This window comes from Liolophura sinensis, chromosome 8 (assembly GCF_032854445.1).
Source record: "Liolophura sinensis isolate JHLJ2023 chromosome 8, CUHK_Ljap_v2, whole genome shotgun sequence".
NCBI lineage: Eukaryota > Metazoa > Mollusca > Polyplacophora > Chitonida > Chitonidae > Liolophura > Liolophura sinensis.
The window spans coordinates 13,651,466-13,783,587 of record NC_088302.1 but is presented as its reverse complement, the minus strand read 5'-3'; the positions used below and the strand labels follow the sequence as shown (position 1 = coordinate 13,783,587).

The following is a 132,122-nucleotide window of genomic DNA, read 5'->3' as shown; positions in this document are numbered from 1 at the left end:
TTCGTTTGCCACCAATTTACAACTCACCCCTACATTACCCACGTGGCCTGGGTTACAGGATACATTGTAGATAAACTTATTATGTGTGTATATGTATGCAGAAGTTACGTCCCTTTGGCCAGAGGTTAGCCGTGCTATCGCCCTTACTCTGGAAATAAGTTACAGTTACCGTCTGAGGTTGAGTGAGTGAGTGAGTGAGTGCTTGGGGTTCAGCGTCGTACTTAGCAATTTTTTGACAATGAAGCATGTAATGAGCCTCCTTGAAGCAGGACAGATTTTTTTCGCTCTTTTATCTAGTGCTGCTGCACTGAGACGCCTTACCGATGGCAAGTAAGGAGCACCCACTGAGCCATTATACCGATACGGGCCAATCAGTCGTTCCACTATCCCCTTCATGCAGAACATCAAGCGAGGAAGTTACAACTTCCTCCTTTAAGGTCTTAGGTGTGACTCGACCCAGGATTGACCCTGGATCTACCGTTCCCGAGTCTGAGGTTGAGGTGATCAAGCTAGGAGATCACCCAGTCGAGGCCGCCAAAGGCGGGAACTGATTTACACATTGGTTTAATTTTTGGTAAGAGTCATTCGCTGCATGAAACCGCCATTTTAGTGACTAAAGTTGGACGAAGTTTTCTAAATATTAAAATTCACCTTAATTAATACGTATGTGACGCACATGTATAGGCTTGTAAAAAAAACTGTGTATTTCACTAATATATTAGCGATATTGATGTGGTCTTATATGAAGCTTTTAAGATGTTATTCATTACACATAGTGCCGTGACAAACTACATAGGTTTACCACATACGTTTACTTCGTATTATCGATTATGTTCGCCTTACCAATTTAGTAAGTTTCTCGAACAGAGCTTAAAGGTACCCATTAAGTTAACTTACGTTAACCTGAAAGAATGCTGCAAATTTCTATGTTCATACAAGCTTCAAACACTTTTTAACACTCAAGGAAACTTATGTTTCTCAACACGACAATTTATCTCAACAAATACCACAGGCCAAACGTAAATCCCCAGCAATGTATTTTGTGGCGCTTTAAATAAATGAATTAAATTAAATTAATTGTTGTGCAGATATACGAAACAACTCATTTAGAAGCTTTAATAGATGTTTACTGATAATTGCAGATAAAAAATTTGCTCGAAAAAATAGATCCAGTATCTCGAAAAATTTAATCCTCTATATTGAAAATGGAAACACGTTTATCTTTAGTCCTTTTAAATAGTTGGGGGAAAGGGTATTTTGTTCGAGGCGGTATTGTTGTTGTTGTTGAAAAGTGTCAGGACCGAGAAAAGATAGTACTATGGTATGATGATGGCCTTAACAGGCCCCTACAGAAGGGTGTAATAGGACCATTTTGTAGTGCTTGTATTAGCACTGGCAAACGAGGAATACCCAATAGCTCAGATGAGAGCTGGACAAATGTACAGAGGTCCGATTTCAAATCCCAATGAGTGAAGTACCCAATGCAATAGTCAGTATAACTGACAACAGGCCACCTATTGTTGTGCCATCCCCGTAATGCTGTAATGTAGAGCACTATGCAAGGGTGTTGCAAGGTTCATTTTTAATTTTATCTAGCATGAAGATAACAGTAATTATACTTAGACACGTCCCCCAGTTTATCAATATTATGGCTTCTTAAACTTTGGAATTAGTGACCTTGCGACTTCATGAATCGTGTAAACATGTAGGCCTAGGTAGACATTATGTCTGGTACCAATTCTACACAGTGTATTTAAAATGCTGCCTCGCAGGAACGCCATGTCGAAGACACCATATTTGACAGGCCAAGTCGATCAATACATATGTACTTGATCTATTCACCCCTGTTAAGCCAACATTCCATATCAGGTGGTGCCACGATTCGGCTTGAAGGAACTGGGAATTGAACCCGGGTCTTACCAGACGAACAATCAGTTTATCCTCTTGACCGGACAATAGAATCGCTTGTTGTTTGTTTGTTCTTTGAAAACGTCTTATTATTCTTATTGTTACATCAGCTGGCATTTATAATTATCCACCGCATTTCCAGGAGTGTCGGAAGCTGGCAGCCATTCCGGTTGTCTGTTTCGGATGATCCGAGTAAGCAGCACAATTCCCGGAGGAAATGACTTTAATGCTGAACACAAGAATTCTGCTGCAATGCTGTCGACAGAATTCCTCCACAAGTACGTGCAGTAGTAGTCGTAACGCATTCATGTATACACATGTACCAACCATATAATTCAGCGGGTCAATAACCATTAGTCAAATTTCCAAAACAACTTTCAACACTTATAAATTGTTCTTTATTGGTTTGTGCTAAACGCTTTTCAGTTATACATTTTCGTAGTTCGTTTGGTTGCTTGAATAAATTAGAACGGAGTTATGTAAATAGAAGCAGTCCACAATGCTCCGTGAGTGTAAATTTATATCGTGAACCGTGTATATTATATAATCTATCTTTAATAAAAATATTTTAAAAAAATTTTTAAAAAATTTAAAATATCATGTATCTCAATTGAGCTTTGATTGCAACTGTTAACTCAAGGGGAGATTTTACTCAAACCATGTCCTTGTATATATAGCCCCTATACAGGCCCAGTTAAGTGGAGTAACACATAATTATGATGAAGAACGCAGAGACGCTGCATGTGTACGGGATAACACATTTTTACTTGCTACAAAGAAAGTTTCGGGGAAGAAATATGAAGTATAAACTTCCTTAACCACAAAACGCTGTGTCAAATGACATATAATGGCGTCGTAACCAAGACGCTGTCTAGCTGTCTTACAACTGTCTAGCGTGGGAAAGTCTTCCTGCAACCCGTTTCCCCCGGGTTCTGCCCGGTTTCTTCACACCATAATGCTGGCCGCCGTTGTATAAGTGAAATATTCTTGAGTACGGTGTAAAAAAAAAAGGAATTAAATAAACTAGAACTGCAAATCAGTTTCGTCGTTTGTTGTTGTGGTTATTCTACGCCTTCAGATAGAAAACAGCACAGATGTATGTCATCGTACAACATCGATTTTCGAGAAATCATGGACAGTGGAGCAGAAAGCATTAAAAAAATACCATAAACCTAGTCCAGTTTCCATCTAACTCAATGTTAAAGCAATAGGATTAACATCTATTTCTAAAAGATAAAACGGTGTGGTCATTTAAACTCTTCTAGCGAGAAAACTATTGGCTGCAGCTCAAATCCGTTGCAAATTACAGAAAGAGCATGTCTTGAGCTACAATTTAGGGCAAGTTTCACATTTCTAGCTGCGATAGCTCTCGAGTTACAGATCATTGGAATTACGAAACTTAGTTTTTTGACTATATCTCAAAAAGTTACAAAGATATGCAAAAAAAAAACAGATTCGGAATCCGCGCCTCGAAATAGACCAAAGAAGGTGAAAAAGATGAAATTTCAAAACTAGTTATGACTTTAACTATTGGAGAACTTCCACAGTTGTTACTGGAAGTCAACGATTTCAACAAACTTAATGTAACTACCAACGGTCTACTTGCATATCAAATTTCAGAATAATCGGTGCAGCGGTTCTTCAGAAAAAGATGTTTGAACGATTTCATACAAAATGCAATATGGCCGCCAGACCACCTGACATACAAAACGGTCAGGCTCCGTGGTGCACAACTTCAAGCATCAGGGAATAATACTGCAATATTATACTGCAAACGGTCTAGGCTGAAGGTGGCACGCAAAATCGAATAAATAATGATGATAATCGGAACGATTTCAATACGTGTCCCGCAGCACTACTTGCGTGAACCAATACATCAAATACTGCTGTTTAAGCTAGTCTAAAAGTCTGACTAGCACAGTCATAGTCGCTCAGTATAGAGTGCATGCTTTCTGTTAGGATCCGCCAAGCTGTATCATCCCATCTGCAGCACACCGGAATTCCCTTTATTCAACCCAGGTGAGCCCTTTGATCCAATCAAGCTGATGCTCAGATGTCAAGCAGGCGAAAATTACTGCTCGGAAGTCTGAGATCTGGTGTTTAATGTTAAAACAACAGTATCATTACGTGTATTTGTTTGTCAATGTGTTTGGCACGCCAGGAATGCTATGGGTGTGTTGATCCGCTACATATCCAATCCCTGCTCCATCTGTTAATTTACTTACTCCTTGTAGTGAAATTAACCTCTGTTACCACTTTCTTTTGTTAGAAATATTGCCCTTTTAAAGTGAGAATAACAGTACAAAAGGAACAATTTCACTAGAGCCGTCATCATTGGTTAATGTAATAAAACGTTCTTGTTTTGTTTTTTTTGGCATGGTTTATATTAAACATTATCGTCTGTTTGCTTCTGTGATTAAAACAACTTTAATGTTGTCATGAGTCAATTTAGCATCATGCATGACTCCTCCTGCATGGCCTCTATGATTGGTTAGAGTTCAGCAACCAATGGAAACAAAGTTGTTGTAGTATAATACCTTACGATCACACATTTTGATCCACAGTTCACCATTAACAGAGACAAAAGGTCGAAGGATGCATATACATACAGACAATTCCTATACTTAATAACCTTACCCAGGCATCAGATTAATTGATAGCAGCCTAATGGCTTGACACAGCTGCCACGTGACCACAAACTAACCAATTGGAGAGAAATGTTCTAAATCAGGCCAAAAACGTAGGCGTATCACGGCGACAGGACTGCCCTGTCGGACAACGTTTGTCTGACGCACGGTCTGTTCCGCATATATCGCGTGACAATCAATCATCTGACTGTTTGGCGTGGTTTTGGCAAATTACTTAACCATTCTGACGGCAGGCTGCGCATTAATTTTATAAGAGGATAGACTGAATGTTATTCTTAGATATTTAATCACGACATTTTTACGGCGACAAATCAACTGACGATAAACAGCATTGTCATACAGTGACTAAGCTACATCCCAGTCTGTATAGGCCTACACATTGTTAATAAAATAAATCTGCTACATCCATTTGTTCTATATGCCATTAATAATGAACTGCGTGGTCATTCAGCTTGTCATAAAGGTTAAATGTCAAATTTTTCGAATCACCAAAAACTGATGAGTATGAATCTCTACCGAGTCTCAGACAGTTAGGTCAAGAGTTTGAATATTGTTGCGTGGGAAGGCTTCGGGCTTATGCCAGAAGGCTGTTATGAGATACGATGGCTTCCGAATACGTTAAGTTACATACTATCAAAAATCGGATACCTTCTTAAAGTCTCCTTCACCCCATCATCTTATTAAGTCAAGACGTTTTAGGACAGTTTTCATTTACACGTAAGCTTTCACCCGTAAATCTAACATTATAAATTTGTCATGAGGTGTGATGCTTATCCTATATCATTTACCAGGTTTCCTCCACCCATCAAGGTTGTCAGGAGGTTTTGTGATTTCTCTGTAAACTTTATGAGGTTTTGTGGTTTCCCTATACACTTTACCAGGTTTCCTCCACTCTTATAACGTCAGCACATTGTCAGTAGGCTTTGTGGTTTCCCTATACACTTTACCAGGTTTCTTCCACTCTTATAACGTCAGCAGATTGTCAGTAGGCTTTGTGGTTTCCCTATACACTTTACCAGGTTTCTTTCACTCTTATAACGTCAGCACATTGTCAGTAGGCTTTGTGGTTTCCCTATACACTTTACCAGGTTTCTTTCACTCTTATAACGTCAGCACATTGTCAGTAGGCTTTGTGGTTTCCCTATACACTTTACCAGGTTTCTTTCACTCTTATAACGTCAGCACATTGTCAGTAGGTTTTGTGGTTTCCCTATACACTTTACCAGGTTTCCTCCACTCACCAACCTGGCGTCATGTGGTTTTCAAGAGGTTTTGTGGTTTCCCTATAAACATTAGTAGGTTTTTTCCACCCGTATAACGTCAGGAGATTGTCAGGAAGCTTTGTGGTTTCCTTATACACTTTACCAGTTTTCCTTAACCCTTATATCGTCATCAGATTGTAAGGATTTTTCGTGGCTTCCCTGTACACTTTAGCAGGTTTACCCCACTCATTAATCTGACGTCATAATGTCGTCAGGAGGTTTTGTGGTTTCCCTATAAAATTTGCTAGGGTTTTTTCACCCTTATAAGGTCAAGAGGTTGTCAGAAGGCTTCCCCTAAACACTTTACCGGGTTTCGTCTACCTTAATGAGGTCAGCGGTTTGTCAGCAGATATGTTGGATTCCCAATAGATTTAATTATATATTATCTAAAATCTTATATTATTCCTAGGTTCCTCTACCCATCAACCTAATGTCATGAGAGTGTCAAGGCGCGTGATGGTTTCCCTACATTCTTTACCAGGTTTTTTCCAATATCTTTAAGTTGTCAGGAAGTTTAGGTTTCCCGGTATACTATAACAGGTTTTTCCAACACACCAATCTAACGCAAGAAGGCTTTCAGGAAATGTAATGGTTTGCTTACAGATTTTACCAGGTTTCTATTCTTTAACCTAACGTCATCAATTATCTGATGGTTTCACTGCACATTACAGCAGGCCGTTTCCTCCACCCATAAACAACCCCAAGAAGTTGTCAAGAGTTTGAGGGTTTCACTATAGTCTATAGCAGGTTTCTTCAACCATCAACATCATGGGACCGGAAAATGGAGGAAAATGTGATGGTTTCCCGACAGACTTCATCAGGTTTCCTCTCCCATAAAAATGACGGCCGTAACATTAATGAAGTATTCATTTGTATGGCGTAAAATGCCAATTAAATACCTAACTATTGAGATAATATATATGTACTTATTATTCGTGTAAATTAGTAAGTCTGGATTTTTTTTTTGCATAAATCATAAGCGCTGTTATTCAGCTGGGAATTAGAAAAAATTAGGCCAACCGTCCGTGAAGGCAACCCATCTGACACTTCAGCACCTTTCAAATGGCACACCTAAAGTTCTACTATGTAAAGTTTTGTGTATTTGCGCAGCATATCTTTCCGACAGTATTATGACTTGTTTCTTATAAACCTCTCGTGTGTTTCTTATGAACCAGCTTCCATGTGAACGTGTTTTTCCTCTGGACCAGTTCTATGTCAACCCCTCGTGTGTTTCCGCTTGTCAAGTTTCCTGTGAACCTGTCGTGTGCTAAAAGAAGCCTTCGCGGAAGAATTTTTATTGGTTGAAGTCGGGGTGTGAAGTAAGATGTCGACCGGATAACACGAATGCGAGGAAATTAGCAGTGAAGTCGAGGCTCTTGTTTGTCTGAAATTCGGGATAAAGGAGCTGCACACATATCAGAGACAGTATCTGCAAGAAATTACACAGGGAAAAGATGTTTTTGTGTGCCGGGAGACTGGAGCAGGGAAATCATTGTGCTTCTAGGCGCTGACAATGGTAACCTTACGCCAACACCAACAACGTCAACAAAACTATTGTTATCGTTGTGTCTTTCTGGTGAGCCTTATGAAGTCTCTTATGAAAGCCCTAATCAAGAGAGGCATACCAGCAGCGTATATTGGCGAGGACTACGATTTTGAGGATATTGCAGAAGGCAAATTCCATTATGAGAGATGTTGACGATTCAGATACTTTGCAGCGAAAAGTATCAATTTCTCAGAGAAAACATCTCAACATTCGATTACATGCATTGCAAGCAGAGTATGAGGGACTTGAGGAAGCTGATATAGATAATCTCATGTGCCATTCTTCGTTAATTTTCGTGGATGGGGACATGGTTGAGTTATCAAACGTCTGTTCTCATCACTCATCAAAAAGATTTTGAAAGTGTTTCGAGAAATGTTTGATGATATTTGTTCGTCAGATTCTGGATCATCAGACCAAGAGGTCATTCTCATGATGTTGATGAACTAAGAGACTAGATGTTGTTTCGTATGCCCAAATGGCTAATATGTGGTTAATGAAAGTATTATACATGTACATCAATGCTCTAAATTGTTCTCTGCAGCAGAATATTTGTCTCAAAAACAAATGAAATGAGTCCTAAATATTGACACATCTACAAATATATTATCATGATAATATGATTGCATGGCCACAGTGGGATAGCTAATTATGTATTCTCAGGGGGCCTCCGTGGCTCAGTCGGTTACAGCGCTAGCGCAGCGTAATGATCCAGGAGTCTCTCACCAATGCGGTCGCTGTGAGTTCAAGTCCAGCTCATGCTGGCGGCCGTACGTGAGAAGGTCTGCCAGTAACCTGCGGATGGTCGTGGGTTTCCCCCGGGCTCTGCCCGGTTTCCACCCACCATAATGCTGGCCGCCGTCGTATAAGTGAAATATTCTTGAGTACGGCGTAAAACACCAATCAAAAAAAAAAAAAAAAAAAAATTATGTATTCTGGTTTATACATGTGTGCTAAATGACCATAAATTTTGTCTATGACTTACTTGCGCATATTTCCTGATTCTGAGAGTTCCATTGATTTTAGAAAGGTGTTGGGTTTGCTTGGTACATGGGATGATGTCCCCCGTCTCTTAACTTTTCTTGTTTAGAGTCTAAATGTGATATGTTAAACCTAAAATATATATATATTGTTTTGCTACTTTTCATTTTTATTTATAGTTATTTTATTAATTTTCAAATTTTTACTTAGGTGTATTATTATAGAAAACCTTTTCTTAAGAATAGGTCCCTGTAACACTCTTGCACACATGTGCATTGTTCAGTCCAAATGGGATGGGAAAAGGGCCATCTTCCACTGACATGGTTCCTTCTCTATTACTGTGTGTAGGGGGTTTCAGCCAGCAGGGGGTGTGTGAAGGGGTCGGTAATGGCCCGTCTCCCACTACCCTACTTCTCCTGCTGGTTGGGAAAGTTGTGCGGACAGCATTATTGGTTATGTTGTTGCTTTTTTTTTCGATAAATAAAGATATTATTATTATTATTATATATCACATTCTACTGGGAAATAAAAAGTTTCAGCACCAAAAGTAACATTTTTTGAAATAGTTAATATTCTTGTAATAAAACTCAAGCTATGGCATTTTGGTATACATGTTGATCTCTTACATGTACACTAGAAGAAAATTATTCATTAATCAGGCTAAGGCTTCGTACAATAAACATCAACCTTTTAATGTATTAAGACTATGCATGCATAGAAACACCATTGCGATGGTGGTAAGGCCTTTTTCCAGATTGAGTAACTTTTAAGCTTCACTAAATTGTCTAGACCATCTAATATTCTGCAGATACTGTATGCCCATTTACATGTATGTGGTTTACTTAATTTCGAAGTAGAACCAGTATTTATGGTAGTTTAAATTAAATCATAAGCTATACAAATATTTTGTGACCCTGTGAACTGATCAGTGGGTATCAGGTTTATATTTTTCATTGATTTTTGAACACCATACTCAAAAGTTTTCACTTGTACAGTGGCCAGTTGTCAGTTTTAGTGTTGGAAAAAACCTGAAATTAACCACTCTACTTAACTACTCTCAGGCTTGTATTCCAAATAGTTAGAAGACAGGTGGTCTTCAGTGAACCCTTGAAGCATCACTTATTGTCACAATGAAAGCAAGAAAATTCTCAACAGCCTGAACTGATCCTCCACATCATGTGCTAGGAATTGGAAGTTCATCACTCACAGAGCGATGACCTGTACCCTGCTGTCAAAAATAACTTTGATACATGTAGAAGCTGTTGGTGATGGGGTGGAGTAAAGGTGGAATTAACCCGCTGTAGAGAGGGTTTCATTTAGCCATAATTTATTTCTACATGTATGTATAATTGTTCTGGTCAGTGCTTTGCCAGAACCAAGTGTCGAAAATAATGAGCTACTGCATGAAAACATGAAAGAGAAACAGCGTGACCAAGCGGTATTAAACACCTGTGTACTAGATTTTACCAGGTTTATGTATTTGACCGCCCTCGAACGACACACTGAAGAATGTTTTAACAGTGGAGGAAACCAAAGTGCCTGATGTAAATCACCAACATTTGGCAAGTTGCTGGCAAACCTTCCCACATTTGATGCACTGAAATGCACACCATGAAATGTGCAAGACAAATTGGTCTTAGACTGCTTTAACAGGATGGGTAGGTTCCCTCAGGGCTCTGCAAGGTTTCCCAGGGTTCATACAGGTTTATGAAAACGAAATTCAAGGGGTTTTCAAGAAGTTTTCCGGGAGTTTTTGGTCATTTTCAAGGCTAGTTCAAGCATACCATGGTGCAAATTATATCCTTCTGTAATTCGTTTTTATCTGCCTTGGTGTAGCTGCTAGAATCAGTTTGGTCTCTTCCAGCTATATCTGGAGCCTATCAAACGTTACATGTAGAACAATTGCCCTCAATATAATGGACAAATGCTTGGCGGCGTGTATGTGTTTTTTTTTTTTTAAAAATCAATCCTTTTTTCAACCTATCTGTAGGATCCTAGTAAAATGTAACTGCCTCTATCAGAAGAATTTGTTACGAATTTAATTTGTAAATTCAGTTTATTTAAATGCAACACTATGATCAGTACATAGGAGTAACACAGTCTGACAGGAGAAAACCAGACGGCGTACACATTTATGTAACGGCACATCTGAAACATTTAATTTACTTCGGATCCCCAAGAAATAGTTTATTAAGTGGAAAAGTTTAAATTTTTAATTGGAGGTAACTTCATTTACAGGTGTAACTCTGCCTTGATTTTTTTCCCTTGATAATTTTTTTTTACAATTGGCGATGAAAGGCATCCCCCAAAATTCTCATTCGTTATTTAACAAAAATGATTTCAAGCGTTATTTAATGTAAGTCAACTTGCAACAATGCTGAACCCCCTGTGTAGATTTATGTCGTCATACAACTGTGTTGTTGTTGTTGTTTCGCCGTGATGAGGTCGTTCGAAATTAAAGTAAGTGGATTAATTTCATAAGAAAACTTGCAAAAATCTGACAAAAAAAAAACAGAAAAAGCTCATGATAGATTTTGTTTAACGTTTGTATCTTTTCTTAAGTAAATAAATTTCTCGCCAAAAACATTTGTATTTTTTCAAATTTTATCGCCATTTCTAAAAATTGTTCTAAATTTGAGACAATGGCTAGTGCGAGCGGAAGCCCAGATTATGGGAGAATTATCAGCGAGTTCCCGATATACAGACTCGGCGGTCAGCAGACAATATTTATGTTCGGGACAAACTAGTATTTTCAAAGACTTTCCAGGAGTATTTGTCTTTTTTAAGGACTTTCAAAACGAACTTGTATTTTTCAAGGACTGTGGGCACCCTGTTTCCTCCCACCATAACGCTGGCCGCCGTCGTATAGGTGAAATATTCTTGAGTGCGGCATAAAACACCAATCCAATAAATAAATAAAGTAACAGGATGGGAATGTTAGATAAACAGAAGACACTGACACAACGGAAAACACGAAACAGCGAATATGAAATCGGTTTACTTTGGTAACATTTGGATTTCCACATATGAAAAAAAACCTAGCTCACCTGTACACATTATCAGTGCAATACTTTCACATTACAGATGCATTCTCACTCTGATGTCTTTTGTTCTAAACCAATGCATATATGTATATGTTTAACCTAGGACTATCATAGTCCCAGGTTAAACACACCATATTACAGGACTCTCCACATGTAAAAGGAAAGATCATCTGCATACAAGGCATAATAAGCTTTTCCTATGTCATTGTCATCTATTGTGTGTAGCATATCTTTAGAAAACTTACGGAATGCATCTACCTCAGTATGTCTAAGGGGTCATCATATTTTTCTTGTAAGAAAAAAAGATTTAAAAATACTTTTGAGCTGACGGTATTTTATTGCCCACTGCACTTAATGGATACTTTCAAACGTCCACTTTTTAATCTGTTCATCGTCTCGCCAAATTATTAAGCATTGCGAGAATATTTTTCTTCGTGGTCTAAAAAACTCTTTCTGTTCAGGGGTTGACGTCGATACAATTTTATGAGGGTGTTTTTTTTTCAAGCCAGAGGCCACCTAGGTAGGCTTGTAGTCTCTCTACACCAGACCGTCCTAACCTATAGGTTCTCTTTCCGAATGGCCGTTTTCAATTCATTTAATCTCACGGAATATGGCATGCAGACATAGCCCTCTCCTTTTACCACAACAGCGTCTGGGAAGACGAAGTGGTGAGCGTCCAGGAGCTCCTTAGAAGTCTTGCTTTCCGTCTTCAAATCACGCGTTTGGACTGTCACATCACGATTATTCACTTTGGATACTAGTTGTGCTAAACAAATTCTACAGTAAACTTTGAAATCCACACAATCTTTCCATTTCTTTGGCGTGGCCATCGAATCGCATTATTGTCGTATATAGATCTATTGGTGTCTGCGCATGTCAGTTGTCATTTACCGTATACGACTTCCCGCCAGGAGATAGTAGAGTCGTTTCCAATGGTCGGGCAGGATTATGTTAAATAGCTATGTTTACGTCAACGTATGCGAGATGTGCGGGCTTTTCATCAGAGGTCGAGAAGACTTACTGCTACGGTCCTCTACATAAGGAGAGTAGTATTTTCTTGAACGGGTCCTGGTTTCAGTGGTATTTGAGCCATACACAGTTATAATAATTGTACTTTTTTATGGCTCCTTGCTTTTTAGATTACACTGTTCGGGTTACGTTGACCCACATTTACATTCTTCTGTATTCAATACAGCTATATCATAACAATAAATTTTCCCACAAAAACTGAATACAGTAATCATTCTCACTCACATTTTTTCTGTGCAAGCAAATGAAGATTGAGTATGCGTGCTTGAGGTCATGACCAGTTCAAGTCCACAGGGTGTAAAACAACTCTGTAAACCCCTACAAAGTGTCAGATTCGAGTAGAGGAAACCCTTAGTTCAAAAAACGTTCGCTGTTGTTCAGCGTGATATAATGACATCCAAGCCTATAAAGTATGTGACACGACACGATACTCTTGAGAATGACTTCTACCGTATCTTTTTATGGTTGTAGCATGGCGGCTTATACCAGATTGTGCGGCGATGTAAAGCCGCCTTACATCATCACATGGCCATGTTGCCTCAGTTCTACCGCCACAAACTCTGAACTTACACCACAGTGTTCTAATCAGATTAGCCCTTATACTAAAGTGGTAAAAGAATGCTAAATATTGAAAGAATTCTAAGCATACGTTTTTGCAATGTCAGCGTGCTTGCTAACGAAGAGTTGATGTCTATAAAGATGTATTTTCTGTCAGCAACTTCAATACGAGTTAACATGATATCGTGCTTCAACTGTTAATTAAATTATTCATTGATTGATTGATTCTAATGAACTACAGCTTTTCTGCACATTTGTCAGTCAATGTTTACATCAGTCATGTTATTTAAACAATGCACATGAGTGTTTAAAGCAAATTCATTAACAGTCAAACATGTATTGTGTATATAGGTCTTTCACTCATCCTGAAATGGTGTCTAATGTGATATTGTCGCCAGATTTTAAATTTCTTTGAAACCAGCTTACTAATTCTACACGTTGTAACGATCTACAACACTGTTGTACGATTGCTTTTTGGTTAACGATACATGTGTGCCGTATAGTTCATATTCAGCGACATGCCATTGCAGGTTCACTGCATGCGTGCATGGGTGTATACAATGCATGTGTGGCCACTGCTTTTATAGGCCAGATAATTGTTTTGAGAAACGCCAGTTTTGATCTGTTTGATGTGTTTAAGAGTTTTTCCTTTTCATTCAAGAGAGATGTTTTTGTTGGAGCTTTTGAAGAAAAGACATGACTCGATATCAGTTGCATTTTATTTTTTTGTCAAAAATGTCAGTTAAAAGCAGCCCTTTTGATTTATTATGGGTTTTTAGTTGAGTTCAAGTAGACGATCGGTTTGAATGAGTTACTGCCACCCAGACACTGGCAAAGGGTTCAAGTGTTGGCGACATTCGTGAGTCACGTACTACAAGTTGTAAAAACGGTTTGACCTAAATCTGAGTACATACTGAGTGAAATGTCAAATTACCACCTTGTCTGAAACTATCCACCATGCAATCGAGTTATAAGTTATTTTCCGAAACGTTTAAAACTGTCTTACGGAGATATAAACATATGAGATAGTCCAAATAACGACAAAGACTATGCGCATAATATTAAGTGTCCAAGCCATCGAACCTTTTTATTACAGTTTTCAAGGCAAATGACATGGAAAGTAACCTAATTATATGTACTGCTGAAAGGGCGTAAACTTACACTTCAGGTGTACAGATTCTTTCTTTTCCTGGGTCTTCTTGGCCGTAGCAATAATTTAAAATTCTACATCAATATGCACTTTTATGTACAGAGGCACACACTCATTCAGTGCATGCATGCCCAGATCTTTTCCCTTCCTGATAGGTGGGCAGAGTGAATCTCACAAATGTCAAGTCTTTAAATATTCTTGGGTATAAATACTTCAAAGGTTGAAAAGGGTATATACTCTTAGATCAGATATATGTAGACCTGGTAAAAGAAAAGCTTCTGTCTGTGAAACAGGTAAAGGCTCGAATCCAGGAGTTCAACCAGTTGGTGGGCATTTCGTCAAATGCAAAAAGAAGCCAAACAATAAAGTTTACAACAGCATTTTGTAATATGTTCAACTCACAGCGTGACTCGTGCGAAAGCACGTTCCGCCACGTTGATATCGCTAAATGAAACAAGGTTTTCCTCTTGCCATTGCTTGAATCAGTCTAGACCACCGTCTCGTGAATGAAAGAAAAATACATAAAAGGAAGGCTTTTAGGCTCCGATTTGTTTTTTTAAGAATTGAATGACTGATACATGTATATCAATATATAAAGAAGAAACATGTGTCTATATAGAAGATATAAGTCTATAAAGGGTACGTATGCCTATGTAGAAGGGTAATTAACAAGTTGTTGGTGCAGGAAATCAGCAGCAAATAGTAATACATAACAATGATATCATTAAAAATATATGAGAGAGGTGTATCTCAGTGAGTAAGCTTCGCAGCTCCAAACCATACCACTCCAAACTTAAACACCTATTATAGCGAAATCCACTTGCCTTCCACCAATATTGTGTGACACGTGAGAATTCGTGAGTTGCCAAAGGTCGGTGGTTTATCCCTAGCCCAAAAAATAGTTATAGAGTTCTGGCGGAAAACTGACGACGACCAGCATTATGGTGGGAGGAAATCGGGCACAGTTCAAGGAAAACCCACGACACTCCGCAGGTTGGTTACAGACCTTATTTCGCATGAATAGAGAGGAAGCCGGCATGAGTTGAACTTGAACTCACAGCGATTTGTGAGAGCCCCCTCGGCAATTGTGCTACGCTAGCAGGCCAACCCAGCGGCCACCGAGGGCGTTGATTAAGTCTAGATTTTGTATTGAGTTTGTAATATTTAGTGGTGAATTTACCATCAAAACGTTTCACGTGGAATAGATATTTACATGTACAAAACCGGTTACATTCTGCAGCCTGTGGTTCTACAGAATCTTCTGTTTTAGATATTGTAACACAATTTTTGTATCTTTATCCCCCATCTCAGACCAGAAATCCGCTTGTCCCCGGGCTGTTTAAAGCCAAACAGCAACGTCGTGAAAGTTCTCTTTTACCACATAGTTAAGGGTTCTTTAGTTTGAAGCATCTTTTCAGCTTTATTGCATCTCGATCGGACGACATCCGAGCTTCATAAAGGAAGCTTTCATTCATTCGTGAGATAACGTTGTCCCTCTTCCCCACATCTCAATTCCTCTCACCCTCGAGATGTAGCTTTATTGCAGCTCTCCTTCAGAACGCGTGGAATTTGTATGATGATCATATTTATCGCTGCAGGCACACATTTCCTCTTAGCTTCCCTCTTAACCGCTCCGCCCCTCTTAGCGTTGCCTCGGACATTCCAATATGAAATTCCTTCACCGGATTCCTCAAAACTATATCGCGACCGGAAAACATATACCCTTTACATTCACATTCCAAACTTCATGCACAATTTGCTGTAAAATTCACCCTGAATTAGTGGTTTGGGCGACCCATAGCTAATTCATTAGGCTAGAATGTTAATAAAATTAAGAAACAAGAAATTGTGTTAACTGACTGTTACATATAACCTGTTTCAAAAGATGCTTTGCATTTGTTCGAAAACACTAAAACTGATCAGAGAAATTCTGTCTTGTTTCACTGATGGTAGATTAATGATACATAATTAACAATTATACAAAATGTTAACGAAAATATTTTACCTTGAAATTTTATTTGTGGATAACGACTGGGGTCACAGATGCAAATGTTGTTGCCGCTGGTTGGGATGGGGCTTGAAGTTTGAAGATTTATTTTCAAAAGACACAGAAATGGCCCAGGAGCATCCACTCAATCATGCAGTATCTAAATCGTGCACATTGCTAGTTTTAAAGTTGCTTCTCGATATTCAGAAATATGCATATCCGTTGTGCTTTGATTGATGATCATATATCCCACATGGGATTATACTTTATCAACACGATACTTATTTGGCTCTTACCCATGGGTTAAGCGGAATTATGGATACTCCTTCCATTTTTACGCACACGAAAATTATTTTCATTGGAAGCTTGGGGTTAAGGCGTTTATGTGGTAATAACGTGTGATGCCTATTGCTTTATTTATTTATTTGTTTATTTATTTATTTGATTGTTGCTTTATGCCGTACTCAAGGATATTTCATATATACGACGGCGAGCCGCATTATGGTGGGAGGAGCCTGGGGGCACCTACTACCATCCACAGGTTGATGGCAGACCTTCTTATAGAAGACCTTCTTATCGAAGACAACTCACAACACCAATGGTTTAACTGGGTCTTTGACGGAGGCCACGATGCCTATTGAAATCGTCACACCTATATGTTCAATAAATGAATCTTTCAGATTAATGTACATTAATTATCTTCTAGGCCTAGTCGATTCTTATTCTTATTCTATTATTAGTCTGCTGAGATTCAATATGACATCCTTCTGTGACACAAAATATCAGTGTATATAAGACAGATAGGTTCGGTATGGATTCGTCCATATCTGTTAATAATTTTTACACTAATTTAAATCCGTGGCATGGAAGTGAGTTACAAAGAATTGAAACGTAAACTCGTTGTGAAGGTTCTGTCATAACAGTTAAGGGTATATCAGATGTGGTTTAGCCAAGTGGTATTTTATCAATAAATCAATCAAAGAAGGAAAAACGCGAAAATTTATTGCACAATTAGTATGTGTTTATTTCCCATAGTTGGGATTCCACACCGCTCATCCCGATGCCACAGATTAGCTCGCAAAATGGTGTTTATTCGGACACAAGTCCCGAATCTTTTGCGCATTTCACTTGACACTTCTTATTAAGGTTTGGAATCTGTTTCTGAGGAGCCAGCAATCGTTAGTTGAGTTAAGTGCTTTGGATCCATTTACGCCAGTTCTCGTTAGTCCATGAACTCGGCTATACATAGTAGCGAGCATACCACGCGTCATAAACCCTTACTTTCAACTCACGGCAAAGACCCAGTTAAACCATTGGTGTTGTGAGTTGTCTTCGATAAGAAGAAACATATTTGTACAATTTGATCTCCGTCCGCTGTTGATACTTATGTATATTAGAAGATCTATCTAAAAGTTTTCTTTGGATATCTTGAAGAGGCGTACGTGAATTTTAACACTGTAATAATTTGGGTTCTGTTTTCATTTCTACATTTCAAGTTTCTACCCCAAGTATAAACCATCGGTCTTGACAAGCTTTCCCCTCAGAAGAAGAATATTTGCATAATTTCACATCCGTCCAACAATGATACTTAGATGTAGTAAAATCTATTTCAAACGTTTCTCTGGTGCAGAACATTGACCCAACAATCTTTTACCAATACGGTCGCTGACCGCTCAAATCCAGCTTATGCAGGCTTCCTCACCGGCGGTACGTTGGATGGTCTCTGGTTTTCCCCTGGTCCTGACCGGTTTCCTCCCACAATAATGGTAGTATAAATGAAACATTCTTTAAAAAACGTTTCTTCCAAAAGATGCTTTACCTTGAAAAATAGACATGGTCAAATTCGAATTTTACCGGTGCTGATGTGGACTTATGCCAGAATAAAGCTGTTCTGTGTCACATATTGGCACATTTCTTACAAGCCTTTATCCTTGTGTTCAATTTCAAAGACAGAGAGAACAACAAAATACAAATGCTTTCTGGCTGAAGATGTTAGAGAAATACCATTAACGATGGCAGTTAATGCCGCACGAGAGGCCTTTCGTTTTCAATCCCTAAAACAGGTCCTGATAGTTATTTAACCACTCGTAGTAAACTTTCAGATAGTCAGTCTTATAATTCTAGTTCAGTATGGTATATAGCACACAAAAATTGCGTAATGATATATTTGCATCCTGGAAATGCCTTGGGGTATCGAGTTGTACTTTGAGAGGATTTGACTTACCAAGCATCATGGTTAACTCGTGGTATATGACATGTCGATGGTTAGGGATATTAACACGTGATATTTAAATAAATTCACACATATTTTATCTCATTGTTCTGGTGAAGAATCCATTGCCGTTATCCGATAAAGTAAACGTGTGGGTATGTCTATGTACTAGACATGTAATATCTTCATGCAGTTATAACTGAGTATATAGCTGAGTCGGATACAGTGACGCATGCGCATATTATGTTTATTTTTTACGTGTTACTTATCAGCGTTTCATCGCATGGCCTTTATGGAAGAGTCACTGCCTTCTCTCTGGAGCAATGGAAATGGTGTCGAATCTGCTTGCTGGTAGAGACATGGTAAGGAGTGAGTATGTAAGTACCCGAGGACAAAAGAATGTTGGAAAAGGGCAAACCACTTTCAACACGAAGTACATGTACATGCATGCAATGCTTTAGTTAACGCATTACGCAATGGCATTTTCACGTAACGTATAGAAGCGGAAATATCTAACATTCTATATAGCTGATAACAGTGATAGAGCTATTAATCCCTAACACATCGCCCAGGGGATGTCGAGAGGCGGTATATGCCTCAGTACGAATATTTTGCTCCCTGCCATTCTCTGCAGATTCTAGTCGCCCCATCAAACATTTCAGTTTCGTCCGCCGATACATTGGTATCGAGTCGCTCTCCAAGGTAGCGATTTGTGGCGAAATCATGCATAGTTTGCATTCAGCTCTCATTCCAGGAATTCTAAGGAAAACCTCCCGCTTCTTGTTGATGCCAGGTCGTCGAACCATCGGAGGAAAACATTCCAGGACCGTTATAGCCCAGTTTGTCCTGAATTGTTAGAAACTAGAAATGCCAAAACCGTTAACCAAGCTGGCCATGTGATGCTCACAATGTTCAGCATGCCAATCGCTGGTAGTGTAGTAATACATAGAGATAGAGAGAGGTTTGACGACAAAGGAAAAGAAAAGCGAAAGTGTCAATGAATCTTATCATAAAACTGATATACATGTATAAATATATACTCTTCCTAATGGCTTAGGTTAATGATTTTATCGTTTTTGTCAGTGTTTACAGGTGACCTGTTTTTCCAACGACCTAAGCCAGGTGATGGCCGCGACTTCAAAATCAAATTGCATTTTTCTATCATAAAAGACATTATATCGTCGTTTCCTTTTTTCCCCTACGTGGCTGGCGAATGTCTCTAAATTGTTTTTTATAAATCCAGCTTGAGAATATCATGCTCATTAAAATATCATATAATTATACAAACTTGTAACTTGTAGCTTTCACAACAATTAGTTTATCGATTCTGGTTTGAAGTTATGAGTTACAAGTTGAACTTGTAACGTCTATCTGTACGCTGTAAATGTAATGAGATTTGTCGCTGTAAGTTAACACAAGCAAAGAAGACTGATGCGCATTCTAAAGCAGTGACGCGCATTTAAACACCATCCACAACAAAACAACAACACAACGTCGCAGCTAAAAACAATCGAATGACGTATTTGTTACTTCTCTGCACTGAAACACACATATAAACATTCTTCATAGTATCTGAAACACAATTTGTATATATGCGCTTCAACAGGTGACATCTTAGCCAAGACACAACAAATATTGCGACCTCCCAAGAAGCTAGTTGCTGCTGAATAAAGCATGTAGCTGTGCACTCGAAAATTGGTAAACACTTGGATGAGCCTTCATTTTATGTTTGGAACCTTACATTAAACCTCTTAACTAAACGGGTAAGTTTTAACCACAAGGCATGAAATTTTTTCCACCCTCGACGGTTATGACCGATTTTATAAATATATATGAGAGTACAAAGAACTTTGTTTTCTCCCAGTTTACTGTACATTGGGGTATCCTAGTAACTTATAGGTGATTCAAACTTCGGGTCAAGATTTACGTTGGAACTGATTTATTTTATTTATTTATTTGATTGATGTTTTACGCCGTACTCAAGAAAATTTCACTTAGATGACGGCGGCCAGCATTATGGTGGGAGGAATCCGGGCAGAGCCCGGGGGAAACCCACGACTATCCGCAGGTTGCTGGCAGACCTTCCCACAGAGGAAGCCAGCATGAGCTGATCTTGAACTCACAGCGACCGCATTAGTGAGAGACTTCTGGGTCATTACGCTGCTGCGTTGGAACTGAGGAGAGCTGGGGAGTGATCCGATAGTAATACTCTACAGACATTACAAATTGGTGATACACTATCAATTTCTGTAGGCTTAGAATTACATTGTATTTGCAATAACATTGTACTTGTATAGGCCTAGTATTACATTGTTCTTATAGATTAACGCGTCTGTATAACAGAATAATAGCTTTGTCATAGCTTTGAGACGGAGATGTGGCCTGTATTTTATTTGGTGTTGCAAAAACAAGATCGTCTAGCCTTATCCAATGATCAAGATGAGATTTAATTTCAGATACTACCGTTTGACCGTTTGTTGGCCGTTTCATTATTCAGTAGATATAAGATAGTTATTCATCTGATTGACTTCCTGTGCATCCCAATTGCATGTTCAGCACAGAAGAGGAGCATACATGAAATACTTGTGGGCAAGTTTTCCAAGATGATGTTGAGTGATCCAACGAAATTCTTGCCCTAAGTAGCTGCTAGACGTCCCGGCATATTTTCTGTTATAGGAAGTATTTTGTGGATACACAAAGTAATAGACTACTTAGACAGGTGTTCCGGTCAGGTGTTCCTATAAGAAGTAATCTGTTCGTGATGAAGCATCTCAGACAAGCCGCCGATGAAAAGTACGGGTCTCGTATGTAGCACCCGGGCAATAGTTATCCGACATCTTGATGCAGATGGTCTTGGGTTACAAAGAGTCTACTCCCAAGGAATATTCTTCTCTGGTGGTCGCCTATGCCAAGGAAACAAACAAAGATCTGCCCCCGGGGCGGGTGGGGGGTTATAAACGTAACGCCATCAGACAATGATTCGGTAACTCAATATACACAGGGGTTTCGCCCAAACAGTCGGTAAGTGGTAGACCAAAGTTAAAAACAATACCTTCTCAGATTCTGTGCAGAGATGTTACGGATAGAGCTATCTATTATACCTATCTGTGTCAGTCGGACAAAAATGCTAACAAACCGGAAATAGAATCCGTATTTAGCACAAGTTGACATTAGCTTGAAGGTGTCAGCATTCCTGACTTTGATGTTTCTGAAGCTGACTTTCCCTTGCAGCCATGTCGGATCTCTAACAAAAGAATTTCATGGTTTAATAACCATGGTGAAAGGCATTCTATGGACACTTAAATTCTTTTATAAGAGATCCAAATTAGCTGTGATGCAAGTCATCTATATCTGACATATGTATAATCATCTTTACAGCCGGTATCAGATCAAATGTTTGCGTAGAAGGCAAAAACTAGGAATAGGTCTTGTGTCAGTTTGAAAAACCAGTTTTGCATCCAGCTTGGAAATAATGCTTGCCTTGACAAGATGATAGGAGACGGGGAAAAGTGTCTGCTTTAATTAAATGTGAGGATCACGTCCATCAAAAGATCACACATAGCCCAACTGACACATACGGCACTAGCTGAAGAATTATCTGCTCGGATTGTCTTCCATTGTCTTTTAAGTAAAGCAGATAACAACTTTCTACATGAGATAACCGGGGCATATAATTTAAACCTAAATTTTGTAATGGTGCAATTCGCTGGCATGAATCAAATGTCATGGACCTATCAATAGATGACACGACAGTGTAATCCTACAAACCAGCATCATTTAATGCAGCATTCAAAAGTTCTTGGAAGCAGAAATGATTATTTTGAACTTTTTTTTCATTTTAATTATTTCTTGATTTGTAGTACTCTTTGATTAATGATTTAAAACTCCTCATGTTAAGGCACTTTCAACCGCTCCAAATCATCCATTATGATTATGAGACAATATTGTTAACAGAAAAGAGAAATATTTGATGCAAGGATTTCCTATCGTCAGTCCAAGTACATCACAGTACTGTATGTCGATAGGTATTCTCTCACTTTCTCAAGTGAAAAATATTTGACGTATGGTGTTAAAATTAGCAAATATTTGTAACACTCCCAGTGTTATTCTTAACGACTAAATCTCACTTCCAAAGGCACTATTAACGACTCATTATCTACTCCACTTCACTTCCAAGGCTACTCTTATCGACTCATTCTCTACTCGGAATCACATCCTTGGCTCCTCTTAACGATTAATCTACCTGACATCATATCCAAAATTACTCTTAACGACTTATTCTCTACTCTGTTTCGCACCAAAAGCTCTCTTAATGACTACTCCTCGTCACACACCCCCAATTCTGACTTTCTGCACAGAATTCAACCCTACACACCAAGTTCTCGCGACCAGTTTACTTCTCCTGACTACTTTTATATCCCTTTTATATCCCTCACAATTAATTCCATCCTCCCGTCTACGCAGTACCTTGCTACTTCTTTTTCGCGAATGCTAAATTTGTTCTTCCTAACGCTCATACATACACATCCCACTGCACCATTTTCTTGTGCCCAGTTATTATCCCCGGGTATAATCCACTACACACATTTTTGAGAATGAATTATTGCGTCATTGTTGACAGTCAATGTGCCATTCTTTAGAATCATTGTGTCATTCTTCAAAATCATTGTGTCATTCTTCAGAATCATTGTGTCTTTCTTAAGAACCATTGTGTCTTTCTTGAGATTCACTCTGTCTTAAGAATCGTTTGTTTGATTTTTGAGAATCATTGTGTCGTTCTTGAAAGTTATTGTGTCATTCTTGAGAATCATTGTGTCACACGTGAGAGACATTGTCTCATTCTTGATTATTTTTGTGTCTTTCGAAAGAATAATTGTTTCTATCTTAAGAATTATTGTTTCACTTTGAGAATCATTGTACCATTCTTGAGAATCATTGTGTCAACCGTGAGAGAAATTGTGTCTTTCGTGAGTATCTTTGTGTCTTTCTGTGAGTCTGTCTTTCATTGTGTCTATGTTAAGAACCGTTGTGTTATTTTTATGACTGCAGTATAAGTTATATCGTCGCCATGTAAATCAACAAACCATATAGAAGCAGCCATGCATGCGTCAGTTCATAAACCCGTCACGTGGTGTATGGGCACCGTACAAAGGCTCAGGGCCACGTTTGCCGGGACAAGTAAACAAACATGCTATCAAACGAGCTCTAGGGTTACACCTCTATTTACTTCTCCAACCGCAGCCAAACAGATAGGTTAATTATGCTGATTGACACCAGCCATACTGACTGCGTAAAGGCTGCCATTTCTAGAGCATAGCGAAGACAATTTGGAAGTACTTCACGTCTAAGTTGGACTTCAAAGCACATATTAGCGGATGCCATATCAAAGCTGAAATGCCAAGACATGCTAATCTTGAAATCAGTGAGCTCTGTGAAGTCTGTGAAGGTGGAATTTGAACGAACAGAATGTATTATTCACCTGTTATTCAAGGTGACAAAAAATAGCGGATTATATTCTAGGCAAGATAGCGAACTCCAGGAGTGAGTTAAATCAAAAGCAGCCAAGACGTGGGCAGTATTTTGGTCACATACTACAGAGGTCAAGAGCAATAATTTCTTCCACTTTCACTCTTGTTATGACTTTTATCATTGGTTTTTCAAATTGTGAAAATTATGGCTTACATTTATATAAGCCAGCTGATATACAAGTTTCTATATAAATATTTGACCTGACACCAATGCTCTAAGATCAGACATTGATAACGTATATTAATAAGATCAGCCGTTTAACATTCCTTGAAGACCATGTGCTTGTTAAGACAAAGAAAGGAAGGTAAAGTTTGTGAGTAACTTGCTAAAGGTCGGCGGTTTACGCCGAACGCTTCAATTTCCTCCATCCATTAACAATATCGTTAAAATACGCGAAAACATCTTGGTATGCAGTTAAACAACTATCAAATGAGTAAATAAACTTCAGCAAAGCTGTTTCATTGAAACAAATTTTAAACGAAGCGAGTTCGAAGTTCAACCGACAAAACTAAAACTACATATCTGGTGTGTATGTAATCCTATAAACTTCCCGTGGAAAATTTCAGGACACCAATATTAGGCCCCTACTTGACCTTTTCCAATCCACCCGTACAAAATGGTTACCCCGATCGTACAAATATAACATTTCCTAACACATCTATAATACTAACATGGGAATGTTGTTAGCACCACACCCATGGCTACCAGTCAGTATACACACGGCACCCCAAAACCCTCACGCACACCCCCATTCCGTGATCGCGTGTCAATTGTCAGAGAATGACAACTTTTTGTAAACAGCCCACCGGCAGTTATTTTTCATTCAGAAAATAGTTTGAGTTCCCCGGCTGTATACACAGACTTCCCGACCTTTGACTCGAGTTGTGCTTTTTGGTCGATCCCTAGCTGATCTCTTATATGGCACAAACATATCGTACCCGAGCTCGTTTCGCCGTTTGTTATACTCCAACTGTAGGCAGCGGTATAGATTCGTGGGACGCCACAGTGCGTCCGGCTATCTCTCCGGGAATAAACAAGCTAAAGGCGATCCCTGAAAATTGTATCCTAGTGTCGAAATGAGTTTCTTCTGGCTGCTGTAAATACCGTGTGATCTTGTCGCTGTTGTTTGTTCAATTTCCCCAAAACACCAAAGGGTGGATCTGTCAACTCGCTACGTCACGTCAACATCCGGGCAATTTTATCCAACCATCAACGATAACAACACTGTGTTTATCCAGCGGTAAACGCAAGGTACAAGGTAACTCCCGGCTTATTCAGTCCACGCGTTGATCAGTGGTGGTACACAAACACTATTCTACGTCTAGACATTGCGTTTCATTAGATACTTTTTATCTATTCCTGTCTCCCATCTTACGCTCAAACAAGTTTTTGTTTGCGTCTTATTTATTTTGAAGATACTTTAACACTCACGAAGTGAGTTAATGGTGACACAAGCCAAATCCCGCTATGGTTTATAAATATTGTATAACCAACCTGTCAACCAAATGATCAACCAGCCACTTTTCCAATCCGTCAACCAGACATAAAGGCAATTCATCACAAAACAGTGACATCAAGTCATCAATATGGAAGCCCGATGAGAACATCTCGCCCCGCGACCCGCAGGTCACAGGCCACGTCACGACGCAAACCGCGCGCGAATGGTACAGTTATGGTGCCGCGGCCCTCGACACGGGTGAGGGGATGAAGGGAGGAGGACGGTATCATTCGCGTGCGATAAAAACAATAAAAAAACAATAAAAAACAGCCGACGTTCATGCAAAAACCCGAATGTATCGATGACAAATTCACATTAACATACACGTGTAAAATTACGCCTATACACAAAAAGCACTTGTTTTCTTGTGTCATTTGAACAATTCTATCTTGTGTAGAATTAACACGAGCTCTTGCTTGTGTTTTATTACTTTGCAACACAAACATGTGTACTTTGTTTAACACATGTTTCTATTCGGGTTACACATTTGTGTGTTGAAATATTCTTGAGTAAGGCGTAAAACACCAATCAAATAAATCAAAAAAATCATCCACCCCTAAGACTGGCCTCCATCGTATAAGCGGAATGTTCTTTACTGGAAGGCGTTAAATTCCAAACAAAAGAAATCAAATGTTATTTCTATACAGAATAAACGCAAACTGTTACAAATAAGAATCCGGGTCACAAGATTGTTCTAGAAAGATTTTTTTATTATAAACCTTAACTTAATAGCTGAAGTATCGAACCAAACACAAGAAAATACAAGGATTTTAAGAAAAAGAATGTTCTGGAATAAAACTGATGAATTCCATGGAGACACCTGCTTAACGAAGACAGAAGAAAGATGTTCTCTTGCTGTTTTACAATTGCAAATAAAGGCCAATCATTCATTGGTAGCCATTTCTACCGTCTAGACATGAAGGTATGCACCAAGAACTTGGCATCATAAGTCTTTCATTCTCTACACTGCTACAGAAATGTTTCATTGCATATCTCTAGATGTAGGCGTATAAAGTTTAATTGTCAAACTCTGCTATGGACTTGCGCAGGCGACTTCCCCAAGTCCTCTTCCGGTCGAGAGTGATGAGTATCGTAAACAATCTAGGGTCAGACCCGTCAGTAGATAAGAGAGTTTATTAGGGGAGTCCTGCATCTGGAATATCAAAGGAATGAGATTGGGGGCGGCACAGGGTAGGCAATCCAATGGCATGTATTTTATACCAGTGTCCCTAACCAGTACCACGTGCTGTCTAACTAACAAGGAAATAATTTCACGCAATGGGAGCAGATACGCCCATAAACATAAAAACCCAGTTCCCTTTGAAGGTTGAATTGGGGACGTAAATAGACAAAATAGTGGGCGGAATGCCTCGACTCCCACAAACTATCAATTTCAGAATATTTACGTACTTTTCTATAAGGAATTTCATCTGGTGTATAACCAGCCAGAACGGTTCCAGTATCCAGAACGGTGCCACCAGCCAGAACGGTTCTAGTAGATACTACTTCACTAGAATACCGAACAGGACACTCAAGTTCAAACGCCCCCAAAGATTCTACTCAAACCTAAACTATGGTACATGCGTTCAGTGAAACATGGTTTTTTAGCTGAAAACAGATAACTATCTATTTATTTCAGAATCTCTTGTCTTATATAGAGAAAGGAGAGGTCATTCGATGATGACAACAAAGTAATTAAGACTTTATGGAAATACTATATATCTGAGTGAATAAAGTCCACCATCCTGTGATGGCAAAGGCAATCTGTGAGTCACGAGCCGGTAATCAAGCCGGTAATTAACTCATATAGTTAAGAGTTAGTATAACTAACTCAACCTAGCTAAGAAAGTCTCAAGAGATGGTATGAATATAACCAGTTCCAGTTCCAGACTGGCCAGGAAAGGGCATCTCACATCCTCTAGAGAAAGGGTGATAAGGTCACACCAGGAAATATGGGTAGGGTATATGACTAATGGTTACCCAGTTCAGACACATAAATTCAGGTCCTACACATCTACAAACACGTTTTACACTTTCCAAGATTAGCTAAAAATAAAGACTATATTAGGGACAGAGATCAAAACGAACAATCTGGGTATCACGTTTAATCCTCAGTTTTACGAAATAGTGTGATCGTGCCTTTCTGCCGGGCTGTACCCGGTTCCTCTCACCGTAATGCTGGCCGCCATCGTATCAGTGAAGTATTCATGAGTACGGCGTAAAACGCCAATCAATCAATCAATCAATGAAATCAATGAAATCAATCAATCAATCAAATCATCAATCAATCAATCAAATAAATAAATAAATAAATAAATAAAATAAATAAATAAATAAAGACGAGACTAATGGGGATAGCCCAGCCCCCAAACTATTCTGGTCCAAGCTATGCAAAAATATTCATTCTCCGTTGTTACGCTGTAATGCTTGTGAACAACATCTTCCTTTACGAGTACAACTGTACAGAACTTATGACGTATTACACACAAATAAATATTACATCGCTTGAACGGACATGTTGGGTTGGTCATGATCCTCATTGCTAAGGTCCTGTGCAAGTATAGTCTGATTACAGGTGGGGCGAAATGTCTGATGTCTTCGGCACAGTGTTTCCGTGAGGCAGCATTATATATATGTGGACACCCAGACATCAATTTAACGCACTCATTGCAAGTACCCTCTGGTTGTATAGATGGGGCGTGATGTATGGTGTCACCGGCGCAGCGTTAAAATGAGACAGCATTAGAAATATGTCAGCATCTGGCTTGCTACAAGTGATCATAGAAATAGTTCTGTTTGGATAATATAATATAAATGAATAAAGGTGTTCACAACACCTAAGAAACAAACAACCGGTGAATAATATAAACAGACCAGATGGTTCACATTAGCAATTTTTATACACTGCAATGTTTTTCCCTGTGTGTCATGTGCTTCATTTCTGGAGAGAGAACTGACTTATTACGTAAACGTGTCATCGAGGGACCTCATTAGTCATTAGCAAAGCCCATTGGCATTATAGAGTCGACACCAGGGTTCATCTAGATCCCTACTTTCTGATTGATGAAACTTAACCTCCTAAACTGTTCTCATCGGCTATCGCTATACCAGACGAGGTCACGCGTGATTTACGACTCTGACAAACATTCACCTGTACACAAGATAAATTAACGCTAGTAATTAATCAAATAATGCATTTAAAACATAAACAGCCGTCTATAACATCCGTGCACTTGTCAGACGATACTATGTACAGTTTATATCACAGCCTACAATGCCATCAGTTTATGTCATTACCTTGTACTTATATGTACGTACCTCTTTGACGCTTGTGCAAAATATGTATATAAATTTGTGATTGTGGTTGGAGGGTACCGACTTCAAATTGTAGGGTAGCAACTTCAAACCGTTCAAAAACTGATTTATTTCCAAGATTATTTTTAAGATTATGGTCTTAGTCTAACCAAACCCTGACTGATATACGGCGTAATTTCTAACCCTCTGAGCTTACGTGTAGATCCATTGTAGGCAGCGGTTTTTGAAGTCGCCTGGAGCACAAACTCTTCTCACCTGTGCAAATGAAAACTAAAACAGCATAATAGTTGTAAAGGTAGTCCAACATTATATGCGAAATAGTATCAAAGCAGAAACAAATTTGTCTGAAATTTAATGCCCCAGACGATTTATATCAAACAGATTGAATAACTGACGCATTCAACAGGGTTATCGTTATTTCCTGCTCACTCGATGTAAATACAACGCCATTTGTAGCTGCTAACCGTTACTCTTGCGGTCATCTCTTATACCCCTAGATGGAAGATATGTATGGGGTTTCTACTCTGAGTTCTTATACCTCGAACATCACCACATCGGCGCTTAGAGTTCGAGAAAAACAAAATTTAGATGATATTTCTAATTTGTTTAGGTTATCTAAGTTTAAGAAAACTTTCAGCTAGTCATCATTGAATGAACTGTCTAAATTAAACTTGTTCCAGCCTTTTGGCGTGACATAATGAGACAGCGAGTTCGAATCCAGCTCTCGCTGGTTAACTGACATTTTTGTCAGGTATTTGGGGGTTTTCTTCACCCATAAAATTTAACTTTCATCCTGTCGAATAAATAGTCTTCAAAAGAATAAGAGGCTAGTACTCAGAATCGCTGTGAATGTGCTCTGCACACGCTTACCTATGCACACTGGTGCTTCCCAAAGACCAGATGCCGTTACGTCGCTGTTTGGGTCACGTGACCAACAGAGGGTCGTCTGCGCGCTTACAAAGTGAACAGTTAACACGCACGTTCTCTCTCACACACACGCATATATAAGCGAAAGTGAAGCCGGCGTTTTTCTGTTTGCCTCTCCAACCGACAGCGTCTACAAGCCGACCTCTGGCCCCTTTCATGCGATTCGACAGCCTCTCAGACAGTTTAGGGGCACAGAATGAGACCATAGGTCGAGCAGTTGGTCAGATATTTTCGTCTAATGTTTGTTAAAGTGCCAGAATGTCGTCGATGTCGGTATGAGAGCAGGCGTCGTCATAACGGTGGGGGATGAAGACCCGTCCATCGGTGAAATCCCACCTCAAGAACACTCTCTTACTAGGAACAAAGGATATTTCTTCAAACTAATTCCAAGTGTCAGTTATTTCTGTGGTTGAGGTGTAGGACGGGTGGAGTGGCGCTGGTAGCACAAAGGACCTCTCTACCTACTGACTTCACCTTGTCTACAATACCTGCAGATAAGTATTCAGGGAAACGATTGTGAATGAAGTTCTCTTAAGGACCGCAAAGGACCACTAATCGCAGAAAGAATGCAACCAAGAAGTCTGGACTTGGCTTTCTTAATTGCCTGGGTAAGTTAACAGCTTTTTAGTAATCTCCTTTAGATAGCTAATGAATGGCTTTTTTTTATTTTAGCCTTATACCGCTTTCATCTCATGAATGAACCGCACCACGGATGGTTCTCTACTCGGAAAGCGTTCCGTTATACGGATGGTTACTCGCACGTGCTACCATAACGACCAGATGCAGCTGTCCCGACACGATATACCAAGCGGGAACTCATTCACGAGGTTTTTCGTGAGGGTAGGCTTCGCTTCTGTCATCGCTATCTCAGCAATCTATCATTCACGGAACTCAAAAATCGAACACGATCGGACTAATCCCCCCCCCCCCCAAAAAAAAAAACGTACTACCAGCAAAGATGTACGTATTAACTGAAACTACGATCACGAAACACAAATACAGTATGAAAGCTTTTGAAGAGTGACTGCACAGAGTGATTCTGAGTAGGCCCACCATAGTCCATGTCAATTATAGTTTAGTCTACTTCCATTATAACTGTTGATATCATCAGCACTTCGTGTTCTGATCAATACTGTATGTATGTACAGGCATATTACTGAGCTAGTGGGAGAATTGAAGAAACAGTTGTTCGTTATATATTGCCTGGAGGAATGTTGCTTCACACAAAGAAAGATTGCTATTGTTGGGAATCTGGGTCCAATTTTTCGAAAGTGTATTAGCTAATATTGGTATTAAGTCATATTTAATATTTAAGATTTTAGCCAAGTTCAGCAGCCAATGCAGTTTGCCCAAATCAAAGTATAAGAGTAAAAAATAGCAGATTTAGTTCATATGTAATATACTGATACGCAGTTTATTTTTGGGCTACAAAAACTGAAGACTTAGCTTAAAGTTAAATCTGCTATTAGGTCTTTAAACAGTTTTGAACAAGTGGCTCCAGATGTTTTTACAGACGCAACAATGTCCTTCATCAGTAGTGAAACCAACATTGCATAAGCTATTTGTACTGCTACATGCGTATACTGTTGACATCGCGTACTGATAACCTGACTAATTTACGTCATTGGCTTTCGCTTCTATAACGAGGTGTAAGCTATCTTCAGGAAAGAGTCCCGATGAAGCAGTAATGAGCTATTGGCTATTAAGAAATGATATAGCTTAATACCAATTTGTTACAGAAGAATTGTTGCTTGACGATTTATTAGAAAATAGTTTGAATAGTTGTTATATAGCTGATAAGCAATTTGAATTGTTTTAGAACGTAAGCATGTGAATCATGCATTGACATAGGAAAGATGCTACTTGGAATCAATTTGTAACAACCAGATTAGGACCAGGTTTGTATAGGAAGGACGCAGCTTGGCATTGGGCTGTAGTAACTGGAATACAGCTCGGGACCCATTGATATTGAACGTATGCAGTGTTGGGTCAGTCTTTTGTCATACAGCTAGGTTCCAATGAGTTTGGGGCCGTGAGTTTTTATCAGATGGCAATGTTCTCTATCCAGACCATGTACCGGTGTTCCGGAATTCATTCCTTTCTAGCCACTGTTGCAGGTCTTGAAATAAACACTGACCTCTAAGATGTCGCACGTCATAGCGATGTCAAATGAGTATTGATGGCTTATTGGTTATTCATTTCTCACGTCTCCGAGTACGGCGCAAAACTCCAGTCAGATAAATAAGTAAATAAATTTAAAGTCTCAAAATATTGTTTAGACCTATATATATAACTTGTTAGCATATGCATATTTAATACTGACGTCAAACGGAAACTTACAGTCTAGTTTTGTTCCTTGTACTGTATCTGCTTGGTGCTCTGTATATACAATAACAGGCAGAAATATTGTCAACTTTTAACCGCTAACTTACACGATATGCATATGTTACTGTCAAAACTCTCATTATAAGTATTTAATGGCATACCATTCAAAGGTCAAAGTAACCATTTATCAAGGTACTTATGGCAGCTGTTAACTTCACGTCCGTATGGTAAAGGGTAAAAAATTGCCGATTATTAGTCAGTTAGGTTAGTATTCTGATTCTATGAAAGTCCACACGTTTATTTTGGTCATGTAAATGGTGAAACAAACGTGCAGAAATGTGGTGGTTAGTCAGTTTATACCTTGGTCCGGCGTTTCAAATACAAGCGCAAAAGGCATTGTCCTAATATTATTGTATGCTATATATAATGACAACACAGCATTCTGAGTTACTCTAAACCATTGACGTCCAATATATTGCAATTAACACCACTACATTTTTTCCTAATTCTGTTTTTAAAACACACTGTACTAGGGGGGGTGTAATTTGCTACTATTGAAGTATTTACATGAACAGTTAGAATAAACCCTAATTGTGGTAAATTGACAAGAGTCCGTATTTTCACCGGATACTGTCGGCGCTGCTCTGACTTTACTTTTTTTGCTGTACGTCTTTAATTATGTTCTTCTTCTTGTCCAGATTTCTGTGGTAAATGATGATATTAAAAATGGGGTACCTATTCGAGCTCTCGGGTCCAAGCTGAACAGACCATTGTTCTCTTCCAATGCATACATAATCCGTTACCAGTTTGCCCACAATACGTTATTGCCAAAGCAAGATGGACAATCGTTATATACACGGCTTAGACCGGTGTTATTTTAGGCGGGTAAGGTGTCCTATTACTTTGAGTATATGTGAAGTTTGCTCATTGTTTATAGCGTACCATTGTTTATATTCTGTCTTTAAACGACTTTTATAAGCATACAGCTGATTCCTTGGTTTCTATCTAAAAGCTGTAGGAACTCGCTAATATCAACGATGCGTTAGTGTGTAAGTTACACAGGCAATTTCTGAACTCAACCTTTATCTGGACTAAAGAAGCTCTCCTAAAAATATTTTGTAGTTGATATAATCGATTGACCTGTTATAACCATTTCATATTGATGTTAAACACTTGATATCAAGCCTTTTGTCACTGTGGAAAACGTTGCTATATACATTATAGTTTTTTCACTAACCGTCACCGCAGTAGGTAGAATGTTAGTAGCTGTTGCAGTTTTGCAACATGCCTGAAGAAACACACAGGCTGTCCCACATGCCATGTATTTACGTATACTGAGATATTCACCAGCCTTAGGCGGTGTTCTAATTCCTTTACACGACAGCTATTTGGGGAATTATCCCTATACGAACCACGTTACACAGAGAGTTGTTCTCTGTGGCAGCTGTCAGCGATATTAACCTTGACAGCAATACCAAATCAGGAGCTAGTTATCAGTGACCCGACCCTCTGAGTGCAAATTTTTATCTAAGCCCAAATTTAACTTAATTCTACCGGTCTCTATGTAAAGACATTTTTTTCTTACATATTTTGTCAGGTGATGAACCCCTTTAGTGTCTACCCTAAGTGCAGAACGATAGAGATGCATTGCTATCATTTAGCAAAGCCATCCCGCTAGAAGTGGGCTTATCCGCCAGCGTTGACTAATAATTTGAATCGGATGGAGGTAAAAGATTTAATTTTTTGGGTAGTGGGTTAGTGGATCAGCAAGCAAAACAAGCAAATAGGCAAGTAAATCATAAGATGTAATATGAAAAGACAACAAATGTAGGCCTATTTCGCATATAGGCTGAAATGTAGCGGGACTGTTGTAGCATCCAAAGTCAGTTTGGTATACATTGTATCTTTCATTTCCTTATTGTGTACCGTCGCACACAAGAATTTTTCACTTATACTTATTTCTTATCTTTAAGAAATATAAATCGAATAGTAACATTAAGTGGATTTGAATAGGCAACCGGAACTTAAAATGTTACACATAGGGTATATTCCAAGCTGAAAAACTTATCTACATCACAGACATACCTGGCATAAGATTCAGTATGGTGATAATGGGATACGTTTTTCACCGCAATGGTCCAGTCAAAGCCGAAATGACTATTTGTCCCGTAAAATGTGTACTGTACGTTAAACTGCGACTTTCTGATTGGTTAATATTCATTGCACATACTGTCACTATACTTGCCATACGTCTGTGATGTTCAATGTACCTTAAAGGTATAGAGAACTGATTCTGATTGTCTGCTGTGAGAGACAGGCAAGTCCTGGCTAGGCCTAACCTAAGCTCAATTTTAGGTATGGTACATTTATTCAAAGGGTGAGCAAGGCTGTAAGACTTAACCCAGGAAATCCTATCTCCACTGTCAGCCATTCAGCGTACATTCTGTATCCCTTTTAACACTGCTTTCACGTTTCAGAAATGTTAGAAATATGTGTGGTTACAAATTATTTGGAAAAATGCTCGCAACGACCATTTTATGTGTGTTCGTGAACATATTCGTTATTAGCTGATATGTCCTTCAAGAGGGATTAAAAAGCAGGTAGAACTTCAAATCTTGATCCGCTGAATAAGCCAGTTTGACAATTGTCAGTTTGCCCATATCTTTAAGTAGACAATAGGTAGATTAAGTGTTTCATGTTTTAGATCAGACTTATACTCGTATGGATGTCTGTCCCCTGATAATTTATTTAAAACAACTTTCTATGGTCCATGGAAGGCATATATTTGAGCTTGTTATATTTCATATTTGATTATTATAAGATATCATTTGGTTTATAAATCTGGTGTTTTTGATACAACTAACGTTTGACCTAGTTGCTAGTCACTCAACTCTTTGAAGCCAGATTTGGTGACAATTTAGGGTTTCTCCTTCCGCCAAGCATTTGAACGGCCTGATTTAATCCAAATTTATCTTGCCTGTCATGTGAGCTGCACTTAATCAGCATTAACACTCCTAAAAATCTTGGAACCATTGGGTCATGTACTGTTTTATGAAGTAAAACAGTTCCCTTATCTCAGTAACACTCCCATTTCCCTGTCTTTCTGATGCAGCGCACTGTCTCCTACGGCACTATTCGGTGTTCAGTCATTTTCTTATAGGCCTACCTCTATCAGCCTAGTCCGATCTCAGTGATATTACGCCTATAGGATCTGTGTTATTATTTTGACAGTTAATACTCTTTGTCCCCTGGACGACCCCTGGATATATACTCCTTTTTTTCCCCAGTCTGATTTTCAGTGAGACTGTGGTTTGTTAAGGAAGCCGCTGAGAAGTTCTGTGATTTGAGACACTATGTGAGTTTGTAGCCCACAGCTGTCGATGGGTTCAACCGACAGCAGACTGCTGACTACCGGCACAATTAGTTATATCCATTTAGTACTTAGTTCTCTGCTGTTGGTAATGATCAAAACCTTGTAGTAAAATATTGGAGCGGGACCGTTGATGAAGGTAGTCGAATAAGCGAATAGATTTTGAGCTTTTCTTTATGACTTGCAGGCCGTGCTCTATTTTTCCGGTTTATAACACTCGGTGTTGTGTGCATGCGTCTGTCTGTCGACGGACCGGAAGCAGCACACGCTGGGCGGAGAGGGATCCCTGCGATGCTGAGATCGGTATAGTGCTATACGAGAAGACGCATGTCGCTGGATCACAGCGCTTTTATCAAATACTCATACTGCAGCTAAACCGTGAAACACTGACGCAAGAATTATACTATGTACTTTTATCATTTACAGCAAATTTGACCCCTGTGAGAAGACGCCACTAATTGATTTCCCACAGAGCACGTCTACTATATAAACCAACTTTTAGATGAGAAGATTTAGCGCCATTACATTCTGGCAGAAACACAAATACCATTGATTAGCGTGACCCAGCAAACAGTGCAAAAGAAACTCGGAGTTTTAAATGCACTTTCTTTTATTAATTTGTCATCATTACCGCAAGAATTATTGGTCCTATTTCTTGTGCCGAATTACCCATCAGCAACCTTCCGCTCTCCCGTCCCACCCAGACAATGGGTTCCAGGCGATCCAGTCATTAATCTACCTTTTTTTTACTGAGTTCTGTGCTTCATTGTGGTTGGATTCATACACAGCTGATTGATTCATTGTTGTCTTGTTTTTTGTGAGTTCCTTGGAAGCAATGAGAAAACAACCTTGAAAACAGTAATAATTTGACGACGGCCTTGTAGAAGTTTGCGAAGTGTGTAATGTCCCACAAAGACCACTTTGTTTCCAACCAGTGTGGTGGGCAAATTTGTACATCATATAATGTTCGTCAGAATAGCTTGCTGAAATCGATAGTTTACACCGAATACGGTTTCTTTCATCCCCAAAACGAATAAGTGAACAATTCTTGAGTATGGCGTTAAACAACAATCAAAAAAATTATAGACAAGCCCTGTTCTTTCGCTTAGTACTTAGCTATATTATCTTCCTTCGGAGAGAAACCATACCGCCGTCACACTTGTTGGCCACTTAACTGTGTCTCGACACTATTGTCCTCAGATCAGATCGGATTCACTTACAGTCATGTCACCTGTGTGTTTCCATTGTCACGATGACAGCCAAATTTTTAAGCTGTCCAAAGTCAGTAACTCATACCATCCAACTGACTTCCGACCAACCGCCGGCAGGCGATCGGGTGAACGAGTCACGTGACATGTTGGATGGGTTACAAATCTGCTGCTTCTTCAAAAGTAATACATTAGGCTGACCTCTGAACTTCAAGGTATATAGATGGTGTGGCTTAGTGGTTTGGTTAAATTTGGTAAAGCAAATACATTTAATGAGGCCATAGTGATTCTGTTTTCTGAACACTTGAAAAATCCACAAAGCCCAGATTGTAAATAGCCATAATTTGTGCCGGACAAGAAAATAAACATGTAGGCATATGTATGTATGCTTGGGGTTTTATGTGGTACTTAAGAATTTTTCAGTCATATGACGACTAGGAGCTATTTGCTATCTTTTTGAATGTTATAGTTTTCGTACATTTCGACTAGGCTATTAATCAACACTAAGCGCCAATGCATGGACGTGAATTTGAAGCGTTATTTAATAGCATTGTGACGGATATTAAATAAACAGGTGTGCCAGTTTTATACTTATTATGACTTTATTCTAACACGTCGATGCCATCATTAATCGTGTGCCCAGTCGCCACATATGTACTTATTCCCATAAGTATTCAGCGAAACAATGAAAATGGCAACGATTTTGCAAAATGCACTAAGCAAGGTCGACCATTAATAAGAACAGAATGTCAATCTACAGACAGACAGACAGACAGTGACTTATATACTTGCTTTTTGCACCTATTCCTATATAAGTCAGGAAGGTGTTCAACAATAATTTTTGCATTCAATTTATCCCTAGCCATGCACGAGTGGAGAGCAGCTGGTCAAACTAGACCGAAGGCAGTTGCTAGCCAATTGTGTTCGCTGAGCTCGAATGCAAACTCATTCCGTTTAAACTGTTTTATGTAATTACGTATTTTAGTCAGAACTATTTCATCATGGCGCCTTGTCTTTCCGTGACGCTCACGTACCGGCAGACATACATCTCTGTGATAATCATTGCCCTTAACTGAAAGTTTGATTTATGAGCTAGTCTGTAGGCGGCACACGTCTTGATTTGTAGATAGTGTTCATTTACAGTCTGGCGGGGAATTACAGCCACTCTACTGCGGTTCAAGAATCGTGGGCCAGACTCCAGAATTGGAGCAATAAATCGAATTGCGAGACAGCGTTAAATATCCGTGAAAACAGTTCGGAGGATACGCGTTTGTGACATTTACCACTCTATCTGTGATATAAAGTTCGGAAAGCTGCCAATAAATCCAGACCGTTTGATTCGATTAGTTTTTTTATCGGCCTGAACCTTTTCTAGACAAAACCGTGGGGGCGTTGGCGTTATGTGTCTTGGGCGGATTGTCTCCCTTGTTTGATGCCAGTCGTCCCAAGACCACCTATCTTGCAATAAAACTTGACAGGAAGCAGAACCCTAATTAATGCAACGCCCACTGGAAGGATATATTTCCGAGTAACATGATAATCAAATTTTGAGACTATTCATGTCAGGTCCGTGCCTATATAACAGAGCCATTGTTTCTACGACGGAGTTCGTATCATCTTGGATGATGACGTTAGGTCTGATGGGAGAGATTGAACCTGGCAGCCACCTGATAAAGCTGCATCACGTGGACTGAGACCTGAATCTCGCCACACATCTGCTCAACGACTAAAGAGGTGTGCAACAGAAACATACTCAGTCAGTACAGCGACCTTTCTCGTCTGCTTACACATTTTCTCGGCTAAGTGGATTATCGAAAAAAATGATGCCCAATTGTTGAACGCCCAACTTTGCTTTCCCTGTGTTTTTCTCCTCTAAAATACTTTGGATAAGGAATCTAGGCTGACCTTAACATCTTTCTTACATGTCATTGGTGTCGAGGGTTGTCGTTGAGTTAGTGGGAGCCGTTAGTTCATACTTGTGTATGAAAATTTTTTTCACTCAAACGGTATAGTGCAAAAATTTTACCATAAAAGTGCCTCTTCCATTTTTCACACACCCCTTTTCGAGATAACCGTATTTTTATACGATTTATATACTTGGTGAACACCCTATCCCACCCCACACAATTTTAGCTGTCTTGCCTGTCTTTTCCTGCTTACAAAAAGGCATAAGAAGAAGAAGAGTCGATAACTGTGTGTACCGAAAGTTCCAGCACTGAAGGTATGATGGGATTGAGTGCTGTTCTAAAACCTTAATCGTGGCTTTTTTTTTTTTTTTTTTTTTTGCTTTTTTAACATCAAACTTCTTCTGTAAACTGTATATAATCGGCATAAGAACGAGCTGTACTTACAACACGGCCCAGCTGGTGTGGAGAACTGCGCGGTGCCGGTAAGGCCCGGCCTATAACCCTAGCGGAGGGGACAGAGAAGCTGTTCTCTATCAAAAGTCGCGTTCTAGAGCCGTCACCTCCGACGACCTCAGATTCCTTTTTTACGTTGGCACGCGCGCGGAGGAATACAAAAACATGAACGACAAGGCAAGTAATTAGTGTGGGAATGCGACATGGCAGAGTGTCAAATTCTGACACACGGTGATTTCTGACCCAGAAGCTCCACTGCTAAGGGTCTGTTAACCGGGATCGGATCGCTGTTGTTGTTGATATCCGCGAGTGCCAGCTGATCACAGCTGCCAGCCGTTTGCCCACGTAACGGCCTTTGCGACGCGCGCGACAACTGCGTTCTGGTGAACACAACGGGCTTTAGAAGACATATAGGCGTATCTGGTTACAAATAATCAGATTGACAATTATAAACTGGTTTATATTAATAAACGGAACTAGGGTTTCTATATAATTCCCAATAGGTCGACCAAAGTAATCGACTTATTAGTATATGGCTGTTTTGGAAAATCACTAAACAACTGTTTGCCTATTTTTGTAGATGCCTATTACGCCCAGTGTTCCGGAGTAAGTTTAAGTATTGTCGAATAAATGGATCAATAGCATTTGGACTTGTAAATCTCCAGAAGGTGCCGTATATGATGCTGGCACTACCGTCGAGGGTGTTTCTCTCGCTGTAAGCTGCATGCCCTTCATCAGTCAGTTCACGGTTTCGCTATAAACTACATACAGTTGTTCAGTGATGTCACGGTTGCGCTGCATACACCGGTACTCCCTTCACTGGTGAGTTCAGGCGTTCACCTGATACGCCAACATGACCTTTATCGTTGAACTCCTCCGTTCGCTACAAACTGCATGCACTTGATCAAAACGGTTGTGTGTCCGCTGTAAACGACATGTCCTTCATCAGTGAGGTGACGCGATCACTATAAACGACATGTCCTTCATCATTGAGGTGACGCGATCACTGCAAAACGGCATGCCCTTAATCAGTGAGGCCACGCGTTATCATAAAACGGCATGCTTTTGATTAGTGAGGTCGTGCGTTCGTAGTAAAACGGCATGTCCTTCATCACTGAGGTTACTCGATCACCGCAAAACGGCATGCCCTTGATCAGTGAGGTGACGCGATCACTGTTAAGGTCGTGCGTTCAGAGTAAAACGGCATGTCCTTCATCACTGAAGTTACGTGATCACTGTAAACGGCGTGCCCTTCATCAGTGAAGTGACGCGATCACTGTAAAGGTCGTGCGTTCGGAGTAAAACGGCATGTCCATCATTGAGACTATGTACGTATGCGCCGCAAACGACATGCGCTTCATCGTTGAGATCACATACGTATGCACTGCAAACGGTAAGCCCTTCATCATTGAGATTACATGCATATGCACTGCAAATGGCATGCCCTTCATCATTGAGATCACATACATATGCGCTGCAAACGGCATGCCCTTTATAAATGAGATAGCATGCGTACGCACCGCGAACGTCATACCCTTCATCATTGACATAACATACGTATGGATTGCAAACGGCATGCCCTTCACAATTTAGACGACGCCATGCCCTTCATCATTGAGATTACATAAGTATGCTGCAAACGGTATGCCCTCCATCACTGAGATCACATACTTTCGCACTGCAAACGGCATACCCTTCATAATTGAGATCACATACGTATGCACTGCAAACGGCATGTCCTTCATCACTGACATAACATTAGTATGGATTGCAAACAGCATGCCCTTCACAATTCAGACCACGCACGTATGCTGCAAACGGCATATTCGTCATCCTTGAGATTACTTACGTACGCACTGCAAACGGCATGCCCTCCATCATTGAGACCACGTGCGTATGCTGCAAACGGCATGTTTGTCATCATTGAGATCACATATGTATGCACTGCAAATGCCATGCCCTTCATCAAAGAAATCGTTCGTTTGAATTCTGCTATTATTTGCAGCACCGGTGGCTTAATGTCAGGAAGTTTGACTGATATCTGCCCATAGGATAGGGTGGTTTCTCTCACCCTTTAACCTCCAACAAGTTTTATATATTCTTGAGGTCTACGAAAAAACAGACAAAAGATAAATGGAAACACCATATTTGATTTCATGAAATGGCAACTAGACAAATAGTTCACAGCTAACATTGTGGTAAAGTGCTAACGTTTGTAGAAATTCATAGAAATGACCTGGCCCTTTATTGTATTTGCTACACGGTGCAGGTTGAACTGGTGTCTGTATATATTGTAATTGGGTAGGACATCGTACCATGTGTCTTCGGCAAGTTAGGCAGCACTGTAAATGTGTCTGCGTTTGATCCGCGATTTTTCTATATTGAGACACTGTCGTGAAATATGCATGTACATGGCCCAACATATTGCTGAATAGCAACGAAAAAAACCCAATCATTCCACAAACAAACTTCACTCCGGGTTGTCACGGTTTATACAAACAGTTTAGCAAACAAACAATCTTGGCCATTTGTTTGGTATTGATTGTGTTTAAAGAGAAACTGATGCCTGTAATTCCGCCATATTCTTAAACAACCCACATGTGTAACCTGTTGACGACGTTGTGATATTGAACCTCCAATGACTTATGAGGTAACGGTATATGCTTGAAATATTTGTACAGTTATAGTTTAAATCTGGCTGGAACACGAATTGCAAACTTTACAGAGGCAAGTGACTGTAGCTTTCAGTTTTGCTTTGATTCATTAATTTATTTCATTTGTGTTTAACGTCGTACTACAGTATATTTCACACATAAGACGACGTCCAGCAGTATGACAGAAGACAAACGGTGAAGACCACGGGACCGATCATCCACAGGTTGCTGTTAGACCTCCCCACATACAACCAGTGCCAACAAGGACTGGACATGTACTCACAGTGATCGCATTGGTAAGAGGCTCCTGGGTCATTGTGCTGCATAAGCACGCTAACCACTATTTTTGCTTTGATACAGGAAGTCTGTATACAACATGAAGGCATATATAAAGATGTTGTAGTCCATTAATTGTTATAGAACAGTCCCTACTTCCCTTACAAAATTCATCAACGCCATTTCCAAATGTTATGAATAACACGTCATTTTACTAGAAGAGATATACATATGAATTTGTGACATGCCAGTCTTTTACCTATTCGATAATCTACATGTATCATGGCGAAGGTGGCAAATAAGGTCAAGGTCGGCCATTGAGCATGGTCTTGAAATGGCCTACCCAAGCTGTAATATCATCCACTAGAAGAGCGCGGACATTTCCTCCTCCGGGCAATTCGCCCTAATGTATGGCCAGAAAAATGAACACATATATTTTTGTTCTAATTTGGTATTGTTTATATCACTATATATAGATGCACCATGCATGACATTCATGACAACAATTCAGAAAAGGACAGACGAAACAACTTAATATGCGCAACATGGTGTAAATGTCATAATTGACATGCTACATTCCATGCTTGGATAATGAGGCTACCTTCTATGCTCGGATGATGAAGCAAGTCTTCGTTTTCAATACCCAATCCTCCTGTTCTTCCTGCAGTGTATGGAATTCTCTATGCCATAAACTCTTTACTGTTCAGATGCTTCGTATTTGAAATAGGGAACGTTTCCCGCGTAAAGTGTAATCCAAGTCATAGCAGTTCATTCCTACATTTACTATGACAATTTATGCGAAGGCTAATAACGTAGTGATCAGCGTAACTAATGGGGAAGTGTTACAAGGTAAAAATGCTCAGTCCAGCTTGGCACCAATGCGGCCGCGGTGAGTTCAAGTCCAGCTCTTGCTGGCTTCCTCTCCGGCCGTACGTGGAAAGGTCTGGCAGCAACCTGTGGATGGTTGTAGGTTTCTTCCGGGCTCTGCCCGGTTTCCTCCCACTATAATGCTGGCCGCCATCTTATCAGTGAAATATTCTTGAGTACGACAGTAAAACACCAATCAAATAAATAAAGAAGTTCAGTCCAGTTTGGACCCGAGCCACCATATTTTCAGTGGGAAAAGGTACTCAGTTCCTCTGCACACTTGTAAACATGGAATGTCTGTATCACTGTAGACAGGCAGTGCAAATCTTGAAAATATAAAAATCAAACCAGACCTATAAGTGACAGTTTCTCAGGAATTTAATCACTACATACATGAATCCTGTAATTCTATAAGCCCGTTCCTTCTCCCACCCAGTCGCGATGTATGAAATATGTTTAAGCATCTTTTCTCAACACTTCTCACAATACAATAAGGCGCCAGCGTACAACCGATAAGAACTTATAATATCTACATAGGTTCCGTTACCCCTCGGGAGCTGTAGTACATTTACCCTCGCTGTTGATATTTGCGCCCAACCGTTGGCTCTCTTCTGGGCAGACACTGCTCCAACAGCGTGTATATTTGCAGCTGGGTAAGCCGACACAAACCTTTCGTCACGCTCAAAACAGAAATGCTGTACAGAAGTGATGTTAGATGCCATAATTTATGCCACCTGTCCCGGTAATGTACGTTGTTAAGGCGGAATGAGGCAAATCTGGTTTGTCTTGGTCCATCGTAAAGAGTTTTATCACAACCTGTAGAAACACGGGAGATAACTTATCTGCAGACATCACAAGAGGTGCTAGGAACCTTTAAATCTGCTATGAATCAAGTTAACTCAGCTGTGGTTAATCAGCAGGGCTGGAGCCTCGACAAGAAAGAGAAGATAACACAGATAAATAGAACTCTTTTGTCCGTTTCCGCTGACACAGTTCGCTTAGTTCTTTAATCGGATGCAGATAACAGCAAGACAAGAGAAACACTTACATAACCGATCTTTGATAGGGTGACGTGATCAATTGAGAGCTGATAGATTGATCAACTGATCATTCTCATTGACGCATTATTTCATGATTAAACTCTCTGACCGTAAACAAACATTTCATTATAGCTAGTAGCAATTGTTCACAAAATGATACGGCATATAGCAATCTTGTATTCTTTCCTCTGTAACGTCACACTTGGTTGTTGTTCTTGGTGACAAGAAAAAGAGATATCACAACAGCCCCCACCACATCACGGCTCAAAACCATCAGATGTTAGCCGTTATAGCCAAGTTTGATTTCCATACTCTTACGTTTATGGAGTGCCAGAACTCTTTGATAGTTTAAGTAGAATCGGACTTTTAATCACCCATAATACGTGATATGGCCTATAGCGACTCTGTACTAGACTTCAAAAGGCTCGGACAGTTTTGATGTAATCTGCAGAACTGAAATCTCGAAATCTGGTTATGTTTGGCTCGGTCTCCCCGGAGATGTCGTTAGAGATGGAAAACATAAACTGTGGAATGGGGACATGGATAGGGTGTTAATGGTATATTTCAAGGCGGATCGGGCTATGTACACAAAATATGCATTAAATACAACTACGGGGGCGTATAGACCGAAGCCCGTTTGATAATCACATTTTCGAAATAACATAACGGATCTTTGTTGTTTTTCTTATTTTAGTCACTCATTCGCTGATGCCAGGGATATATATATATATATATATATATATATATATATATATATATATATATATATATATATATATATATATACGTTTATCGTCCCCTTTCCTTTGTCCATGGATAAAGTTTTCTTTAGCTTGTCGAACAGCCATCAGATACATAGTCTACAATCTATAATGTTGCATGCGCTTACGACGTTCACATTCCACACCCGAAGGATTGTTGTTTTTCGCGCTCATCTTGAGGTCTCGCTGGCTTTTTGGTTTCATTTAGGTCAAAGCGCTTTTTGAGTTCCTCTATACGATGACAATTACTCCACGGCCTCATCCCACTATTTTGATGTTTATTTCCACAGTCGGCCCACGTTGACGATCATTGCCAGTTCCCCTACCCCCACCCCCTTTCAGAAGTGTTAACTTCGCGCCTCTTATCAGCTCAAGGGCCTTTGGCTCGATTACGTGGATCAGGAAAGAATGAATTTAAGGCCTGAGAGGAATCCCGACAGTCCCTGGTTTATTTATAGCTAACTCAAATGATACTTCCTGTTTAGCTCTCCGCATGGCCCTGCATCCGACATCTTGTATTCAATCCTTCTGTGTTAGCACTATGAGATAATTAGACATCCTGTTATCAGGCGGGAGGTGGAGATGTTACCAGTGTTCCCTACACAACAGCTCTTCGTGCTGCTAAAGTAGATGTAGTCGACTTTCATTTCAAACGTTCATTATATTCCGGCGTCAGAAAGAAAAACAGAACAGCATATTTTCAGAACGTCGGAATGAAAACATACGGCATAATTGGTATTTTTCTATAAGGTCACAAGTGATTCCATCCATGTATATTAGAGGCATTTAGTTATAAGCCCACAAGTTACACTTCTAACTTGTAACTACAAACAAGAACACATAGGCCTAAACGCAAGTTTAACCTATAACTTCTAATTATAGGTCTGTGTTGTTAAGAAAGGCTTTTTTTGCTTTATTTTATCAAAAATAGTTTGATGGTGTCCCCTATTGCACTGGAATTTTAAACATCAGTATAAAGTTAACCCCTTTTGTACTCCATTGTGTTTGTTGTTTTATTGTCTTCCTTTTTTTTTCTTTTTGTTTTTCGTTTTCTTTCTTTCTTTCTTTTTTACGAGGGTGCACTTTTTTCAGCATGAACCCGGTGTCGTAGGTGGCAAAGGGTATCCCATGAGTTACTCAAGACGCAAAAAACAAGGTAGCTCTTCATGTAGTTCTAGAATACAAGTGGCCATCACAACTGACTATTTGCCTTATTTTTCGTTGCATTTATAGAACTTAATGAGAAGATGACTAGATAAAGCTGGGTTTTTATTTTCTTACCGATAACAACTTTTTGCTTTGTTGCAACACGATGTTCCGATATAATGATTAACATCGCGATTAAGATCCCTTTAAACGCCGTGTTGCAATAAACCAAAAGGTTCTTATCTCCGAAAAACGGTCCTGTCAAATTATCTTCGCTGCATGTATTTCGCTTTGTGCATAGAGACATTTTATATAAGCAGACTGAGTTGGCTGGTATTGATGGTCATGTTGTTGCAAGGTACCTTAGATTATGTTGAACATTGCCAGGGTATTCTATAAAGAGCACAGTTTATTGCTACATTCACGCTGTTTAGTATGTACTGAGAAATCATAAGGCGGAGTATACGTTCCAATAGTACACGTAGTGAAGTCCATTGTAACCTTGTAACTACCACAGTTGACTGTTTTCAACTCATTTCTCCGAGAGAGAGAAGTTCTCATCTTTATGTCTTGTTGACTTTTAGCGCTGACGGTTATGTCGGGAGATCAATCCCTGAGGTACTCCTAAGTGTGGAATCACGTATTTCAGCTCGGAAAAGTGACAAGGCCTTGTGACATTCTCAATCAGGCAGATGTTTTGGCGAGACTGTGTCATTGTGCCTATGAGCTAATCTTTTTTCTGGGTTATGTTATCCATCCTCCAGTCAACGACATATTCCTTACGCTCGCTTTACTTCACCGCCACCACACCACTAGATTTTACTTCTGGAGCCTGTGTGACGCACGCAGGCTTGTGTTTACTGACATTACCTCCTGTCTCATCACCGTGACGTCAGTAACCTAAGTGTTGTTCAAGATTTCCGTACAAAATTTGCTCGTGGAGTTAGTGAGTGGAAAGCATTCGCTGTAAGAAGTATGGGCTCTGTATTTGATCCACATCTTAAATTTCTAGCGGATACTCAAAAGGAAAGCAACTGTTACTAAATTTTGTAGTTTTTGCTATTAATGTTAAGATTTTCTTACACATACTATAGGGCCATGTTTGTGTGTCACATCTGAGCCCCCTACACGAATAACCAGGTGGCTATATGTGTAACAGCGTGCTTTCCTCACACACTGAATGTGGAACGTTAGCTGATGCTATAGGGCCTGTATATATGTATAAGCTTCGGGACAAATGTCACCACAGCCATATATCTATAATACAGGCAGCTGACCGATGTCAAACACGTAGAGGTCATGAAAATATTTATGATTACTTGTCATCTAATGTAAATTTCCGGTTTTCGGTGGAAAGTTTGCAGAGATGAATAAATGCAAATGTAATTGGTTCTTGAGCAAATGATATCATCTTTATGCGGCCTTGGCAGCTGTTTCTCCTTGACTACCATAAACAACGTACCCTACCTATATTTTAGTCATTTTTCTATCCTTCAGAAATAGTTATACTGTAGTATAATTACCTGTATTTCGAACGTGCCTTTAAAGGCATAATAACAGTTCAACTTTTTCACACAATTAAGATGAAGATGGGCCAAATTCTGCAATAAATGCTTTCCATTCACAACTGTTTTTTTTTCTAATATATTTTAACAATGGACTACATATAATTACAATTGTGACATGTAAAGCTAGTTTTGAATAGCCTTTTTTTATACTGGATCATGTACGTGAAGGACTGAATAAATTATTAAACTATGACACCCAGTAAGGTTGATAGAAGTTTCTCTGTCAACCTTACTAGGTGTCATAGTTTAATAATTTGCCAAATAATTTGCAAATATAGATTTCTATTTTCCATGGAAAGATGATCATTGACCATTTTGATGTTTCATTCTGACCCAATGTGTTTCTTGTGTATCACGAACGTCCCGACATTGTGATCTCATTTTCGCGCCAGAGTTCGAAATCACACGAAGATGAATAACCACCAGGTGAATTGTAGTAAATTTACCAGGTAAATGCCAGTCCATGATCACATAAGACAAACCTATGGATGATCTTTGGGTTGAACTGACAGATCTTACTGCTAAACATCAGGTATATCAAACTGAGGGGGGAAAACCAACAGTGTTCAAGCAGAGTACCGTGTAATGTGCTTCCGTGACGCATAACCACTAAATTACCGGCGTCAGACTGCCTTTGTGGATGTGACTGTACCTCCGCGAAGGGTTGCTGCTACATTACTCGAGTCAGACTTTCTTCTCTCATCGTCTCAGCAGATTGCTCCTGTACATCACTTATCCCTACTGTTTTTCTTCAACATTGTCGAAAGGCTTGTGCAGTATGCCATGTAGGACCTATTGTCGAGATATAGCCAAAGAAAATGGCACTGTATTTTACGTTACGTATTTACATGGTTGTCGATCATTGAAATGGATGGGGGGGGGGGGGGGGGGGGGCGGCGGTTCTGTTAGCGAGGGGGCAAGCACGCCAGTACGGCACAATGATCCAGGAGCCTTTCACCAATGCGGTCGCTTTGAGTTCACATCCAGCTCATGTTGGCTTCCTTTCCAGTCCTAAGCGGGAAGCTCTTTCAGCAACCTGCGGATGATCATGGGTTTCCCCCGAGCTCTGTCCGGTTTCTTCCCAAAATAATGCTGGTCGCCGTTTTATAAGTGAAATACTCTTGACTACGGCGTAAAACTACAATCAAAAAAAAAATAAATCACTGAATACATCTAAGCAGCCACTCGCCCAGGCACTCACTCAACCAGACAACCATCCATTCGTACTGACATTTATCCAAGCAGCCACTCGCCCAGACACACACCCAAACCAGACGGCCATCCATTCATACTGACATTTATCCAAGCTGCCACTCGCGCAAACACACACCCAAACCAGACGGCCATCCATTCATACTGACATTTATCCAAGCTGCCACTCCCTCAGACACACACCCAAACCAGACGGCCATCCATTCGTACTGACATTTATCCAAGCAGCCACTTGCCCAGACACACACCCAAACCAGACGGCCATCCATTCGTACTGACATTTATCCAAGCAGCCACTCGCCCAGACACACACCCAAACCAGACGGCCATCCATTCATACTGACATTTATCCAAGCAGCCACTCGCGCAAACACACACCCAAACCAGAAGGCCATCCATTCATACTGACATTTATCCAAGCTGCCACTCCCTCAGACACACACCCAAACCAGACGGCCATCCATTCATACTGACATTTATCCAAGCAGCCACTTGCCCAGACACACACCCAAACCAGACGGCCATCCATTCATACTGACATTTATCCAAGCAGCCACTCGCCCAGACACACACCCAAACCAGACGGCCATCCATTCGTACTGACATTTATCCAAGCAGCCACTTGCCCAGACACACACCCAAACCAGACGGCCATCCATTCATACTGACATTTATCCAAGCAGCCACTCGCGCAAACACACACCCAAACCATGCGGCCATTTATTCGTACTGACATTTATCCAAGCAGCCATTCACCCAGACACACACCCAAACCAGACGGCCATCCATTCATACTGACATTTATCCAAGCTGCCACTCGCGCAAACACACACCCAAACCATGCGGCCATTTATTCGTACTGACATTTATCCAAGCAGCCATTCACCCAGACACACACCCAAACCAGACGGCCATCCATTCATACTGACATTTATCCAAGCTGCCACTCCCTCAGACACACACCCAAACCAGACGGCCATCCATTCATACTGACATTTATCCAAGCAGCCACTTGCCCAGACACACACCCAAACCAGACGGCCATCCATTCATACTGACATTTATCCAAGCTGCCACTCGCCCAGACACACACCCAAACCAGACGGCCATCCATTCGTACTGACATTTATCCAAGCAGCCACTTGCCCAGACACACACCCAAACCAGACGGCCATCCATTCATACTGACATTTATCCAAGCTGCCACTCCCTCTGACACACACCCAAACCAGACGGCCATCCGTTCGTACTGACATTTATCCAAGCAGCCACTCGCCCAGACACACACCCAAACCTGACGGCTATCCATTCGTACTGACATTGATCCAAGCAGCTACTCGTCCAAACACACACCCAGACCAGGTGGCCTCCATTCGTACTGACATTTATCCAAGCAGCCACTCGCCCAGACACACACCCAAACCAGACGGCCATCCATCAGGGCTGGAATCAAAATCCAACCAGACAACCATCCATCCGGTTTGACTTATACTGAAACAACTACTCACCCACTCGGGCTGGCTTACCCAAACACCTACTCGCCCAGACATTCATCCAACCAGAAAACCATCCTCCCTGGCTTAAATACATACGAATAGCCGCTCGCCCAGACATTTACCCAAGCAAACCACCCGGGCTGACACGTCCGGACATTCACTCAACCAAAGAACCATCCACCCTGTTGACACGTCCAAACTGTGACTCGCCCAGAAATTCACCCAAACGGACAACTATCCACCCAGGCTGACATACCTGTACATTCAAACAGCCACTCGCCCAGAAACTAACTCAACCAGACAGCATTCTATATATTCATCTGACCATTCGTGCAACTAGGCATCCAAAGACACATTCGCCATCCAAACAACTGTCGTGCAAATATCCATTCAAAGAGCTCTTCGTGCAAATAGCCATCCTAACAACCATTTGTGCAAATAGCATCTAAACAAGCATTTGTACACTTGAAAAAATAATCTGTTAATTTTAACAGAAAGTCTGTTGCCTGAGTGATGCTAGAATCTATTCTGCTATTGTTACAGAGTATTCTGTTAAATATAGCAAATATATTCTGTTAATTCAACAGAAAGATTGTGTGTGTGTCTTTCTGTCCGTCCATCCGTTCGGCCGTTCGCTTTTACATACATACTTTCATTAGCTAAAATGTGAATTGAAGCTATATCAAGTCATTTCATACCATTTACCCCGTGTCCAGTAGTACTAGTATCTTTACATGTGTGACCAGATCGAGCAATGTCCTATACCGTGTGACGCATAGTCACCTATTGGATGATTGGGATCAGCGATGCCAACCACGTGCTCCGTGTCTGATGTAGATAAAGATGGATGACTCCTTGTCCCGGTTTGTCCGGTCTCATCAGCATTCAGGTCCCAGATTGTCCGGACGGGGTCAATTTGTGCGGTGTAGCCACGACAACACACTGTAACTGTTACACTTATTCTGCTACATATTACAACGACATGTCACGAATAATGGCGAGTGCCTACTAATACCACATTGAATACGCTTGGGTGTGGTACTCCGGGAGTTGTCATATCTATATTGGGACGTCTTAAGTCCTTAGTCATTAACAGACAACTGAAGATCCTGGGACTATTCGACAAAATCCGCTATGGTCTTTATCCGCACTGACCATACTGCATTCCCAGTCTGCGTTCATTGTAGGCACTGCATAATCAATGAACAACAAAGACGTGGATACCATACTAATCGCCATACCTTTTCTTTATATAGATGTAGATACAAAAGTTAAGGTGGTTTCTTTAACGGATTTAAGAGCCAAGCCCAGTAGTGTTAAGTTAATGCATGCATATATAAGAACTGTAACATTTACCAGTTACACAGAAAAGATATACAGTGCAATTATTGGTCGTTAAAGAGACTATACTGAAGACTTTTGCAAAAAAATCGATCAGCACAAATCCAATTCACTTCTTGCTATTATTTTAGAATAAAACAAATAATTATCTTTCACTGACAAAACATCAGCCTCCTCTATGTACGTGTTACTATCCAGATTCGGTAATAAAGCTCCTAAAATTCATAAAGCAGATGACATTAAAACTTTACCAAGCTTTAGAATTCTAACAGTTTTAATACTACAGACGAGAGTGTAATATTTACTAAACGGCAATAATTTGAGGTATTCTAGGTAAATACAGAAACTTTTATTTGGTCAGCATATATTGATTTCTTGCCAAATATCGTATTTGGCTGTGAAAAGGGTATTAAACGCCATTAAATAAATAAATACATGTGTTTCGTTAAATCCGGGAAAACATTGTGAATAAAGGCCGTGTTATTTCTTTGATATTAGTTTTCATGGGCGTTGCCTGGGGACTTACTATTAAACCAACCACTAAGTCAAACGGTTGTTACATCAATTATGCGCAGTCAGTAAATAAAGTAACAAATTGAGTGGATGGCCAAACACCCAGCTAATCAGCATGCCGCTTAACCTAGGCTAGCCAACCAATCAGCATCCCACTTAACCTAAACTACCCAACCAATCAGCAACCAGCCTAACCTACACTACCAAAACCAATCAACATTCTGTTTAACCTAAATGGCAACCAATCGGCGATAGGTTTGATCATTCTAAGATCAGCCCAAACCATATTCCAGCTTAACTATACCTGAGCTTAGCCTAATTAATATTCATTTCACGCTATCACATGCGCAAAGTTTATCGCTATTCGGTGTTTTGAATCAGGAGAAGAAAGCTTGAAATAATTTACCTCTGATAGACTCAAGATTAAAAAGCACGCGTGGTATAGATATAATAAAGCTGTAACCGGTTGCCATGGTGATTAATGACTTTGTCTCCGCGCGTGAGCATTTCATTCACTCTCAAGCACAAATATTTGGCAGGGTTTTGTCATCACAAACTAGCAGTATCAAATGGCTCTGGTTCTGCACGGCTGAATAAGGCGCATGTCCTGTTGGTGTCAAACTTGCTGTGAATGAGCCTAGTCTTGTCACGGATAAGAACATAAGACAGCGTGTTATAGGGTGTGACGTATATTAATCAAGGATTCATTAAAGTATAATTCAGGTGTCAAAAAATTACCATTTATATTGTTTACTTAGTTGACAACAATCGAGCGCACCATTTCAATTGACGCTTTCATGCATGATATAAATTAAATGTATTTGTGGAGTCCGTTTATGCGTTATCTGAGCTACTCAGATTTATGTTAGATTGTTTGATATATATTTATATAAAACGTAGCACAAAGGGGAGGCATATATTAAATTAACTTCCAAGTATCTGTAAACATCATGTGTCAGTCCTTTTAGCACGTGGCACTCAGTCGATGGCCAAATTACTCATTCATTCAGCCAAACGGACATTTAGTACAAGGTATGTGTTCCAGTATATTATATGGCATGTTTCAAATCGTGTGTAAGCCCAGTGAGCTGACGTGGAGAAGGCTTCTTTACATGTATAAGCTCAAGACATACATCATACATAGCACGTCCAGTTCCTCTGGCTCAGGCATGCATGAAGTGGTGAGAACGCTCCAGTACCTAAAGAGCTAGCCCTGTGAGAGAAAGTAAAGGCTGCTGACCTGTTACGCGCAGCCAGTGACTGCGGGACTGTAGGCAAAGATGTAACCACAGCGCGTCAGAACACACGGGTCCGTGGCTGCTTCTCGCTCGCGCTTTACTCCCGGAATTACGCTGTTCGTATACAGTCTGGTGGGGACGGAGGAATTATGTCACATGCAGCCCACCGGTACTACGGACCTACTTCTCCGTTCACTCATCAGTTAAATTGGCACGCGTATCGCAAGCGTGGGTGGTGGGCCGGTAGCTGCGCTTTTGGCTACAAAACATGTGATACTATAATTGATATACAACATATTTATATCGACAGCCAAGTCTGAACGCCTGAAGTCGACTGTTAAACCTGGCAAAAGTGGATTTATACTGCCTATTAACTTTTTTCTTCGCAATGAAGGGGATATACTTACTTCTGACGACTTTCTCGGTAAGTGAAACGATCTTTTTTTTGTATACCCATATTGCGTTATACCCAAACGGCATGTGTTCACAAAGGCGTATGGCTGTATACACTTTATATACACTGTATACACAACCGCGGTACTGCTGGAACGCGTGTAACTTGGTTAACTTTGCTGACCTTTATGCTGAAATTAAGAGTCACTGTGTCGCTCAGCCTATAATAGCCTACTGACTTTAATAGACGTAGGTTGGGTGAAGAATATATGATATTTTCGCATTTGTTTCCTATAAGGCTTGCCAGTATACGATGTAAACTTCCAAACGGGACAGTGAATATATATCGTTGGTACCGCAATGGGATCTAATGTGTCAATTATATTTAACGCCAGCCAATTCTATGAGAGTTTCGTTACCACGTCGTTTCCGTTTTTGAAGGGGTAATTACGATGGACATGTTTACTTGTGCCGTTATTACTAAATTTATATTTAAATGCTACTGTGGTAAATATATTCACCGAAGCTTGTTTATGACATATATATGTTCTCCATATATCACGCCATAAAGAAGACTGCCTGAAAACTGACATTAAACTGGTGTTAGCCTTCGAAGAGTTTTTTCGGTTCGCTCCTCTACTGATTTTATGGCCTGGCCAAAGCGTTCCCTGCCGTGCTCTGACATCCCAGCGGCACATACACTTATTAAGGGTCTGCGGTTTGCCGGGCTTAGGCGGTGTTAACTGGCTTGGTGTTAAACCGGCACACGTGCGTCCTAGTCCCTCGGTGGTTAGGTGACGGGACACATCTAAGCCCATGTATTTACCTGTGTTTAGGCAGGTGTATGCAGTTTAGCCGTGTGTCCCGCTTCTGTTTAGCAAAATGTATTAATATTATGGGGGGTGTAATTCTTGTTGACGTGACGCGGTCAAGGGTGGGGCGAGGAGCCGGACTGCATGTAGAGATGTGGAGAGGTGCGTCGCTTTAAAATTAAGAGGCCATCCCCAGCATTGTATATATGCACATCTACACGGGTCTGGGGTTGGGATGCTGATTTCTCCGAGACAGGAGCTGGGGCTGACAGTCGAGCTGTTTGGTATGCAGAGCTGACATACTTAACACATTCCTTTCGTACCGAGACCTCCATAAAAACCCTATTAACAAAAGAAGATCTCTTTTACTTCTATAACATAACACAGCAAAGTGTGTACGGCATACATAGGCTTTAGGATCGCGCCTAGTGCTTATTGTCAACGCTTACTTTATGTTGACGAGCGGATCATTCCTACTACAACACCCTCAGAGAAGCCAAATACACAGCAGTACTTGCTACCTACACGTGGAACAGCCTAAACGTGGGCCTCGACCATGCTTTCCGTCAGGTCCGCGCCCACGGTTTACGGTAAAGGAAACTGCCCACGTTTTCTGTCAAGTGCCTGGATATCATCATTTTTCAGGAAGACAGTTGTTCAAAATAAGTTCATTAGCCCTAATTCAGCTTGTATGTGTATTAAGCTAAAGCCTATCTTGTTATGCATACAACACGTGTCCATGAAAAATTACCACGTGTTCCAACATTGACGAACTAATTAACAGAACTGATTATCCAGAAGAACGTGACGTAAGGTTGGAACACTACATTTTGACTTTTAAAGTAGGTCTATATGACAAATGTGCCTTACCAAGTCAAATATTATGAATTGCTAAATCTGGAATTCTGTCAGTTTTAAAGTCTTCATATACTTTTGTTGAAATGTCGACAGTTTAAAGCAACAGTAAAGTACGAGATACATATCCTTGCGAGATTGATCAAGTGTCGGATAGTATCTTCTTTGATTCTTGCTTTTTTCATTTGTGAAATTATTCTGTTATCCATGTACTATATATGTTTTAATGGGAAACTCTTAAAAACACCTTAGCGCCTTTAACACAGCTGTCCAAAGATATGTTTTAATTCCTGTAGTAATGCGTCATATGTTTGCTCATGAAACATTTAGATAGCACAGAAGAACTTGTGCCTGACATCAGTAAACGATGTGATTTTACCGCGATTTAGACCACTCTATGTGTAGTCCCTCAAAGTGTGACATTCTCAATCATTCTTTTTCGGCAGATTCGATGTATCAGTGATAATAATTTTGCAGTTAGTCAACACAGAAGTCAGGCTGCCCGTCAGTAACCTTAGTCACGTAGTAGGCTAGGCAGTGGTTCTGACGTTCATCAGTTTAGGTCTATTCTACTTCTACAAGTCCGTCTGTCTGTTCACAGCTCCTCGTACGCTCGTATGGTCATCAATGAGCGTCCTCCTTCAAACATCCAGTCAGAATTCCATCAGCAAAGGACTCGAACATTTCATGTTTTATAGAGCGCCAATTTTTACAATTCATCCAAAGCTAGATTTGTGTCGGGTGGTGTAAAAAGAAATTATAAATGACCTGTCAGGTGGGGCGTTCTTAGTGTTAAAACGACCACAGTTGTGTAATGGCGCATGAAAGCGCAAACATCCGAAAAATGCCAAGCACGCCTTCTACCTTTTGAGACCACTGACAGAAGAAATAATTACCTCAATGCAACATTCTCTTTACGTCGTATGACCCATATGTTACAATGCCGGTGGACCCAATAGCGACCCTACATAATATGTTCGTGTCTTATAACTGTAGTATATGTTAATGATGATTACGTTACATTTTAGTCGGAGTTGAACATGCTGTGCTTGTTTAGACGTTTGTTAGCCGTAACGAATAATACATGTATTACCGGTATGAAGGGGTAGCTAATTACATGCCCTATAGATTGCACGAAAATGTCCTGTTACACAACCGGTTCCCACACCATAAAGTGTAAGGAACATTTTATATACAGCTGTATGATATTTACCATGCCTTACTGGTTCATTACACGGAACGATGTATCTTGGGAGTAGAGAGTGTTTTGCCTGTTTCCCTATATACATGTTTCGCGTTTACAACAAAAGATTGGTGTGAATAATTGAGGAACAATAACGGAACGCTTGACTGGAGCATCACAGTTGCCCCTTTATCGTGGTTACTGACTGTTTATAGACGTAGATAAGCATGTGTTGTGAGGGGCTGGGATTGCTCGCAGAGACCGTCTCGTCTGTTTGCCTGCTTTTCATTAGTTCGAGGAGGCTTCAATCCCGCAGTTCAGCAGAGAGGCGGAGGCCTTCTCTACGGGGCTCCGTCTTAACCTTTTTGTAATGATTTCGCGCATGGCTTGTTCATAAATGACTATAATTGGTCGAGTGTCCCTCGTACATTTATACTTATATGGTGCCTTATTTTTTCTCCAGTTTGCGCGTTGTTGTTCGAGGAACACATATCTGTACAGCCGACTTCGATATCACGTGATCTGATTAAATAGTTTTCAAATATTTTTTCTCAACATGGGTCGCGCTTAGCACCCAACCTAGAAACAATTTTTCCAGGCAGTAGTTCTGTAGGCTCGGGATTTGTATTCAGGTATATCGGGAGAAAGGTTGTTGCTGATGAAGAACTTACCCCAGTTTCTGTTGTACATGTCCTGTTGTGTACGTATGGAATATGAGTTCACCTACATAACAGTTAAACAAGAATTTCTAAGGAGTAACTGTTAAAGTTCAAGACAACTTACCATTTAACACTATCACAATGATTACCCCAAAATTACAATCATAGAACATCATTATGGTGGGTGGAAACCGGACAGTGCCATTTGCAGGTTGCTGGAAGAAAATTTCCAGTACGATCATATAGGAAGTCATCTTGTGCTTGACTTGAACTCACAGCGGTCACGTTGGTGAGAGTTTCCTGGGTATTTGTGGTATTTATTTATTTATTTATTTGATTGGAATGTTTAAGCCGTACTCAAGAATATTTCACTTATACGACGGCGGCCAGCATTGTGTGGGGGGAAACCGGGCAGTGCCCGGGGAAACCCACGACCATCCGCAGGTTGATGCCAGACCTTTCCACTTACGGCCGGAGAGGAAGCCAGCATGAGCTGGACGTGAACTCGCGCCGACCGCATTGGTGAGAGGCTCCTGGATCATTGCTAAATTATTACTGGTCAGTTCTAACCCCCTCGACCACCAACATTTATTGAAGTTAATAGTAGATTATCATGACAAAAACGTAAATTGACAGGAAGACCCCGATAGCAGATGATTGTCTCGCAACAGATTACTGGAAAATAATCATATTGTGATATAGGCCTATACAGGTCAGTAATGATAAATCCGACGGAGGAGTTCTATAGAATAGACTGTTGTGGAGAAGATTCGATAGGGATGAACTTTGACCAAACTGACCAGTCCCTCTCAGGTCGACATGTGTCCGTCTGTTTTGGCATCATTCCTTTGGGACCAGCAGACCGCGTTTGTACTGTCTTATTTCTGGAGAAAAATGTGTTCAAAATAGACAGCCAGCAGAGAGCATACTGCGTTAAGACGACCAATCCAGATGGGGATGCGAGCCCGAGAGGTTCTTGACATTTGATGGGCTCATAGATAAGATAGGAAATAATACTCGAGTATCTTTCTCTTAAACACGAGAACTAAAACAACACAGCCCTGAAGCAGCAAACAAAAAGACGTCGAGTTCAGAGTGAGTTCACGGCGGATGGACAAAGATCAGCCGGGGGAGCATCACCCAATGTATAAACCCGAGGGAGAGACTTCCCCTGACCACTCACTGCTACGCCCATCGGCAGATTTATTTGCTTTGCGCGTTGTGGAATCATAAGCTTCGTGGTCTTAAGTGACTCGTCTTCCTTTGCACCACTGTGGGCGTCTGATATGCGATCGACTAAACAATATTATACCGTCTTGGGTCGAGGGATCGTTTCTTCTTAAAAAAAACTGGCCTTCAAACAGACCTTACAAACCTTCAAACAATTTATGGCGTGGTATACTCGATGTATATTGACTAATAAATACAAATAAATTGCCAACAGAGGAACTTGGTAATATTCAGAATATAGGATGACTGTGTGTCGTTTTATATCGCTGCTTGGGTAGGCTTATTTCCATTGGTAGTAAAATCTTGTTCAAACTGTGCCCTGCAAAAAACTCCATTAGGCAGTGTTCTATCCAAAATTGCGATACATTTTCGTTGTTGTTCGTAATCAGTCATCGCATTATCGTTCCCGAGTCTTACACCGTCAACATCTGACAACCTCTTGGAATCTATATCTTACCCATGCAATTAAACATTTTTTACAACGTTGTTTTCTTGTGAACCAATTATCTGATCCAAAGTGTATTGATAGCTTTTTTAAGATCTTTTTTATTTAGCACAGCTTTAGAATTGACCTTGTATTGGTAATCATTATGGTCAATATTATGACAAGTAAATTGTAAACATTTCGATAACATCAATATGTGTTAGTTTGCTTAAGTAAGTTATCGAAGATCGCTTCATGCAAATCTTGTATTACACGTGGGGCCTCCGTGGCTCAGTTGGTTAGCGCGCTAGCGCAGTGTAATGACCCAGAAACCTCTCACCAATGCGGTCGCTGTGAGTTCCAATCAATTAATATATTTAACCTATGTTGAACTAATGCAGACAAGGCGTACAACTTGTGTGTAAAATGCATGCAGTTTTCGGATTTTAGTAGCAACATAAGCATGTTGACTTGTAAAGAGGTGGTGGAAATGTTTGATTCTGTGATAAGATTATTGTAGGCTTTTAACGAATGAAAACAAACAGATCGAATATATACTAAACAATCAGCTGCTACATCGCTTTTCCAGGGAAATGCGGTCTGCGGTGTGACATTTCCCAGGACTAGTGATAAGTACCTAGGGAGGGAGTTAAAGAGGCGCTGTTTTCACCCGCCGTTCACGTCCGGTTTTCAGTAATAACCAAGTGTTTTTGGTATAGTCAATACCCCCACGCACCAGGCCGACCCTGGCCCTAAGGTCTGTGCCCTGAGTGACCTATGACTTCAGGAATTAAACTCCTTCAGATGTCATTTTGTAAACGAGTGGTTAACGCTCTAAGTGTTAATTGTTGATGCTGCAGTCTTGAACTGGCAGTAACTGCGCGTCATTCACCATGGACATAGTCTTGTCCAGGGGCCAGATGTGCTTTTGAGTGATTACTTGTGACAGTTTGTCTTTCCGACGCAAAAAATAACCGACCTCCCAACTAGCCCCCTTGTCCATGTTAATTTTCATCTTGACTTGCTTGAAATACTGTTTGACGAAAGGCGAGGTGAACATTGTGAAATACGGTTGAGTCAATTTTCAAAGGAACCAGAGTTAACGATGTATGCCGAGCAGCCTTCCAAGTTGCTACGTTTGGACAAGATTACACAGAGTAACATACTAGTATAGCAGCTCGGCACAGCATAAATTTCACTCAACACGTTTACGCAAATTCATGTATATGTTGCTAATATATAGTCAATTTAGTATAATAATTCATGGGTTTGGGTAAAGTAGCAACAGTGTATCATTTAAATGTTCGCTAAAGTATCAACTTTACTCAGCACACGTACGCATGTGCTTGTAGCTTATATAGCAACAGGTTAGAACTCATGGTAAGTAAACAAATATAGATTTCGAAGAGGGAAGGGATTATTTAATCATGATCGACGTACTAAACCGTAGTTCAACTATTGTTATGAAACCATTGCACAGTAAACAGGCTTGCGTGAATGAATGAATGCTTAACGCTGCGGTATCGATATCATAGCTGAACGTGGGGAAACATTATTTGAAGGCAAAGAGGTTGTTCTATTTAGGAAGTTGTGATAGGAAATCTTCCCGTCTGTGTATGCGATTTCATCTAACCTTTTTCCGACTTATTAAGCCTTGCGACATATACAAGTTACAGCTTCCATGACCAAGATAGCTTGTATTGTCCTGTCATATATTATGACGTTGTTCTGTTCTGTGATGGCCAACCATCAATATTATTCAATCGCATCATAGGCCTATATGACGTAGTGATTTTACACCCAATGAGGTTCAGTGGTATTATATATCGGGGCAAGGCAATTTAGTTTGGCGACCAAAACAATTCACACCGGGATGTAGTTTTGGTCGCCGAGCGAGTTTATTTAGCTATGTTGCGATGACGTTTTTGTAGCGAAGCGATTTTGTTTCGTCTTTTGATATATGGAGATGAGTCAAAGTAATGGTGCTTAGTCCAGTGATATATCTGGATGCTGTTTTGGTAGCTGTGTGTCTGTATTACTCAGGCGTCACAGTATTGCCCCAGAAGACAGTATGATTCCAGCAGAAATCGCGATACAGATGGAAATGTCCACTGTATTGTTATTAGTTTCATGTAAGAATTTCTTATTGTACAATGTTATTACAGTATCACAGTATCACACGGTAAATCAGCCTGTTGTCTTGTTACAGATCCTGGCAGTGGTTAATGGTGACCACTGGTCAGCCTGGAGCGACTGGAGCAAGTGCTCGCGGACATGTGACGGAGGCGCGTCCTATCAGCTCCGGAAGTGCTTAAAAAGCTACATTTTCCGCACGGATTGTCATGGCGACCGGATACGCTACCAAACCTGTAACAATGACGTAAGTGTATGATCATCGGTCTCTTTATTTACACCATTCAGCTCGTTTGTAATAAAGATTATCGAACCTGCTGGGCCAGAAACGTTCCCAAACCTAAAGCACAATTCACTAACCATTCATTTTCACAGCAATGAACGAACTCGTCATTAATGATTTCAGTTAAATATAATTTGCCCTGAGAGGATTAAGGGATAGTAAACAAAACAAAAACACCATTATTTAAATGTATCACTAGCCGTTGACTTACGTCACATTCCACCTCCCACTCCCACCACACATTCCAATCGCCCACCAAAACGGTTTGTTCCCGCTGTTCTGCTTTTATGGATCGTTCATTTAGTGAGTTTGGGCCTTTGGTTATAAAATGCCGTCCTTAAATGGCTATTTCCTAACATTATATTACATGGTTGTGATTTTCAAGTCCGACGTCAAAGTTTACTTAGAGCAAATTGGTTAACGAAGTTTCTTGAAGTGAGTTCACGTGTCCTTAGACTAACGTGATGTTTTTGATGATGCGTATCATGATGGTTACAACAGCTAATTTCTCTAACTGACATGGTCGATTTCATAAAACCAGTTTTTCGGCTGAACTATTCTTACAGTCAAAATGCGAAATTTGACTTGAACGGTTATTTTTTGGGCTCCAAGAATTGATCAACCAATATGGACGTTCCAGGTCAGTTATCGCAAGGCCAATTCCCAAACGCCGTCCAATACAAACTACCAAGGAACTAAGAAAATACATGTACATAAAATAGGACGGCATCATGCAAAAAGAAGCATGATGGGCAACAGTTTTCAATGATGTTGAGCGTAATAAGTGTTACATGTTAAGATAAATATATGACAATTTGAATTTCCTGGGCCGTAAACTGCCCAAGATATGGACTTAGGCAGAAATGTATTCCGCTTTTTGGAATGGTTTCCAGCTGTCAGGAATGGTGCCATGGTATATAGGACGCTGAATCGCGCATGCGAAGTGTCTACCAAGCTCTCAGTGTAAATTATGAATCTGTGGAGGCCAACTTCTTAAGTTGAGTCGGTCACAACCTTAACTGACGCATGACATGTCACGTCAAGTGGTACACGAAAACTGCTGTTCTAAATAATGCTCGGGGGGTACTTTCTCGTCTGAGTGGGAAGTGGCAAGTGGAGCTTGGCTAATTGAAGGAATGTTCTAAGCTTGTAACCATGATTAACGGTCAACGTTTTTTTTTCTTACTAGCATGTACGTCGGTCTACGAAGTCGATCTTCATCTATTAGTATCATGAATTATGTAAACACGCCAATGAATTCAGCATCCCAACGGGCATTGTTTATCAAACAAAACTATATACTCCGCTTCACGGCATATCCTGGATGTTTTATATGAAAAGATCTGCATGGAATGTAAATATTCGTAACTGCCCCTGCCTATGCATCCACCCGCCGGCACGCGCATGTATTACGGTTACTCCCAATCCCTCAACGTACTGAGGGCCAATAGCTGCGTAATTAAGTGACACCTTACAGGTCAAATTAATGAACACACTTTTAGCCCTGAAGGGTAAAGATCTGTTACAAGATGAACTCAAGAGTGAAGGTGTGAAAGGGTGTTTTTTTTTAATTACTTGTTTTACTAAAGATAATAAGTTTAGTCATGTGACTCCAGGTCGAGTACCTAATTAATATCAGTACAGGGATATCTACCTAAGGGAATTGCCCCACCCTCCCTCCTGATACTTTGACATATTAGCCTTGAGATTTCTCATCAGGAGATGCTGATTATTTACCACCTAATCTAAACAGAGTTACATGAAGTTCTACATATACTGCCGCCTGTGGTATCAAAAAGTAGAAACGTGTTTGTCTGCAAGAAAGTCGGAAATATATGTTTGTCGGTTTTGAATGGAGCAACCAGTTTCTTTCGTCTGGAACCAGAATTTTCTGACGTTCTATGACAGTGTCCAAACTTTGTCTTCTTGTCTGAAGTTAACAATTCTAATTCGGAACCTATATAAAGCTAAAATTGTCGTCCTGAAGTGGTGGGGGAAATTTTCGAGCCCATTGTCCTTTTCTATCTTACTGCACGTTGTCTTCTGGTCGGTTCTGGCAATGCCAGAACTGTATTGTCATAAAACTGACCATTGCATGGATTACAAACATTGTACACTCGGATATATTATACTGTCGCCAGGAAGTCCAGTTATCTTCGCCTACGTTCAGGAAAAGGGATCCGAATAATGAATGACTCCCTTTGCGTGGTCTTCTCGCGTGAATCACTAGTTGTAGCGCATGGCCGGAAGCGGTTATAGAACTATTAGGGATAAATACTTCCGGTTTTGTGCGGCATGTGCGGCCTCCGCTAGCATGATTACTGAAAGGTGGAGACGTTTGTGTTTATGTCGTCTGCTCTCTAAAGACTAGCGCCATTCTCCTCGTAAGTGAATGTTCAAGAATGTTGGTGTTCTTCGTAAATAGACGTAAATATTTATGTTATCGAGAAGCTATCCCCAATCATGGCAGCTTGTTGATGACTAGCCAGCTGCCGGCATGCTTTTGTCGACTATTGATATCTAGGCAGAGAGACAATAAATACGATCTCCTTCTTAACCATCCAGAGTTGGGTGGGTGTTTGAATCGGTGGGTTAGTTGGATGAATTTTAAGTACAGCTCTACTTTTAATCCTCATCAAGTGTTCGCTTACTTCTATATTCATGGCATAGATTTCGGTTGATTCCGATGACATCACTTGAACACTCCTTTTGCGTTTTAGCTCTATGTCTCTGGGGTAGTCCTACGAGTGACGCGACATGGTGTGTCTTTTCTGAAACTACGTATGTCATGGTTTCGCAAGAATTCCAGATTAAAAGTTGTTTTACACACTTACCAGACACTTCAGAACAAAATGGTAGTGGCCCTCCAGGTCTCTTTAATTGTCTATACACTGATTCATCATGCCGTATGATAACGTTGCGTATGCCATGGCGACGTAAGAATTCCAGATTAAAGTTGATTTACAGAGTTACCAAACACGTCAGAACAACATGGCAGGGACCCTCCAGGTCTCTTTTAATTGTCGATACACTGATTCATCATGCTCTATGATAACATTGCATATGTCATGCCTTTGTAAGAATTCCAGATTAAAAGTTGATTTACAGAGTTACTAAACACGTCGATTTTAATTGTCGATACACTGGTTCATCATGCTCTATGATAACATTGCGTATGTCATGCCTTGGTAAAAATTCCAGATTAAAAGTTGATTTACAGAGTTACTAAACACGTCGATTTTAATTGTCGATACACTGATTCATCATGCTCTATGATAACATTGCGTATGTCATGCCTTTGTAAGAATTCCAGATTAAAAGGTGATTTACAGAGTTACTAAACACGTCGATTTTAATTGTCGATACACTGGTTCATCATGCTCTATGATAACATTGCGTATGTCATGCCTTGGTAAAAATTCTAGATTAAAAGTTGATTTACAGAGTTACTAAACACGTCTCTTTTAATTGTCGATACACTGATTCATCATGCTCTATGATAACATTGCGTATGTCATGCCTTGGTAAGAATTCCAGATTAAAAGTTGATTTACAGAGTTACTAAACACGTCGATTTTAATTGTCGATACACTGGTTCATCATGCTCTATGATAACATTGCGTATGTCATGCCTTGGTAAAAATTCCAGATTAAAAGTTGATTTACAGAGTTACTAAACACGTCGATTTAATTGTCGATACACTGATTCATCATGCTCTATGATAACATTGCGTATGTCATGCCTTGGTTAGAATTCCAGATTAAAAGTTGATTTACAGAGTTACTAAACACGTCGATTTTAATTGTCGATACACTGATTCATCATGCTCTATGATAACATTGCGTATGTCATGCCTTGGTAAAAATTCCAGATTAAAAGTTGATTTACAGAGTTACTAAACACGTCGATTTTAATTGTCGATACACTGGTTCATCATGCTCTATGATAACATTGCGTATGTCATGCCTTGGTAAAAATTCCAGATTAAAAGTTGATTTACAGAGTTACTAAACACGTCTCTTTTAATTGTCGATACACTGATTCATCATGCTCTATGATAACATTGCGTATGTCATGCCTTGGTAAAAATTCCAGATTAAAAGTTGATTTACAGAGTTACCAAACACGTCTCTTTTAATTGTCGATACACTGATTCATCATGCTCTATGATAACATTGCGTATGTCATGCCTTGGTAAGAATTCCAGATTAAAAGTTGATTTACAGAGTTACTAAACACGTCGATTTTAATTGTCGATACACTGATTCATCATGCTCTATGATAACATTGCGTATGGCATGGCCTCGTAACAAATCTTCGGAATAACCTTGTCCTGTGTCATTCAAATCTAGTCAGTGGATCTAACAGATTTAGTTGGGTATATGGAGTTCTACATTGAGTTTAACGCGTTTCGCCGTTCCCACACCATTCGCTTATCGAGTCGACGTATCGAATTCGACAGGTTGAACTAAAATAGGACAAGTCTTTTTCAGACATGCAAGTGTCGAATGCTATTTGTAATGTTTGTTTTATTTCCATTCTAATCGACTCATTGCGCCATGTAAAACGCAGCCGTGTTCAACTACACTTACCTGTTGTGTCCTGTCTTTGTGTAAATCAATTAACACGTCTCATAACACAAGTTTTGGAATTAATGTAAATGATCACGCTTTTCAAAAAGTACAGTCCTGTTTCTTGGAATTTAATATGAACTTTCTACTCCTTAAATTCCTCTATTTCCTTGTTGGGCATCTCAATCAGTCAATTGCATACTGTCATCCGTGTCTCCTATTTCGGATTATATATGTCTACATGATAAAATGGTTAAAAACAAGAAGATAATATGCGCCAAGTCACCTTGCGTTGATACACCATAATAACATTCTCCACTACCAGGTTTAACAGTACATTTTTTGGAAGGCTTTGTTAATAAATGTTGTATTAAAGTTCACAATACTTATATACGAGTGTATCGTGGTTCACTGTATACAAAAAGGCCGTAAAATGGGCCAGGCACCATAAGGACAAGCTTGAATGTTGTCCAGTGTATGAGGACTCAGTGCCAGCGATTCGGCACACAAGGATTTTCTGACACCTCCCAGATTCTGGCAATGACATATGGGGTGTAGGTCAGAAACTAAACCTTAGTGACAGAAAACGTTTCATTGTAGGTAACAGGCGAACAATAATGGCCATTGTGTGTGTGTGTTTTTTTCTGTTCCAGCCCTGTTCAGCGTCTATTGGGGAATTCCGTGCCCAGCAGTGCAGTGTTTATGACGAGACCCCCTTCCGGGGTGAACTCCATCGCTGGGTGCCTCACCCGGACCCCATCGACCCCTGCGCCCTCAAGTGCCAAACCAAAGACAAATCCATAACAACGACCTTCGCTCCTAAAGTTTTAGATGGGACACGCTGCACGGACCATTCTTTGAATATGTGTATCAATGGAAAATGTTGGGTAAGCTCCTTGTTACACGGTCTGTTTTACATTATAAATAACCTGTCGGTATATGATGTTATCTGTTTGTGTATAGTATGCGTCTACAGCTCACTGCTCTTTACCGCTGTGTTAGATGCCAGTCCCGTTATAACCGAACATTCAATTATAGTCCACTCAGCCTGAGTGGAGTCGGTTACGTACAGTCAAGATGCTGTGTCTACCGCTACTGGTTGGCGTAACTTCCTAAAGCACATTTATAACGTCTGCTTGAATTATCTTCTCTCTAAGATGGTGGAATGCCAATGAGTCTATCTAAGCGAGCATGGTTTGTTCTGTGCTGTGTGCGCCGAGTAACAAAGCTATTTGACCAACCACTTCTTGTCGTTCTGGACAACCTGTCGGTACCAAGGTAAAACCGACGAATTTACATTACCTCTTGTTTCTTTGTCTGCGTTATGACAAAGTCTCGATGGAAACTACCTCCTGTTGCAAGCATACAATTTCAATGAGAGACTTTTGAAGGACTACAAAGAAAGGGCCTACACAGTAAAACACATGGTTTCTGCTGTAAAGCTGCAGTGCTTGTGTACTACCTAAGTGTTTTATTAGCTCATATACACCAAAAGCTCGAACGTTCTACAGAAAAGAACAGAAGAGTACGTAGCTTTGTGATGCTTTGTTGAAAGGCGTCAATTCGTTTTCCGAGTTCCGCAATGCGTAATTTGATTCTCCTTATCGGTGACCCGCTTAAAAGTGCATGTACACTTAAAATATCAGTTTGTTAAATTTAACAGAAAGTCTGTTGTTTGAATGATTCTCAAACAATATTGTGTCATATTCAACACAATATCCTGTTTGTTTAATATAATGGTTATGTTGAATAAATTGAATACGTGTGTCATACATAACAGAAAATTCTGCTACAGTAACAGAATATATTCTAGCATTACTCAGGTAACAGACTTTCTGTTAAATTTAACAGATTCATTTTTAGTGTATCAGCGTAGTACCATGATGACATCAGTGTATAAAGTACTCCCTGCCTTAGAAGTACCGGCCTTGGACAGAGAGTTTGCAGACTCCCCAACTGTCAGTGTTTTAAGGGACATTTGTGACAAAAAACAGTCCACAGTGCTAGCCTGTGTGGTCGCTTGTACAGCATTACCTTCGCTGAGACGACATGTCCCGCCAACTACATGACTTTCAAGTCTTTGTGTCTGTGCGTCGGAAAGATCGTCAATGTATTATCAAAAGTAGGTGGTTCACTCCGGGAACTCCGGTTTCCTCCACCCATACAATTGACCGTTATCGCATAAGTGAAAGATTCTTGTGCCTGGGCTTAACCAAAAGTCAGAAAAATAAATGATCTAATATCGTAATATATTCTGCGCTGTGTATCGGAGGCCATTTCATTGGGCGTCCGTATCGTGGTGGAGTAACTGCACTAAAATAACATCACGTTATATCACGACTCCGAGAAATGTACCCCTAAAACGCAACGTCAAAGCCTACGTAATAGGCTATAATTCTACAAACGAGGCACTAGTTTCTTTGTTCTTTTATGATGACCGCGTCTATTGCATAAGCAGTGGCGGAGGCACACAGTAATATAGATACTGGTTCAGTGGTATACATGGAAAATAAAAGATTAAGTCATAGAAGCAAAAACAGAACAGCCACGACAGAGTGATCGTTGGCAAATCTTCAAACTTAGCCGGTGAAATCCGCATCTTGTGAGTGTTGTCGAAAGCAGTGTGAATAAAATTGTATTAAACAAGTACTGAATGCGGTATATTAGTAAGCCAGTGTAGTTTAATGTACTTAAAGGAGATCCCCAACAACTTTATTTTCACATTAAATGTTCCCTCGACACATATCTCTGCTATATTAGTCTATAAACTGCGTGTAAAAATAGTATCTGCATTTCCTCACATTAAAGAAGTTAGCTACTGGGCGTTTTATCGTTACACTAATACCGGAACACTGACTCCAAAGTGGACAATATGTGCCATAAACAGTTGACCCCTTTGGCATGTTGACAGGTGTTGGTGCAGATCCACGCTTTGTACGACGTACTTAACTCACAAAAAGTACATATATAGCTCCTCCAAAAGTAAACGTGAAAGAAACCACATTTGTGTCGTTATCGACTTGTCTTCACATTTCATCTCTGTTGGCAAGAATACTGTTAGCAATGGTTGTTGAAGCCAGCTTCTTCAGAAATTCAAGATTTTCTGTAACTAGTTTTAACAGGAGTCGTTTAGCCACCCGTGTAAGATTATTATCACATGTTAAAATTCCATAAATCATCTCACTCTTAGTTATGCTCCACCAGATGGAACACTATCGTACAACTGCTCATACAATGACAATCTGACTGGTCTTGATTTCGGACTGGGATATTAATTCCTACCATCGTTTCCAGATAAAGACCAGGCGCGTACATGTGTCAACAATATGAAAATTATTTAGTATGACATTAAACAACACCATGGCATAAGAACAACACGCTGGTGTTCTCTGATCACTAATTTGCGTTTAATAGCGATATCTGACATCCCTGTCAACTTGTCATATACCGGAGACATGGGATCCCGTGTGATGTACAGTCTTTTATCGCCATGTCACACAAACACAATGACGTCAGGTGCGTGGCATTTCACACTTATTATTAGTTACGCATGCGTGAGTTTTAACCAACACTTCGGCCCACGGGGGCAGAACAGTTTGTTCCGATCACGCAACCGATATACAGGGCTGATATTCTACACTGTAGCATGCGTCCATAGAATGTCAGACGGTGTTAAGTCACACGGGACATACACACTTGTCCACCCTGTCATTCATAATGGATGGATTGTTGACCTTTGGCATAGCATTGTAACTAAATGTCCAGTTGGATGATGGTTGAATAGGACAACTCTGTTGATGGCCTTTTTTCCCTAACATGTCAAGTGACAGTGTTTCGAAGGTTGACATATCTTCGAAGCTCCACCTGACAAACGTTGTTGACATAATGACGTGTTAAGAAATAATTATACCCCATCACAGCGCCGACAAAAAACACCTAAGAAAACATTCAACAACTGGTATTTAAGATGATAGGGCAACAGGAAATTGCTCCTTGAAGTCTATACCAGCTATGGTAGGTAACATAAAATCCTATTTGGCGTACTAAAGTCTTTGATGAAAGCGTATCCGGTGATCAGATTGTCTTGTCGAAGTTTATAGATTTCTATTTCAGAGCTATTTAAATCCTGCGCCTGTACACAAACACTAATCCTGTGCATTAATAACTCAGAATCTTCTTAAACATTTATTTTTGTTACCCCTATGGTTCACGGAATGTAGCTACATTCAGTCTGAGAATTTGTACAAAACCGTATTGCAATTATATAAAATCGTCCAAAAAAAGAACATGCGTCCAGTTCCGTTCACAATCTCAGATTGTATCACTCAAGCAAATCGCAAGTTGCAAACAATAATTTTAATCGAATTCAGTGATTCAAACGGAAGACAACATACTGGTACCTTATTTTAATTCGGGTACTTACTTCGATATACTTACATTGCTTTGTCAGAGAGCTAGGCTTCCTGGAACAGCGCATTCTCAATAAATAAGTAATATGTATATATAATTCACAGCAGCATGTAGAGAGTAAAATGAGGGCAGTGAGATCAGTGTGATAGTTGGCGTATGGTCACACGTAATACCGGTGAAGTCTGGACCCCTCATCTGGACTTCAGTCAGAGTTTTATTCCGACTGTTCATGTATATGCTTAAAAGTAACAACGTACACGCCCCACTAGCACCATGGCTTAAGTAGAATTAGATAAAAAAAAACGTAAGTGATCTTAATTGCAGTTTATTAGATGTCACTGGGCTAGAATTACTCAAATTGTCGATTTCTTCTCTAGGTTGTTGGATGTGACCATGTCCTGGGATCCCGGAAACGGCTGGACTCGTGTGGAGTCTGTGGGGGCGATAACTCCTGTCGTACGGTGACCGGAAACGGCCGTTTCGTATGGAAAGAAGGGGCATATTTGGGGTGTACCGCCACCTGTGGTGTAGGTAACTTGAACCACACCTCTTCTCTTTTCGAACTTGATTTTTGTTGCAGCCTTGCCTAAATCAAAATTAGCGATATGCTTTTGGTGAAGAGATTTCAATTCAGATTATGCTACCTTAATTCCTTAGGATAAAGCTTTGCAACATTTTCGCCCTTCATCTGCCAGACCTCCATCCTCCAACAGACGTTTAAAGTTGATCGATCCAAAATGGATTTTCGTATTGAGGTAACTAATTTTTAGTTTACCACTGCTTTTGCTAGCTAATAACCTTTAGTTACAGGATCTCGAATAACCAAACAGGAGTAGTCAAATATTTTAGTTTCTCTAGCTACATACTCATGGTGTCACTTGGTGTTGTATTATCTGGTCAAAAACAAATAGGACTAGCTCTCTTTTACGCTGGATGTACAGGTACCTTTTGGCTAAATCGATTGACTGCTCAGACAAATCGATTTTGTTGAAACGTTAACAAGTTTTTACCACAAATCGTACGGCATGAACGCTGCTTCACTTGTCATTTATGAACATGCCTCTTGATTTACGACGTATTGAGTGGCTTAATAAGTGATTTGTTGCATTTTTCAGGTACCACCAAGACCGTGGGAGTGTGCTGGGACCGCATCCTGAGGAAGCCCGCCAAAAGCACCAAGTTCTGTGACGAGAAATCCAGACCGCCAGCCAAGCGTCATACTTGCTTCGTTCAACCTTGTCCGGCGGAGTAGGTACTTATGGAGAACTCGACGTGTACTAGAAATTAAACCATATGAGTCATATGTTAACGGAAAACAATCCGTTTTGCAAGGAAAATGCTTGTAGCTGTATCAATTTTATACTCTCTGATAGAGCTTGGTCTCCTGTATTATTATGTAATTAAATATTGGATAGGAATTTAATTTAGATATCTCAAACTGCAGTCATACGTAAATCGTTCGAACGTAACTGTAATTTTAAACTCCAAAAGCAAACTTTAAGTCAAATTCTTCCACAAAGTGACGCTGTTGGGAGTCTTTAGTCAGCCTGTAGTGACCCTGTTGTGAGTCTGAATTGACCCTGTTGTGAGTCTGTAGTGACCCTTTGGCGAGTCTGTAGTGAGTCTGTGGCGAGTCTGTAGTGACCCTAGTCAGTCCGTAATGAGCCTTTGGGCTGGCACTGGACTAGTTGTGAAAGCTCTGAGCTGGTTGTGAAAGTTGTGACTTTGAGGGTGTTCCCATATACAAGTACATGCGTTATAAACCGAAAAGGAAAAGGCATACCATAAGAATTCTTCGCGGAATTATTTTTTTCAAAAGCCTGCATAGATTGTGTTGGAGTGCCGAGAGGAGACATTATTTTCGAAAAAACACTTCCATGAGAAGTGTTGCGAATGTGTTCCATTGCTTTCTTGTCGCAAAAGAGCGATGATAACCCTAACCAAGAAAGGGGTTATCGGCGCATTCAAGGCAAACGAATGCTGTCATTGTACTTGGGATGTCAGTATTGGTGTTATTCCTATATCCAGGTGGCGTGTTAGTTTGTGGCAGCCCTGTACCCAGTCCTGTGGCGGCGGAATGTCATTCCGTAAAGTGGGCTGTGCTCAGGAACTTGAAGACCGGTCCTTAAATTGGCTCAATGATACCGAATGTAAAGGGATCAAACCTGTGGAAGAGAAAGAATGCAACAGTCACATTTGCCCAAAGTGGTACGCAGGCAAATGGTCACCGGTAAGTTATGGAATGAGCTGATTTTTCGAAAAATAACTTCAATACAAATATAAGTCGTATAGTTATTCCGTCGTACAAAGAATCCGAGCATTTTTGCTTGCTTGGTCTATAAAAATGTTAAAATGTAATTTAAATTGTATGTATCCATCTAGGGAATAGACTCAAATCTCAAGATGGCACTCTTACGAGGGTGTTATGGTATTATAATATCAAAGCATATGTTTTATTGTTGCAAACAGTGTTGAAACATGAATTTCATAGGACTATCTATAAATATGTCACTCTAGTCACTAACCACGCTTTCCTTGACGTGTCATTGTAGTGTAGCGTATCATGTGACAGCGGAATGCAACAGCGCGCCGTCATCTGCCGTCATGTTGGTGACGAGTATTGTGACTTGAGTATCCGACCGGAAACGAAACGCGAGTGCAACACGGAAATACCTTGCTATGACAAGAAAGGTAAGATATGACCTGAAGGTGTGTGGTTTGACAAAGCCTTTGACTTTTTGTTGGCAGATTTTTAAAATTGTTTGTAAATGATACTGTTTGTCTCACATAAGATTATCATAACTTCTTAACACATTTATGTTCGGATACACATATGTTTTCTTAGGTCTCTTTACTCTTTACGCTGTTTAAGAAAAGCATTTCGCCTTCATTGGAGAGAATGACGCCAGGGTGAAATTATAACATAGATAAGGTAATAATTGATTTAATAATTTATACACAATGTTTGCAGTCTTTTATCTTTGCTATATGTACTTGTATACTGTAAAAGCTTCTTTTGTTATCCCACACAACTGAATCACCCATTATTATTTCAGAAGAAGTTATCAGACATCTACCTGAAAGGAAACGTGAGTATACACTCGTGTATTAACAGTTATCATAAAAAACATGTTCCAGTATGTAATTTCTTCCAAACTAGAAATCTTTTATATTTCGTTAGTTGTGTGAGCTATTTGTCATAAACGATACGAGAAAGAATAGAAGGTGATTGTGTTTTGACCTGTTCTTTGTGACCAGATACCAGTTTTCGCTGTTTCTTTTATCTAAAGTCCACATCATCTACGTTCGGAGTAAAAGTTCCCACATATTATGCAAAGGTCATCAATTGACCCTTCTTTATTACAGGATTGAAACAGCGTTTAGATACAGTTAAATACCTTGAATATTTTTGTACAAGCTAATGAACAATTGTAAAAATGATTTAGCTCATACGAGAACAAAAAAAGATATATTATTCTCAAGAAACTTTGATTAACAATACGTTTCCTCTTCCCCGAATACACGTTATCCTCACGAATGGCATGTTTCTAATCGGCAGAAGTACAAGAGTCATCTCTGGCACAAAATAAAGATTCCAAGAGACCGGAGACTAATCCGGGGGAGGTTGATAGACTCGTCACACCAAACCAGGAGGTGTCCACCGAACCCAGGTACGTCTCTGCTGATTGGTCCGTTGGGCTTGTTCGCCATCATGCACCTAGGTCGTCTAACACGAAAAGGCAATTGGTGATGGAGTGATCGATGTTGCTTCAGTTCAGATCAGTGATGTCAAAGGTCATATGCTTATATTCATCTTGTCCTTCTCTTGTAAGTCATGAGCTTGTTTTAAAAAGCTGTCGCAAAACGAAGCCAAACGCAGTCGCCATAGCGACGTGTCTCTTCACTATGTTTCCATGAAAGTCATGCCAGACGCAATTTGCGATTGTTTCTTGGAACGGGCCCCGAGATATGTGGCTAAATGGGATAGTTTCCGTCTGACAATAACTCTGATGAAACTGCTGTCCTAATTTTTTATAACTTATTCAACGCCATGCTAAGAGCTAACGAATTTACGAAGTTCTGCCTCTTTTGTTAGGTAATGGAAATCTCGATAATCCATGCAGTTTAGACCACATTAACTCTGACTGACTATGTCTTGTTTTCTTCTGAAAGATTCATCGCCTCGGAATGGGGTCCATGTAGTAAGACCTGCGGTGAGGGTGTCAGACAGAGATACGTCCGCTGTAAGGTATACCTCCGCTTCCTGGAGACCATCACCGACCTGTCTGACAGCGAATGCACAGGTAAGGTTATGACGTCACGTGAAGATTTGGCAACTCTGGTGTCATATGTATAGCTTAACTTCCCTCAAATTCAGTGACAATATTTCTAAGGCCTAAAACCCCATGCAAGGCAAACTTTACAGTGAATTCTTCCGATGGTTGTGGACATGGCTCAAACATACTCTCAAACCATAATCTGCTTAAGTTAACAGACAGTTTGTTGTTTGAGTGATGCTAGAATGTATTTTGTGAAAGCAGAAGATTATTCTGTTCAGCATAGCACACAAATGCTATTAATTTTACATAAAGATTGTATTAGACTAACAGGATATAATGCTGAATAGGGCACAGCATCATAAGTGTACGTACAATGGCACCTCTAACAGAAAACGACAAGTGAAAAAGAATTGTTTGCAACGATAACAAAAACCCAGACTGAATACTTTGGTTATATGGGTTGATACATCGTTCTACAGAAAATTTAGCAGTTTCTTTACCATCTTTACCAAGCGATATAAGTTAAAGAACTCAAGTACACCCGCACTGAAGAAAAATCCCATGTACGTAGCATATGTCTATCTTGTGTAACAACATGTTGTTTTGTAACGGCGGAATTTTGAAGTAGCTGCTTGGTATACAGGTATCTAAACACCAAGTCTATGCTTGTGACACCTGGGGTATTGTAGTTTGTCGATTGACAATTGAAAGTATCGACCAATTAAACCCTCTTCACTGAAGTATCGACATATTTTCACGAACTGCTGAAGATGTCAGTGGCTTTGTGCAAACAGGTTTACTTATTTGCACGACCTGGTTGTTACTTTACAGTGCAAAGGCGCATGTCATCTAGACCTCAGTTTGCACGTGACTGCCGGCGTGTATACAATTGTGCATCTTCCGTTCTCACTCATTAGAAACTTCCTATATAGTCCATGGCCATTAACATTGTTTTCTAGAGGGTCACCGTTGAACCACTGTTAACAACACCAGTCGTTAGTGTTAAAAAGATTTCTCGACCATCGGGACATTATCACACCCATCTGTCAGCGCCGAATCGGAATGTGTCAGGCTTCAGGTGTCACTCCGCGGCATTTTACAGGTATTCTAGTCATTCGAGACAATTTATGGCCAATTCACATGGGTGATAAAAATTTCTCCAATACGCCTCAAATTGAATGGGTATGTTTTTCTACCACTCTTACGTAATTGAAGTGGTGTGGATTTCTGTTCCTTACAGGCCAGAAACCAAGAGAGAGTGAGCCATGCCAAGGGACGGGCTGTATCTACGTGTGGAGGATCGCTGGTCACAGCACATGTAGCCATTCCTGTCTCGGAGGTGCGTGTAATAATGTTAATTTAATTTGATCATAAATAAAGTCGGCATCACCAACACCCAGTCAAACGTCGGTACCTCCCATCTGAATGTACAGAATTTCATTGGAGTCAATGGATGTCAGGATATCCCTTACTCCTGTAACCGCAAAGCCAAGATTATGCCTTGCAAGTCTTGGAGCACCCCTTAGTGCTGGTGGAAATATTATATGCGGTTATCAAACTCAATACTTCCTTATCAGCACCCAGATGTCGATTAAATAATCTTCACCAATCTTAGTCGACTTGTCAGAAATTACGTTTCACTAGTAGCGGTCAGTCATGTAATTTTATATTACATTTGATTGATTTAAATGATGAGTGCATAAGATGCAAGACTTATAATGTCATCCAAAAATAGAAGTAAGACACAACCTAAATTGTGCAGTTTTACGTTAGCCTTAAACCTCTGTAGAGTTAAACATAGACATATATACATAAAAAAAACAAGTATTCATATACATAGCGTCCAAGTAAGAAAGTTTTGAAAAACACGAATGCAGTAATTTTTAATATCAAAAAAATAAAAATTTTCATTGAATTTTATGCAAACATGTTAACATAGCAACGTTATTAAATGGAAAGGAAGGTGGGCATTTCAACCACGAACAACCATCTACTTACACAGAATTGTTTAAGAAATAATAATATTGATTTATTGCCACAAGGAGCAAAATATCGACGACACTGAAATCGTAGTGGATGATCCTGGTAAATCTAAATGTCTATTTGAACATATCGCCCAAGATAACATGACCTTCAATAGTAGTTATGGACATATTCTCCTAAATAGAAAAGTGGTCACTTTGTTCAGTTTTTACCTATGCGTCGACAGGAGTACAGGAGACGCTAATTGAGTGCGTCCAGAATGGTACCAGGGTGAACTCGTCATTGTGTGACTCCAAGAATAGACCCCCGAGCGAGAGACGACTTTGCAATGATATTCCGTGTCCACCTAGGTGAGATTTACCAGATGTGAATAATATTGTAGGACAATAAGGACTCGTCAGCTGCCCAAATTCGGTTTGTATTTATCAGTATAATAAAGAAGGGTACTTGTGTTAATCTGAGACTTAATAGTCCTGGGATTCGAGACAGTTTTGCTATTTTCGACGATGTCGGCTTCATTTCGGGAAATATTTGCAGAATCAGTGATCACTGCAAAAAAACTCAAAATTCAGAAAATTATAGGCCAAAAGTAATGTGTTGTTCTAATGAGGATGGAATATAACGGGTCTGATCCACGAAGCCCTCTTGACTAACACGTAACTATGGTGGTTACGAATGCCTACAGTGTTAGTTACCAGGCATGGTAGTTATGTGCACGTAACTTTACGAATGCTTCGTGAATACCGACTCCTGAGGTCTGTTTTAGGAAACAGTCTTAAATCGCGCCTGGCCTATTTTACCTGGCAACATATTGCGGCGGCTTTGTAAAACGGGTCCCTGGACTGGAAATGAGGTACTTTTTCCTGCGCAATGGGGATTGGGGTCCTCACTTAAATGCCAATTGTTCCTTTTGCAATGCATGAGTTTTGCTTTACCAGTTAGCTCCCAAAACGTCGTTAGACAGGAATGGTTAAAGACTACAAAGCTAAGGCCCCAATTACGATAAGTGGGAAACATTCCTATATAATCCTGTTAAGTCTCGTTAAGCCATAATCATCCATGCACTCATTCTGAACATTGCAGATGGCGGACGGGAATCTTTGGGAACTGCTCGGTCACGTGCGGAGGTGGTGTGATGTCACGGACCGTCGCGTGTATACAGGAAGTGACGTTGAGGAGTAATGAGACCTTACCACTTCCAGATGTCATGTGTGGACTTCCGGCGCCACCGAGGAACAGGAGCTGTAATACAAACACTTGTGCTACGTTTTGGTGGACAGGGGAATGGAGTCAGGTGCGCAATAGTCTGCAGGAACTAAATCCGGTCTCCACCTGGATGTGCTGCTCATGCGTCACGATCTATTAGAAGTGAACAGAATTAGAATTTTGAAACCTGATTTCAAATCTTGCAGCTTAAAATTTAGATGGAGATATGAAAAGCCATAATCATTCATTCATTCTTTAATTCGAAGGAGAGTAAGGTTAAGATGTGGTGGCAAATTTGGACAATGCATAGCTGAATTATTAATTCATTAAGTCGTTTTCTCGATAGCCCCTGTCTGTCAATCCGCCGTGGTATCATATCATAGTGTATGGCATCATATCGTGGGCAATAGATCTGAGATCTGTTTTATTCTTCCCAGCTTAACTTTCAGAAATACAGATTTGTACTCTTCTATCCTCTAACGTGGAACTTTTCGAGTTCACTGTCCTCAAGGTGTCGACGCCGTAAGCTACAGGAACATATTTCTTTCATCCCTATGATAATTCTGCCTTCATATCACAAAGTCATTCTCAGGCAGTCCGAATAGATGACTCGTTTATTTTTGCAATACTTGCGACAATATGGTCTTAATTATTCATTAAATGAGGTGATATGGAAACAGAATAATTTAAGATCACGGCGTCCATGTTTTCACATGTACAGCCTTGACATTTTGAGGACCACGCAGGCGACAATACCGAGTTCCATGTTAGTGAATGTAACGATTCAGACAGGTTAATGTGCAAGATGAGCTGGGAACATGGACAACCGCTCTCAGAGCTAGGTTGATTGTAATTCCATTTAGCTTAATTTATGTATGTTGAAGAAAAGTGTGTTGGATCAGTTATTATTGTCATATCGCCTTTTTGTCTTGGTGTTGACCTGCATGCTACGTAGAAATTCTAAGGCAGAAGTAGTATAGTTTTCTCCATCGCTCACTGCCCTTTGCCCTTCCCTGCAAATGTGCCCATGATAAACATATCTCTCTGACGATCTTCAGTTTACGCCAACTATAATGATTAGTATGTTCTTTTATTTTTCTCAAATTGTAAGTAAATTCTAGAGTTGTGCACCAGTAGCTGGTCACAGTTCTGACAAATGATAGACGAGTTTACGATTCAGTATTCTAAATTGCGTTTTCCAGTGTTCCAGTACGTGTGGTAAGGGAGAACAATACCGGCTTGTAAAGTGTATGAAGATGCTTCCGGTCGGCACATACACCGACACCAAATCTCAGAACTGCAACTACGGAGAGAGACCGCAAGCCATTCAAAGTTGTCAGGCAGTGCCTTGTCCTAAAAAAATACGAATCAAAGAGGATAAATCCAAGTTGTTCCAGTTGAACCCAGTGAGGAAGGTCGTCTTAAGCGTGGGTGGTGAGGCGAGTGTTTTACTAGGCACAAGGGTGACAGTTCGATGCAAAACTACCGGCGGCAAGAGGCCCAGTCTTGTCTGGCTTCGGAACGGAATGTCCATAGGACATGGTAAGCATGTACGTGAGTTGAAGAGTGGAAAAGTCCGGATTAGACGGACCCACGCCATGGATAACAACACAGTATTTACATGTGTGGTTGGAACTGTCGTGGCTTCCTTATACCTTAGGGTCCACACACCAGCTGAAGCAGAGGTCCAGAGAAACCGATTACAAGTTTATCTCCAGAACAGAATGAAAAACTTCACGACCAAAAAGCATATTAAAAATTACTCCAGCGGGGCTGTCTTGTTGTACATGCACGGGCCCTGGTCAGACTGTCCAGCGCTCTGCGGTGCATCCGGTATTCAGAGGAGGGAAATTACTTGTGAACTTTACGAGAGAGACATAATCAGGGAATATCCTCTGAAACATTGTAGAAGGCAAGGCCTACAGAGACCATCCAGAAAAAGGACCTGTATTGGAGACTGGAAGTGTGATGTTAATATTACACGCACAAAAGTAAGGAAAAAATGTTTTGTGATTTATTTATTACATTTCATTTTCGCAGTGCTGTGCCACAAAGTAAGGAAAAGCACGAAAGCGCAACATATATACCTTTTTCTATACACTTAGTACATTCAGAAATGCCATGAATATTCGGAAGTTGGTTACAAACTCGCATTCTCAGTAACTGGCCATTTATCTTTTAGTACTGTTAAATGCTAGGCTTGAGAAAAACATCCTTAATTATGGATCATAAACTCGACGATCAAACTCAGAGATTTATAAATGAACTCCGACTAACACTTTTTAACTGATTTCAGTTGTGAGTTTATTGAATGTGAGTTCATGTTCTAAAATTGTGATTAACTCTACTTCAGTCTTTCAGACCCATGGCTTGTGTTAGAAGATAAAGTATTTTGGGTTGTATTGCCATTTATGTTTTGTACAATATCAGAGTTTGTCAACAGAGAACAACCTTTTATCTAACAAAAGTGTATACTCTTCACCACTGAGGCCTAAAGTATAGGGCTAGGGCCCGCCAGGAGAAACCTTTCATTGTATCCATCAAGTGGATAGTGTAACACTGACACAACTGACGATACCTGCTATCAAAACGGCGTCGAAGGAGACGAAATGTAACGCATTCGTCTCGAACTTAAGGGAGTTTGATTTACCAAAACATCGTTATTGGCGTAATTGAGTTGCCGAGAGCCATTCCCTCAATGTTAAAAACGACAATTAGCGGCTAAGAATAGAACCTCTTCGCCTTTGTGTGTTGCTGTGGTTCTTTGATGAGCTGTGAGACCAGCGACTAAGACATTTAACTGCATATTTGCTTCATGCACGTAATTATAGATCTACATAAGGGCTGGGAAATGCAATTATTATACCAATTGTACGTTAAAAGACCTACATTTCCTGCCTTCGTGTTTCAGTGTTGCGTATGGGATGGAACGCAAAACACCAACGCAATATGTGAAAACGAGGGGAGAGATCAGGAACCCTGTGTGGATACATGTGATAAAAACACTTGTCTTCCTGTCTGGAAGGCGTCGTCATGGGGTGAGGTAAGAATACGCGTCGGGTGAGGCAAAACACACCGAGTATAAACCTCTGAGTTTGTAGGCGTAAAGACTGCATTATTGGTTAATAAGCCTTATTAAAGCATAAATAGCCTATTTGTGTCGTTTTTTTTTCTTCTTCTTCAACAGTAATACAACCATTAGTTGCGTGGGGCCTTGTGATAGTGAGCGGTTGACAGGTGGAAAAGTTCGCCAATACCTTGCAGAAGGTCATTGGTTTTGTCGTGGTACTCTGTGGTTTCCTCCATCCATCGAATAAGGAAAAATTTGAGTATGGCGTCAAACAACAGTCACATTCGTCAACCATAAAGGCAACAATTACCCGTATTCATATCTCTTTTTCTGATACGCGTTAGTTAAACCTTAATAAATCAACGTTCAAGGACGACATATGTTGAAGCCAGTCATAAATCAAATTAAAACTCTTATTAACTTATTTAAATGTATAACTCAAGTTTAAAATCTCAGGTGACTTGGATGCCTGCATATATACCGCAGATGTAAGAACGAAATAAAAGGCATCAATAACTTTGTCAGAAAGAAGGTATGATGGATTTTGATGATACAAATTAAAACATTATAGGAAAGGAGTAAAAAAAATGCCTTGCTCAGATCAACAAAGTTAATGGACCGAATGCAGCTCACTGCCGTCTTCCGTTTGGTGATTCGTCACAATACCATTTCTTCCATGCACAAATATGTCTCGGTTGAAGACAATTGCACAAATTCTATTAACAGGCTTGTGAAGCGGAGATAGATATTATAAGGCTCACTCTTTTTGAGCGTTAAGCGTGAAGTTGTGCTAATTTGGGGATTAGGAAAGAAAATACGGCAAGTCAGATTCGTGCTCTGTCAATACTTGCGTACAAGAATAAAATTTATATTTGTCGCCATTTACATGCAAAATATCAAATATGAAGCTGTTTTTGTGCACTGGAGAATGTAAAGAACAATTTCTGTACATTATTTCTTTTGTGCCTTTCTGTATAGTGCACCCCTGAATGTGGCCAAGCCCGTTACAAAGCAAGGAGCATTGTCTGTATCTGGCGGGGAAAGTGGTATGCCAGCGAATCCGAGATATTGTTTGGACAAAGTCAAACCGCCAACGATGAAGAGATGTCCGGTTCTCCGATGTACTTCAGGTGAGAGTGGAATTAATGGTGTGCATCAACGAACCTGTGGTCATGACTTCGATCCTGTCGTTTTATTATTGTCGTTACGGAGTAAAACCGCCATTGTTTCGTTCCAGTCGACAATTTTCGTGGGAAGTTTTTCAGTTAAAGATGAATATCTCTTTGGGTGACCTGATGTTACGACCTCTATGGTTATTTAAATACAGATAACTACTAATGAGATCAAATGGAAAACGAGGGACAGAAATGTCCAGAAATGTCATAAACATACTTGGTCATGACCAAGAAAGATTCACTCGTCATTTGAAAATCCCACGTTGTACTGTATATAATGAAATCCGGCTTGATAGTTGCTACATAGATACAATGGAATATAATGGTTTTGGTTTTCTCTCCATGCCATAAATGCTATGCCTTTGAACTTCTCTAAATATAGAGCAATGTATTTTCAAAAGTAGTTATATGGCGTTATGTGTTTCACAAAAATAGACTAATGGACTGGTAAGTAGAAGAGATATCAGAATATTACTTTTCTAAGTGTACTACTTCTTGCGACATATAAACTGCCGTAATAAATAGAGCTCTGGAATGGAGCTGGCTGAGGGAGGTATAGTAAAAGCAGTATATGCTGGCTGGAAGTATAGTAAAAGTAGGACGAAGTATGCTCCCGTTGTACCTACTGCTTCTCTACGCTATGTAGGGTGCCATTCTCACGGCTGATAATTGGCGGAAAGTACACTGTTAATGATGACTAGCAACTCGGACGACAGGCTGCTTTTTGAGCCACTGATCTTAATGTGGAGGGCAGGCTTTTGCGTCTGTTCGAAATGTCAGTTCGAATTAGGCCAGTTCAAACCCTTTCTAAGGGCGGCATTAGGTTGAATTAAGGAGGTGTCAAGAAAAAAGCTGGTTGGAATTCGGTCTTCTCGGCCGCGGATCCGAGCTGTTAAGTTAGATGGAAGAATATCTTAGAAATTTCCTCGCTGCCCTTTCTTCCCAAGACGAAAAAATACATTGGAATGTGTATCCACAGTAGCCTTTGAATGTACACGTTCAAAGCGCGATGATGTTCCCCATCAATTTGTCTATACAGCCATAGAAAGCTTTTTTCACCCTGTGAAGACGCCAAAGAAAAAATGAATCCGTTGATTTGTGCATTTGAAGCACATTTAGGTGTACCTTTTATAGATTTACGGTAAACAAGAAACTTCTTGGGAAACGATGTTAAGACATTTGAAGACATTCAATGTCTCTTGATTAGAAATTTGACAGTTCCTGGCAGGTGACTAAAAACTTACCCCCCCCCCTCCCCCCCCCCACACACACAATTAACAAACAATGATTAGAAAGCACGACATACGTTCATCTTTGCAATCTTTTTATCTTAACTTTATTACATACTCCCTTGTCCTTGCTGACTCAGCCTGATAAAGCGCTGGCTCGCTTCGACTCTCAGTCCCTTCACCATTGATGTTGCGTGGACAAATTCAGTCGTCGGTGGCTTTAAATCAGGAGATTTGTCAGATTCCTGACAAAGGGCGCCTCCGGGTAGTCCTATGTCCTACATCCATAAACTTGGCCACCATCACATAAATTTAAAAATTCACGAATGCGGCAATGAACACCAATTAATCAAATAAATAAATGAACAAAGATACCCCTTTGAGTTACAAATGTTTTTTAGCAGAAATGGACTGTATGCTAAATAAGCATTGAGATATTATTTTTATTATTTGCTTGTAATTATGTGTCAAGACACTTGCGATAAATGAGCTTATTAAGTTACGGTATCACTATGTTCTTAATGTTAAATAGTGTAAGTTTTAGCCGGGGTTGAACTGTGGAGATTTGAACGTTTATGCAGAATTATATAATGTTATGACTTTGAAACATAATAACATCTAGTCCCTTCCAAAGAGAAAAAAGGTGCTTTATTTTTTCCACAGTGTGACACTTATGTATTGGGTTTAAAGTTTATGTGGGCGAAAAGAAAAGAAATCTCAAGTTAAGTAAACAAATGTGATGTTGTAATAAACGACTTTACGTAACGCTGTTTCTAACGGGAAAGTTCATGTTCTTCTGTAGACCAAACATATGCTCTGCACATGGCACATGAGAAATGTAGTTATACGTATGCAATATGAGTTCACACTCCATACCTCCTAAATTAGATTTTACGGTCAGGCAGATGGTATAGCCCATATGGTAATGCCCTGCTAACACCCTTACCATTGTTCTCAGTTGTGTTATGTTATAACGTCACCACATTAGAGCTTTCAACCGTAGTGTCCACGGACTTCAATACAGACTTCCTTTTTATGTGACCTTTCCCATTATTACAATGATCTCAAAGTCTGAAAAACGCATGGTATTTGTTATGACCTTAACATGAATTAGCTGTCTTTATGGAACATCAACATTCGAATGAAATTATTTCTGAAATAAATTCATCAGTGGAATTTGAAGAAAATGCCCCTATGGGTTCATCAGTGTTGACCTGTTTGTCATTCACACTCCTGTTTCATTGCTGATTTCAGAATGTCTGGATGATTCGAAATACTGCGGAATGGTGAAATGGTTAAAGATGTGTCGCTATGGCAACTACAAGGCGCGCTGCTGTCATTCGTGTTCTTCGACATAGCCGGAAGACCAAATGTTATTGGACGCGGTGCAGAATTTATAGCAGCCAACGCCATCAATAAACTTGCTGCGTTTTCTCGATTGCTCTTGCCACAAACAGTAATACCCATATCCAGTGTTGTCATTGACAACGGATGTTTTCCTCACTAATAACACAACACATCAAGACTCTGAAGTCACGTTGGGTTACGTGGCTGGGAAAGCGACCACGAGAACTTCTTTTCGCGGTGGTGGTGTTGTCATGGCAGTGGTTCATTTACTCCCACTCCAGATAAATCCAGTTTAATAAGGGTGGATTTGGGACACAAAACTCGCTGAAAATTACTGAGTACAAACATTGTCTGTGAATGTGTTTTCAAGGATCAAAGCACACTACATTTTGACCCTTCCCTTTATACTTGAGGGTCTTATCAAACTACGGGTGTTAGTCATATATTATCACAGCTGACCTATACCAAGTTGTAGGAACAACGTTTTCTGACTCCAGTAGACAGTGAACCAGTGTTAAAAGTAACGCGGGTAACGGTGTCTGACCGTGGCTGTGGAACAGATTTTTATGACATTTCTGAAAGCATTTTGCTCTAATAGATAATCTGAAGATATTTGTGATTTGTATCTGGCTTGGAACTTAAATGCAGAGTGACTTTTGCGACGCCGAATATTTGTCAGATACTGACATTTCTGTCCAACTAGTAGAAAGTAGCCAATCGCTACAGAGCTTTTAAAAAAGTGTCCTCTGGCTTTTTGCGAGAAGGCAATTCAGCTCATCAAATGATCTATAGCTGGAAGAGACAATCGCTTGTGGTGACGATTTTACGTTCTGTTTGGACTGCCCAGATGGAAACGTTTGAAGGAATGCTATTACGACTTTGGTCACTGAAAGAGATTTGAGATTACGCAATCCAAATGATGAAGCTCGACTTTAGCTGAGGACCACTAGACCAACTGAAGAAATGATAACTGTCCGGAACAAATCATTAGAGAGTGAAGTTGTCCTTCACGAAATAGTATATTTGGTGTTAATTGGGATTAATTGTTTGGTGTTCCTTGAAACACGTGCCATGATAACGACAACGTGTATCTTCCATGTATACACCGCTTAAATTCGCATACTATTACATGTTGTGTATTTTATGGTATATTTGTATTACGATTAACCGTTCTATATCAATAGAGTCGGTTATGCACCGAACCGCAAATCTCAGGGTAATCAACGGCATTGTTCAACGCGCAGAGACAGAGATTGTTCTGCATAATACGTGCTGTTTAGTAAGTCAGGGGTAATTCTTCCTGGACATAATGTTCGATTTTCTGCTACAGACCTTTCTGTAGATGGAACTTTCTTTCACCATGTCAGCATGGTGAGCATTTGTAGTAGGATTGTTAAATGGTATATCATTTTGAATGATTGTTCTTCAATATTCCACATAAACACAGCAAAGTTTCAGCTTCACCTGTTTTAAAGTTACTATGATGAAGGCTTAATAATTGTCAGATATTTGTCCTCAGTTATTGGATTGTGCTATCAGGGTACGATGTAAACACACTCGTGTCCGTAGTAAATAGGGGACATCTTTTCAACTGCTGAATGACGAAAAATATTATTAAGCTAGAAATTCAACCTGGTGCTTTTCCAGATGTAGCATATTCCCTATTAGGCATTGTCGGACGTGCCTATGTATAGTTAAAAAGATGACACTTGATGTTAACAATATACTCGTGTTTTCCTCGTGGCTAATGGCTAGTGTGGTAGTGCAGCTCAGTGACCCAGGAGCTTCTGGCCAATGCGGTCGCTGTGAGTTCAAGTCCAGCTCACATTGGCTTCCTCTCCAGTCGTATGTGGAAAGATTGCGTATGGTTTTGGGTTTCCCTCCCACCATAATGCTGGCCACCGCTGTATAAGTGAAATATTCTTGAGTTCTGCGTTAATGAAATAAATTAATAAATCAATAAATAACAATATAATCGACCATTTAAAACCAGGGTATTAATTTAACCGTTACTATTTCACCACTTAAGTATGTAAGTCCTCTGAAAATGCGATACGCAGTTGTTAACGTTAAATATAGAAGACAGCTAATGGACATGGTGTACAAAGAAAGCAAACAAACTGTGTGAATACTCCTCCCAGCGCATGTGCCGCTCCCTAGGCTCACTTTACATTACTGTCACTACCTTTGGGTCCTGTGCGACGGACGTGCCCTTTTGTGGACTCAGCCACATCACTAAGGTCCTATAATTAGCATAGGCCAATATAATTGTTTCAGGTGTCCGTTAGAACCTTGATGTGTTCTGACATCACTTTCTGCCTCGTCACCGTGACAACAGTGACCTTGACGTTTTTCAAGCTCAAGTGGAGGCCATGATGTAAAGCAAACGTATAGAGCGGCGCATGCGCTGTAACGTATACGAACTGAGTAATTGACTACTTCTTTCAGTTTTACAATCAGCATTATACAATTCTTATTTCTTACGGCACATAATTTAACTGTGTTGTGGCAATCGTAACATGCAATATAAAAATTTGTTGTGACATTGTGTGTCCCAAAGTATCGTGCAAACATTCAATGTAACGGTGATGAATCGTGGTTCTCATATGTTAAACTCAATATGATGATAATGAATGTTTCAACTGCCATGTAAAACCCAGCATAATATTACAGAAATGATAAAATGATCTGTTAAAATTCAAGATAATGATATATATTTGTTAAACTTCCATGCCAAAACTCTACATAATAATAATGAATAGTTGAACTGACATGTTACATTTCAAAACAATTGAACCGTTATGATTCTGCATCTATGTGCAAAATGTATGTCTTTTCTTGAAAACAATAAAAGTGGGGTGTACAAAAGAAGTAATATAATATCTCATCCGAAGCTACCCATTTGGCATATTCTTTCTCAATGGAGTTTGAAAAACTGAAATCGCGTCTGTTCAGAGAGCAAACGTATTTCTTCAATGGTTATTCTAGTCTGTACTAATCAACGTGTAAAACACGTTTTGTTCAAGACATACGGTTCTTATAACGTTTAATCTCGAAAACGCTGAAGCTCTAGAATAACTGTTTCGTCATGATTTTTTTTCGGATTACTATAGCAGAAAATAACTGAGGCTTTGGGGCAAACTCTTTTAGACTTGTACGTCTGTACTTTAAGGTGTACAACTATTCTCAGGATAAGACTGAACTGAAAATTTCAAGAGTGACTATGGAAATATATACCTTAAGTAAAACAGAAATATCATGATATTCTGAGACAAGAAATACTATTATGCACTGCAATATTTTGCTCTTTTGTGTCCAGACTGCCAAATAAACATCAGTAATTCATTTAGAGATTTGACTTCTTTTCTCGACTTCCAGTTCAAATTGTTGATTGCAACTGTCTTGGTGAGAACATATGTTGCCATATATGGTACAGTAGTTATAAGCAACGTAATCTTGTGCAACAGGAGTCAAAGCGTATAATGCACTCTTGATCCGCGTCTTTCGCAGTGAGATGAGAGTTGCGGTTTCGTGCAAAATGCTACCTCTGCGAAGTCGTGGTCTAGTTGATTGCTATCAATTGCCATAGGGGTGATCACTTCCCTGATTGAAAGTACGTCGCGTGTACGTCACCTGTAAAATAGTATGACACAAAGGTGTTTCTGCAATTCCAGCCTTGGAATTGAATCCTCGAGGTCCTGATGCCTTCACCGTCCCCAAGGCCTTGGTGACGTTAAGCGGTCGAGCGTGCTCACAAGGCCGCTAAATCAGTATGGTCTTCCATGAGACCACTTGCCATTCATTCGAAATGCTTCCCATACTTTTTCAGCTCGTATATCTATGTGTCGAAACATTCATATATCAGCCGTCAACCAATAAGGAGGTTCCACGTCAATAATCGCATGACCCGCTCCCAAAACGACGTATAACACAAACCACCAAAGAACTAAGGAAGTATATAAGGTATGCAAATAAGACGGAATCAGGTAGTCAACAGTTTTCAAGGATGCTGGAAATACGCAAGGTATGTTCTACGCGTGAGAAAGTTCGTCATTTACTTTCCAAATGTCGACAATTTTCGTCCAGGATCTCCGGTTCCCTTCATCCATCATGTAGACATGGCTACTGACGCACAGAACCAGCTGAAATGTTTTTGAATATGGCGTTAAACCTCAGTTAAATAAATAAAGTGCAAACACCAGCGAACTACAATGTCGGTATAATTGAACCTTGGTCTGATATTTGTATGCCACTCGTAGACCATTTACAGACGCGGACAAGTCCATACTTGTATTCTCAATACTCATCTCCAAAATAACCTAATTCACCACTTCCGGAAGGAATATGTAAGAAATAATGTATGAACCGTAAATAAAGCTGGTAACACGTAAGAGAGATTTGTCGTAATTAAGACGTACAGCATACAGAGAAAAAAACACAGCAGTGGCGACAGTGTGATAGTTGGCAAATGGTTACACGTAACCGGTGAAATACTGCCTCGTGTCAATTTACCTCAGTCAGACTTTTATTCCATCTGTTCATGGAAACACATAAATAGTAGCAAATTACGCGCCCTCTAGCACCAAGGCTTAAGCAGAATGAGGTAAAAAAAATGCAGTGATGCTTACAATGCAATTTATTAGCTTTTAAATGATGAAGAAAATCCAACAAAGGTGGGTAGATTTCTTTCACCGCATTGGACATGTTTAGGGATACTAGATCATCAATATGAATCCTAGTAAATGAAAAGGACTGAGCATTAAAAAGATCTACTAAATCTATCATATTCAAATTCAAATATATGACAGGGTTAAAGTAGGTATAAACGTTTTCAGGCATGGCTTTCAAGAGGCTGTCATAGATGAATTCCTAAATCGGGAGTGATCTGTGTCGTTTGCTTCGTCGTATGCTCGATAAGCTGGTTTTCTCGGTCTGTTCCTTAGTCTTTCTTTCAATGATTTTTCCCATTTTTAGTTTGGCTCAGAGGGAAAGAGCACAAAAGGTAATGTGCAGTCTTTTACTCTTAGGAACGCGTTTTTCGTGATGAGTTACCTGCCCATTGAAATGACACGGTATGATATATTCGCGCAAAAGTTCGCTTGCCTTTCGTATTAATAACTGTTAAAGGAACTAAAAGTTCTTAAACACTCAGTAAACGGTTGAGATTTATTAATTCCCTGACGGGGTTTGGACCTGCACCTCATGTAATCACCTTTAACTACTGCCTTACCTTGAAAACAACAGTGCGTTTGTGTATGGCAGCAATGGATAGAAGTGTAAGGGGGGGGGGGGGGAGATTCTACAAATTCCCTGACCGGGTTTGAACCCACATCACTTGTGTCCAGCCCACTGAAAGACAATCGCCTTTAACCACTACGCTACCTGGAAAGCAGAGGCACGTAAGTGATTGGCTGAGATGAATAGAAGCATACGAAACACAACATATAACAGTATGTCATACAATACAAGAATTCCACCTTTTGACAATAAAGACTTCCAAATCAAAGCGCAAACTACATGTAACAATAACCGCGACGTGATTTATGTTTTCATAAACTCTCTGCAATTTAGTGGCTAAAGAGAAATGAACATCGCGACAATAAAGAATCCAGTGTGTTTACTTACTTGTATATAGCATCAATGTCAAAACAATTCAAACAGATGTATGAGATTTTAATACAACGAAATACAAGAAACATTCATCGCGTTATCAGACTAATATTAAGCATTACAAACGAATCAGGCCCTAAAGGTATATATGTATTTGGGAAAGAAGCTTGATTTTGGGAAACAGCTACCTTGCTCTTGTGTCTGAGCTAAGCTGTGCTTTCTTCTAGGTTTTTAGCTTTGATTTACAATGTACTTTCTGTTGAGCTTTCCAAGGAGCATGTTCAGTTTCTTTTTTGCTGTCCATGATTATTTTTACCACAACTAAGAAAATCCCCATGTACATGTTTCTCGTCAGATTTTGGTGCCACTGGTTGGGATAATATCTGATTTAGGCAACCGCTTTGACTGTTGAGGGGAATTTACGTCGACCTCGTAACCATTCCAGACAAGCCTCGGGAAGGAACTCTGTGTCAAAACGTGGATAAAGACACTGCCCGAACAGCCCTGCTGGGGAAGATATGTGTGGATATCCACGTCTTCGCTTCTCCAGGAAAGTTATGTGAGAACTGATGGGAATAAGCACGTAACTTTGCAGCTCGGAGGGTTTGTTTTCTCATCTGTTAATTGTCAGGTCTTAAGAGGTCGGCAGAGATAAATGATGACAAATGTTTTCCCTTATGCAAGGTTTTGTCCCTGTTTTCTTAAACGGTTGTTTTCGTTAAGGTTTGTTCTTCTACCCAACACAATGATCTTTAGTGCAGGCACGTGGCAACGTGTAACACATGCGATGTGACAACAAGCTTATTCAGCTGTTAAGACGAAGAGCCATGATACACAGGATCTCGCCTATATATCTAAGAGAGTATCATTTACCATCGTCAAAAAAATCTCCCTTGAGTTGCTTCACCAGTTACACCCGAGCTTTTACCAGCAACATCAGAGCATTTACCAGAAACATCAGAGCTTTCATTAAGAGTGTGATTAGTACGCAATTAGGATGCCTTTTGCAACCAGGAGGGAGATCAAGTTGTTTTTGAAGCTCATTTTCTTCCGGTTAAGAGCCGCTTAAGTTTTTGCTTGCCGCATGGAAATCTGTTTAGGAACATAGAAGAAGAACATGTGTGCGGAATTCAGAAAAAAAAATATTCCAAACAGTCGCGGATAGCTGAACCCAGGAAAAGAAATCAACTGTATACGAAAACCTGTGTTGTATTTTGACTCTAAGTGTTTTATTTTGCAGCTGGTCTCGAGGAAGTGTAAGGAAGTATTAGAAGAGAATGCTCTGGACACGCTGGATTTTTGAAACTACAGTGTATATCTTCCATATTTAATCACACTCATTTTCAACACTAATGTATTTGGTATTTAATATTTTCCCAGGTGCTGTGAACGGCACTCCAAACATTTGCAAAAGAACTGAAGTATAAAGCTGTGGATTTTAGTCATCGTCTTCATAATTTATTTAGTTCATTCTTGTTCACGCCGTATTCACAAATATTTCACTGTCAAGGGCGGCCAGCATTCTGGTGGGAGTGGGAGAAAACCCAGTAAAACCCCGGGGAAAAAAAAACAAAAAAACATGACCATCCGCAGGTTTGTGACAGGCCTGCCGTCCTAAGACAGGAGAGAAAGTCAGTTTGAGCTGGACTTCACCTCATCAGTGAGAAGCTTTTAAGTCATTCTGCTGCGCTAGCGCGCTAACCGCTCAGCCACGGAGGCTACCTATCTCTCAGTGAAACTTGCAGCTTGTTTTTATCAACCATTCCGTATCACCTGCTTTACAGTTACGCCACGAATAATTATGATCGCGTAGATTATATAAGGGATGTAAATATACAATAAATAGAGCTCAAGTTATGTGTCCTAAGGACGAAAATTGAAGACTCGTTCGAAAAGGGCAAAACAGTCTCTTCGTGAATAAAAGTGGTCCTGATAAAATCGGCAATGCATTCGTACATAGAATGAAACACAACGCGGTTTAGAGGTTTGATTGATAGCTTCATCTAAGTCTTCTTAGTGTAGAGTATAGGTGTAGAATTAGGCAAATGAGTAATAAACCGCGACGTTAAACTGTTACCGTCCAGGTGCGTGAAAAGACGTGTATTTCTGCCCAGAGCAGTTTTGTACGTTAAGAGTGCTCTCCCTTGATTCAGAGGTGCAGCCGAGTGATGAAACTGAGTGAATCTATAGGTTTCACCTATGCTAGAACGCATAATATTCTGTTAATTCAACAGAAAGATTCTTTTAGACTAGAATAAGATAGTGTGTTGAATGTTACACAGTAATAATAAACTTTAACAACAGAATACACTCTGATATCACTCAGACAGCAGACTTTCTGTTAAAATTAACAGATTATTTTTTTGAGTGTATATTAAGTACATATCATTCGGCAATGCGTGTAACAATAATCAAATGAATGAATAATCTGATCAATAAATCATCTGGTTTAAGTGATCAGTCTGACGCCATGCCATTCAGGAACGACACATTGTAGATGGGGCCACCAACCATTATAACTGTATGCGATTCCGTACAAAAAACTTTAAAAATAAAAAATGTGTAGGGAATTCTTTGGCAAAGTTAAATTTCTTTAGAGGAGCTATACATATGTAGTACAGTTTTATCTCAGGTTTAACTCAAAATGTTAAGCTTTAAATTTGGTATGTTGCTTTCCGTTAATTTAGCTAAAATTTGTTGTGCAGTAACGTACCCTGAATTGATGGTGTCAAGCAATATTTTGACCTTGTTACATTAGAAATAATAATTATAAAAGTGATTTGAAATTTTGACTAAATTTTAAGATAGCTTCGTGATAGCTTCCCGGGGCCAGTGAAGTATATTTTTTTTCTTCATCCAAATTTTGTCCCTCTGAGTTTGTTCATGGCATTGAGTTGTTGCACTGACCACGTCCACCACACTAACACCTACCACATGCACCCTCTGAGCCATACAGAAATTATCGCCCACTTGTGGGCAAATGAGTATAATCTCATCAGTCACATCTTATGCAACACAAGTTTTCAGTCTTTAGAAAACGAGCAGATTAAATCTGAAATCTGAAAAAAATATTTACACGTATGTATGTATGTATGTATGTATGTATGTATGTATGTATGTATGTATGTATGTATGTATGTATGTATGTGCGTATGCTTGGGATTTTACGTCGTACTTAACAATTTTGTATGTCCCCGCCATTAGGTGGAGCGTATTATGTTATAGCGATGTAGTCCGACTGTCCGTCCGTATTTCTGTCCGGGCTATTACTCCAACAGTTTTCCACATAGTTTTACTTTTTGGTAAATATTTAGATACACAGGTGACGATGTGTCGCGACTCACATTTGTCCATTTCCACGGTCGTCATGGTAACCAGATAGCCATTTTCCTTATATATACTATATAAACAGATATGATTTTGTGTCCGGCTACAACTCTGACTGTTTTCCGCGTAAAGTTTTCATTTTTGGTGGATACATTCATACACAGGTGTTGATTTTCGTGACTCACATTTGGTCATTTCCGCCGTTGTCGTGCATGTATATTATATAAATAAATATGATTTCGTGTCCTTGCTATAACTCTAACTGTTTTTCACGTACAGTTTTAATTTTTGGTGGATCCATAGATACACAGATGACGGTGTGTCGCGACTCACATGTGTCCATTTCTGCGGTTGTCATGGTTAACAGATTGCCATTTTCCTTATATATACTATATAAAGAGAAATGATTTCGTGTCCGGACTACAACTCCTATTAAAACACCAAATATTGGTGACAGAGTTGGTAAAAAACTTAGGTTCATTTTCAAACAGATTTTCCCTACTTACGATCACTTATCGAATTCCAAAATGACTTTAACACTAGAAGGAATCCAACAATACCCTCGCTTGAATGAAAGTAAGAAAAGAAGTCCGAATTGGGGAGTTTAGGTGTTTATTATACATCATTCATTCATGATCCGAAACATTTTCTTACATAAATATATACAAATTAGGTTCTGTTATTCGAGAAAACATTTCTGTTTGCGGCAGTTATTAATAGTTTCATTCAGCCGTTCCTCTAATAACACACTGCCACGGACGGCGTCTCTTGGTATGACATTGTACACCGAAGTGTAAACAGACGTGTTAATATCACTAAAAATAAAAAGCACAAGGTCTCTAATATAAATGTTTCTTGTATGTAACACATTCAAATCACAGATCTTTCATGATTTATATGAGCTGTGGAAACCAATGTATCTATATATCATTTTGAAGTTGTCAACATGACAAAGGCGACTCTAAAATAAATTTAACTAGGACTGATTTAAATCTAAAGGTCTGGGCAAAATGTCCAAATTTTGAATGTTCAGAAAAAAGGACACGTCTAAAACGAAGAACTTGCTGCCTATGGCTTATAACAATATATATACATGTATAAATGATAAATAACAGGTTTGTTATCTACAAAAGTTTAATATAAAAGCGTCACTCTATGCTAACGGTAACCAAAAAAAATAATAATAAGCATAGCCTTCAGAAAAAATTTATGAAACAATATCAACAATGCTTACAAGATTGCCAGCTATCTTGTTTGATACGAAATACATTGCTGATTCAGATGTAAATTCATCACAATACGAAACTGATAGCAAGATCTTGTAGTTTATTGCTCCCAAAACCCTGACAAACCTTTCCTGAAAGTGTAAATACTAAAGTATACAAAGTTGGGATTTCTCCACTGGCTACTATAGAAGGGAAACCCACCCATTATCACAGATAGTTTGATGAAGGTACGACAGCAGTAGGTCAAAAATACCTTGATTCAGATGGACTTATGATGTCCAGAGCAAAAAGTCATATACATGGAGGAGTATATGACTTAGCATCAAAATGCTTTACAATATTTTTATCTACAAGATTTAACCATATTATAAAAGATTGATTTTATTAGTTCAGCGGACTACTGGTCAATGAAGCTTTCTCCCAGCTTATGCAACAGAAAGAGCGGCTATTCTTTGAGTGGAGTCGTTTGCTGGCCGTGGCAGTTCGGTAACAGTTTCTATGATAGGTTGGTAGAACTTGTGGCCGGTAGTGGCCGTCTCCCTGTAGACGTACCGAGATGTATTCGTATCCAGGAGACCGGCGGGACATGGCTCGCTTCTCTTCGGGGTGTAATCTATGCGGTACATCGTGCCATCCTCGAATGGCGCATCGCTCTGGACGGCGCCGGTGACCGGCTTGCAAGACCGAGCCGGTGGGATTGCGTGGGGCACGAAATGAGCCGTGTGTGTAGACATACCCTCAAATGGCGCGCCACTGGCGACATAATCATTCTTCGCGCCAGGTCGGTTGATCTTGCCCATTTCCCATTTCTTGTAGTCTTGTCTGTAGTTGGTGGTGCCATCGAACGGTCCACCGCGCACCTTGGCGTCGTCGGGCTTCTTGGCCAAGGAGCGCTGGATTGGGAACTGACGAAACTGCATCTTGTGTGTGGTGTTCATGTCGAAGTCTCCATCGGGCTTGACGTACTGATCGGGCTGATGCTGATGTGGCCTTTCAGTTGGCCATTTACGATAGTCGTTCCTGAACGTTGTCATGCTATCCAAAGGTTTGTCGGACTGGAACGCTTGTGCATCGGGTTTACAGCTTTCCATTCTGGGTGCCACTTGTCCCCGGTAGTCTCTCCTGAAAGTTGACAGACCGTCAAAGGGGACACCTGTGGGTTTGTAATGCTCCTTTTCTTTGGCCCACTTGGGCTGAAGAGGATGACGGATGTATGATTCTCGATAGCTAGTGTGGTCATCGATAGGCGCATCGGACATCTTGGCAGCCTCGGTGGGGCGCATGCTCTGTCGAGGCTTTTCGTTGTAGCGTCTGTAATCATCGGTAAATGTGCTGACACCTTCAAACCTCTGGGTGGGCGGTTGCCAATCAGGCTCCTGTCCGAACTTATCAGGACGACCCGTCATCGGCCATTTTCTGTAATCAACTGAAATCAGAAGAAAACTCATGAGAAAATGTATGGTAATTAGTGCAGACAGTGTGACCACAATAGAATAAAACCTGAAAAGAGTCCTACTCCGTCCTGTTTTCGTGCTTTATATAATTTCTTAGTTCTTTGGTGGTTTGTGTAAAACGTCGTTTCGGGAACTGGCCTTGTGATTATAGACCTAGTCCTTACTGGTTGACGGCTGGTATATGAATATCTGCTTCGACGCATAGATTCCTAGCAAGAGAATGGGAATAAAGAACACTGCACTGTGATGAAGAAGAAATGAATGGACCAACGGAAGCAGCCGAAAAAAAAAATACTGGTCCGTCATTTTTTAACCTGGAGATGAGAATGAAAAGCAACCAGCATAATAATTAACATGGACAGGTCAGTCATTCTTGAGTTTATACAAGTAACTGTCCATCACGGATAAGATACAATCAAACAGCCAAAGACAGACGTCCGGTTGAGATGAAACCAAAGAGGCCTACAAACCGGCACTAAATACTGAGGAATTTGCTAAGCTCGATTTACTAAAGACTCACAATAATTCTTTTCAGTGCACGAGACATCTTAAAAGACAGCAAAGTTTTCAGACAACTTGCACGTCAAATATCCGAACAGCAGGGAACAGAGGAAAGAACAAATGCCGAAAATGTAAATTTGTAGCAAGACATACTAAATTTGGTTACATTATGATTTACATTATGAGATCTTCTGCAGGGAAGAAATTCAAGTAGCTCTGCCTCAGATTGCATAAAAGTGGATAACCTGGTGAAAGTGCGGGTGTGTGGTCAAATTTGAAGGTCCTCGAGGTGAAGCCACAAATCAAATCTGGCCAAAATTGACTCTGTTGTTCTGGAGAAAAGTTTGTGGGCAAGCTGGTGTCAAAGAGCGGAACCGAAAAAGTCCCAGATTAGAATATGTCACGTAATTTTGGTGAGACAATTGAATTTATACCGTAATTCAGATCTTTCGTCGCCTGAGGCAATAAGACAGCCGTGTTACGCAATTAGCAATGTGAACATGACAAGAACAAAAGTTAGGTCTAGTGACATATGGATCAGTTGCGGTCAATCGCCGAGCAGAATATAGATGTCTGAAAAAAAAATGTTTTAATTTGTGATAAAATCTATACGCATGTATAGGTAAATCTAAAACTTAACGCATGTTATACGATGACTGTTTGCGGTATTATCTGACTGTCAAAAATTGCAGTAAAAATGAAGCTTACATAAGCACTATACGCCTTGTGGTTATAGGCTTACGCAGTCCCCTGAACTTGAACATACCCAAACTTATGTATAAGTATAAGGTACATATACTGTATACACTGGACATCATATACCGGCGCCCGGTGAACGCTAGGGTAAATTAAATTTTAACAGTTAATTGAAAAAACACACACACATTTCTATAACAACTTCATCAGACATGAACTCTCCAGCTATCGTGCTCTGTATGTTTTTATTCATAATTTGTCATACTCCACATAAACCAAGTTTTAAACAAAATCAATGCCCTTGACAGGAATTGACTCTACATATCGATTGACCTTAATGTATGAACAAGACTGACAATGGCGTCTTAGATTCGATAGAGCCTACATACACTGGGTGTGTTCAACTAAAGTTCACGATCGTGGTTTACGTTTGTGTCTACCAAGGCCCAAGGCGACTCCTCGCTCAGCGCGGTTGTCAAGGCGCTCTCGGTCAATACAGTAAGAGAAACATTCCAAACACGGGCTCCATGGTCACGGTATGTTGTGAGGCCGCCTAGCAGGCCATATTGGCCCTGCAAATATATAGCTCTGACAGGCTACACAGAACTTATATAGTGATGCACAAATGCTGGTAAATACAATTAGCATTAATGTATGGTTAATTTCTAACTTTTCATGTTTTCTACACTTGAGTAAAAGGTGAACCTCTACAGAAGATATGAAGAAATTCAATTTCTCTCATTGTGCGTGCCAATAGGACGTGTTTCAAAATCAAAGTTAATATGTTTGTTTTACTTTAAATGTTTACCCAAGTTTTGGACAAGACGGTACAAAACACTTGAAATATTGGTGCCTTTTACAATGTTAAGTTATATATACACAACGAGTGCTTGCGAATACATTCATCAAATACGCGTTCTAAATCTACATTGCATGAACTTTTCTAACACGATCAACTGTAGGTTGATGATCAAAGATTAATTTGATTTAAATTACGCTAACGGTTTTGACAGAAGTATGCCGATGGGGATCAGTTTAAAAGAGCTATAGCACGGCCTTTGGCACGGCCTTTGTAAACACATCCGTTAATTACTTTCCAATGCCGTGACAATGTCTCATTTGGACTAGGTCGTTTCTTGGTCCAGTTACTCCCACAAGCGACTGAGTTCCTTGTTATACAATTCCCACAGGCCATCGCATGAGGACACGCCCATAGAAAAGCCATTGCTAGAAGGACACCGGATTGGGGAATCAATATATAGATAAAGTGTATAAAGAATACACGGTTGAAGAGCCATATAAACAAGTACTATATGCCACTTCTGTGTCACCTTAGCAGGTTAAATGCTCACTGTTGAAATCTAACACCGATGGTCAGGACAGTGGGATTGGTAAATCAATATCCATGTACAGATAAAGTCAAAAGAAACAGTCGACATAAACAAGCACTGTGAAACTTCTGAGTCATTATATACAGCTAATCAAATCGTCAGTGGCCAACGGGCAGTCATCAACGACAAAAGAATAATGATTTAAAAAGAGTAGGACGTGTGATTTAGAGTACCAATATGTAGAAGAGGAGTCCTTGTTCAAGGATTGTATGAGCACTCTTAACAACACCAGCATTCGATGAAACTGGGTAATGATAGTTTTATTGAAACTATGTGAGAAACGCATCAGTTGTGGATCTATAATAAGTCTTTAGAAGAATCAATATCGATAACCGCTTCAAAGGCCATGAATAGCACAGTGACCACTATTTCGGCCTAATTTCCCTCAGAATTTTATAAGTTAAACAAAGAGTAAGCAGTTATCAAGTTTGCATATATGTGGTATCGAAGAGTAAAGATAACTTTTGTATGACTCTTATGTAACTCCACGAATAAAAGCATAAAACTACTTTTTCTGGGTTTTTTTTTATTATTACTATTATTTATTTGCATCGAAATAGTGCTTCCTAATCGAAATCAACGAGAAATATACAATTCATCATATGGTACAAGATATGGAATCAGTTCAATTTCGGCTCTGTGGCAGAAGCTGTGGTTGGTGGGTAAAGAAACACATTGTTTCATGAAAGTCATGTTTCTGTCATCCGTTGTCCATACAGAAAAGCAGCGAGTGCAGGTGTTTAAAAGGCCAATGTTTCTGACGCTTAGCTTATTCGAATAAAGCCATAGTTGTACATACAAACAGGCCCCTATATATAGGCGATAAACCGATCCATAGCATACGTTATTCACAGGGCCTACAGTTTATTTACCTAGGCCATAATGTCCAAATGCTAATTCGCGGAATGTCATTCAGCATGTCACAAACACACACACATGGTTGGTATTATAACAATGAGCAGGTAACGGCCTCAGTCTTTTCTATACCATGGCACAGGGTATGGTTCTCCTGTGTTCCTGAGCTAGGTGCAAAGCACTTAAACTACGCACCAACGATTCCAGACAAAGAGCAAATGCACAGTTCCAAACACACAAAAAACATTTTGCACCGGATCCATGACTCTTGGCTCATTTGAAAATCTTTGAACCGTTTTCACGCTTGTTTCACATTTTGTATTTTGAATCACAGAAAACTTTTGGTGGAAATCATTCTTCCAGTCATAGCATGTGCAAAGAAGCAACGAGGCAAGCAAGACAATGATAAAATTTGCCGGCCGCATAAATACTGCCTCAAATATCAGGCATGGCATATATTAGAAATGGGACACCCAATATCTGTAGTACATGTAAACCTTGCGTGGGTTCATAAAATAACACCCAAAACGTCTTGTTATTTTCGATTAGGGAACACAATTTCAATCCACACCTAAAAGTTTACTTACTGCGGTATGTTGGTTCCCCTTCAAACTTTGCAGGAAGTGATTTTGTAGCGTCCCTTCGGATTGCTTTGGGTGGAGTGCCATATTTGCCTGCAAACGAAATATTTACAATGAACAACCTTTCAGGATATAAGCATTTTTTTTCCGTTTCCTAATGCTAACTAAAAAGAGCGCAGCGACAGGGCTTGTTGTACTGCACTAAACAAAAGCATCTGAAAATACGACTTTCTCAGAAGGGGAAAGTAGCAAATTTCCATAACCGATACGATGAATTTTAAAATAACATTTCATGCAACCACTTAGTTTTACAATACGATCCTGTGGCATTTTTATTTATATGATTGGTGTTTTACGTCGAGTATTTAACTTCTACGACGACGGCTAGCATTATGGTAAGAGTAAAATGGGCAGAGTCCAGGGGAAATCCATAACCATCGGCAGTTTGCTGGAAGATCTCCTCACTTATGTGTTGTGTTTTTACAGCTCTTTGTAAACCAATGACAATCTGAAAGTGGCAATCCAATGACCCGACTAACAAAGTTATGGCAGGCTACATTGATTGTAACTACCGTGGCAAAATATGCATTAAGTTTAACATATATTGTTTTAGTGGTTTCAACTAACACGACAGCGCTGTGAAACAAAGGCCACGTCCACAAAGCTTCTTAAGTTCAATTTCTCGTAACTTTATGTGCAATTGACGCTGTCTACGCTATGGCGCCGTAACTGATAAGACAACGTTAATTACGAAAGTTGATGTACGAAGTTTGTTGAAAATGGATAAAAAAGGTCGTACATCCATTGCAGCCTTGCACGTCCTTAGTGACGTCACTTCTACATGCCTATGGCGTTACGATCAAGACGTCAGACATCCAATCCTGGTTGAGAACTTGGTGGGTAAAACAAAGCTTCCATGGACGTATCAGACGGAGAGAATTTCTAAGAGTATACTTAGATATTTTGTCGTAGCTTCTGTATTTAGTCTTCTGTCTTTAAATTAAATTTTATTTTCTCCTGAAGTACATAAGGACATGTCAGTATTGCTTTTCGCGGCCACTTTCTGCTAGCATTATTTTTAGGTCTTGTAGAGGTACTTCTTCAAACGGGAACAAATAGCTTTCAGAGTTCTCTGAAATATTCGGCTTGCTTCTTAACTTTTTAATGGATAGTTGCCAAAAAATGTGATGTACATGTATATTATTGTCTTAAAACGTTGAGAAATTTTTCTTCATTTGTTTAGGCTTTCTCAAAGGAAATTTATCTCATTAATGTGGGAGAAAACTAAGTCTGATTGCCAAGCTGTGAGTGTCTTTACAACACTGCGAAATTGGTGACGATTTTTCCCCATACATGCAAAATGGACAAAATGTTATGGTTTTGATACACATCTAAAGATACACACTTTTATACAATAGTAATCTTAACATACAAACTATTATAAGATAGAAGTTTTGTGTGTCCACATGTTGTCTTTGTGTGTTCAGGCGGTTGATTTCAGTGAGAAGACATGAACATTTATATAGTGACAGTGTTACTTTTACATTGGATCATACTTAATACCTACAACAGCTGCATTTCATATTGAAATTCGATATCCCGGAACATCAAAAAGAAGAAGCCTTTAATCTGGTTCTCAAATTGGATAGTTTTATGAACTTAAGAAGCCTAAACTGGCATAAAACCCAAATCAATAAGGCACCGCGAGGAAGACTTTAGTTTTAATTCCAGATTTGGCGGTGTGCATCTCAAAAATATATAGTTTTAAAACAGTTTTATAACGAATGTGGTTGATCATCTGGCAATGTGTATGTTCAAGACGGAACGTTGGCAAATTAGTGGGGCTATAGTATCAGTGAATGACAGGAAGGCAGCAGCATTTCCTATTGGTTCTTGACTGATTTGGGCGCTATTTCGTCCCGTTAATCAGTTATTTAGATATTCTTGCAGGTATACACCCTGTCACAACTCACCTGTGTAGGTTTGTTTATAAGACGTCAGGGTCTCCATGTCCCCCTCGGGTTTCTTGTATTCCTCCGATCCCTTTTTCCATGGTTTCTCAACCTTGTACGGAACGTAGTCCACCCTGTATTGAGAAGGGCGATATTCAGAGGAGTCAGGTTTTATGATACCACCCACCTGGGATACAGGGCGGACGTAGTTGCCCCTCTGACGAGGAGACTCCACAGAGGCGGGTGGGGCACCAATCGGTGGAAATTTCACCATTTTAAAGATCCAGAATTTAAACCTGACAGCTTCAGAGGAAGACAAGTGTATACGATATTAAGACGTTGCTGCGGTCGCCGGACCTTTACCAGTACCACAAGGCACGCCGCTTTCCTTGTACCAGCGTTACCAAGATAATAAACCCGCTTGTCTACTATAATCTCCAGGGTCCACAAATACTTGATCACTTATGACAGGCAATAGATCGCCCAGTAAAACTATACCAGGCAGTAAATAGTAATAAAAGACATCCAGTTTTACAGCATAATTTGTGACTTTGCCAAGAATCCTTGAACAGCCAATGTAGGCCACATACTCGCGAGACTGTTCCAGGTGTCTGTGCCAGGTAAAATGTCTTGGCATCAATACTTAACAAAATGGAACCAATCTATAATTCCACCTATTAACAACTCTAGCCGGTCTTGATCGTTTCTTTTGCTGTTCGAAGGGTTAAATAACAGTGCAGGCAAACAAAGTAGCGTTTGTTTAAAATGCCCTATAGCGAGTTGAAACAGGTAGGCGCAAAAAGTATCATATACAACGAGGTAGAGCTGTCTTTCAAATTTTCATCCACTGATCGTAACATGAGCACTGGTATGCTTATCGCGTTACATATCTTCAAAAAGGACCTCTTACATCGGTATATACACATGAGCATGCAACATAATTACACCCCGTTGACATATGTACATGTATACATGTCTTTATGTTGTTTTGTTGGTTATTGTGTGGATCACGATGCTTTCTAAATATGAAATAATCAATAAGAATTTGTTTCTGTTTACCAAAACAAAACCAACAACTGATCAATGGCTATAACCTGGATGGGTTTACAAGGCTCTGCCATTTGCATGGGTAAATATATTGATACTCAGAGCTCATTATGGAAGCGCCACATTCGGACCATCACGCACGATCAACTAACAATGCGAGTCCCCAGAGAGGGACTGAACCACGTTTGTCGATGGGTCAGTGCGTACTTGTCCGCGCTGTTTTCCCACATTTTATGTATTGATCACGAAATTAGAGTACCGCATACATCACTGGGAGGCGGTACAAAGTGCTGGGAATGCTTTCATGAAACTTGGTCAAAGCTACACTTGCTGACCAAGTGGCCTACTGCAATCTGGCTACATCGACCACCTAACCTTGACCAAAACAGCAGCCTGTTTTACTCTTGGAAGTCTAATATACATGACCAGGGGCTGTGGTTTCCCACTGGCTATCCCATGTTTCCAGTCAACAACCTCACACAAACGCTGAAACATTCTTCAGCACTGTACAATTTCGTCCAAGATACATTAAACACATTTAAAAAGCAGTTCAGGTACAGACAAAGAATTTAATTACCAACTTTTTCTAAAGCAGTATTTGAGGGTCGTCTCAAATATGGCATTTGCACATACCTGTGTGTAGTTTTATCAGCTATGGGCCCCTCTCCGGTCATGGGCACCTGTTGTGGTTTGAAGCTCTCCCGCAGCTGTACCGGGTGAGCTGGGTATTTGGTGGTGTACTCGGACAGAGCACATGGTTCGTCACCTCTTGTGGGCCCTGCATACGGACGATGTGGACAACGATGGCGGCTGGTCAAAGAAAGGCGCAAAATATAACAATCAATATTCTGTATAAAGTTAATCATTTTGTCTGATTCTGAGAGCTCTATCAATCATCGAAGAAAGATGTTATATGGTTTGTCGGGAAAGCAAAATAATATTCTACTGAGTTTCAGCACCAAAGTAATATTTAATGATCGTTATTTTCCCCTAGACATGCATTTGTCCAGCCGAATTATAAAGGCAAATAAAATAATTGTAAAATTTGAACAAGTACCGCGGTAGATTTAAAAAAAATCTTATTATTAGCCTACTACATGTAGTTTACTTGAAGTACACAACAGTACAAATTCTTTTTTTATATTTTTACATAAATGCAGGGAAATAGGGACTAGAGTTGGAGGTTAATATTCCCCAAAACAGATGGAATTGATTGTGAATATGATGACCTACTGTACATATAAAAGCATTTGAAGAGTTTAATTAAGATACCAATCCAGTTGTTCAAAAATACGAGTAGATTTCAGTCTGGTACATGTATTAACATTATTCGAACAAAGTAATGACTTTCATTTAAGTTCCACTAAGTTTACTTGTTATACATTCAAATGTTTCGTGCAGAGTTTTAATTATAGAACCGGAAGCAGAATTCAAACATTTGACTGGATGTGATTTTTTTAAACAAGTTAAATGAAATAATAATAATAATAAAATTCTAATAATAATTAATAATTAAATTCTAACAGTAGTTTCCAATAGCATTTGCCTTTTTCTTTCTTTCCTTTCACTTTGTAAAGCCAAGACAAGGCTTTGAGGTGACCCAGTTTAAGTGAGACTTAACTCTCAATACATTTTCTACACAACTACTGCAAGGTTCTCAAATGGTTTCTACAAGTACACTTTATGTGTACAGAGCAAACACACTTATTTTACAATGGGTGACTGAATGGATGTTTACATAATTTCCATGTACATTGTTCAACCATTTTTATCACTTGGAGGATTTATGATCCTGTGCTGTAAAACCATGTCATATATAATATCAACATGTTTCACTTTTGACAAAAATACCCCCGCCATAAAAAGACATTGACAATGGTTCAAATGAAAAGTTACAAATCAGGCCTTGTTTTGAGTATAAAAGAGACAGTCATAATATAACATCAAAAGTCTATAAATCATTTTCTCTCAAACTGCCATGGGTAAACATTTTATTTAATACACAACATGTACTTAGTAACAGCCTAATGAGCACTAGGCCAGCTTGAGTTCCAACTCACTGATGTATATCAGATTCATCTACTCAAATGAATGAAACAACATATTAACACTTGTTACCTTAAACACAACAGTGCTGTATTATTCATCAGTGTCAACTTTTTTTTCAGTGACACATATTATTCACCAGTCCATATTTCTTTATTTATTTTTCTTCAAGCTGAGTACATTTAGGTACAAACATGATCACCAATTAACATTTTAATCATCAGCTTCATCTGGAGCCATTGTCAAAATTTCTAATTCTCATCCAAAATTCTAAATGTTATTTAAAAAAAACAAAGGGGAATGTAAAGCTATGCCAAAATGACCACTTTGTAAAGATCCATCTTTTCTAAAATTCTATTTTTTGTCTTCTAAAATTATGTATTTTCTACAAGTGTGGCATCTTTCATTTCCACGATAATGCCATCAGTCTGAACTGGGAAAACAATATGCCATACATGTACATAGAGACATGCTTCGGTAACATTTGAAGAGACTTTATACTACACAATATACCACAATTAGTCAAGAAAACTAAAAATTTCTTATAAGCTCTTTATAGCAAGCTTAGCAGAGGTAAATATCTCCTGTAAATCTTTTGAAAACAATGCAGCTTTCAAAAAATATCTACATCAACATAGCATGTTGACAAAGTTTCTTTTGATAACTTAGAGCAGAACAGGCCACTGGCATTATAGAATCAACCAATTCCTATTGATTATCATCAATTAAATATTGTTAATGCATCTGAGTTTCTAGGACTCCTGTACTGATTTAATGTCATCTTATCACATCTAAACAAGTGGCTAGCGACGTTCCTTTGTTTTCTACCTAGCAACTGTCCACAACAGTAACCTGGTGAATAAATACCTGAAAGTCCAGTGAAAAAATATGTTATGCCTCTTAAGTGTGCATTGTCTGAAAGTGTGTCACTCGCACTGGTAGGCTATTTCCAGCCACAGCTCAGCAGAAACTTGTACAGGCCTGCATCTTTTTTCTTTTTTTTCTTTTTTGTTATTTATTTTCAAAAAGATGGATGCGTCATTTGACTGGGTACATCATCTGACTAGGCGTAATTTCCGGTGAACATAACCTCTGTAGATATAAATAATACCTGCATACCTGTATATATGCCAACACACTCATTAGCCATTGTAATCTAGACTCTCACTGAGGTCCAGTGTTCAAATCCAGCTCTTTATAGCTCAACTATGGCCCTGGCTTTGTGAAAAGGGTAGGAACTTGATGAGGTACTAAAAAGTGGTTTTCTCTACTGCCACGTAAAATATTCTAGATTATCACGTACAATAATAAGCAAATAAACAAAGGTAATATATATATTTTTTTTCTTTCATTTTTCATGTTTCATCAACAAAATTTTTAGTGCTTGAAATGAAAATCTCAATCTGAAAAACAGAAAGAATATTTAAAAATAATTTAACTGCTAATGAATTTACACGCGTAAACATATCCTCAACAAGTTCACTTAGATACATGTACGTACCTCAGTTTGAGGGTAATCGTATTAGTCCATATACAGCATTAGTAATCAATAGTGCCACCTGAGAGGCTAAAGTAGGAACAGGTATATCACAAGTTAGCAATGATAGCAGATATCAGCTTCATCAGCTGTAACTATGTTAGTCTCTGAGGAGTTACCATAACTGTTTATACATACACGTATGTAAGATGAGAAAAGGATGTTTTCTTTGAAAGCAAGATTAAGTCTGCTGTGGAAGGCTGATTTTTTGTAACAACTATGAACCCCTGGTCAACAGCACTTCTTGGATTTTAGTTCTATATTTTGACAGGGTCAAGCACAGCTTTTGATTTGAGCCCTACTGAGTCCTGATAATTAGGCTAAAATTGAAGAAGTGCTGATATGTATTATTTATACATGTACTGCACTTAATATTAGGTCATGCTACATGTCATGCAACTAACAGTATTTACAAGACAATAACTAATCTTAAATTCGTCACTTAAAAGTTTTTTAATCATCTCAAAGTAAGCACACAAAGCTGTTTTATTTATTTTTTATTTGTTTTTTTTTTATGGTTGTTGTAGTTTTGTTTGTTTTTTTTTGGGGGGGGGGGGTGGAGAGGGAGGGGCATACATGTATATCTTTTCTGATATTCAGGTTTTTAAAAAATTTTATTTCCTTCAGATAAACAGATTCACCCAGTCTGAAAATGTCCTGCATTTGACCCTGTATTGTCACACAGACTATACTGGACACTGACAGTAAATTTCTATTCAAAAGAAAGGACAATATAAAGTAAAAAATTCAGGAAGATGGGTGGAAACAGCCCTAAACAGCCACAGCTGCTCTCGATCTTACATCACTTGTACCCTATGGTTAAAAGGCAAACAAGGATTCTCATGATGAGCAGAAACAAATGCGTTCTCTGGTTATAGAGATAACTTGCTCCTGATAAATCAAAACTGATAGCATGGCAGCACTTTCAGTTTTCTCAATGTGTATGATTTTGCTTACTTTACACTGGAATATCTCAGTTATGCAACATCACAACGATAAAATGTTATACTTTTTAAACTTCATATTGGTATACCTTATCAATGCATTATTGACTGTCTGGTGTTATCCCTTCTTTTAAACAATTCAAATGTACATGATGCCGTGACTGTTTTTCTATGACATCTTACTACCAGTACAGGGCAAAGCACTGTACCATCATCACATCGGATTAAACCTTCCTGATGTGCTTCGCTACGATGTGGCTGAAACACTGCCGATGTGGCGTTAAGCCATTATCATTCATTCCGGATGAGTTGATTTTAATCCAAATTACTTAGTTCGAAACTTACAGTCCAACCCTCTATGTTGGCTTTTAGATGGCGAACTGTAGCTTACATTACGACAGCAGTTTTATGGGCGGGGCAGGGTGGGGGGAGGGTGCCGGGGTGGGGTTTGAACTCAGTTCTGTCAACGACATCTCAGAGTTTGTCCACGTTGTTCCTTGGCAGATTAGAAATTACAATTGGTAATGTAGTTAGCTAGGTCAGGGTGATGTTAATGGGAATGGTAACTAAATCACCTTTTCTTTAAGACGATAGTTGAACTGCCCTTATCGTGAGGTCAGCCAGTCAACGGATTTGACAACCGATCGTGTCGAGTCGATTAACAGATTACGAGAATATTCGACAGCCGGCGGCGGCAATAAAACCACAAATTACAGCCATTACTCACCCACAAGTGCAGATCTCGCATATACACTTCTTCACCATCGTGCTGTATATCCTTGCCGCTCAGAAAGACGAAGGTTGGGCGGCCGGATACTTTAAAATCAGTGATGTTCCGTGAAGTTGTCAGTTTCTTGAGGCCGTGTACACGTCGTCAAGCATTCGAGTGAAAGCTGTTTATTCAATATGGTGGTTGGCAACCACCCTGGAAACGCCTGCGCAGTGCCGTGTGCAAAACGGCGACAAACGTCACGTGCTGTTTTGCGCATTCAGCTGGTGAGTCGTGGTTGTGTAGATACGACATGCACTGTTACGTTCATATGCTGTAGGCCCTATATTGTTTACTTGATCAAATCGTACATTGCAGAACGGTAGCCTAGCTTTAAGGTATCCGCTTCTACACGCCCTGTCTAACCCAGTATGGCTCTATGTTAGAAAAAAATCCTATACCTGGCTGAACTTTATGAATGAATTTATCAATGCACAAAATGAATTTTATACAGTTCTTCTTAATTTAGTACATACTGTATCTGATATTATTGATTTTTGTTCCAATAGCTATCTGATACTTGTCTTCCCCAGCAGAAAAAGAGAGAAACAAAATAAAAGGGTGGAAATCAACATACACCCACACACGTGCGCGCGCGCACAGGCAGCATAATGAAAGGCCAAAGTATCGCAATTTGAAGACAACACATAAATATGACTGAGGAGATCGCCTATAGAGCGAAAAATCATTTCCGTCAACTATGCCGAAAAAATTGAGTTAAAATAATCATCAAATTTCGGGATGGTTGAAAAAAAAAAGTAATAATTTCCTACAACGCGTTGTTAGGTATGTCAGGTTTGAACATTAGCTGGACACCTAATTTGGCATATAGAGGTAGAATAGACCTCGTGGTTGGCTTTTAAATTTGTCGTAGTGGGCTGAGGCATATGAAAGCCTGGAGGTTATCGCCCTTATATCGCTCTTCTGTTGTGGAGGTAATTTCAAGATTTCACAATTTCACCACATGTTTCCGTTTCATAAGCTTTCGTAAGGAAGATTGACTGCAAATATGAGAACAGCTTTAACTGTTAAATGTGAAATTTGGTGGAAGTTTGTATAGAGGGTTTACAGTTGTGCTCAGAGAGGAGTGTGATCAGATTTTGATTCTTCCGCTGTCCAGGCTAAAACTTCATCAGTCATCAACAACAACCTGCTTTCCTGAGTGACACTGACAGCTGGAGTGGACTGAACGCTCTCAGTTTCAACTTCCACATCGTGTGTTGTAAGTGATGATAAGTCATTTACACCAGGCTTATGTTACGTTAAGTTTTGTTGTGAATTTTTGCTGACAAGAAGTTGTTATGGAAGTAGTCAAGTACCTTAAGTGAACTGTGACAGCAACCTCATCTGAAAAACTCCCGGTATCTTCATACTCAGATGACCCATACATAACTCTCACAGTCTCCTTTTGCTTCTGTCCACTCAAAAAAGTCTGCACTGGTAACTCCAGAACCATGACATCTTAGCATAAGGTGCTACAGACCTCAAGTTGGCGTCAAAAAACTCCAGATCCTTTTCTTATGCTGGCCTAGCGTCGTTAGAGTCTGAACCCTAACATTGTTAATTTCGTACTCAGTGAAGGCCCAGGCTGATAGGCATTGGTATCAAACAAGTCTCGTCAAAATAAAAGACACCAATCTAAAGACCTGCTTTTCCGCACCTACCGCACTGCAGCCATATATCCCTGTTCACTTTAAAATAGATTTATTACAGTCATGAAGGCTCCCATGGCACACACTCCTCAACTAGTGCATGTCATCATCTTCAAGCTGCTCCACAAAGAAGCAGGACATGCGCTTAGGTGCTCATGATGGCGGCAGTGGCTGAGGAGTTTGTGCCATGGAAGCCTAATTGGAAGAGGCAGCACCAGCCTCTGCGATCATACATTGATCTGCCATGGTGGTGGGTTTCTTTGTGGCTCTACCTGGTTTCTCCCAATCATAATGCTGGCCACTGTTTAAAGTAGATAAATAATAAAATAAATAAATAAAATGAATGAATATCCTGTTCTGATTAATTTGTACATGTTTTATATCTGTGTACTTTACTTGCTGCGATTTTTTTCGCACATTGGTTAATCTAACTGAACTAGTTTTGGAAGGAGAAAAGAGCAAGAGGCTTGTTGATCATTTGTTTGCAAACTTCGGAGAGAACCCAAGGATAATTCTTCCCAGCTACAAATTTTTGCTGAGCTGTGAGCCAGTCTGCATTTTGAGTACACCAGCAATGTGTGAGATTAGACATAGGACAAATAAGCATCTGGCTGTCAATTCCTTCCAATAAAATAGCTGTTAGATTAATGAGTGCAGGGTAAAATCATTGAACGCTATGAGTAGAGATACAAACTTAACAGCCAAATGTAAGAAGTTGACCAAACAGCTGGTTGAGATGTGATTTTGAGTTTAATAGCAAACCCTCAGAAAAATCCAGCTGCGTTTGAAAGTTTGCTTCACTCAACACTGACTTGGCCTTCAACTATCAGATCGTCAAATATCGCCACTGTCAACATTTAATTTGACATGGTTGAGGATAGCTTATGAAACCCTGTTCATCTTGTACTAAGTTCCTTTGGTATTTAAGAAGCTGAACTCTTGCATTTTGACGTTGCCTTGTGGAATTATCTTCAAAATTCAACCAATCAGCAGTGTTAAATATTTGACGCTAAACTGTGTACTTGTTGTCTTCTGGAAGTTGTTTACACATAGCTTCTGTGCTACAGGTCGTTGTATGTATACCCCTCTCAAAATTACAGACCACATATACTGACTGACCCCAAAATGAGAACTACACCTCCAGAAAAGCTTGCACAACTCCAGAAGAATCCAGCAAATGTGAGAAACATCTGCATCCTGGCCCATGTAGATCATGGTAAGAGCATTTTATATGGGGTGTAATCATCACGCAATATGGAATATTACCATGCATATAGAGTGTATGTGAGAAATAGTGCTGTAGGTCTTAACAATACTTGAACATCCTTGTATTTTTTACCCGCCTGTACAAAGCACTGCTGTAGCTTATAAATGTTGTACTCTGAGCATCGGTTTTCAATAACAGGGAAAGCAATGTTAAACAGAATGTTAAGGGTGGAATCTTAAAAAGTACTGCATTTATTAACATTAGGGATTGCACACATGACGAGCACAATAACACGAGGGGGATATTCCATTGTTGATAACGTGTGCATATTAAACATCGTAAATTACCAAATTCTTGACTTAGTGTATTGTACATAATTACAAGCAATGTTAAACATAGTGTTAGGGGTGGTATCTTAAAAAGGACAGCATGTATTGACCTGAAGTTTTACATGCACATAAACCACATTGATACCAGGGTGATGTTCTATCACTGATGCTCTGCATATTAATTACGGTAAATTACTAAATTCACAATGTCAGTGCTGTATGTATTGAGCTGAAGTTTTGCATTCATGCGAACTCTTTGGTAGCCTTGCTACCTAATCTAAATTCGCGTCTGAACAATAGGCCCCTGTTGTTCAAAAGTGTATAAGTAGTTAAGCCTGGTATTAACTTTAATCTAAATTTCCAGTAGTTTTGCATTATAACACCGGTATTGAGATTTTAGCAGGACGTAACTTCTAATACATATTTGAGCAACCTGGCCATGGGGCCAGAAACTTAAAATAGTCATCTTGGTTAGAATTTGTCTGATTTCAAAGTACATATATCTGTAGGTGAGGGAGTCACCCAGACCTAAACCTAGACAACCTTATATTCCCATCTAACGTATTGAATAAGAAATCTATAATACAATATAAAAATATATTTGTGGGTAGTATGGAATGCCATGCATTGATATACACATGTACTGCATTGAAGCCTTTGAATTAGGTATTAACCTACAAGTAGTAGTGAGAAATGTCCAAACATACACATATTTGCATGATTGGGATGCTTCATATATATGTTGTGCATACAGTTTCTGTGAGGTTATGATTGCTCCTATTGAGGCGGTGTAGACAGAAAGAATTTTAATTTTACTTTTACTATTTAGTTTTCACAAATTACACTAGCAGTCTTTTACCACATCAAGATTGGTCCACTGGCTGATACAGCTGATTTTGACTCCTGTTATCTAACATACACCTTGGCTTTAATGCATTTCAGGGAAGACAACTATTGCAGATGCCTTGGTTGCCAGCAATGGAATTATCTCCCCTCGCATGGCTGGAAAGGTGAGTACTCTCATAAGGGGAGCTCCATCTAAGGACTGACATGCTGGAAATGTTGCTCCGTAGCATGCCAGCACTGCACAGTGATCCAGGTGCCCCTCACCAATGTGGTGGCTGTGAGTTCAAGCCATGCTGGCTTCCTCTCCGGCTGTAAGTGGGAAGGTCTTCCAGCAATGTGTTGCTGGAAATGTTCTTGTTTTCTCCATGGCAACTTTCACTTGTATGAGTCATGTGAGTATATACTTGTCCCATGCACTCTCATGCCTGGAGTTTCACGGTTCTCTCTTGCCCTTTTAACAGTTCGTTCATGTTTTAGATAAGGACAGTTTATTACTCCTTATATAGTATGGTTCTAGCTGTCAAATCTTCAAGCTGTCTAATGGGTTCTAATGAGAAGAAAACCAGCCTTTACCCTTGTACCGTCTGGTATAGTTTGGGCATTTGAATCTTTGTTCCTTCGGCTCAACGGCAGCCCAATGTTTGAAAGCTTGTCATACACCCTCAGTGGTTTCTTTTAAGGTCTATCGGGTTTCCTTCACCCAAAACCTGGCAACTAAGAACTTTTGTATGGTGGAAAGGGGTAAAACTTACATTTATATTGAATGTATGAAATATATACAATATGGAGTCCTTCAATCTGCTGTTGTTTTGTTAACAGTTGCGGTATATGGACAGCAGGGAAGATGAGCAGGTTAGAGGAATCACCATGAAGTCAAGCGGAATTTCATTGTTTTATCATAAAGGTACAAGCACAACAGCACAACTCTTTATAAGCAGACATTTGTGTTGGGGGGCCATTAAGCGTGCCATTAGCATATCAGTCATTCCTGCCTTTGCAATTATGATTTGTTTGCAAACTGGTAACGTATTACCCATGTATTGCCAGTGAACAGTGATCAATTCATTGTAGACCTTAATTCACCATTACGCAGGAAAAGGAACCCCTTTAATGTGTATGAGAGATTCATGTTTTAAATCTTGGTAGGAAGCATGGGGTTTCTTACCCTATTCATATAGTTACCAGATCTCATGTTACAGTATTGACAGAATGCTGTGAAGCTGAGACTGTATGTAAGAGTATTTGATTACCTCAATATTCACATTCGTCGAACTTTTTCTTACTTCAGACAGTGAAGATTTCCTCATCAACCTGATTGACTCTCCTGGTCATGTGGATTTCTCCAGTGAGGTTTCCACAGCTGTGCGGCTGTGTGACGGAGCCCTGATGGTGGTGGATGTTGTGGAGGGGGTCAGCCCTCAGGTATGTGAGTCGGGGTGGGATTCTCACTAAACCCTGTCATTTGGGGTGGCAGGTTGAGAATGGTGTGGTGTCAGCTATGGTGTCTTTTTCTAACTACTTCATTGAGGCAGCACTATAAATATGCTATCAAAAACAAATAGAGGATATTCTGTATAAATGCACAAAGCTGTTAATATACAAAGTCTTTAAATTAGATGAACAGTTTGTCAAATCCACTGAGATATTGACAAAGGAAATGATATACAGATATGTTTTAGTCATGATATACAGATATGTTTCATTCATGATATACAGATATGTTTTAGTCATGATATACAGATATGTTTAGGCATCATATACAGATACGTTTTAGTCATGATATGCAGATATGTTTAGGCATGATATACAGATATGTTTAGGCATGTATGTTTAGGCATGATATAATTTATCACTGAATGTGTGAAAACTGACCGACAAGTTTGAATGCAAATTTCAAAATGCATCCGCAACCAGAGTTAGACATATGTTGAGCAAAACACCTGCTGGATATTTGTTGGCTATGGTGGTTATCGTGACATCTCATGAACCACCTACATTAAACTGCAATATACTCATTCCATAGGGTTCTACTGAATAATATGGAACAGTTTTTATCACTGAATCTATTTACCCCTTATATACAGCTTCACATGTTGACATTTTGACCATGATTTCTAAAAGGCAAATATCACATTCTTGGGAGTATATGTTGAAGATAAGAAGTTAGTCAACCGTGTTGTTGTTGTCCTACGGGTTTTTTCTGGTTTTCAGTAACCATAAAGTTGATCCCTTTGAGTAGAAGAGCTGAAAATCAACAAAATAAGATAAGTAAATCAACGAACATCCTTTTTAAGCTCTATCCATATTTAAGCACTCGGAGCACCTGTGAACATACATGTGATTTTGTTCTAATTTGTCTTTGACAGACACATGCTGTGTTACGACAAGCCTGGCTAGAGAACATCAGACTTGTGCTAATCCTGAACAAGATAGATCGCCTGATCACAGAAGTGAAAATGGAACCTCTACAGGCTTATATACACCTGCAGAAGATCTTAGAACAGGTGAGAAAAAGATGTTAACAAGGACACAAAACAGATTTATAAATGGTTGAAAATGGTCAGAATCTCACTTTCCTACAATAGCAGAAACCCCGCCGTATTGGGACAGATGGATGTGTGCAGGTTTTGTATATTTAGTGTATTCTATGATTCTCATTGGGACAGATGGATGTGTGCAGGTTTTGTATATTTAGTGTATTCTATGATTCTCATTGGGACAGATGGATGTGTGCAGGTTTTGTATATTTAGTGTATTCTATGATTCTCATTGGGACAGATGGATGTGTGCAGGTTTTGTATATTTAGTGTATTCTATGATTCTCATTGGGACAGATGGATGTGTGCAGGTTTTGTATATTTAGTGTATTCTGTGATTCTCATTTATAGATGTTGGTTTCTGGGTAATAACTGCCTCAGATGTCATCCAATTTTGAAAACATATTACCCTAAATGGCCTAAACTTTCACCCACAGAAGTGCTTTTTTAGAGGCAAATAAATGTCACAAAATATAATTTTTGGTGCTGAAACTTTTCCAGTAGAATATCATCCCACGTTCCAAGCAAACCTCAGAACACCTTTCTAAAATCTATAGAACTCTCGGCTCAGGATTAGGAAAAAAGAGCAAGTTAGTCGTGGACAAAATTTATGCTCATGTAGGGTATGTATATGTATAGATCATGTTCGAGTACAAGCTAGATCTGTGTACAACTTTTGCATATTGTAAGACTTCCTCCATTCAGGTTGGGTAATCTCCATGCTATAACTGCTTCAAATATTGTCTGAGTCCAGTTTTAATTAAATTTTTTGTGCAGATTCATTTTGTGACCACTTGGATCAAAATCTAAATCCAGCATGAATCCTGCATAAATTTGCATGCTTATTTTGGGATATCAATTGTCTGAATATTGCTTATTGTAAATGGCATTATCTACGTTATTTCATCACAATGATACTGATTCATGTTACCAGATTAATGTGATCACCAGTGAACTTTTCACCTCTGAACATCTGGAGAAGACGGCCAATGTAAGTCAACCTACATTAACAAATAACTACAGTAGACTCTCTGTAAACCAGCCATACAGGGAACCGAACAAAAATGTCAGTTTAGACAAGATGTCACTGTAATAAATGTGGGCAAGTAGCCTACAACTTTGCAAGGAAAATTGTGCAGGCAGCTGTTGTTTAAGGCATTTGTATTCACTCACTGAGCTACTCAGTGTCAGACTCATCTTTCACTCACACAGTGACTAAACTCTGATCTCCGCGGGAGGTATGGCACAGTGTCAAGACAGGAGACCACCACCTGCTGAAGTAGGCAAGAGTTCACATAAGCATATGATCTCCCTTCCCACTGATCTTCCGTCACCTGGCGAGCAGGGACGTCGAAGCCAAACTCGGACTCCGTCGGACGTCGTGCGTCAAGCTGCATCAGATTAGACAAGACATTTTAACACTCTCTGGAAATGTTTTTACTGCAAACCACATTCGGTGTTCAGAATAGACAAGAGTCCGTTTACTGAAGGCAATTAACATTACTGTCAAATGGAGCAGAAAACAGACCACGAAATGTTGTTGGTTTTGACAAGATGTCGGTTAATTAAAGTGTCAGTGTTGAGAGAGTCCACTGTAGTTGTTCAATCATTCCAGTATTTATATTACAGTATTCTTTAATAATAGTTTATTTACTTATTTGTAATTTCAGAAATCTGGTATTTGAAATAATTAAATTTTTGGAGTTATATACAGCTATGAGAGTAAGGTATTTGTAGATTTACTTGTTTCTGTATTATGCAGGTGTCTGAAAGCACAACTGGAAGAACCAGAGTAAACTCCAACAGTGAACAGGTAACCCATTTTCTAACATCACTACAGATGTTAAACTTCTTTTTTTTTTCAAAGAAAATGAAAGGTTTGATAGATAAACATTTTAGGCATTTTCCATGAAAAGTTATAATGTGGCATTTGCACCTACTTTATATTAACGCTCATTTCTAGATTGAAATAAATTGGCATGATTGATATACATGTGAATGCTGTAATTTTGGAAAAGAACATTTGAATATACTGAATTGAGGCAGAATTGCCCTGAGTTGCTATGTTACTCAACAGACCTACCTTCATTATATTTCCTTTTCCTAGCCCATCCTCCCAAAGCAAAAACATCTTTTGGGAACGTTTTGGAATAGTTTTGTTGTAGTTGCACACTGTTTGATGTCATGTTACATGCAGGTCTACGACTGGAGTATTGAAGACTCTGATGACTCCCACATCTACTTCTCTCCAGACCAAGGAATGTAATCTTTGCCAGTGCTCTAGATGGATGGGGGTTTAGGTGAGTTATCCTTCTTGATATAAAACTGTGGAAAACGTGATGCAAATTAGGATTACATGAAAAAAAAAATGTAGTAGATAAAAAGAGTTCTAGAGATACGTATAAACTACATGCACTAAAGAGTCTACAGCAGTTAATTTCATTGGTTATTCTCTTTGTTATATTACCTTTTACTTCAGTAAAATTGACATGTCTTGATCAAAAAACAGTATTACCTGAAAACTGGAAGCCACTTCAGCTTTATTGCAGGCATTTTAAGTATCATTAACATATTTTTACCTGACCATTACCTCAGTGATTTATCTGCCTTTTTACAGCATTGCTCAGTTCTCTGAAATGTACTCGAAGAAACTGGAAGTAAATCCAGCTGTTTTGCAGAAGTCACTGTGGGGAGATTTTTATTACAACGGTAAAACGAAGAAGATCATGACAGGAGCACAGGTGAATACTTAATGAACAAAAACCAGTATTCATTTAGAAGACACTAAGTTTTTTTTCACTGTAAATCCTTGTTGTTTATTTGTTTATTGATTTATATGGGTGTTTAACGCTGTACTTACTTATTTCACTTATAGGGCAGTGGCCCACCCATTATGGTGGGAGGAAACCAGGGGCTAAACCCACAACCATCTGCAGGTTTACTGCAGACCTTCCCACCTACGCTCATAGAGGACTGGAATTTACAGTGATCGCATTGGTGGGGGGTGGGGGGGGGAGGAGTCCTTGTTGAAGTTGATAAATACTTCACTTGTGACTAAATGAGTTAACTAATTGTCATTCTGTATCCCCCTTACTCTTCTAACCGTCATTCAGTGCTCAAGCTCATGGTGTTGTGGTTGGAACGTAAGAAACTCAAATAGTGCTGTTTTATCTTTGAGGGTTGGTTGCTTTTGCCCTTGCCAGAGGCCTTTTCAGCATGTTGGATGGCTTAACAGTTTGCTTATGTTCCAAAGAGTGTACTATTTGACCACACATGTATAAGGCCACACTCTAAACTCTAGTTCTTTTTCAGATGAAAGCCAAGAAGCCATTGTTTGTGCAATGTGTCTTGGAGAATCTATGGGCTGTCTATGAGGCCGTCCTTATCAGAAAGTAAGATATGAACTTTGTCTTCAAATCTTATAGTGTATGTAAAATTTGTAGGACAAATATTCTAAGTTTTAGATTGCATGCAACAGTATTTTTTTTTCTGTCAATGTATTAATGAACTTAAAGTAATATGTTTGTGTATACCTTGCTCTGTAGGGATAAAGAAAAAATGGCAAAGATAGTGAAGTCGCTTGACTTGAAGATTGCCCCACGTGATGCCCGTCATACAGATGCCCGCGTTTGTCTCCAGGCTGTCTGTAACCAGTGGTTACCACTTTCGGGGGCTGTTCTGGGTAAGTCGTACCCGTAGGATGAGTTTTAAAAATTAGTGACAACTGACAATTCGGTTATCACTACGCTTTGGAGACAGTTTTAGATATTCATGTACCTGCATTTAAACTCTCTTGTTAATTCTGCTAATTCTTGCTAGTTCAGCTGCGGCTTTAAGATAGGTTTGTCAAGTACATGTACCTGTGGGAGAGTAGTGGCTTAGTGGGCATCCTTGTCATGAAAAATTCTGTCTGATGTCCTGATAAACCGATTCATCCCGCATTAGACAAAATACTCCGCTTTTCATTGGACAACAACGGCCACATGGGCTACATATATATTTTCGATTCCTGCAGACAATGTCAAATGTGCCTTCTCAGTAGGTTATCTCCCTTCATTGGGATCCAGCAGAGGTCATATCTCTGACGTGATTCACCTATTTATCGGTTTTCTGGAGTAAATTGATGGGTCTTTACAGTATAAAACCCAGTATGAGGATTATTGACACCATATATTTGTGTATTCTATCACAGAGTAATTGTGTAATTAATTAATACCTGTCCTTCATGTAAGATGAGTATTGTTTGTGGTCCGCATTAAAGAGGCTTTACCAAGAGATTCTTGGCAAAGTATTGATTAGAGTGAATCAACTTGAATTTTTGGTGTTATATTAACAGAATAGCTCAAGTAATTACCTTTCAGAAAATATCGGCCTCGCCTGTGCACTTGTTGCTATCGGTAATAAAGTTTGTAAAATTTATATAGCAAGTCGCATTGTGTTAATAGAAAGGGTACGAGTTTGAAATTTATTGAAAGGCAATAATTTGAGCCATTCTTGGTAAATACTGAAAATTTTGATAGGATTAGGAATTTTTTGCCAAAAATTCCCAGTATGGACTCAAATGCAAATCAAATAAATAATCATTGCGTTTGTGAATAATTTGGAAGATCAGCCGCCCATGCACATACATTTGCCTGATGATGAACATGTGTGTGATATATCATACTTACCAAGATGTGTAGATGCATAGATATGTGTTGTGTGTTTTTTTGCCTTATTTATGTGTCCATTTCATGCTGGCAGTCTCTTCGGTCAATGTGTGGGAAGGTCTGCCAGTTTTGCCCAATTTCCTCCCACCGTAACGCTGGCTGTTATCGTATAGGTGAAATATTCTTGTTAAAAGGGGTAAAACTCCAATCAAATAAATTAGATTTTTATGTCTGAACTTTGTTCTTGTTTTAGGTATGGTAACAGAGAAGCTGCTGTCCCCACTGAGCCTATCAGAGGAAAGAATTGAAAAGTTAATGTGCAGTCGAGCACGACAGTTTGATTCGCTACCAGTCCAAACCCAGCAGTTAAAGAATAGTAAGAGCTTTAGTTTTTGTCTTCAGCATCTGTGCAATCCAGTCTGTTATCTCTCTTTGAATATACCGGGCTGGGAAGACGTTGAATCTTCTGTCAGGTTTTCAAAGTCACAATTCTGTAGTAACATCAAACAATTCTCGACTGTAACTGGTGATGGGCAGATGTGATGGGTAAAATGGCCATCACTGGATCAGCAGTCAGCTTGTTCTCATCGGCTTGTTTTAAGAGCTTCGAACACAAGTAAAATAAGCAAGTAATTACACATTAAATATTTTTGGGTACAGGTTCATTGAGGCACTTAAGTCGTTAAGATAAGGAGTTGAAATAATGTTGTACATGAGTGACGTGGATACGTTCTGCTTAACCGTTTTCTTTAATCCTTACTGCGTTAACGTGTTTATAGTGGCTATGTGACAGGGTGGAATGTATTAAAGCACTGTCGACTGTACTTCTGGAGGGGATGGAATTTCCCTTTAGTCCTGTGGGAGAAGTGAGGACTCAAAACACATAGATTGCTGGTTTAAATAGGCGAGTCACAGTTAAAATCTAACTGGCACCCACTTATTCTGGGAGCCTAGCGGTCGTCCTGTGTTTTGAGTGCTTTTCATAGGTTCTCTAAAGTTTGACAGAATAATCAAATGCAGTACCTTATTGCAGTCTTTCAGGTGATTTCAATATCTGGTAGTGTGTGCAGGCTTAGTCTGTTTTTTCAAGCAGTAGACAAGATTTTCTGGTATTTTGTGATGAAATGTGAGCTGAGAATTAGTGTGCTTCACCTAACGTTAAGCATTTTTCAAGTGACACATTTTGATTGTTTGCGAAGTTTGTTTAATTTCTTACCAGAAATACTTAAGTGTTGGTATCAAAGGCATTATTTTAAGGCCTTTCTGTACATGTGAAAGTGTATTTTTACAGGTCAGACTTTAGGTGAAATACATTAATCAGTATTAATGTCTGCATTTGGTTCATGATCTATAGTGGTAAAATGTGTTATTTTACAGATTTTATAGCTTGTGATGATCTAAAGTGGTAAAATGTGTTATTTTACAGATTTTATAGCTTGTGATGATCTAAAGTGGTAAAATGTGTTATTTTACAGATTTTATAGCTTGTGATGCTTCAGAAGACTCACCGGTCATAGTGTATGTGTCCAAAATGTTCGCTGTGGAGAGGAAATCCCTTCCCCAGAACAGGCAGAGGTAAAGTTCATTGCTTCGTGTTAAGTGTTTTAGTCTTGCCACTTTTATCTTGGTGTTCTTGTGTTCCTGCTTTTATCTTATCACCGGGATTCCTCTGTGGCTGCAGTGACCCAGGAGCCTCCTTCCAATGCGGTTGTTGTGAGTTCAAGTCCAGCTCATGCTTGCATCCTCTCTGGACGTAGGTGGGGAAGTTCTGCCAGGAACCTGCAGAGGGCCGTGTTTTTCCCCAGGCTCTGTGCGGTTAATGCTGGCTGCCCTTCTATAAGTGAAATATTCTTGAGTACAGAGTAAAGCACCAATCAAATTAAAAAAATGAGTAAATCTTATTGCCTGTTTTCTTTCTCCTTTTGGTTTATTGTTTGTTCTTTGCTGCTCTTGCCTACAGCCCTTCTCTTACTGCTTTAATTTTATTGCTCTTACATATACAATGTACGTCCCACCAATAACAGAGAAACTCGCCAGTTCTGTGTATCTCCAGTTGTGCATATGTTTTAGGCCATTAACCAATGCCGAGATTGAAGAAAGAAGACTGCAGGCCAGACAACGTATTGCTGTGAGACGGGAAGAGGCATTGGTCCGAAATGAAGAAAGTGCATCCATTCAAAATCCAGGTACCATATTTGAATATCTTCAGCTGTAGCTTCTGATCAGGAGGGTTGTCATGTACATGTAGCTGTGGGCTTTACTCTGGGCACTCCACCCATTAACCTAACTACTGATGCACAAGTGAAACATCAACCAAATAAATGAAACCAAAGTAACCAAAGTAAACCAAAGTTTTCTAGTTGGGTTAATGTCTTTTTCGCTAACCACCCCATGAGCATAGCAGTTTTGAGGATGTGTGGAAAAGAATGATGATGAGTTTATTTTGCTCCAGTTACCGGTAGTTAGTAATTGTTTACCTGTTTGTTATGTCTGTCATACCAAACTCAGAGGGCTAGTGTCAGTATTTTAAAGATACAATTCTGATCCAAGAGTTCTGTCAGCAAAATATCCTAACGCAGCTGTAATTGTGTACACTGTGGACAGTTGCAGTATTCACCTAATGTTTTTTTTTTTTTTTCAGAAAATTGTATTGCCATTCATCCTGACAACTTACAGCAGAAACCAGGGGAGCAAGAGGGTCCATTGAAGGGAGACCAGGTGTTTCTGGCCTTTGCGAGGGTTTTCAGTGGGACTGTCAGAAAGGGACAGCAGTTGTACGTCCTGGGGCCAAAACATGACCCAACCAAGGCACTGGAAGAGGTAAGGATATTTAAACTTGAAACATTCTTTAGACATGGGTTTCAGTTTCTTCTGGGGTTGAATGCCACTTTCGAAATGTTGCCAACTACATTACCTGACAGAGAATTAAGTCATGTAAAATGGGAGTTTTGATCAAAGTTAATACGGTAGCAATCTGGTCATTTTCCTTGTTGTTCAAAAGTGGCATTAGCTGCTCGGATAAGCCCTTTTTAAAGTGAAAGACAGCACCTGACTAATGTTTATGTGAACTGAAAGACATGTTATGTTTAACCAGCATTAAATATTTTTTTAGATTTTTTTCAACCCAGTAAAAGTTTAGTGAAACTTCCTCTAGATACAGTTCCAGTGCTTCTACATAATCGACGGCAAGAGGACGTCGCGTTTACTGTGGCTCTCTAGCGTTGAAGTTATTTTACATATTATAATCAAAGCAGTAGCCTATGGTAGATAAAATTTGTGGACTTTGGCAATAAAGGTCCAAGTGATAAATAGCTTTCTTGAGAAATTGGCATACTAGAAAGATATTTCATTCACTGCTTGAACTGTTGATACAGTAAGCGTGCTTTATCATTTACCATTTAAGTAGCTTGCGGATTGTAGATTGAAACATGTTTTAGCCAGGTGCTGTCTTCGCCTTTAAGATGAAGATAGAATAAGGATTGGTAAAATAGGCTAATAAATTGTCATTGTTCAAAGTAAAAGTGAAAATGTACAATCTTTGTTTAAATATATATGTGTCTTACAGTATTGGTTATAGCCTACGTTATAGTTGGCAAATCTGTGAATGAACAGTCATAGCTGACAGTACCCTATTTCTTCTAAAATTTGGGACACCTGATCTACTCATTTTAGCCAGTATATATGTAATTCTGGCAGGAACATTGAATTTCTTTTTACTCACATGGTTAGATCATTTAATGAACAACATACTCATATCTTTACTTTTCCAAAAGGCTGGTAAAGAAATGTAATATTTTACTGTTAACACTACTAATATCTGTCCCAAATTTTAGAAGAATTAGGGTAAAGGGTCATTGTCACTTGTGCGGCCATATGTGCATCTAACATCCATTGAAAACCACAAGTCTTCCATTAATATTGTTTGCATATCTGTATGTCACATGTGGGAAAGTTCATTAGAAACTTGCCAATGGTCGGTGATTTATACAGGGCAAAATGGTTTCCCCCATCTGTAAAATTAACAGCCTTCAAATGAAAACTTCTTGAGTATAGCCCTACATTACAATGAAATAAGTAAATAAATAGCTGGCAATTTATGGCCTGTGACATCATAGCCTGTGACATCATTGCCTGTGACATCATTGCCTGTGACATCATGGCCTGTGACAACATGGCCTGTGATATCATGCCTGTGATGTCTTGGCCTGTGACATTGTGGCCTGTGATATCATGGCCTGTGACATTGTGGGCTGTGACATCATTGCCATCATTTACTTAATTAAAGAAACGTACTGTAGACTTACTTATTGACAGTTTTTTTAGTGATGATTTACTGTTATTTCAGCTGAAAGAGAAGGGTGAAGTAGAGACCAGTGACTGTTTATCTGACCTGACAAGTACCAGACACATCACCTCATTCACTGTGGAGGAGCTGTACCTATGTATGGGCAGAGAACTGGAGTCTCTCACTGAAGTACCAGCTGGAAACATTATAGGTGCCTTCTAGTTTTTCCCCCTTTTTTTCTGTTCTTTTTTTTTTTTTTTGTATTTTTTGTTTGCCATGCCATTTGCATTGAATATAAGAAAATTACTGACATTTATCATTCATATGCCAGATCTAAGGTAAATACCCCATAGATTCGCCCTGAGATTTCCCAAGTGTATGCCATGAATCCTCTCATCTGATTGTCGTAGGTCACTGCTGTCACAATAATGCGAACACAAGGTTTGAACATGCCTTAGTTTCGGAAACCGTGCCTGAAGTCCAGGTTGTCTTTGTTAATTGAAGGTTCTCAAATTGATATGGCGGGAAAATATGACGCTTCTGCAATGAGAGGACAGTTCAAGTTTTACGAAACAATGCATGTGTGGCAAATTGCAAACTCTGATGGCATTTTACTGGGAGATTAAAGATAAATATTTATCCCTCATGTCTTTATTGCTGATGTACATTTGTATGCTGATTTGTTACATTTATTTGCGTGGGGCCATGAACAAACAACACTGTTCCTCACATAATCAACCTTTTCTGTCCTCTCTCCGTCAAATCTGATTATGTAAAAGTAACCGAGTATTATGGCAACTCCCACGATTGACACAAGGCTATACATCATTCAATATTTTGGTATTATTTATACCATTTTCCTGAAAATCTGCTGGTGGTACAAGTGATGTAAAGAGAATGCTGTGAGGAGAATGCATAGCTGCCTGAAAATCCCCATAATACAAAAAAGCCTGCTTTTGACTGTTAATTCCTCATCATCTTTTTTGTTTAATGAGTATTTCTGGTTGGTAAACACAAAATAAACATGTTCGCCAAATTCTGTTGGACATTCTATATGTATGTAAGACAAATCCATTGGCAGGTATAGGTGGTTTGGAGGAACACATACTGAAGTCTGCCACCATCTCCAGCACTGTAGCCTGCCCACCCTTCACAGACCTTTACTTTGAAGCTGCTCCTATCGTCAGGGTAGCAATAGAACCAAAGCAAGCAGGTAATCTATGGCTTTACAGTCTTTCAGTTTGTATGACACACTAGGTGTGGGTTCAAACCCAACCTTAGACAGGGAAATTGTAGATTCCTGCACTCTCTCTGTTTTTGGGGCCTTGGTAACAATAAACATTTGGTGCCGATCGCTTAGCTGGTTGGTGATTTAGGACCAGGTACTTCAGTTTCCTACAAACATAACACTTGTAAAAGAGAAAAATTATTGAGCATGGTATTGAACAGTAATTAAATTAAAAAATCATGAATAGATTCAACCTACTCCAATTTCTCAACCTTTTCACATATCAAAGAGCAACTTTCAGGGTGATTTATTTACTTTTTGCAATTCATTTTGGCGATTAAACTACATTGGTGTGGTTGGACAATTTCAGGGCCTCACAAAAGGTGTAATTTTGTCAATCTACACACAGTGGTACATGAAGTACCCTCAGAATAGGCTTGAATAAACATCACGTAAACATCCGAAAAAGTTGAAGAATTACAGTGTAGTCTTTTCCTCCCTTTAATTTTGTTGTCACTTGTGACATCTGTGCTGGCATTTTTTGGTATTTGTTTGAGAGTATGCTTTGAAAATGCATTTCTGGTCCAAAACTTTTCGCATATTTGACAGGTGAGATGACAAAACTGGTACGGGGCTTGAAGCTGTTAAATCAGGCTGACCCTTGTGTGGAGGTACTGGTACAGGAGACAGGAGAACATGTGATCATAGCAGCAGGGGAAGTACACCTGCAGAGGTGTATAGACGACCTTACTGACAGGTGAGATGACAAAACTGGTACAGGGCTTGAAGCTGTTAAATCAGGCTGACCCTTGTGTGGAGGTACTGGTACAGGAGACAGGAGAACATGTGATCATAGCAGCAGGGGAAGTACACCTGCAGAGGTGTATAGACGACCTTACTGACAGGTGAGATGACAAAACTGGTACAGGGCTTGACGCTGTTAAATCAGGCTGACCCTTGTGTGGAGATACTGGTACAGGAGACAGGAGAACATGTGATCATAGCAGCAGGGGAAGTACACCTGCAGAGGTGTATAGCCCTCTTTACTGACAGGTGAGATGACAAAACTGGTACAGGGCTTGACCCTGTTAAATCAGGCTGACCCTTGTTCGGAGATATTGGTATAGGAGACAGGAGAACATGTGATCATAGCAGCAGGGGAAGTACATGTACACCTGCAGAGGTGTATAGCCCACTTTACTGACAGGTGAGATGACAAAACTGGTACAGGGCTTGACCCTGTTAAATCAGGCTGACCCTTGTGTGGAGGTACTGGTACAGGAGACAGGAGAACATGTGATCATAGCAGCAGGGGAAGTACACCTGCAGAGGTGTATAGACGATCTTACTGACAGGTGAGATGACAAAACCGGTACAGGGCTTGACGCTGTTAAATCAGGCTGACCCTTGTGTGGAGGTACTGGTACAGGAGACAGGAAAACATGTGATCATAGCAGCAGGGGAAGTACACCTGCAGAGGTGTATAGCCGACCTTACTGACAGGCGAGTTGACAAAACTGGTACAGGGCTTGATGCTGTTAAGTCAGGCTGACGCTTGTGTGGAGTTACTGGTACAGGGGACAGGAGAACACGTGATTATAGCAGCAGGGGAAGTACACCTGCAGAGGTGTATAGCCCACTTTACTGACAGGTGAGATGACAAAACTGGTACAGGGCTTGAAGCTGTTAAATCAGGCTGACCCTTGTGTGGAGGTACTGGTACAGGAGACAGGAGAACATGTGATCATAGCAGCAGGGGAATTACACCTGCAGAGGTGTATAGACGACCTTACTGACAGGTGAGATGACAAAACTGGTACAGGGCTTGACGCTGTTAAATCAGGCTGACCCTTGTGTGGAGTTACTGGTACAGGAGACAGGGGAACATGTGATTATAGCAGCAGGGGAAGTACACCTGCAGAGGTGTATAGCCCACTTTACTGACAGGTGAGATGACAAAACTGGTACAGGGCTTGACGCTGTTAAATCAGGCTGACCCTTGTTTGGAGATACTGGTACAGGAGACAGGAGAACATGTGATCATAGCAGCAGGGGAGGTACTCCTACAAAGGTGTATAGATGACCTTACTGACAGGTGAGTTAATCAGGTGCATCATGCGATCATACCGGCAAGTGAGGTACACCTACAGAGGTGCATAGATGACCTTACTGACAGGTGAGTTAATCATGTGATCATAGCAACAGGTGAGGTACACCTGCAGAGGTGTATAGACTACCTCACCGACCGGTGAGTTATCAGGTGCATCATGTGATTGTAGCGACAGGTGAGGTACACCTACAGCCGTGCACTTGCTTGCTGTGACTGTCAGGCTCTACAAGCTGTTCAAACAAATTTTAATGTTTCAGCCGCAGCTTTCACGAGGTTTTGTCTGGTACCTGACGAAGGGTGATTGTTTGTTCCAGCCACTCCAGTTTTTTACACCCACAAAAATGACTGCTGTTACATATCAGATGAAAAATTCAATCCGTTCTAATCAGAGTTTTCATTATTTGTTGGATTGGTTTTTAGCTCCCAAGAACCCAAGAATATTTCACTCATGCAACGTCGGCCAGCATTATGTTGGGAGAAAACCAGCAGAGCCCTGGGGAAACCCATGACCATCTGCAGGTTTCCCATCACATGCATTGTCTATAAGTGCACACTTATTTTATGACATACAATATTATGTTGGTTGCAGACACATAAATTTATAATTTTTACAGGTTCCAAGATTGTTACTAAATGTCTTGTCTTTTGTTTAGGTTTGCAAAAATTGAAATCAATGCCTCAAAGCCAATTGTGCCTTTTCGAGAAACCATCATCAAACCACCTAAAGTGGACATGGTGAACGAATCAATCCAGGACACAAATCAGCCGGTGAAACTGGCTCGTTACTTGGAATTTGAGGATGACTCGGAAGTGATTTCTCCTGGTGTTGTGGTTACCATGACGGCAGACAGGAAGTGCACCATTCGCATCCGGGCATTGCCTTTGCCAGAGGACGTAATCAAACTGTTGGAACCAAATGCGTTCTTAATTAAAACACTTGATGAGTATCACAAACAGAAATTCTCCGGGAAAATTCAGGAAAGCTCAAAAAGTATGAAGCTGAGTGCAGAAGTGAGGAAATCTTTAGCAGAGTTCCGAGCAAATCTGAGCTCAGCATTTCAGTCATCTGGTAAAGAATGGAGAGGAGCTGAGTATCAGATTTGGTCGTTTGGCCCACGGAGAACCGGACCGAACATCCTTCTAAACAGAGTACCAGATTATCAACGCCCTTCTGTCTGGGACTGTTTGGAGACAGAAGAACAACAACAGCAGCAGCAGCAGAAATCAGAATTACGCCCCTTTGAAAGCAGCATTGTCAGTGGATTCCAGATGGCGACACTAGCAGGACCAATGTGCGAAGAACCCATGCTAGGGGTCTGTTTTGTTATAGAACAGTGGGAAAATAGTGGTGCAAGAAATACAGACCAATCCTGTGACAGGACTACAACAAAAGGGAATAACTCCCGTTGGGGTGAAAATGAAGAAAATGTTGTTGATAGTGCAAAAGAAAATGTAACAGAGTCATCAAATTGGCTCTCTTCACATTTAGAAAGAATTCCCAAGTCAGAGCAGCCCTCAGATTCTCAGCAACCTGCTTATCCCAAGTCAAGTATGGAGACAAAGGGAAATAACTCCAGTGATAACATTCAAACAGATGAAGATGTCTCCAGGTTGAAACGAAAACAGGAGACGTATGGCCCGTTTTCTGGGCAGTTGATGTCATGTGTGAAGGACGGCTGTAGGAAAGCCTTTCAGACGCAGCCCCAGAGGCTGTACGTGGCTATGTACAAGTGTGAGATTCAGGCTACCTCTGAGGTTTTAGGTGGGTAAACCCCTGTAGGTCAGGTCATTCAAATCTTTTAGTAGCTTTGTGTTGCATGTACATTAAATAATGTGTGGCAAGGATTACCTCGCAGACCACATAGTGTCGACCTAGATATTGGTATCTCGTAATCCAGACATTGCCTAACTTCATTCTTACATGTAGCGCTCACCTCAGATTTGAGGCATCTGGGTCAAACACCTGTGTGATGATATTACCTGTCTGATAGAAGGTAATAATTTAACATCCATGGTACACGGCTGTATGGACCATTTTGTGGTGTCATTTTTAATGAGCTAAGAACAAAATGGAAGTATGCGCCACGGGACATTTAACTTTGATAATCATATCATTTCCCAATCGTATTCTTATTCACAGGATAAGTTAAACAATTTTTTAGAAATGTCCATTATTTTGGCAATTTTGTTCTAGTGTAGTTCAGGCATGCCAAAAGTAGTACAGAAATTGCCTAGCTCTGATCAAGATGATCACTTAAAACCATAATTTTTAACATGTGAAAGTCTGCAACAAAGTCTTCCTTTTTTCATTTTCAGGCAAATTGTATGCGGTGTTGGGGAAGAGATTTGGCTGTGTGGTCGCAGGAGATATGCGAGAAGGCTCACAGATCTTTAACATTGAAGCTCATCTCCCTGTAGTCGAAAGTTTTGGCTTTGCGGATGACTTCAGGAAGAAAACGAGTGGCTTAGCTAGGCCTCAGCTAACTTTCAGTCACTGGGAGGTGAGTTATGTCTGTGAAATACAGATTCCAGACACTCAGCTTATTTGTCTCTCCATCTACTAGTGTTAGCATTGAAAGTATGCTTGTTATGGGTAACTCAACCAGCATTTCAAAAATGGTTTTTTTTGACTTTTGGTGGAATTTCTTGTAATTTCCCTCCGTGTTAATATCTTTAAAATCCCTTGAATTTTTTTGTTCAGGTACATGTATATTGTCATTAGTTAATCTATTTACTCTTATTGTCTGTCAGCTATTGTGCGAGTACATGTACATTTACCCGAATGTTCTCGGTGTTACATTACCCTGTGTTCTGTATTTTCTGTTTCAGCTCCTAGACGTGGACCCGTATTGGGTGCCCACAACAGAGGAGGAATACCTTCATTATGGGGAGAAAGCTGACAACGAGAACAGAGCACGTGCTTACATGAACGCTGTACGCAGAAGGAAGGGACTGCATGTGGAAGAGAAACTTGTTGAGCACGCAGAAAAACAGAGGACACTTTCAAAAAATAAGTAGGACTGGGGAATATGCATGAGGGATACCTGAAGCATATTAAAGTATATCAGCTGCCATCTTCAAGTCTGTACATGTACATGTTGGACTAAGTAGTGGAAGAATTACATATGGTAGTGATTGGTATATCTGAAAGATGTTTTTAAACATGTATATCTGATGTGGTGAGGAAACGTGGAAACCAAAACAAGTACAGAGCGTTTGAAAAGTGAAGTGGGAGCCATCCAAGTGGAAAGTAGATAACATCAAGCAGTAAAAGACATAGCTATGGGTTTTACACAAACTGCATGAAAGGAAATTGTGATGCATAAAATTATCTGGCAAATATGCCTTAACTGGCAAGCAGTTGTTATGCGTGTTCCTGCAGGGAAAGGGGTACACAGTAGGCAGTGGCAGGCCATCATGAAACAGTAAATGCTACCAGAAGTATCTGCAACCATCTATAATATGCTTGAAAATGGAGTCTGTTGTTTGGGGGTGATAAATATTGGTCCACCAACCTTTTTGTTTTTGATTTTATTTGTTCTCCAGTAAATACATCATCAAGCCAGATGCTTGTCTTTGAATTTTTGGGACAAGGTGATGGGTTCAATCCTAGGCAGGGAGTTAGTATGCCAGCCTGGAGCAATAACCCAGGAGCCTTTCACCAATGCAGTCAGCATGAGTTCAGGTCCAGCTCATCCTGACTTCTTCTCTGGCTGTACGTGGGAAGATCTGACAGCAACCTGCGGATGGTCATGGGTTTCCCTGAGCTCTGCCAAGTTTCCTCCCACAATAATGCTGGCTGCCGTCTTTTTCTTGAGTGAAATATTCTTGAGCATGCCATGAAGCATTGCAATCAATCCCAGCCTCAGACAGGTAACTTTTGGGAGTCTCGTGTCTTCACAGTTCTCTGGGATTTGGTGGGATTAACTGGTTGAAAGAATTATTTTGGGCCTTTTAGGGTGGCCTTACATCAAGTTTGTTACAGATCACTTGCTGTCTTACTCCAACATGGCATCCGTCTTGGCCTGTCACTGAGGGCCAGATCTTGGGTGTCACATGTGGAAAGTGCAACAGTAACTTGCCAAAGATTGGAGGTTTAGTCTGGTCACTCATATTAGAAGTTATCTGCGTTTGAATTGTGTTTTATTTACTGAGAGTACATGTATAATGACCCCAGTATTTCCTTAATACCATTGCATTTCTGTCTGGAGTATCAGATTCCGGAGTTGCCATTGTGCTGCAAAAGACAAGTATTGCTATCCTCATTTGTGTCGTCCTGATACTCAAGATGCATTTTTCACCACTGCGCTACAGGTGTGTGACCACTGTGCTACATGTATGTACTTTGAACTCAGTCAATACTGCCTACACTGGGGGTTTCTGTTGCCAGGTCACGTTGACTGTATTCTATCAAGGCTACTTTGAACTCGGTCAATACTGCCTACACTTAGGGTTTCTGTTGCCAGGCCACATTGACTGTACTCTATCAACGCTACTTTGAACTCAGTCAATACTGCCTACACTGGGGGTTTCTGTTGCCAGGCCATGTTGACTGTATTCTATTAAGGCTACTTTGAACTCGGTCAATACTGCCTACACTGGGGTTTTCCATTGCCAGCTCACGTTGACTGTATTCTGCCAAGGTTACTTTGAACTCAGTCAATACTGCCTACACTGGGGGTTTTTGTTGCCAGGTCACATTGACTGTATTCTGCCAATGCTACTTTGAACTCAGTCAATACTGCCTACACTGGGGGTGTTTGTTGCCAGGTCACATTGACTGTACTCTGCCAAGGCTACTTTGAACTCAGTCAATACTGCCTACACTGGGGGTGTTTGTTGCCAGGTCACATTGACTGTATTCTGCCAATGCTACTTTGAACTCAGTCAATACTGCCTACACTGGGGGTTTCCATTGCCAGGCCATGTTGACTGTATTCTGTCAAGGCTACTTTGAACTCAGTCAATACTGCCTACACTGGGGGTTTCTGTTGCCAGGCCATGTTGACTGTATTCAGGTAATAAAATACATGCTACTGCCATTTAATAATGTTGTGTGCAGATCAGGAAATTGATCATGCAGCTCAGTGTATATTCCCAGGTAGCAGACCTAAAAACACCTTGCTGCAATGC

At 39.9% G+C, this 132,122-nt stretch overlaps 3 protein-coding genes across 5 annotated transcripts; 2 read left to right on the top strand and 1 right to left on the bottom strand.

The window, feature by feature from the left end:
* Window positions 1-29,745: 29,745 nt before the first annotated feature.
* LOC135472601 (ADAMTS-like protein 1) lies at window positions 29,746-87,538 on the top strand. Of its 2 annotated transcripts, none has more exons than XM_064752171.1 (17): window positions 29,746-30,199; window positions 60,732-60,902; window positions 66,164-66,397; window positions 70,298-70,451; window positions 71,036-71,168; window positions 71,949-72,150; window positions 72,473-72,611; window positions 72,977-73,009; window positions 73,480-73,591; window positions 74,094-74,224; window positions 75,441-75,539; window positions 76,410-76,533; window positions 77,267-77,477; window positions 78,592-79,380; window positions 80,301-80,432; window positions 81,438-81,589; window positions 84,118-87,538. In XM_064752171.1, exons 1-17 carry the CDS (start codon window positions 30,158-30,160, stop codon window positions 84,128-84,130), a joined length of 2,871 nt encoding a protein of 956 aa, XP_064608241.1. In that variant the 5' UTR covers window positions 29,746-30,157; the 3' UTR covers window positions 84,131-87,538. The 2 variants fall into 2 exon arrangements, with proteins under 2 accessions (XP_064608241.1, XP_064608242.1); XM_064752172.1 differs by lacking the exon at window positions 29,746-30,199 and adding an exon at window positions 53,114-53,390.
* Window positions 87,539-94,155: 6,617 nt separating this feature from the next.
* LOC135472793 (stabilizer of axonemal microtubules 2-like) lies at window positions 94,156-108,288 on the bottom strand. Of its 2 annotated transcripts, XM_064752464.1 has the most exons (5): window positions 108,105-108,288; window positions 103,484-103,660; window positions 101,825-101,937; window positions 99,858-99,944; window positions 94,156-95,799 (listed from the first exon to the last, which is right to left on the bottom strand). In XM_064752464.1, the coding sequence occupies exons 1-5, from the start codon at window positions 108,140-108,142 to the stop codon at window positions 94,799-94,801; spliced, it is 1,416 nt and encodes a 471-aa protein (XP_064608534.1). In that variant the 5' UTR covers window positions 108,143-108,288; the 3' UTR covers window positions 94,156-94,798. The 2 variants fall into 2 exon arrangements, with proteins under 2 accessions (XP_064608534.1, XP_064608533.1); XM_064752463.1 differs by lacking the exon at window positions 108,105-108,288 and having other exon boundaries at window positions 103,484-103,915.
* An 824-nt stretch (window positions 108,289-109,112) lies between these two features.
* On the top strand, window positions 109,113-130,495 carry LOC135473212 (elongation factor-like GTPase 1). The gene is given in 23 exon segments (XM_064753056.1): window positions 109,113-109,368; window positions 110,866-111,014; window positions 112,277-112,344; window positions 113,000-113,084; window positions 113,469-113,602; window positions 114,547-114,684; window positions 115,652-115,708; window positions 116,480-116,530; window positions 116,915-116,969; window positions 116,972-117,017; window positions 117,335-117,458; window positions 118,030-118,109; window positions 118,263-118,399; window positions 119,620-119,742; window positions 120,842-120,941; window positions 121,437-121,552; window positions 122,008-122,186; window positions 123,712-123,862; window positions 124,733-124,864; window positions 125,489-125,636; window positions 127,643-128,751; window positions 129,306-129,490; window positions 129,819-130,495. Coding segments are annotated over 22 exon segments (3,498 nt in total). The 5' UTR covers window positions 109,113-109,368; window positions 110,866-110,923; the 3' UTR covers window positions 130,008-130,495.
* The last annotated feature ends 1,627 nt before the right edge of the window (window positions 130,496-132,122 follow it).

Bases quoted from the DNA above. Each gene is read 5' to 3' on its own strand.
- LOC135472601 (XM_064752171.1), top strand. From the start codon at position 30,158: ATGCAACCAAGAAGTCTGGACTTGGCTTTCTTAATTGCCTGG. The intron at 30,200-60,731 runs GTAAGTTAACAG...GTCTTGTTACAG, and splicing joins TGGCTTTCTTAATTGCCTGG to ATCCTGGCAGTGGTTAATGG. The intron at 76,534-77,266 runs GTGAGATTTACC...TGAACATTGCAG, and splicing joins GATATTCCGTGTCCACCTAG to ATGGCGGACGGGAATCTTTG.
- LOC135472793 (XM_064752463.1), bottom strand. From the start codon at position 103,716: ATGATTAACTTTATACAGAATATTGATTGTTATATTTTGCGCCTTTCT. The intron at 101,938-103,483 runs GTATGTGCAAAT...TTCTCAATACAG, and splicing joins GCTGATAAAACTACACACAG to GGTGGACTACGTTCCGTACA. The intron at 95,800-99,857 runs GTAAGTAAACTT...TTCTGATTTCAG, and splicing joins AGGGGAACCAACATACCGCA to TTGATTACAGAAAATGGCCG.